Consider the following 144,179-nt stretch of genomic DNA (forward strand, 5'->3'; position numbering starts at 1 on the left):
CAGGACAGAAGTTCCAGTCTTATGTAAACTAATCATAGAATCGATAGCTCATCACATGAAGGGTCGCTTCAGGAGTCTGACCACCACAGGTGGTTATTACTGAACCTTCACTAAGTGAGTGAGGGGAGGAAGACTCCTCCGGCTGAGCAGTGTGACTGCTTATAGCACTTTTATTCCCCACTGGAGAAAGGAAAGCCTCTTGAATTAGATTATCCAGGGGAAAATTGAGACTCTTTCTCTGAAGAAATACGGAAAATTAAAAGAGCAATGGAAAAGGAAGCTTCTCAGCAAATACAGCAGGTCTCCACTGGAGAACTATTCGGAGCACAAGCACTGGCATCACCTTGCTCAGATTCGAAGCCCAATGCGTGTTTTTCCCAGCCGTGTACCTCGCTGCGCCTCCGTCTACTACGGGAGTGTTGTCAGGATTCAATGAATGAGTAAGGGAGGCAAACTGGGAACTGTGCCTCATAGAGAGTAAGCTCTCAAGAAGGGTTGACTCTTACTGTTATTACCACTCCTATACTGACTTCTGCGTTGGAAACAAGCTTTCGGCTTTCATTGCTGTTGCTGTGATTCTTCTAAGTTAATGATTGTACCTCTTGGGGTTCTCAGTTGCAGGCAACAAAAAGCAGCTCCAGCCAACAGGCAGCAAATGGAATGTATGTGAAAACATAGGTGCGGATCCCAGAACCCCTGGAAGAACTGGGCGATGGGCATGGGGCTGTGCCGCTGGTAACAATGGCCAAAATCGGAAGGCAGGACCTGTCTGGTGAGACACACCAGTCTCCTCTGTCCCCACTACTGCCATTGTCACCTTGGAACCTTTGATGTAATGGCTTGCACCACTGATACTCCCGGTCATACGGCCAACTGCTCTAAGCACCTCCATATTTCTTCAGCAGTTATCATCACGGAATTTGGGTGTCACAGCTGCCGCATCACTGATTCTGGGTTCTCAGCCAGCACCACCTGATGGATGAATGCTCAGGGTCAAAGAGATGCTGGGACAGCAAGGATTTGGCATTTTCTCCATCTGTGGTTGCCTCCGTCCAAGATTCATTAGAAAGGGAATTTCTGAAACATAAGATGAGCTTTCCAATGCTGGACAGCTGAAATAATTTTTAAGGGTGAAAGTCCATTAAAGTGGTCATTGGTGATTTCTCCAATGATAAGCATGATATTTTTAATCCACGTATTAAAAATTCAGTGTGTTCCAGTAGGGAAGTTCTCTCAAGGATTTATATCCCTCATCATGTGCCTTCCCAGGTTGAAGGGACTCCTGGAGCTAGACTGAAATATTGGTTAAATACTAGGTGTTTCACTGCTTTGTTTGCATTATTTTTTCACTGATGGACTTTCCTCCACCAGAAAATCATTACTCGCATATTACATTTCTTCACCAAGACTTGTATTCTTTCCGGCACAGAAGCTGTGGTATCACAGGTGTCTTGCCCTTTAAAAATGAACTTGTTGCTATTCAGGATCTTCTTGGAAGAAGTTCAAACTGTTCTTGCTTGTGGTATTTTTATTTCATTTCTCTAGGAAACGGTCATGAGAATTTCATGAGAAGCTCCACAAGGCAGCTCTGGGTTCTTGTGATTTGGTACCAGTGAGCTTAATATGACGTAGAAGCTCCTCTACGCACTAGAGAAGGAGCCCCTGACACCAAGGTCAAGGCCAAATGGTCTTCCAAAAGGACTGCACCATTTTGCCTGCCTGCATGTAACACAAAAGAAGACCTGGGAAATTTCTGCTTCGGGTAATATTCTATTGCCACTATCTCAAGAATCTGGAATTTTTCTCTAGTGTTTTTCATGAAACCATAATCTCCCCTTTTATTTTGCCCTGATCTCTACATCTCTAGAAGCTTGCTCGATAAGCATATATTTGGCAAGTTAGTCACATTGCTTTAAAAATACGACAGTGTGAGAAGAAACATGGGGAGATGCAATCCATATGCAGATTGGGAACTTGCATCATACAAGCTTGGTTACTTAATTCAGCTTCATTCTTTTAAAATAATGGTTCTCAACCAGTGGTGACATTGCCCCTTGGAGGACCCTTGGCAATGTCTGGAGTCATTTTGGTTGTCCCAGTTGGGATGGGGAGGGGCAATGCCACTGACATGCAGTGGGGAGAAGCCAGGAGTGTTGCTAAACACCCTGCACGGCACAAGACAGCTCCCCACAGCACAGAATTATCCCTTATCCCTCCCAAGATGTCAATAATGCTGAGGCTAAGAAACACAATGACTTTCATTGCATTTTCAGTTTTCCTCCCGTGTCTCTTTCCCTCCCTGGCCTAGAGACATCGCTTCCAGTTCTGGGTCTTTAAAGAAGCAAGATTCCTCTGGCTGGCATAGCTCAGTGGATTGAGCTCGGGCTGTGAACCAAAGCATCGCAGGTTCGATTCCCAGTCAGGGCACATGCCTGGGTTGCGGGCCAGGTCCCAGTGGGGCCCACATGAGAGGCAACCACACATTGATGTTTCTCTCTCTCTCTTTCTCCCTCCCTTACCATCTCTAAAATAAATAAATAAAATATAAAAAAAAAAAAAAAGAAGCAAGATTCGTCCAGAGTGGCCTCCCCAGATCCCATCCTCAGGCCTGACTGTGGAAGATGAAGCCACACCCTGACCTCCCCATTCTGAAAATTCTTTGAACAAATCTCCCTTGGTAAGTGCTCCTTGGTTTTGAGCCTTTTCCAAAATGCTTTCTCTCTGTTATGGGCATTTGAACCTGGGACTTTGAACAAACCCAGCTCGGGATCTCCCGCTCTGTGCATGCTGAGCCCGTTTCTCTGAACAGTGTGGACGGAAAGCCCCCATTGGCACTGAGTGTCTACACGTAGTCTGTGCGGCCTGAGAAAAATCGTAGAGCCTCTTCCTGTTTCATTTCCACATTCTGTAAAATAACGTAGTAAAACAAACTTCACACGGTAGTTTGAGCAGATGACATAAAGCAAACCCTTTTAATAATCTATGAAACAGTAGAATGCTGATTTTTACCATTATTATCCCTTTTCTCCCCAACTCCTTTCTATACCCTGCTCCCCTCATGTGTATAGGCCAGCCCCCCTGATAAGGATGTCACACGTCAAACCAGTGAAGCATTTGCTTTAAGCAAATCATCATCTCTCTAACATGCATTTCCATTACACTTGCTCCTACCCACACAGACAGTGAAGCTACGTAGTCACATGTTATGAAGAGTAGGGGAGGGAGTACACTGCAGTGGGACTCTTTCTAAAGTTAGCAGGAAAAAATTACAAATGGTTCAGGATTTTTACTTTATGGTGCCTGGGGATGGAAAATAAAATAAATATAAATGCATTGTGCATCTCGATCCATGCTATTTTTGTTAGTCTTTTTTAAAAATATATTTTATTGATTATGCTATTACAGTTACCCCATTTCCCCCTTTATTCCCCTCTGCCCTGCACACCCGCTCCCACCCGCACTCCCTCGCTTTAGTTCATGTCAGTGGGTCATACGTATAAGTTCTTTGGCTTCTACATTTCCTATACTGTTCTTAACCTCCCCCTGTCTATTTTCTACCTACAATTTATGCTACCTATTCTCTGTGCCTTTCCCCCCACCCCCTTCCTTTCACCACTGATAGCCCTCCATGTGATCTCCATTTCTGTGATTCTGTTCCTGTTGAGTTGTTTGCTTAGTTTGTTTTTGTTTTAGGTTCAGTTGTTAATAACTGGGAGTTTGTTGTCATTTTACTGTTCATATTTTTTATCTTCTTTTTCTTAGATAAGTCCCTTTAAAATTTCATATAATAATGGCTTGGTGATGATGAACTTCTTTAACTTGACCTTATCTGAGAAGCACTTTATCTGCCCTTCCATTCTAAAAGAAAGCTTTGCTGGATAGAGCAATCTTGGATATAGGTCCTTACCTTTCATGGCTTCGAATACTTCTTTCCAGCCCCTTCTTGCCTGTAAGATTTCTTTTGAGAAATCAGCTGACAGTCTCATAGGCACTCCTTTGTAGGTAACTGTCTCCTTTCGTCTTGCTACTTTTAAGATTCTCTCCTTATCTTTAATTTTGGATAATGTAATTCTGATGTGCCTTGGTGTGTTCCTCCTTGGGTCAACTTCTTTGGGACTCTCTGAGCTTCCTGGACTTTCTGGAAGTCTATTTCCTTTGCCAGATTCGGGAAGTTCTCCTTTATTATTTGTTCAAATAAGTTTTCAGTTTCTTGCTCTTCTTCTTCTCCTTCTGACACCCCTATGATTCAGATATTGGAACGTTTAAAGATGTCCTAGAGGTTCCTAAGCCTCTTCTCATTTTTCTGAGTTCTTGTTTCTTCATTCTGTTCTGGTTGAATGTTTTTTTCTTCCTTCTGGTCCACACCATCTATTCGAGTCCCAATTTCCTTCCTGTCACTATTTGTTTTCCCTTACATTTCCCTGTACATTTTCCCTTATTTCACTTAGCATAGCCTTCATTTTTTCATCTAATTTGTGACCAAATTCAACCAATTCTGTGAGCATCCTGATTACCAGTGTTTTGAACTGTGCATCTGATAGGTTGGCTATCTCTTCGTCACTTAGTTGTATTTTTTCTGGATCTTTGATCTGTTCTTTCATTTGGGCCATTTGTGTGTGTGTGTGTGTGTTGATGCAGCTGTTACGTAGTGAGGGGTGGAACCTTAGGTGTTCACCAGGGTGGGGCAACCCACATTGCTGGTTTGTGATGCTGTTTGTGGGGGGGGCGGTCTAAGAGGGAACAGTGCTGCTTGGTCAGCTCTCTGCCGGTTTTCAATCACTTCCCCCACTACCCACAATCAAATGGGGCCCTTCTGGTGCTGATTCCCAGCTTGTGTACATTCTAGGACCCTGTGAGTCTCTCTAATGAACTCTCCTGTGAGGCTGGGAGTTCCTTCCGCTGCCTCAACCCCCACAGGTGTTTACAATCAGAGGTTTGAGGCTTTATTTCCCTGAGCTGGGGCCCTGTGCTGCGCAGTCTATCTCGCTCCCCAGTTGTTCCTCCCGGCTTATCTGTACACGAATGTAGGACCACCTGGTCCACCAGCTGCCGCCTTGCCTACCCCAGTCCTCCAGCCGCCACCTCACCACAAGTCATCTTGCCCAGCTGCCTGTCTCTGCACCTCCTACCGGTCTGGATGAATATTTCTTCTTTAACTCCTTGGTTGTCGGACTTCCATACAGTTCAATTTTCTATCAGTTCTGGTTGTTTTTGTTTTTAAATTTGTTGTTGTCCTTCTTTTGGTTGTGAGAGGAGGCACAGTGTGTCTACCTATGCCTCCATCTTGGCCAGAAGTCACTATTTTCATTAGTCTTAACATGTATAAGGCTTTTTTATTGATGACTTGGATAGTTTACATTTATGAAAACACAGCTCATGGAAGTTTGAATTGTTATCCTCTTTTTCCCTTAGTAAATTTCTTTAAAGTTAGCAGAAACAATCAGTCTTTCCACCTACCTTGAAGGACCTGACAATGTTGAAACCATTATTCATAAAGTCACTGCAGAATCTAAGCATTTGAAGCTTTCCCAAAGAAAGGGAGTTCCCCATTGTCTCTCTCCTGCAGCATTGAATGGCAGAGCAAACCACACAAGGACAGCTGTAAAGAAATGAGTGGCATAGAAACAGTTACAGCTCTTGGGCTTTGCACATTGGAAGGTATTAATGAGTTAACTGTTGATGAAGTACAGAATTTTCTGAGGAACATGTCATTGGGATACTCTTGTCTCCTGTCCTCCCAGAGTCGACAGCATGAGATACTACTTCAGACACTGTGGAATGAGTGAGGTTATTCACAACAAAGTGAATTAGTAGGTGTTAATTATACAGTCACACACACACACACACACTACTATCTGTCTGTATTTTCTAGTAACCTACCTTTCAGTTTTATAAGCTATGGTTTCTTCACCCTATACATACATATATGAAGGAGGACATTTCAGAATTATTATAGTTGGGCATGTTATGAAGGCACACATTTAGAAGTGTGAATATCGAATCAAGAATCCATCCCCTCCAGCTAGAGGCATGCTTTTGGAAGTAATTCCTGATGCACTGATCAGATTTGATACTGTCTTCCTATTGCTACTGTCATCAGCACTGGCAATTTACTGGGGCCTGCTCTTAAAGGCAAGTGGTGGTTAATAGTCCAGTGAGATTTTGGCTCCTGGGTCTTTACTTGTTTAACAAACTCAGTGCAATGTGTCAGGCTTTGCAGGCTAACTCAGTCTCTTAACCCATCCAGTCTGGTATAGTTCCCTAAGGGGCCACTTCAGCAATTGCTGTCCCTTGTGACAGTGTGACATTTGCCTTTTCTATTACAGGTTCAGGATTGCAAAGTGAACACTTTAGAGACTATTCATTTCAAGCCAGGGATGTGACCTAAAACTCAGGTACTGCCAAAGGTGAGTGATGGGGCCCGGTTTGGAAATCCACAGAGGAATAAGTTAGTAAGAGGAAAAAACCAGCATGCTTTCAATTGACAGTATTTTTGTCTAAACAAGACATTCATCTCCATAATTAAGGCAATAATGATAAATCATCCCTAATCATTACATCTAAAAAGTGACATGTAATTCAGAACAAAGAAGAAATTCAAACTTTCCAGTAGAGTAAATTCCCACAAAAAAAAAGCATCTACAGTAAGTCAGGATCCCCCCCTTTGCACTGAAGTAAACTGTTTTGTTTGGTTAACTCACCATATTCCTAAAATAGCTCATCTCCTCTCATCAAAGCCAGCCAACCTCTGAGTCTGCTGCCACCATCATGACCCAGTCCTTGGGCAAAAGTTTCTGAAGGATCAGAGCTATCATTTCCTGCTCCTGACGTTCTTCACCTTCCACGGCTGAGGCTATTTCAGCTCAGCCCACTCCCATTCTAAAATGAACCTAGATCCTCTGAAACAGAGGTACCCAGGGAGCTCTGGCACCAGACTCCACCCAGTTGTGTCCCAGATTCATGGCCACCCTCTCCACATATCCATGCACACAACATGGCCTGTGGGCCTGCAGGCCGCCCCTCCGGCCCAGCTCTGGTCTTTGACTACTGCTCACTGACCCCTCAGTGCTGACGCCCTGCATTAATTTTAGAGGGTTTAATCAGAGCATGATGAAGAACAGGATTCCTTGAAACCTCATCCTGGAATTGTTCAGCTGGAAAGGTCTTAGCTGTTCATGACAGTGGATCTGCACAAGGCACATGCCCTAAAATGAGGACTTGAGAGATGCCAGAGAAATAGGCAATTGAATTTTATACTCGTGTCGACTTTCTGTGTGATATTAATGCCAGTTTAGCACTGCATTGTTCTGATGACATTTTAAAAATTTGCCAGTAATATTCTATAGGTCATACTTTCTTCTCCCCTAGGAAAATTCCCACGACACATTCAGCAAGTCCACATTATTGTCAGGACTTGCCCCGACATTGCTACTAGCGGGGCCCACCCAATTCCTGATTCTACCAAACCTATACCTGCCTTGGCCTTTGCAACTGCTGCTCCTGCTGCCTGGAGTAGTCTCCCTGCAAAAGGCTGAGTGACACCTCATTGAAGTCTCAACTCAAATATTCTGCTTTCGCAGAGGCTGCCTTTGACGACCCTGTCTCGCTAATGCTGATCCCCTCAACAACATTCACTAAATAACATCCTTCTGTAGTTTCTTCATAGCACAAAATACTACCAACATTATCTTTTTTTTTAATTTTAAAATATTTTATTTATTTATTTATTTTTAGAGAGGGAAGGGAGGGAGAAAGAGAGAAAGAAACATCAGTGTGCAGTTGCTGGGGCTCATGACCTGCAACCCAGGCAGGTACCCTGACTGGGAATCGAATCTGCGACACTTTCATTCACAGCCCGCACTCAATCCACTGAGCTACACCAGCCAGGGCCAAAATTATCTTATTAATTTACTTATTATCTCTCTCCCACTGGAATATTTGTCTCCATGAGAACAGAGATCTATCTTAGTTACCACTCTCTGCTTGATCCTCAGACAGTGTTGGGCCCTGAATTAGTATTTTTTAAATTAATTATTTGTTGTAAATTCATGTTATGTTTTAATATCTGGTAGAGCTATGTCCACTTGATTACTCTTTCTCGTCACCGCGTTTTTATAAGCTTGTTGCAATGACTGAAACTCCTTCTATTAAATTGGACAGAAGTTCTGCTCCACACAGATACATGACTTAAAATGATTTTATTATTCTAATTCTTAAATTAATACTTGTTAATAGAAAATTTAGAAAATAGAACATAGTATATGGGGAAGGAAACAAGAAATCAAACATACTGCCGCAACTCAGAGATGGCATGATTGATTAATGCGAGATTCCTTCTAGAAATTTTTCTAAATGTATGTATACATGTATACATATATACACACATATGTATACATATATATGCATACATACACAAACACCCAAAATTAAGGATTCCATATACCCAATTCTACAATATGTGCATTGCGGGGGAGGGGTTTCTCACACCAGGAAGCTGTACTGGAACACCAGCTAGGTGTCCTACCCTTCGACTCAATTCTGACATAAGAACATGGAGGACAATGAGAGAGAACTCCCTTGGAAGGTGGAAGGTGGAGCTAAGGAACACAGAATACAATTCAGTGAGGGACAGCCTACTGTGAGTCAGAATTGGGGCCTAACGGAGGAATATTTCTACCCTGGTACAGAGACTCTTGCAATGTCTGCCTGGTAGGATTCCGGAATTGCCACAGATGATTGCTCTCTGAATCCCATTCTGCTCCTTTCTGAATGAATGTTTATGGTGATCACCCTGTTCTTCCTCTGTCATTATATATTAGGTATGGAGAGGGTGGGGAAACACAGACATTTGTTTGTTTAGTTCATGGGTCTCCATGTCAAGAGAAGCTACATCCAGGCCCCACCACTGTGAGCTCATGAACTTTGAACCTGACAGTGGGATAGGATAGAACTTTTCTGGTTATTTCCCCAGAAAAGGGTTTGCATATATTTTGCATGGAGGAAGAAAGGTAAACCTAATAGCTAATGATCAGAAGGGCTGATGGTGGTAGTCACTAGTCTTATCTGGTCATGCTTCACCCTTTGGGGCACTTTCTGGACTCCTAGTGGGTGGTAGTCAGGGGGAGCATGGGACTACTTTTTAGAAAATGAGTTATGAACATAAGAGAATATTTATACATGTAGTTGTCATTGTGAATTCCTCCCACATACTTTTCTCCAGTAAATAGGGTGGCAACCCTCAGCCTGGGTTCCTAAGTAATGATGATTCCCCTGAAACCCATAATAGACAGGTAATACCAATAAGCAATAACCTTTTTGTTTTCAGCCACCATGATTTTGGGGGGGCATTGTATGTTATCGCAGAATATATTTTGTTCAGAGTAGCCTATCCTGAACAAAATACCTATTTATTATCTGCCTCTTACATCAAAAATTAGGCTTAGTGAGGACCAGAATCTTGCCTATCTTGCTGTAAATTATATGCCAGATATTTATCACCACACTGGCTCCCGGTAGGTGCTCAATAAATACTTCTCGAATCAGTGGAAGGGTGAATTCTCTTAGCATAATTAAGGTTTTTGCTCTAGTAATAGCTCACTCCTGACAAAAATTTCTGTTATCAGTCAAGGTTGGCTCAGCATTGCTGCAGTAATAAACACCAAAATCTCAGTGACTTGAAACTACAAAAGCTTAATTATTATTTCACCGCACATCTGCTATGGGACAGCAGGGGAGTTCTGCTTATTCTAGTCCCTCAGGACCCCAGACTGACACTCGCCACTGTCTGTAAAGTTTCGGGTTGCTGTAGCAGAGGGATTAAAGAGCCCTCTAGGGTCTTGCACTGACTCACAGCCTGCTCATAACTCATATGACTCATTCTACTTCTGCCCATAACTAACAGCCCCAAATTAGTTACATGACATTACTCAGCCACAAGGAACCAGGAAGAGCCGTTCTCTCTGGTGCCCAGGATTGCAGACAAAAGCAAAGAGCTCTGGAACACCACCAATACCTAATAAAATAGATTAAAAAATAATGAAAATATTTGTGATAAGTGAGGTGAAGGGAAAAATAAAACTGGGCTGTATGGTCGAAGTCACTGAGGGACCTACATAAAGTGGGTGGTAATATTTGCATTGAAACTTCAAAGGTAAGAAGGAGGGGGCAAGAATTGAAAGAATATTTTAGACAGGAAAATAATAAGCATAATGGCCCTAGGGTGGAATAAGCTCGGTTTTTCCTGACACTGGCGGAAGATGAGATCTCTGGCAACCAAAACAACAATGGAGGTGGGAGGGGCATGTCAGGACAGAAGAAAGATATCAAGGTCATGTCATAGAGAGCCTGGAGAGCCATAACAGATAACCAAGATTTTACCCTAAATGCAATAGGAAGCCATCAAAGGGTCTTGGATGGAAAAGCGTATGTTTGATTCATGTTTAAAAAAATTAATTTTGGCTATGTGGGGAATTACTGGAAAAGGGTAAGAGTGTAAATGGAAACACAGCTAGGAGACTATTTCAGCAGTACAGACAGATGCTACGACCAGGAAAGGATATGCGTGTGGCGGTGGGGGTAGTCAGTATGAAGATGGCAAGAAGCGAACGATGTATTTTGAAGACTTACTGGTGGATTGAATATGAGGGAATGGTAGGAGTTATTTATGACTCCCACTGTCAAAGATAAAGAAAGCCAGACACTAGTTTTTATCAGTGATAACTAACTACTCAGGTAGGGAAAAGAGTTCACTGTGAACTGAATTCAACCTTGCTTGTTGGTACAGAGGTGACTGGGTGTTTTAGAGGAAAAAATGAGGGAATAGGATGAGCAGGGTCTCAGCTGAGTCAGGGAAACGAAAATTTTTAAGTAGTTAGGCAGTGTAAATGCAATTTTACCCTCCTGCGGAGACTGGGAGACAGACGCCCTATCCTCAGGCGTTGGCGGAAACAAATGGTAAAAAAAAAAAAAAAAAAAGCAGCTTTGAGTTTTCTTAAGTAGGAAGGGCCATTTTAGGAATGTGGCCTTGAACTGTTACGAACTCTGTTAGTGTTTGTTCAAGCCTTTATAGACCAAGTTTGAGGCCTAGTTGAGAAGAGGGCCCACAGGAGGCTGGCTAGAGTTTGGTCAAGGAGAGAGAGAATCTTTGTCGCCGTGTTTTTGGTTTTAGTTTTAGTGAGAGGGTGCTTGGTGGTGTCATTCACAGAGACAGGGAAATCTAAGGGGCAACAAGGCTTAGAATCTAAAGGAGACTTAATCCTGTGTTGGATATGTTAAGTTTGAGACATTCAAATGGGTGGGAAGTTAAACATAAGAATAGATCACACAAGAGAAGTCTGGGCTGGAGCTATAAATCAAGAGCTGTCAGTGTGATGTAACTCAGAGATCACACAGGGAAGAGTGGGAGTTAGAGATGAGAGGGAGGCCCTGGGATTTGCCTAACAAATTCCTCCCTGAGATCTGTTTCCAGAAAAGTATCATTGTTAGGTATATGGTTGTATTTCTAATGGTCACACAGTAAAATGAACAGAATAACAGTGTTGCTGTTAAATGTTTGGAGGTTTTTCTTTTGATTTCAAATCTATTTCTATTTGCTATAGCCCCCCAAATTACATTTATCGAACACTATTGTTATCCCCATTTTATATGGAAAACTGAACATCCTTATGTGTCTTGTGAAGGAAGTCAGTGTGCCCAAGGTGACAGAAAATTAGTAAGGGTTGGGTCCTCTACTCAAAACTAAGCAATGTGGTTCCAAACTCTGTTTTCTGAACTGTCACTATATGGCACACAGTAACATAGCTTGGTGTATTTATTTAGTGGGTCATAAATAATAGACTTTACATATATAATAGTTCCAATAAGAGTTTTTATTGGATCTCTGTGCTCATGTGTGCCTGTCTGGATTACTAGGGTTGAAGCACTATTCATCTGGTAGATGTGCCTCAAGGTACTAGACAAATTCTAGGTAGAGTAAACTGGCTTCACTACACCAGTCCTGGAGCTTTAAACCCTTAAAATCAAATAAACACAATTTTTTAAAAAATGCAATTGCACAGGACACTTAGGTTTGCTGTGCCCTGTGGCATCAAACTGAAGTCCTAGTCCTGGACATGATCTACTGTCAGGGAAATGATAGTATTTTTCACTGTTACACACTAAAGCTTTTCCCTCCACAGAAATACGTACAGTGTTGACACTAAATTCACACTGTTGGCACAAATATTAAAGAGTTCCTTCAGCGCAGGAATTATTCTATTTCATCTTTATTTTTTAAACCATATACTAGCAATCTTGGAGCCCCAGGGACACTCGACTGCCCAGAAAAGAGGAGGGGTGATGATAAAAGGAGGAATTCACAGCAAACCGTTCTACTGGATACTTTTAGGTGAGCACGATGCCCTTCAAGGGCATCTCGGTTTTTTGCTTTTGTTTTTTAAGTTTTCCCCATTTATGGGGTGCAGAAACGGCCTGATCCCATCTTAAATACCGGTAACTTTCCTTTCCCTCGCTCTCCCCGTTTCCCGTCCTCTGACCCCCTTCCGTGGCCTCGGGCCCCGCCCACGCCTCCCACTCCAGCCTCAGGCCCCCAGCCTCGCGGGCCTAGGCACTGCGCCTGCGCACACAGGTAGCCCGGCCGATGGCCCTCGGGGCGGGGTCTCAAGCTGTCGGAGGAAGAGGAAGAGGAAGTTGGGGAGGGTCCTAGCGGGGAGTGAACCGGAAGTGTAAGCGCTCCAGCTTCTTCTCCGCTGGACTGAACCTGCTCGGTTGGGCCCGGTGGCTGCAAAAGAACTTTCTCCCGCCCCAACGGTCGCTGCGGCCAACTGCCTCGCCCGCCTGGCAGCCTCCCCCGCCTTCTCTTCTCCTCTCTGGCTCCGCGCGGGCCCGTCTCCCTCTCGCCCGGCAGTATCCGCTTGCTCCTGCCACCACCTCCTCGTCTTCTGCCCGGCTAACCGGCCCGCCCAGCTGCAGTGATGTGCGACAAGGAGTTCATGTGGGCCCTGAAAAACGGGGACTTGGATGAGGTGAAGGACTACGTGGCCAAGGTAAACGGCGGCGAGTGCAGTAGGCAAGCACGGAGGCGGGATGGAGAGGAGGCTGAGGAAGCTGATGGGAGCTGGGCTGGCGTGGGTGGGGGTGGGGGGCGACGGCCAACTGGATGGAGGTGGCTCGGAAGAGAGGGGAGTCAGGACGTCTAACCTGGAGGAAGGGCCCCGGTAACACGGTCCTGTGCCGGGTAACTGCTGTGTGGCTACAGCCAGGCCTTTCGTGTTCTCCTGACCCCTGGGGGAAGGGGAGGAGTGGTACCCTCACTTTTGAGTACTGATTATTTGAGTTCGGCCCTTTGCTAAGTCAGAGTTACTTAAATCTTCCTTTGGATGAAGTAATTCTCCATCTTGAACCTGCCTGTTACTGACTGAATGAAGTGGCCTAAGTGATTCGAATCAGAAGAACTTTTTGTTCATTTGTTTTAACTGTGGGCCCGTTAATGAATTCAACGTACTCATTGACCGTGAAAAAGAGTACCAAAATTAGCAGTGGTTAAAATTCTGAAACTTGGTATCACTTCACTGCCGAATCTTAACTTTGGGTGTGGCCTTTTCCTCTCCCCCTCGACCACAAATACTTATTTGCTTCAAGTAGGGAAGCTTATCAGTTAGCATATGAGTGTTTAAGGTACCTGAGTAGTTTACCAACTCGCATGTTAACTTTAGCTACTCCCATCTTTTTCCTTGATTCCATCTGAAATGCTTACACGTGTAACAGACAGTAACGCAAGTATAGCCACAGTGTATTTGAAGGTAAAACCATGATGAGGACGGCTCATCTCAACTAAACTCACAATATAAAACCGAATCCACATTGTGGTAGACTGGTAAAAATCCAAGCCGGCCTGCCTTTGGACCCTAAAATTGTGCCTTTTGTAGTTAGGAGAGAACTTACATGTGATTTTGATATGATGATAATCTAAAAAGAAATCAACAACAAAAGTACAATTTTATAACGTAATCATGAAGGTCATCTGGCTCACGAAAGAGAGGGAGAACCCAGTCTAGGTTGTAGTTCTTCAGAGGGTATGACCGCTACTGTGGCGTTGTTTTTGCTTCCGAGATCTGCGTTAGGAAGCAAGTAAGCAGAAGCAGAGTTTCTTAAAACCTGTAGGATTGTGCAAGGCAAAGTACTGGTAGTTTTTAGTCTCTTGAATACCATTGTAGTTTTGCCTTTTTGCATGCAACTTATCTCCTTAGTTGTTCATTTCAGTGGCTCCTTAGGACACTCTTCACTGCCTCCTCAGCTAGTGGAAGGAAGTCTGAAACCCAACTTACTGCGTATTTCAGTGTAAGATTATAGGGAAGAGCTTACTTGGGACACTTGAGTCTGGTTTACACTTTCCAGTGCGGGGGCACCGCAGTACCCTGAAAGTGAGTGGCTTTTGTTTTTCCTGTTATTGTGAAACCTTGAAATGCAAAAAGTTGGTAAGTAACTAAACTTACAGTTACGAAAAAATACAATTTATGTAGTATCTTCCTGGCACATTATTTTTTATTGCCCTTGGGAGCCTTGTGAAGTAAGTCCTTTCGTTAGTCCCATTTTACAGATAAGATTACTGAGATGCAGGGTACTTATGAAAAAAAAATCCAAAGTTACAGTGATTAAAAAGAAAAAGAAAAAAGGTGATGAAGCCAGAACTCAACTGCTGACTCCAGAACTTAGAGTCTTTAACCCCTCCATGTAGTTTCTCCCAGTCTGAAATGTGGTTGCAAAGCACATGACACCAAGATTTCTAGTAGGACATGCCCAAGATCCACATCCAGGCAGATAAACTGTCCATGAAAAGCTGCCAGTCACACAGAGACATTTATGAGAAAATAACGTGCCAAGAACGATGGATTGGTTTGTTTTCAGGTTTTTTAATTAGGTCATTCAGTTTGATTTTGCCTTTTTCCTGTTACCACCACACTGCCTACTCTCATCAACAACAGAGATGCGCACAAAGGGGAGGATAGACATGCAAAGAAAAGTAGAAGGAAGTAGCAAGAAATTTGGATCCAAGAAGGTTGGACTGTAATGTAATCCTGTGAACAGATCATTGAGCTTTTTCCTTTCTTAGTTTTGTTTTTGTTTGTTTTTTTGGCCTCAGTTGAGGACATTTTTCCCATTGCTTTCAGAGAGAGAGGGGAAAGGGGTGAGAGAGAGAGAGAGAGAAACACTGATGTGAAAGAAGAACATTGATGAGCTGCTCCTGCATGCTGCCTGACCAGGGGCCAAACCTGCAACCTGGACATGGACCCTGCAGGGGAATCCAACCCGCGACCTTCTGGTCCACGAGACAACATTCCAGCCCGCTGAGCCATACTGGCCAGGGCTTCTTGCTTGGTTTTGATTGCGTAACTTGAGTCTCTTAAAATATTTTTCGCCTTGTTATTGAAAAATAACAAAACAACCAACAACTAGCACTCCATTTTCAGTGGACTGAGCTCCCTCACTGTGCCCATTCCCTCTCCAGCCCAAATCACGCGGCTGCTTCGGATTGGTGGCCATCTTCCCAGCTCATTCCTCAACTCATCGCCTTCTTCATCCACCGATTTATGAGCACTCACCACCATTTTCTGAGTGTATGTAATGTGCATTTATCTGAGCGTGTGCAAAGAAAGTGTATTTTAAAAATTGGATTTGTCTAGTTTTCCTCCTAAGGGGTTAGAGTCTTTAAAATACTCTCCTCTGTTCTCCTGGGACGATCTCTCATTGTTAACATAAGTGAAGCATTTTAGTAGTCATCCTTTTTAAAATTAGTATTTTTTAAAAAACCAGTAATTGTACTTCTGTACCTGTTTCTGGCTTGTATACAGAAGTGTGAAGTATGGATAGGCAGAAGTTGTTGGTTTTGGGTGAATTTCTGAACTCTGAAGAAACCAGTTCAGAACTCCCACACCATTGAAAATTGTGTGGTTCTAAATGGGGGCGGGGGGACAGCATGTAAAGAAAACTTTAGGTTACTCCCCGTTAACTGTTAATCTGTAACATTAAAACAATATCTGAAGCATTTTGGCTTCTTGACTGACCTGAAGACCATATTTGGTTACTTTAGTGGGTCCCTCTGAGTCTCAGTCCCAGGCACTTCGCTAGGCCTGGCGTGATGGTGAAGGCGTTGGACAAAATGCTTGGGAAACTCGAGCATCTGTATTCAGCAGACGCATGTGAAAAAGCTTTCACACTTCAAAGTGGTATACAGATTCTAAGTAACATCTCCCACAAAGTTCAGTTTGTCCAGTTGGAAAAGAAATGGAAGCCAGAAAGAAAGATATTCATGGGCAGCGGTAGTGGACACTCACAGCCCCATTTTCGATCTGTATGGTTCTTCCAGGTGACAGTCTCTTTGCCTTCCTCTTCCATTTCTGCCTTTGTGTTAATTTCTCCCATTGGAATTCATTCAGCCGTCACTGGAGTTCCAGAATGGATAGCGCCGTTCAGATAAATCCCAAATTGAGCATCTGTTTTCTTTTCAAAAATTATTTGTGTTGTATCCATTTTGACTAATGGCATCATGACCCAACCATTTGCCCAGACTAGAAATTGGGGGGGTCATCCCAAATTTCTCAGTGTTATCAAGACTACCTTCTTTGTCTCATTTTCTCCTTACTCTCCATTCATTTGCTCCTACTGTAGATCAGTTGTTGCCTCTCTCCTGCTGAGACTGGATTTTCCTTGACTGTAGTTTTCCCCTCTCGCCTGGTCAGCTTGCACCAGGACCTCTCTGTAATGTGAATCTGAGCATGTTGTCCTTTTTAGCCAACCTCCTTCACTTTCTTAAAATATATTTGTGATTCCCCATTATTTTTAAATGGCCAGCTCTTCCTTGATTTGCATACGTGGCTGATCCCATCTGGCCTTGCCTGCCTTTCTGAACTTGCCTCTGTCCAAGCTGCGCTCTGCTCCGGACCCTGCCGTGCCCTGCGTCTTATGTGTCTGTCTTTACACTGTCATCCTCTTTGACCGAGTCTGCTTGCCTCAATCCCTACCTCCCAACCTGGTGAGCTCCTGTTCATCCTCTTCGCTTTACATGTCGCCTCTTCCAGAAGAACGTTTCCTCTTCATATGGTGTGCTGCTGCTTTTAGTGTTTCGCTTATCAAATTGCCGTGCCTTTGTTTACATGTCTGTTTTTAATTAGGCTCTGAGCCTCTGGAGGCTGCATGCTATATTCTTTTTCATCTTTGTATCTCCAGTGTAGTGCCAAGAAATTTCACACATTAAAAGCCTATGTTCTGAGTAAGAAATTCTTTTTACTCATAACTTAGCTACAGTGACAACATACTTCATTAATTATAGAATGATAATTACCATTGACAGGATGGCTTATGTGGCCAGGTGCTTTAAAGCACTCTGCAAGATTTTTGTATAAACTCTCATTTGCTTTTTACCACAGCATTTTAATATAGGTAATAGTATTCCCATTTTAAGGATAAGGAAATTGAATTTAGAGAAATTAAGTAACTTAACAAGGTCACAGAGTAAGTAGCACACTGGAATTTGAACCCAGAACTGCCTGAATTTACAGCCCATGTATTTTTCACTGTATCAGTCAGCCTTGAAATGGCTTTCTGGCTCCTTAGCTCACCATGGGTTAGCATCAGCACATGAGGAAAATGAGAAAGGGGCTTGCCGAAGACAGGCACAAATTGTCTCTGACGATGAATAAAAAGTAGAAAGATGGCTACCATTAAACATCTTTAATGTAACAAGTTGAAAATAGCACAGAGACAGCAACACATCAGCTCTGTAAACTTGAAATCTCATCACAGGCTGTCTTTACTCAAGAGACTGTTTGATAGCTTGTGGAGACTGTTTTGTATGTATAGTTACACATAGTTTTGTGTTATTTGGTTTGTAATTAGGATTACATACAGGACAAAAAAGTCAAATTGTGTCTGTTTGCCTTAGGAAGAAACTAAAGTATTACAATTACCTTCCAGACTTGTTTAAATTAAATAAACAGCACTTTTTTCAAAAGTATGTTTTTAAAATTGTCTGTATTTGAGTAGTGTATATTTGAGTACAAGTGTATCATTTACTTATCACATCGACCCATAAGCATAACCTCATTGTAGAGATTTTAGAGATGAACAGACTAAGATTAAATAATTTGCCTGAGGTCATGATCTCTTGAGTAGTGAGGCAGATTTTAACTCAGTCTCTCTGGCTTCAAAGCTTCAAACCACCAACCTTCCTTTCTCAATAAGCTAGTTAAATCAGCGGTACCATCTAATTGAGTATATGTGTTAAAAATGATCACATCGAAGGGGTAATTATCCATCGAGACTACTTAGAGGTGAGTTTTGTCGTAGATTTTGTGGATGCAGCTCTCTCAGAGGTGAATGCTTGTGGATAAGTAGTCCCATATTATTTCCAGTAGGTCTGATATATGTACTCTTTTGTTTACTATGTGCTTCTGTTTCACTTGCTGTGAAATATTATATACCAGGTCTCTAACTTCCCTTTCTCTGTGGTTTCCTTTCCCTCTCCAGCCCCCATTCTAATTACATCTGCCTTTGACATGCTGATAGGTTTGAAAAGCAACAATTGTGTGCCCTGTGAGAGGATAGGATCTCTTGAACTTGAGAAAAGTATCAGCTCTAATCTTTAGAAATTGCAAGACTTATTGGGATCACTTTTCACTTCCTAATAAAATGAGCATTTTAAAAGTGGTCCTGATTCAGTCTCTCTTGCAATTATTAGTTTTATGCAATTTCCTTTTTTTTTTTTTTCTTTTTGAAATTACCCGTTTCCATGTCATAAAAAGTTTGTACTTTCCACACCAGGGCTGGTGACCCAGTCAGAAAGAAGAGTACTTCACCTTGTATCAGAGGTAGGGGCCCTCAATAGACACGGAAAGGTTAATACAGATTCCTTTCTTTCTGTTACTCTGTCACCCTTTTTTTTCTTTTAATATAAAATAAAAGAATATGTTTTTTCTATTGGAAGGCAGATGTTCACTCAGATATCCATGGGGTATATATAGGGTTTTCCTTTGAGATTTTAAACATTATCCTTACACTAGTACAGATAGTTAAAATGTAATAAAGCTGATTTAAATTATAAAAATAATACATTCTTATTTAAAAGATAAAGTTGCACTGAATAGAAATGAAAATGAAACTAGTGTCCATTGCCCATTCCCCTTTCACAGGAGTATCTGTCCTTAACATATAAAATTAGTAGGTATTTTAAGACAAAAAAGTATAGAAAAAGATAAAAATTAGCCCATGATTCTACTCTCTAGGTAATTCCTAGTAACTTTGAAAGGTAAAATTAAATGAATGCAGGTACAGATTAGAAAAAGCAACAGCCATGACTCCCTTTCCCATCCCAGTGAACAAAGTGAGCCTTTCTTAACAGGTTCACATAATTAGTTTCAGGGAAACATTGGAAATTCACTGACTTAAAAGAAATTTCTCCCACAAAATATCTCTGCGGATCTTTGTTTAAGATGGTCTTTGGGGAGGGGGCGTTCTCCAGCATTTGAAGTTCCTTCGTTCCTTTCTCTCTTTGAGGAGTTCTCTGATCCACAGTATGAATCTCGGGAAAATGCAAGGCCTGTCTCCTACCAAACAAAAGCCAAAAAGGACAAATAAATCGTATTCTTCTGCCCGCACTTAGGAAATGGACTGGTAACCCAAACATTGCTAATTGGGATCTTTTATCTGGAGCTGATACAAAGACTCAAGTATAGTGAAGGACTTAGTGGCAGCAATAAAACATCATTTCCAAAAACAGAAGTAGTGGTGTGCCCATTGTGGCATCTGTGCCCAGGTGGTTCCTGTGACACGTTTTCATTTTATTTTACTTTTAAACCTCCTTGGTTCCTGCCCATTTACTGAGCCTGGTTCTTCAAGCTGCCCAGCAATTTTGAGAGGTACTTGTAACGACTGCTTAAGGCATTACACTTCTGCTCATCAGTACATGTTGGTCTCTGTTCTCACACTTAAAAGCTCCGAATAAAGTTTTACCCGCCTGTCTCCCCTGTTGTGCTGTGAGCTTTTTGAAGATAGAAATTATCTTTGTATTTCCAATATTTATCCCACTGTCTCTTATCTGCCATATAGTTTAGTTAAATTTGGGTTGAATCGGTAGTTCTCAGAATCTTCCCTTCTTTTGTTGTTTTCAAAGTTGTTTATACCATATGCCTATTTGTAACAGATGTTCTTAATGTAAATGATGTGTCATTTCTTTTGACAATAGCTCTTAAGTTTTCAAACTCTTTATTGTTTTAAACTCGGTGAACTTTAACTTTTCCACACTGCTACAAGAGTTGTGGAATATAGTTTTGACAAAAGTTGTGTAAATAATAACACCAGTTTCCACATGTAGTTTTTCATGGCCATGTTTTTAACAATTTCTTTTTTTCTTCCCTTTCTTTTGTGGGGGGGGCGGCGTTTTCAAATGATTAATTGAAATATTTTCCTTTGAGTTCTTAACTAGCCAGGCATTCCCCTGCATCACGGTTGATGGTGTCTGTGATGTTCTGAGGGTGGCGGCCATCAACACGGCAGCCCACAGACTGGGCCGTGTCCAGGATCTCTAATGGTTCCGGAGAGTTCTCTAGCTGAACATCGGTGCTGCATCTGTTGGGCAGTATTGACAGTCTCATCAAAAGTGGTATTTCCCCTGTGCTTAGTGCTTTTTCCCCTCTTTCTGTCTCGGGGCCGTTCCTTGAGGGCGTTGATGATCCAGGGAAGAGGCAGAAGGCACAGCCTCAGTCTCTGGGGCTGCCTCTGGGCAGGCTCTGCCTCTGGGGCACAGCCTCTGGGGCTGTGTGTTCTGGGCGGTCAGTTCGCTGTGATTCTCAGACCCTTCCAGTCACCAGTTGCTTTGGTGGTGTCATCACCAACCTTTTCTGGAGACAGACCCAGGGGGCTGATCTTGGGGGCCAGGACAGACGTGGCACCGACATTCTCACCGGTGCACCTCAGGTATACGGCTCAGATCTCCGTGGGGTTGAACTTTGGTGGCGGGGTGGAAGCAGCTGATGTCCCATGAACCTGGATTCGGGATGACCAGAAAGCGTTGTGCCTCAGCTGCGTCTGAGCCAAAAGGTGGAAAGCTTATTTTAGAATATCAATTCAGAATTTTTAAAACCATACAGTCTCAGTAAAAGAAAGATAGTTTTCATGCTGGTTTCCTTGTGAAGAATGTGAATCATCAGTGCTTTTTATTGTTATTAATGCATAAATACTAAAAACTATACTTAACACCACATTACTTATTACAGTATAAAAGCATGTGGACCATCAAGCCAATAAAATTAAAAGCTTTCTAGCTGCAAACTAAGTCCTTAGAAAACACCTTTTTTATGTGTTTTTTAAAGCCCTCTGTAGGAGAGTAATTACACTTTTACTTTAGATTCCAGTAGACTTGGGTTTGACTACCAACCCTACTACTTAATATGCTTGGCAGAGTTATTTAATTTCATCAGACCTCAGCTTTCTCATCTGCAAATGGGGACTATACTAGTACCCAATTCATATGTCTTATCTAATTTTTGAGAGAGTGGATGTAAAATTCACCAAGCAGTGCCTAACACATTCTAACTGTAAATATTTGCCATTTGTGGTGTTTTATGTAGATGGTTTCCTAAGAGATGGATATTGTGGCAGAGACTGTATGGCTTTGTGAGCTGTGTCTGCTGTTGTGCAAAAGCAGCATAGATGACATGTGAGCAAATGAGCGTGTCTGTGTTCCACTAACACTTTATTCACAGAAACAGGCAGCTGGCTGGATTTGGCCAGTGGGTTCTTGTTTACTCTTGCATGATATTGAAGTTGCAAAAACTGGGTTGTGTGATTTCTTTTCCCTCTAAGTTCTTAAAATCAAAAATAATTTAAATTGTGTGATCAAATATAAAACTTATTTTGGGGATCAGCATTTCCAAAAATACGATTCAGAAATCTTTCTGGTTAAAAGATACAGAACTGTAAGGAAAAGCAAGGCATAAAAAGCCATATGTGGATGGGGGAAGAGAAAGAGAGGTTAATGAATACCTCTAAAAGAAAAAGCCTAGAATCTCTACAGTAAAATTGAACCTTAGGCAAGAGACCTAGATTTTTTTTGAAAATTAGGAATTGTTCCTTGTAAATATACAACCAGGAACTAATTTAGATCCTTAAACTGAAAGGGACCTCTACAAAATCTTCTCAGCCATCAGAGGTCATCCTTCCCCACAAATGCTTCCTGGCCCCGATGTCAGTCCTGAAGGCTGGTCCGGTCAGCAGCCCCAGACGTGAAAGAGAAGGCAGTTAGCACAGTTTTCACTGGTTCATTCATAATTCACCCAGCAGATATCAATTGAGCACCTACAGTGCCTGACACTCTATTCAGTAGCCATGGAAATGCAATAATGAATAATTCTTCTGAGAAGAAGTTTTCTTTGGTAGGTTCAGTTAAAAGGATGTACAGAACAAACAACAAATAAGATAGTTGTATGGGTTCTCAATAAATCATTTCCTTATTTAATGGATGACATGAATAAAACTCAGAAACAACTGTACAGCTGTGTTAAGAAAACACAACTGTATAAAAAGAACAGACTATTTATAAGAGCCAAGAAAAAGTTATATGTGGTTGCAGTATAGAGAATCAACACCAAATCAAATTCAGATGTAAATTGTAATAGAATCAGCGCCAAATCAAACGGATTCAAAGTGGAAGATAATGGGAACTGAATGCTTTCTTTTTCAGTACTTTATGCCAGATACAGCCCTATGTAGTAAATTAATATGCATATAGATATGCATATAATTTAATCCTCACAACTACACAGGTCGGCTTTCTTTCTGTGTTATAGTTAGGGCAATGGAAATTCAGTGACTTGCCTGGGATCCTACAGCTAATAAGTGGAAGAACAGGATTTGATTTGGGTCATTCCAAAAAAGTGGCATTTTTGATCATTTGCATTGAAATGTTTCAGAACTATGAATGAAATACATAGATAAAATATTGAAAATTAAGTATTACAGTAGATAATGCATTGAGATCGAACTCGAACTTAGCAAAAGATAAGGAAGAGCATCCCAATTTTGAACTGATAACAGAAATAGAAGTTTTCTGAACTGAGAAGACCCAAGATTGGAAATAGAGGTATTATTCTTCTTCTAGTTAAAAATTAATAAACACAGATAAGCAAGACACATCCTAGCTAAAATGATAAACCACAAAGATTTTTTTTAATCTGTAAACTTTTGAATAAAATTTTGAGGAATAAAATTGACCTACCTTTAGACTATTTGCTATGATAGTACTGGAAAACACTGAAACAAGCAATTCTGCTAGGAATAAAAATGTGGAAAAATATGTTCAAGCTGCCATTCATGTAGGATGGCAACAAAAAAATCTTAAAACACAGGGTGGGACATAAGGAGGTCTACAGTTGTAAATACGTGAAACAGTTTGTCCTTATATTATGTACTAATTGTTGTATTATTTTCCATATGAACAAATGTAAACCTCCTTTTGCCCCACCCTCTATATATCCCCCTTCCCACTAAGTAGATTGCTGCAGAGATCACACCTGAAACTTGAGGGATTGAATTTTTCTTTCGAGATTTCCTCTTTTGCCACCCCCCACCCCCTGTCCCCATCCCCATTCCCCTCCTTTTCCCCTCGTCCATTCTCTCATGGGTTTATTTACAGTTACAGCCTTCAGGAATGTAAACCGCTGGATCGGGACATGAGATATTTCCCAGACTACATAAGACTTTAGGAATAAATTCCATCTGTGGAACCATGAATTAATTTCTGGCAAATGAAGCCACTTTTTGATCATATTGATCTTTTGCCCAAATTGAAATACTATTGCAATGTTTTGAATGGATTTTCTCAATTTTGGTAGTTTTTCTTTCTATAAATAAATACATTTCATTAAATTAAAATTTTAACTTTATGTCACCAGTAAAAATTTTTTATGCTTCACTATTTTCAATTACAAAATACCTGTAATTAATTGCTTTTAAACTTTCCAAAGAAGAAAAACAAAAGTGTGCATTTAATAAGTAAAACAATTACATAAAACTGATTTAAATCACTGAAGTAGTCATTTTGTGGGGGGAAAAGCTTGGGGGAAAAGTTCTATGCAGCTATATAGATGTGGAAATACAACATTTGGGGCCTACGAACTTCCATTTAAAAATGTTTCTTGTTACTAAGAAATGGAGTTGCTTAACACTTTTTTTATGTCTTAAAATTACTTGTAAGGAGTTATACATTACTTTTGCCTTTAACATTTTTGTAGTTCACATTTTATTCTTCGATTTCTATTCTGTGTGATAGTGGTAAATAAGTAAATGAAAATGAATCTTTAATTTGTATGTTTTTTAGAACCTTGAACGATCCTAGGTTAAGAATCCCAGAGGCAGAAATACATAGTTACTTATATAACTTGTTAAAAACAAAGGATTTTATTTTGCAGTTTTCATTCTTAATATAAGAATAAAATTTGCTCTTATTTTAAAACTTTAAAACCCTTTTTAAAATTTTTTGCTGGAGTCTCAGCCATCACTGCCTTTCAGGCGTATCTAGCAGTAAGTTCATCAGGGAAAAAGAACCCTCAGTTGGGAATATGTCTGACGTGACTGACTTGTTGGTTTCAGGTGATGACTTTGTTTAGGATCAGCCTAGTGCGGATTTTAACCTATAATAAACTTTTCTTCAGAACACATTTAAAGTGTTTTTTGAGCCTGCATTATCTTATATTTATTAAGTAGGTACTCATTAAAGAACTGTTATGGATACTATTATTATTCATTACTTGGAAATAAATCCATAATACTGAGAGTTTGATGCATTTGCTATGACTTTTCATGTTAACTTTGTAGAAAATATGTAGGGTAAGTTGAATTTATACTTCTCAGACCTTCTACCTTTCTGTTGTGCCATCCATTTGTTTTTCTCTGCATTGTAACATTCCAAATAGAATATTAAAGTGTTATCACCCTTACTGCTGGCTTTGCCCCTCAGTAGTAGTATCCCCGTTAGAATCCACCACTGTGTTGTAATTTAGGATCTGGTATGTTACCCATTCATGTCACCAGTGCGATGATAAATGATTCTTTTGGCAAAGTTACATCCCACGCTAAGGACTTGACCCTTGAGGGCCAAGCTACAGAGCAGGGCAGAGGGAGGATGGGACCGTGGCATTCACTTGATTATCAAAGATTTGTCATTTGAAAAATATTAAACATGACAGTCTTAAGGAATCCTGAGTTCTAAGTGGGGGAGGTCATACTTAGCTGTAACTGAATTATTGGGGACACGGAGTCAACTATGTAAAATTGGTTAAATTTAATAGTTTTGTTGCATTCTGCTATCAGTCAGTTGTCCAGTATTAATTTACTTGCTGTGCTCACACATATGCTAATTTAGTCTACTGTTTGTTGAGCAGCTTTTGAGGACACTGGTTTCTTACAACAGTACAGTATGGACTTATGCCTTAGAATTCGGTTGCAGTAACGTGCACATATCTTGGAGATCAAAGGAAGAGAATTGTTTCTTTTCTCCCGAAGAATGGCTTAAAAAAAAAACCAGTTCTCTGCGGGAATCAGATGACCATTTGATTTAGAAATGGTATAAAGAATGCTGTCCCACCTGAGTGTTTATTATTCAGAGGAGCCAGTACAGGGTAATAGAGTCCTGTGAGCAATACTGAATCTGGCAACATCCCCAGCAAACTGCACTTTGGAGATACATATAAAAGATTTTGTCATTATGGGCAGGATATCTGGAACTACTAAAAATATACCTCATTTGTAAATATGTGTTACTCCATATTAAAGCTATTTAGGAGAATAGTTTTAGAAAACACTGTTTGAAGATTGAAAATAGCTGGGGAAGATCTAGTAAAAGGAAGAGTAAGATACCTAGAAAAATAGAAACACCAAGGACACTAGACTCATCCTGACCTACTGTGTATTTGTATTGTCAGTGTTAGAGCTGCTAATGCTTCTTATCACAGGACACCTTGAAATGAGGTTTTTATCCTTCACCAGTGTTTACCTAACCGGTTGTCCCTTGTTTGCCTTAGACTTCTGGAAGCTGTATTGCAATGACAGTAACTAGCAGCCCACTAGAAAATTTAGTGTCTGGATCATATAAGTGATTAGCATAATAATGTCATTATAATACAGATAAGGCAAACCAAAGGCCTGCTACTTGCCCTATGTTATGAAATGAACATAACAGTAATAATGATATTCTGATGGCCACCACTAATGTTATTTGCTGAGTACTTTGACTATATTTTCTCACTTAATTTTCATAAAAATTTTGATTTAAAAAAAGACATGAAAGATTGTTTTTGGCGGTGATATGAATGAGATACAAAGAAATTCAAGAACTTGCCCAGGTTAATGGGCAGAGCCAGGATTTGTCTTCAGATCTGTTGGATCCCCAAAACCTTCTTACTCTACTACACGGACAGAGGGCTTTTTTAAAAACTAGTTTTTATGTACAGTTTATATTCAGTATTGTTTTGTTTTAGATTCAGGTGTACAGCATAGTGGTTAGATAATCATACACTTTACAGAGTGTTCTCCACCCTCCCCCATATTTCCAGCGCCCACCTGGCGCTATACAGAGTTATTACAGTACTATTGACTGTATTTCCTTTACTCTACTTAATCCCCTGTGACTATTTTGTAACTACCAGTTCATTCTTAATCCCTTCCCCCCTTTCACCCAGTCTCCCAACCCCACTCCCCCCATCAGCCATCAGTCTGTTCTCGGTGTGTCTGAGTCTGCTTCCATTTTCGTTTATTTTGTTCTTTAGATTTCACATAGGTGAAATCATATGGTATTTGTCTTTCTCCGACTGATTTATTGCACTTAGCATAATACCCCTTAGGGCCATCCATGCTGTTCCAAGTGGTAAGATTTCATAATTTTTTTTTGTGGCCAACTAATAATATTCCATTGTATGTATGTACCATAACCTTTTTATCCATGTGTCAGCATATGGGTTGCTTCCATATCTTGGCTACTGTAAATATCACTACAGTGAACATAGGGATACATCTATTCTTTCAAATTAGTGTTTTGTATTTCTTCAGGTACACCCAGAAGTGAAATGGCTGGATCATAGGGCAGTTCCATTTTTAATTTTTTGAGAACCTTCCGTACTGTTTGTCATAGTGGTGGCACCAATTTGCAGTCCTACCAATAACGTAAGAGGTATCCCTTTTCTCCACATCCTCACCGACACTTGTGTGTTGATTTATTGACCGTAGCCATTCTGATAGGTGGGACTATGATAGCTCATTGTGGTTTTAATTTGCATGTCTCTGAAGATTAATGATGTTGAGCATCTTTTCATATGTCTATTGGCCATCTGTATGTCCTCTTTGGGGAAGTGTCTATTCAGGTCCTCTGCCCATTTTTTAATTGGACTATTCTTTGGTGTTGAATTGTATGAGTTCTTTATAAATTTTGGATATTAACCCTTATCAGATGTATTATTGGCGAATATCTTCTCCCACTCAGTAAGTTGTTTTGTTGTTTTGTTGATGGTTCCCTTTGCTATGCAAACATTTTTTAGTTCGATGTAGTCCCATTCATTTTTTCTTTTGTTTTCATTGCCTGTGGATATAGATCAGAAAAAATACTGCTAAGAGAAATGTCCAGGATTTTACTACCTGTTTTCTTCTAGGAATTTTAAGTGTTACAGTTAAGACTTTAATTGATTTTGAGTTTATTCTTGTATGTGTAAGAAGACAGTCTAAGAAGGTAGTCTCCTTCCTTCCTTCCTTTTTTTTTTCTTTTTATTTTGCATGAAAATGAGTACTTTTTAAAAGATTGAGCAGGTAGAGAGCCCTGGCCAGATGACTCAGTTGGAGCGTTGTCCCATAACGACATCGCAGTTTGATTCCCTGTGAGGACACATACCTAGGTTGTGGGTTCCATCCGCAGCCAGGGCACTTAAGGGAGGCAATGGGTTAGTCCTTCTCCTCGCATCAATGCACTCTCTCTCCCTTCTTCTCTCTAAGCAATGAAAAAATGTCCTTGGGTGAGGATTAAAAAAAAAGATTAAGCAGGTGGAGGAGGAATGGAGTTTCAATTTCTGTTTGTATCACTTAGCACAAATCTATTGTCAAAAGAAAGTTTTGGAACCATACTGAGCATAGTTCAGCTCCTGCTGAGTGTGTTGCAGCTGTGACTTGACCTGATGAACTTTGTCCTTTTGTTCACTTCTGTGTTTCTACCGCTTAGAACAATGTCTAGCTCATAGTGGGGGCTCATAAATTGTTGCTGAGGGAATGACTGACCAAATAAGTGACTGGTTAGTGAAAAATTCTTAAGATCTAGAGCTGTGTATATGAGGATAAGAGGAATTTATATAGAAAGAGCCTGCAGTTATTCATTATAGCCAGAAGGCAAAAATCAAGATCAGATTAAGTAATATCAGGTCGAGGTGAAAGTCTTTGGCAAAACTTGGAGTCTAAATGGTAGGCAAAGAAGACTGTCCAAAGCCTGAGCAGGAAGAAAGGGGTGTTAGTAGAGATGGAGTCTAGGTGAACCAGGTCACCTTCATCCTGGCATTAGCAAACTGGCAGCAGAGGGGTCTGGATGGGGGAGGTGTAACGACGTCACCCAGTACTTGAGGGGTGTTTATGTTCTTAGGCACTACTAACTACTTGTGTGGTGTAAATGACAAGGAGATCAAATTTAAAAAGATGGCAGGCTTCTTTGAGTTAATCATGTAAAAACATGGTTCATCATTTTAAGCTTCATAATTTAACTTAAATCTTTAAAAGACTTCTTTACCCTTGACACAGAATGTTGTTATTTTTCTTCCTAATTTGTTATTCAAGGGGAAGCACTCAAATCATTACACAATACCACCAAAGCTGGATATTCGTTTGCCAGTTTTAAGATGAAAGATGAATTCAGCAACTAGTTTGGCTCTTAGACTTTGACTCAAAATACTAAGACTGGTTTTTAAAAGGAAGCTTGGAGATTTTCTGTAGTTAGTCCTGAAAGTACAGTGTGTTCTTTTTCTTTTGTTTTCACTCTTAATAAACATTTTTACAGGAATATATTTTGAACACTGTTTGGTTTGGGAGTAATTATTCTATTGGAAATAGTAATGGAGTAAATGTGTGTGTGGATACATATTTTATATTATGAATATTGGTTTTTTTCTTCAGGCATTGAAAACTGTTAAATGCACTGTTAATACTGATTTTTATAAAACTGCATAAAACTAGAAAAATAGTTCTTTGAATTTGAATTCAGATGTTCTGAGTTTAATTTTCTTTGGAAAGAAGGTAAAATAGATGATGTTTCTATGCAGAAATTTTCAGTGGATTTTTAAATTTGTAAAAATAGTCATGAAAAGTTATCAGAATTAGTATACTAAAAATTATTATTGTTGCAGAATGTAGTCAAAATTATAAATGTTTTCAAAGTCTAGGGTAGAGTAAAAGAACTATGACAGACATTAAAATAACTCTCAAAAGCCCACTTGGTTTTTTGTGTTGGCTCTCTCCATAAGTAATATTCTTACCTTTAAAATAATGTTTATCTTTATTTTCAAAATAGTGTATAATTCTAATATTGAGTTTCTCTTTACTCCATCAGTAATTTAGGACATTTAATATTGGTTTGGTTGTGCTTGTATATTATGTGTTTTTGTGTGGTTATTTTTTTTTTTTTATTCTTTGGGTTTTTGGTTCTGTGTTGTGCTCATGGTAAAGCTTTTGGTACTGATTTTCAGTGTTATTGCATTTGGTTTAGAGAATGGATTACATAAGGTTTTAAACTCTGGAATGTATTGAGGGTTTTTTTGGTCTCCTATAAAGTTTTGAGTGCAAGTAGGTGTACTTTCCGTCGAGTCCAAAGTTTGATATACATTAATTTGGTCTCATTAATCAAGCCTGCTATATCCTTACCTGCCAAAGATCGAGATAATTATGATGGTCCCTTACTACACTGCTTTGTCAGGTTTTTGTTTTATTTTTTGCTATTCTTCAGGTATAGATTCATGAGTAACTTACACATTTGTAAAATGTAAAATGAACATTTTTGTCCATTAACTTTTTTGCTTTGAATTCTACTTTGTCATATATTAATATTAGTTTTACTAGTTTTTTTTAGACATATGTCCCTTATATATTTGCCCATTCTTTTATCTTTTTCACATTTTCTTGTGTCATTTTGTTCTGGGTGTTTCAATAGCAGCTTCTGGTTGAATATTTGTTGTTTTTAGTTGTTAAAAAATCGAAGATTCTTTATCTTGAAACCTGAGAGTTCACATTATTGTCATAAATTGTGGGGGGCTCTGCCCGGAGGGGCCCCCCCCCTCCCGGCAGCCACACATGAGAATAAGTGTACCAAGACATGATCTGCTTGGGAGGGAAAGGTGGCCCATCTCTCACAGGAGAAGGGCCAGGAGCCTATTCCTCAGTAGGTTTTTATTGGGTTCATTTCCACAGGAATACAGATAAAGCTCATTAATCATTGCCAGGAAGTAAGGAACAAACAATAGATAACAAAGAACTCTGAGGGCCTATTCTGAGTCAGGGTCAGATAGCTAAAGAGCTGTAAAACTTTGAGGAACAAACTTCTTCCTTGGACCCTTATCATTTAATTGAGAGCATTCTAAACAAAGCAGGTTTCACAGGATTTTACATATTCTTTCTTAGGCCTGATCACCTGGGGAACCGCCCTTTCCAGCACAGGGCTGCACCACCTTCTGTCATTGTTTCAGGCTTAAGGCATTGTCTTAGGCTTAAGACAGGCAGGGGAAGTAAGGCAGCCAAGAGATTAGGAGACTTCTTGCAGACAGAATGAGGACTCAGGCTTTGTCAAAGCCAAGGGGCGAGGGTCCATCACCCCCTTTTGCCGTATCCCCCAAAGTCCTTCCTTGGAGGCCTCCTACGTGATCATGCCTGTCTTAGGTTGTTCCCCCCTTGGGGAATCTTACCCGTCATTGGCTAACCGACCAAAGATTGGGGGCCAGTTATGGATGAAGTAAAAGGAGCAGAAGCAGCACTCCTGCCAGGAAGATAAGCTTTTGTCTCCTTGGCAGCTTACTGTCCAAGGTCGCCCACCCGGCCTTAGCCTTGGAAGGGGTTACAGCTTCTGAAACCAGTCAGGGCGGTTCCCAACAATAAATGATCATTTTAAATCTTCTGCTTTTATACTTTCAACTTATTTTCTTTAAACTTTCATTTTGGCACACCCTTTCCCACCTTTTTAGTCTAGGAATTTATTTTCTTGGCCTTTTGCACCCCAGGACTTGGGATGTATTCATCTTTTTTAGGTCTACTGGCCTTTAAATTTCATCAGAAAAAAATGTTTGAGTTTAAATTTTGCTAAGTTAACAAATAAGCAATAGCTTTTGCTTTTAGTTTTTTAATACAAAAATATCTGGATTGCTTTAACTGATTATAAAGTAATGTATGTTCATTTTAAAAATACATGTTATTGAAATTCAGAAAGTGAGAATATCCTCATAATGCTGTTCTCTAAAAATGACTACTAACAAATTTGTTCTATATATCCTTTGAAATTTTATGATTTTATATACCAGCATATGCTGCTTCTAAGTTTTGAGGTTTTGGGCAGGTTACCTTCTCTGTACCTCAGTTTCCTTGTACAGTAGTAGTAGCACCAGTCTCCTGAAGCTTTTGTAATAATTAATGAATAATTCTGGAAAGTATTTGTAACAGTGCCTGGCACATGATAAGCTTTCAAGGAGTAAAAGCTATTTATATTTTAAATGATTCTACATAATATTTCACAGAGGATATGTCACCATCGTGTGAAAACCTTCAGCATACAGTATTTTGTGTAAATGGGTCACTTAATCAGACCCTGTGTCTGACAGAATCTACTATGGTTTTTATGTCCCCACCCACCCTTTAATTTTTATAAAAGTATTTGACCCAAGCTGACAGAAATATGCCGGGGAGCAAGATCTGAAATGCTCCCCACTGCTTTCTGTTGTATATAAATGGGTGATTGTATGTGCTTAGTAGGTTGTGTATCTCCGCTCTCAAAACTTATTTTTGACATCTACATTTTTAAACCATATTTGCTTAAGTAAAGGCTCGCTTTTCTCTTCGTCATTAATTCTTTTATGCCCAGACTCCCCATTCTGAGTCCTAATTTGACTTCATAGCTTTTGCTTCACTGGAGCAACAGGTCTCAAGGAGCTGTAGATCACCGGGGGCCCTGAGACCTTTTCAGGAGGTCAGTGAACTTCATACTCTGTTAAATTAAAATCCACCAGTCCAGAGAATGCCGTGAATGGATCTGTTATCCGTTCATGATGTCCAGACTAGTTCTGTAATATATTAAGACTATTTGTCCTTGTCACTGTGATGACACTTACTGATGGTACAAAAGCAAAAGTGAGTGGAACAGCTCTGTGAAACAGAGCAAGCCGTAGGACTGCTGGTCATCGTGAACGTAATCCCCCCAGTGAAAAATATGCCTGATTCACTTCAGAATGCCCTTGATGAAGCCACTAAAAATTCACTTGTATCACAGTAAGTCCTGCTTATGCAGTACATTCCTTTAATATTCTGTTTGAAGAAATGGAAATGTCCATAGAGCACATCTGCAGTTGTTGGAGTCACAACCTGGACTAGCCAGTTTTTTTTTTAATGGAACATTATTTTTGTTTGAAAAGAGAAACAACTGACAAGCTATAAATTTGGTTATTCAGACTTGAATATTGACTGACATTTTCTTAAAAATGAATTTAGTGGGACTGTTGGTTTATGGAAAACAACTGATACTTTTTATTTCCAGTGGTAAGGTTTGAGCTTTCAAGAGAAAATTCAAACATTTATATATATGCCATTTTGAGCCCACCAGCTTCCCAGTACTGCAGGCTTTTGTGATGGTGGTATTAGCAGTGACATCAGTGGAATGCGATTGTTTTGATACTGTATTAAAGAAATTTTCAACATCTGGAAGATTCATAACTCCTTAAACCAATATTTCTAAGTGACCAATGCATAACATTACAAAATCATGCATGGATAAAAGTCCATTCCAAGTGCAAGTAGACTGATAGGTTTTAATTAACAGTATAAAGTTCATTGCTAGTTCAGATTCTTCATTGCCAGTAACCTTTAGCAAACTGCCACCTACTGCTTTGTGGGGTAATGTCAAAGAAGAATATCCATAATTAACTGAAAAGATGACTAAAAATGATTTACTAGTTCAACTAAGTATCTGTGGGAGGCCAAATGTTCTTTCTACAATTCAGCCAAAACAATATATCAAAACAAATTGAATATGGAAGCAGATATGAGAATCCAGCTGTCTTCTATTAAAACAAAGATTAAAAAGATTTGCAAAAAGAAAAAAAGCAATACAGGACCATCCTTCTCGCCTTTTTGGAGGAAAATAGAGTTATTTCTTAGTTTTAAAAATCTCAATTATGTTAACATGTGCTTCTTCCTGTGTTATTTCTAAATGAATTGATACATATTTAAAAGGTTTTCTACTTTAATTCTTAATTTCATAAATACCCATAGCTATAACCCATATACGTAGGAAAACTGACATTCTGAAACTGAAAGGTGGGAGAATTGCTTCCCTACAAGTCGGGATGTGCTCCTTGTTGCTGCCTCCCACCTTCAAGGGAGTGCGGGTGGTGTCTTTTCTGGTTTGCTCATACCCAAGGCTACCTTTACACCCGAGGATTGATTTGCTTGTTATGGAATGCACAAATCCTGATTTATTCTTTCCAAATTATAGATCACAGATTCTCTACCTTCTGCCTACCTCCAACATATTTAAAAGACATTTCACACATTCTACTGTTAGTGTAAGCATCAGTAACTCTCCTTAGAGGATTATACCTGATCCCAAGCTCCAAACATCATCACTATAGTTTCTCTCTCTTGTCTTCTGGAATTCAGTGTTGCATGAGAGCAGGGTCATTTAATTTTCTGTAGTGGTAATATCTTTTATTGTTTTTCGTTTTTGCTTGCTTCATCCTTGTAAAACAAATTGCAAAGCTGTATTAGTAGGCGGGTGTCTACTGATTTCCATCTGGGATACAATGAGCATTTACAATATGTAGACTCAGGTCTTTGCTGAGCTCAAAGTTTTATAACTTTCTGTTTCATTGGTTCTGGTTCTGGCTCATGTCTAGGCATGTATATGGCTCATGTATGGCTCATGTATAACTTCACACCTGTTATAATAATCTTGTTTAAATCATTTTTATTTTTTTATCACCTCACTATTCTGTGAGAATTTAAATTTGTTCTCAGTTCTTAATTGAGTTTTCTAATTTGAGTATTGTTACCCACCTCTACTGACTTTGGTGCACATTTTATTTTTGCAATTGCAGTTTTCATTTCCTTGCTACATTTTATTTTCTCAGCCTGCTAACTCCCTTTTCAGATCAGCCTGCATTTCATTTTGTTCATTTGATATGTTTGCCTGTTCTCTTCTTAAGATATTTTTTTCATGGAAACCATTTCTTACAGATTCCATTTTCATTGTACTGTACTTTTTAAAATTAACTTTCTTGAGTTTTCAGTTTAATAGTTTTTATTTTGCCATATGATTGTGTGTGGGGGGGGGGGTGGGCTCTGCCCGCAGAGCTCCCCTGGGCCACCACAGATGAGAAAAAGTCTACTAAGACATGGTCTGCTTGGGGAGGAAAGGCTGACCAGTCTCTCAGAGGAGAAGGCCTTGAGCCTGTTCTTCAATGGGCTTTTATTGGGTTTAGTTTGCATAGGAATACAGGGTGTATATGTAAAGCTCATCAATCATTGTCAGGCAGTAATGATCAAGGAATAGATAATGTTCAAAGAACTATTAGGGCTTATTCTGAGTCAGGGTCAGATAGAGTGATGCCAAAGGGCCATAAAACTTTGGGAAACAAACTCATTTTATGCTTGGACCCTTATCATTTCAATTAGGGCAGTCCTTCTCTGACGGCCCCTTTGCAATGGTGCCTGTCTTAGGTTGTCCCTTCCTTGAGGAATCTTACCCGTCATTGACTATCCAGCCATGCCTCAGGGGCCAAGCAGGGTGAAGTAAAGGGGGGCAGAGGCTGCGCCCCTGCCGGGAGGATAACTTTTGTCTCCTTAGTGGCTTATGGTCACAAGGGTTTTTTTACTCAGCCTTAGCCATGGGGGGTTACAGCTTTTGAAACCAGACAGAGTGGCTCTCAACATATGACTAGTTTTTTTTTATGCACCGATATTGTTTTTCTTCAGCTTTTTTCTCTCTTTTTCTTGTTTTCCCAGCAGTTGGGACAAGCATATCAGGGAATGCTCCTCTGAGAATGTTACTTAAACAGGAGGTCAGTTTGCTTTCTTCAGTTTGTGGACACAGTTTAGATAAAGTCAGAACTTCCAAACATCCTGTATTAACACTAGGGTTTAATGTGTTTCTGTTGGTTTTAGTTTATTGCATAGTTAAAAAAATAAAGTATTCAATTTAATATTTAATTTCCAATCTAAAATTTATTGATGGCATACTCACCCAATTTTAAAGACAATAATCAGGTCTTACTTTCAGTGAATTTCACTATTCTGTGTTCTCTGAATGCAGCATGATCTAATTCTGTACTTCATACTTTAGCATCTCAACCCAGGCATATATTAATTTCAATAGTAAAGCCAGGTATAGAAATGACTGTTAGAATTTTTACAAAGGATATAATCAATCCGTAAGTACCCTTCCCACTCACCAGTGTTAAGGGTTTTTTTTTTCTTCTTGTTTTGTGTCTCAATTTCAGAGATGTTAAAATACAGGAAAATGTGTGCTTTAGAATCAATGAAATATGATACTATGTTCTATAAAATAAGAACTTTAATGTTACAGGGCATTTGGTGTTCATCTTTATGTCCAGAATTAGGAGTAAATTTAAATATACTTGATAAAATATTATTGCTTTTAAAAAATATTTCAAAAAATATTGCTTGATATATAACTTTCAAGATTGACAGCAAGATATCTCATACACTATTGTAAATACTAAATAGTGTAACTTTTTAAAGCAACTACTTTCATAGGAAAAAACAAGCACAGTAAGGTAATAATGGTGATATTTGGGGTGGTAGGACTCACTAGAAGAAACATGCAAAATTGATCAAATTTCCAAATTTGATCAAATGCACATGTTACTTTTTCTGTGTGTGTGGTAGTGGGATTGTTTGTAACACTTACAAGGGAGTGCTCAGAAATAAGTCCTGCTATACTAATTTTCTTTTTTGCAGTTCCTAGATTGTTAGATAAGAGAAATCTCAAATATTTCATTGGAATTTGGATGTTTTGATTTTATGCTCGGGGGAATGATGGGAAAAGATGACTGGATGAGAGTGTAATGGACTAGACTCAAGACTGTTCGGGTGGCAGCACCCAAACATACTGCCCCTTTATATAGTGAACTGAGAGGATTCTCCTGAACACTGGTGGGGCTCATCTTTCAGTCTTACCTGGTTATTTTTAGAAATACTTTAGGTGGCCATGATGAAGGTAGGTAAGGTACAGCTGGATAAGGACTAACAAATTTCTTTTAATAAGAATCTGGGAAGAATTTGCAGCCTGGAAAAATAAGGTGACCATTATAAGATGAAATTTAATACAGTTAATATGAAGGTCCTACATATATACACAGAAAATTGGTTACTGAAGTTCAGGATAACAGCAAGTCATACAGAAAAAAACATACATTTTAATTGCAATGTAATGTGGCTGCTAAACATAATTAATAATAATCTAATGTGAAAATAGGGACTACTTGTTTCATGTGTCCCCAAGGGACAGAACCAGAACCAGTAAACAGTGATTTTCCAGCATCTAAAGCAGGAATGGATTGCTCAGTTAGGTCTTGAGTTCCCTTTGTTTAGAGAAGTTCAGCTGTAGGTTGGGTATACACAAGCAGGGATTCAAACACAGAACGGGTGGTTGAATTAGATGGCACTTGGAGTCCTTTTCAACACTGAGATTCTGTGGCTTTTCAGAACACTCAGCAATGTTATTAAAATACCTCTTTGTGAAGTGGTAGTTGTCTTGATAAGCAACAAGTGACATAGTATGACAAAAATGGTATAAGTTAACTACACTAATTCATTAAGTTGGACGGTTATGCACAAGTCACCCATAGACATTGTGAGTGATGTGTATAAATAAGGCATTGTCCTTTCCTTAATGGAGTTTCCATTGCATTTCATAAATAACAAATACCTAATGGAATAAAGATGAATGTAGTAAGAGACATAGGAAGAACTATGAGAATTAAAAGGAGCAAATTCTTTATCAAGAGTATTAGGGAAAAGTTTTATGGAGAAAATAGATCTTGAAAAGTAGATTTGAGTAGATCAAGACATGGGTGGAAGTTGGGTATCGTGCCAGAGGAAGACAACAACGTGAGGTTTGCCAAAAGCGGGAAAGCACTGGTGCGTCGGGAGCAGTATATGAATGAAAATAAAAAGGTCAGAAACGGTATATTGCTGTTAATTCGGAGCTGATGTGTCACCATGAGGATTTTCTGTTCAACAAAAGGGAACAGCTGAAATTTTTTGCATGATCATTTACTCTTTAGTAACATTGATCTACTTGATTCATATTGTTAAAATGCTGAAGGTAGAAAAATTGGGTAGGAAGCTATTCAAGTGAGAACTAGTGAGGCCTCTGATAATAGTAATAGTAGTGGTTGACATTTATTGAGTGCTTTCTACACACCAGGTACATTATTTCAGTGAAGCCTCACAGCAAAACTGTGTACTAGACACTTTCCAAATTAGCACGTCCTGGATTTCCAGTTGCCTTATGGGAATTTCACACACCGTAACATACTGATTGATTTCTTCAGGCATATTGTCTCACGTTCGTGTGTGTGTACATTACACTCTCCAAATCAATAGACACCATGTTGAATACTGGCTTATTTCTTAATTTAACATTTTATGATATGCTATCAAAATTAGTTATCAATCAGAGAGTACCACATTTGGCATTGTGAAGTGTGATTTTATTTAGGAATATAAGATGTAGTCTCTGACCCCTAAGGACCATTAAAATTTAATACTACAAAATATAAATACATGAAAAGCTAAATTGCAATAAAAAATAAGTTATCAACAAAGTCATTGATCATTCCCCTCATTGAAGCTCCTTTATCTTCCCAAGTAGGCAGGCAGCAAACTCGTCAAGTCAGACCTTCCTATTTTATTCCAAACATGTAACACAGTGCCTGATTTATAGTAGGCTCAGTAAATGTTTGTTGAATTAAACCTAATTGTAAATAGTGTGTCTTTTTCTAATGCTGTGTTTCTTCATCTTTTTTAGGGATTTGATTTATTTTTAAAGAGCTGGGAAAGAGAGGGAGAGAAACATCAGTGTGTGGTTGCCTCTTGCATGCCTTCTACTGGGGGCCTGGCCCACAACCTAGGCATGTGCCCTGACTGGGAATCGAACTGACAACCCTTTGGTTTGCAGGCCCACGCTCAATCCACAGACCTACACCAGCCAGGGTTCTTCACCTTTTCATACCTACTTTTGTTAGTAAAACAACTCAGAATAATAATAGACTTTTAAAAATTTGCCTTTGAAAGATACATACATAATTTTTTACATTGCTCGTGCTATATTAATCTTCCTGCTCAATTCCACTTTGTGTGGAAAGTTGAGCATACTGTAGGGGCCATTTTCAGTATCAAAACTCCTGAGCTGTTTTGTTCTCATAGCCAGAAGTACAGAAAAGCCTTTTTTCTTGGTCTAGAGTGTAAGAGTGGGATGGGGGAACAATTGTAGACTGACACGATCACCAGACGTGTTTAACCCACAGAAGTAAAGGGCACAAAAACTAACTGTAAAAGACTTTCGAGGTTATCTCCTCCAGCCACTGATTTTCCAGTGAGGAAACAAGGTCCGCCAAGCTGGTGGGCAGTAGCAGAGTGCACTAGAGCCACGGGCTTCTGCCTGGTGTTCTTTCCACTCACTGTTTAATACCACTTCTCGTAAAAGTAGAACTTAGGTAGGCAGTGAAAGGTAGGTAAGACTTAGAGACCTAGGAAAATGCATTCTAATAGAGGACAGAGGGTTATTATGTTTCAGGGGTCATGGCCCCTTTTGAGGATCTGATGAAAAATGACATGGATTCTACCTAGAAAACTATATATACACATGCAAAAGAATTTGTAGATTGACAGTTGATTCGTATATTATCTAGTGGATCTCAAGAGGAAAGGTACAGAATCAGTAATCATCATACTGTATCTGGCACCAGAAATAGAGGAGACCACATTAGATTTTAGAGCACTGTGCTCTTTAATAGTCAGCTGTGTTTCTTCCAAGGAAGCACTCCTAAGCCATCGAGTAAACACGGGCCAAATGCCTGAAGAATCGATGGGTGATCAGGAGGGGAAAAATAACTATGGATTTTGGATCGTGGTTTTTATATGAAAACAAATGACACATATATGTGCATATTCATTTGTATATATTTGCATGAGTTTTTAAATGGCTATGAATATGTTAACTGGCTATTTCAGAGAAAGAATCTTTTCTACAGATTCAGGGAAGCATGTATTTTTTTCTCGTTATTTGGAGTACTTCAGTGAAGAAGTACTGGGTAGAATTAGTGGGGCAGGCTATTTTGTATTTTGTGAGGGGGTGAGATACATAGCAATTACTACTTATTTTGTCAAGCCAGCTTATCAGTGAAGAGTAAAGTTTTTGTGAGTAGAGACCCACAATCTTAAATTTTTTGTATCCTTAGCATACATAGCAAAAGGGTAGGAACCTGGTTTCTCGTTATACATTAGTTGCTTCATTGATACTAAAAATAGAACGAGACCATTACACCAGTAAGTTGCTTGTCAAATAGAATTTATTGCTATAGCTGAGGCTTTTGTCTATTTAGTACTTGGGAAATGAAACATGACTAGCTTTCTCAAATGCCAATAATGCCATTTAATTTTCCAAAAGTTGAAAAACTTGTCCAGTGTCCAGCCCTAAAGTGTCATACTTTGGCATTGGAATAAATCATAGCATAATTATTAAAATCTCCTCCCAACATAGAACTCGCCAACTTACTGATGTAAGCTGTTAGTCATGCGTTGTAACTCCTTTTCTTTTTTTTTTTTTTTTAATTCTAAGAATAATGCCTGTTAGGACTGGTGAAGGCTCAGAGGAGCTAATCTTGAGTTGTTAGAATGTAGAGCACTCCTCGGACTCTTCGTGGGTTCCTTTTGATTTTCAGTTTCACACAGACTTTCCCCTCCCCACCATAATCCAAGCCCCCTTCTTGTTGGTGAGGCACAGAGAGTGTGGTGACCATGGCAGTTCTGGGCAGGGTGTATTTCATTTAAACTCACCAGAAAACATGAAGTAATATTTCATACCTGCAGTATTACATGTGTATTACATATATGGAATAGACCATATTTAGAGAACATAAGAATAGCTCCAAAACAACTTACAAGAAAAATATGGTAAAATACACATTTAATATAATAAAAATTATGTTGTGTATTGAACAACCAGCAAGCCTGATGTTGCGGTGAAAGGAAGGAGAGTAAAGTGAAACTGGATAAATTATTCTTGCTAAAAGGGAAGGGTGAAGCTGGAATGGGCCTGGGATGTGGTGACAAGGTAGGTTTGTCCGCCTGCTTTTCCTCCACTGTGTGTGGCAAGTAGGAGCTGCGTGCGCTTATTTGTGGCCTGCCTGGTTATTCGCCCACATAGCAAGGTAAGAGTGGGATTGCGACCAGATTCTGTGGCAAATGTTACTGCATGATGTCTTTAAAAGCTATTATATAAACTTTATCCCTAAAGAAGTAATTCTTAAGAATTCTATAATCAAGGTATTTCTATGGAGATACTATTACAAGACTGGGTAAGGACAACCAAATTTATCAAATGTTTGAATTCTGTATGACAACTAAGATTCCAAAAATTTGTCATAAAGATCTCATAGAAGTAGGTGAGTCAGGAGAGGAAACAGTGAAGCCCCAGGCAGAGAGTAGGAGGAAAAGTACAAAAATGTGGCCTCGCTGAAGCCCGGGGAGTGTTTAAACAAGGAGGGAGGAGTTGAGGTGGTCATCAGTCCCAACCTGGAGGTCATTGACCTCAGCAGAAACGGTTGTGGTCTGGTGTTTAGGGTGGAAGTCAGATTAGAGTGGAAGGTGAGAAATTGGAAATAGCAATTACAGATGATGCCTTTTTGGAAACTGTAGGGCTGAAAGGAAAGGAAAGAGAATGGTAGCTAAAAGGTGGATGTCGGATCCAAGGACAGGTTCTTGTGCTGCTGTTTGCTTTTTTTAGTGGAAGAGTTGTGGATAGCATATGCTGGTGAGAAGGAATCAGTAGAGCAGGGAAGGTTCAAGACACAGGCAAGAAAAGGAATAAACAAAGGAGTAAGCTTTCTAAGAAAACAAAGGATAGGGTCCAAAACATAGAGGTGAGAGATTGGCTTTCAGTAGGAGGGGATTTGTCAGTGACAGGAAGGTGTGGTAGAGAGAAGTTCCTGATGGAGTTCCTGCCTGAAGAGTGTTCTGCAAAAGGATATGAGGTTATCTGCTGAGAAAGAAAGTGTAGGAAGAGTTAGAGACGTTGACGGTTTATAAATAGTGAAAGAGATTTAAATAGTCGCCATGGAAAGTGGAGAGCAAGATGAGCAGGAAAACCTGGTTAGATTGTCATATAATGCTAAGGGAGCTGTTGAAATTGTGCAGAAAATATCTCTTCCCTAGCCTGAGAATCTGGGATACAAAATTAGGATTAGATTTTTCTTTGCAATTGGTAATGTTTCATGAAGTCAGAACCAAGATTACAGGACAGGTATCTAACTTCCTCTCTGGTTATATCACTTTTAATGCCTAGAATATGGGTGGAGAGTGGGAAGAAAGGAACTAGATGGAGCATTGACTTTCCTATTTCACCACCACTACTGAAGTTACTATGTTATCCAGACTGCTGAAAACCCAGTGAAACTGTCATTCAAACTCCCTACATTGGTAAACATATCATTGCTCTCAGGTTACTGCTGCCCTTCCTAGATAACTGATGCCTTATCCGCGTTTGGTTGAAATGGAAGATGTCATGTATGACTTACTTCCAAGTCTGTTGTTAGAGCAACTTAACCATTTGCTCAAGCTTCTATTGTATAAATGTTTATTGTGCGTCAAACTATACAAAGCACCGGAGATGCAAAAGTAAAGAATGGAGACATAGAGGATACAGGTGCAGGCAGTTTGAGTGGAATACTGTGTGTGATGACACAGGACAGTACAAAGTACTTTGGGCACACCTGTGAGGGTCTTACCGCTCAAAGTTGACACAGTTAGAGGTTACTTTCCAGGGGAAGTTTTATTACTGCTTGATTTTGAAGGGTCAGCAGGAGTTAGCTTAAACAAAGGAAACAGGGGAGGCCTGCAGGGGGGATTAGAAGTTAGTTGGAAAGGACGTCATGGGCTTGGTCAGGCTAAATCACTCCAGATGTTCTAAGCTGTGTTTAAACTTCACCCTCCAGGAGCAGTGGATAGTCAGGGAAGTTCTTTCAGAAGGGGAGTGAGGCATCACATTTTGTGTTTGGGAATATCCCTCTGGCTGCAGAGTAAAGAGCGTAGTAGGCAAAATGGGGCTGGAAGTTGGGATACTAATTGAAAGGTTTTTTCCAGCAATTCATACACGTGTTTTGATCTTTGAAGCCCATTCAGCTAGTAGGGTTCACACTGATCCTCTCTCTTATCCCATTTTAAAGCTTGTTCCATGCAGTTGGTTGAGTTACAGTATATGTAAGTCAAGAGTTTTTCCTTCAACACTTTAACAGTGAGGGAACTTAATCTCAAATAGCTTTTTGCTTGTTAAGTTCTGTCATGAAGGTACTGTTGGTCACCCCAGGCTCCATCCTACCTCAAACACTGATTAGCATCTCATATAAGAACAGAGCCACGGAAATTGGATTTCAGAAAAATCTGTGTTATTGAGGTATAATTGAAATAGAACTGCAGATATTTAAAGTGCACAGTTTGGTAAGTTTTGACATGGACACACCTCTGAAACTACCACTATCAAGGTAACATACCCATTCCACTCAAGTGTCCCTCCGTAGCCCCGCCCTGCTATTGCTCTTCCCACTCCCCTCTTCCCAGGGTCTGCTTTCTGTCACTATAAATTTGAATAGTTTACAGCTTTATGACAGTGCCACACTTTGACTGCTGCAGTTTCTAGTAATTATTGAAATCAAGTTGTGTTGGCCCTTCAGCTTGTTCTTTTTCAAAGTTGTTTTGGCTATTCCAGATTGTTTTCATTTCCATATGAAATTTAGGGTCATTTTGTCAATGTCAAAAAAAAGTACCTGTTGGGGTTTTGACTGGTAGTACATTGAATCTGTGTCAGTTTGGGGAGAATTGACATCTTTTTAAGATTTTATTTATTTTTAGACATGGGAAGGGCAAAAGAAAGGTAGAAAACATCAGTGCATGGTTGCCTCTCACATGGCCCCTACTGGGGACCTGGCCTGCAATGTAGGCATGTTCCCTGAGTGGGAATTGAACTGGCGACCCTTTGGTTCCCAGGTTCAATCCACTGAGCCACACCAGCCAGGGCTAATGTCTTATATTTTTGAAGGTTATTATAAATACTATTTTTATCTTGATTTGCAATTATTCATTGCTAGTATAAAATGTAGATGATTTTGTATATTAATCTTTTGTTCTGCAACATTGCTGAAATTACTAGTTCTAGTAGCTTTAATAGATTCTTTTGGATTTTCTACATAGATAGTCATGTCATTTGCCAAGACAGTTTTACCTTCCTTTTCAAAATGGATGCTTTTATTTTTCTTGCCTTATTGTACTGGCTGGAATCTCCAGTACAACATTGACTAAAAGTGGTAAGAACAGATTGTCTCATCTTTTTCCTGATTTTTAGGGGGAAAGCATTCGATCTTTTCACCAGTTAACTATGATGTTAGTTGTAGTTTTTTATAGAAAGCTCTTACTAGGCCAAGGAAGTTTCCTTCTTTTTCTACTTTACTGAGTTTCTAGCAGGAATAGATGTTGAATTTTGTCAGATGCTGTGTCTACTCAGTTGATTTTTTGGGGAGAGGGGTATTAAAATAATGGATTATGTTGACTGACTTTTCATATATTTAACCAACCTGGTATTCCCAGGTAAATCTGACTTGGTGGTGGTATATTATCTTTTTTTATATACTCTCAGGTTCCGTTTACTAAAATTTTATTCATTTTGTGTTCATAATGTATATGAGCCTGTGGTATTCTTTTCTTGTAATATCTTTGTCCTGTTTTAGAATCAGCAGTGCTGACCTCGCTGAATGAGTTGGATGCTTCCTGTTTTCTGGAATAATATATAGAATTGCTGTTACTTTTCTTCATAAATGTTTGGTAAAATTTAGCAGCGTAGCCATCCGGGACTTGAGAGTTTCTTTGTGTCTTATCTATCTTTTAATGATAACTCTGGCTAGGAGTTTAGCTTTTGATTTCTGTTATTTTTCTGTTTTCCATTGCATTGATTCCTGCTCTGGTTTTTATTCTTTTCTCCTCCTTACTTTGGACTTAAATTGTTTTTAAATAGACTATTTTTAGAGCAGTTTTAGGTTCACAGCTGTATGGAGCAGAAGGTACAGAGACTTCCACATACCTTCCCCCCCTAGTTTCTTTCTGAAAGTGAAAGTAAAAATGTCATTTATTTGAGGCCTTTCTCCTTTTCCAATACAGGCATTTAGTACTATAGATTTTTACATGAGTACTGCTTTTGCTGAGGCCCTGCAGCAGAGGATCCTTTCTTTCCCGTCAGTGACACAGAACCTTTCCAGCCTTGTCACTTTCTGTCTGCTGAGATGGGATTATGAAGTCAGTGTCTGCCGGGAGAAAGGAAAGGGTTTCAACCTAACAGCTCCATTTCATGTGCATTTTGCCTGCTTGTACTAAGTAGGGAAGGAAGCTGTCAGATGTTTTGATTCAGGAAAATCTTTTTGACAAAGGTATCCTGTTGATTGCTCGCTGCAGGTGTTTGTTTGCTTTGTTTCACTAAAGAGACCTATCCAGTTAATGTTAATAATGGAAGGGAAGTCTTAATAATGAAAGTTAAACTGCTTTCGTCTGTGGATCATTTAAGCACTATCTTCACTTCAGAGCTTCATGTTTCTGCGGTTGTGAGTAAAGACTAAGGTGGTATACTGAGTTGCCCTCACTATTTAAGTTTGTTTCTAAGTATATTACATGAAATCCTATCTGTGTGTATTTTAGCTGTTATGCAGAATCCTGCCTTAACCCAAGTTTGAATAGTCTTTTAAAACTAGTATAAAAACATGAGGGGTCCACAGAAATCATAGTTAATCTTTTATGTTTTACCCTGTGTCAGGCCCTGGGTCGCATACTTTGCATGAATTATCTCCTTTAATGATATACTAACACCCTGTGAGATGTAAGTATTTTCATTCCCATTTTACAGATAAGGAAACTGAGGTTTAGAAAATACTCTAAGGCCTCACAACCAAGAGGTATGGTTAGTTACTAGGGGTGACCCAGTCTCCAGTGACTTACAGCCTAGAATACACCTTCCTTCTGTGTCCATGTAGAGTGTGGCTGAAAGAACGGCTCATGCGGCTCTAAAATGATAGAGCTCTGGACATCGCAGTTCAGGAAATGCCTTGATGAGTCAACCAAACAAAGCTAGCTGAATAATATAGTAGGTTAAGACAGTAAGTTCTTTCAGACGTTTTGCTACTCTGTAGAAGTCTGAAGTTTTTCCTTAAGATAAAAGGGGTGAAGACTGACTTGGAGGCAATGCGGTGGTAGTTTTTGGGTTTAGACCTCCACGGTCACTAACTGAGCCACTTTAAAAAGTTATTTAACCTCATTCAGCTTTAGACTTTTCATATGTGAAATGGACGTTTTCTACTTCTGGGATTAAAGGTTAGAGATAGCACAAGTAGCACAGTGCCAAACCTCTTGTAGCTTGTGCTTGTCAGCAGAGATGGTGATTCTATTTATTACTGTAAGAAGCTGTTAATCCTCAGTGAATGAAAACTAGTTTTTGAGGCCTTACGTTCATTTTTCCAATGCTACCCCTCCTCCCTGTCCATCCACCACCCAGGTTGTCATGTTCTTCCGAACAGTGCCTGTGTAGCGCTGAGTTCCTTTCCCTTGCCGCAGTTCTAGTGTGAAATACGTTTACCTGGGTGATTCCACTAGATGGAGAGCTCCGTGCAATCAGAAGCCAGGTCTGACTTCGCTCACCATTGTCCCCGGTGTACAGTGCCCGCCATACAATAGGCCTTCGGTGAATGTTGAATCGATGAATGAATGAATGAATGAAATGAATTCTTAATCGCTAATAATGATTACCTTGCAATAATGATGTCTGACTCCATTAGTGATGATTTCTTTGGAGAATTAAAACACATGCAATATGATCTGTGTCAAGGTGTCAGGATTTGAACTCATCGGTCTCATGTGGCCATCTCTTGACATTATGCTGATTAAACTTCTTAGAAATGGAGCACAGTAGTATATTTTATTACATGTAGCATTATTGCGTATTGTTTTCAGCTTGACAACTCATGGCTCGAATTACTGTCATACTGTGTGCTGCCTGCTGTATTGTGCAGAATTTCATTTCAGGTCTTCGGTCACTTACTCCACTTTGCAAGAAATTCAGTTATTTCATGGAAGTCTCAGAATTTTAAAGTGAAAATATCAAGTGCCTTTCCTCCTTCACTCCATATAAATATTGTTTTCATTTGGCTTCTTTTACAAGGGAGAAGATGTCAACCGGACACTAGAGGGTGGAAGGAAACCTCTTCATTATGCGGCAGATTGTGGGCAGCTTGAAATACTGGAATTCCTGCTGCTGAAAGGAGCAGACATTAACGTATGTAAAGAGCATTGTCATTCTAGGAAAAAAATACCCCCAGTGTATGCTTTGGGTAATTATCTTATATGGGTGTGTAAAATAGTTATTGTGAAAATCTCATTTTAAATAATACAGTCTGAGATTATACCAGAATTTCTGTAACTTAGAAATATGTTTGGGATTTTTAAGAATAAGCACAACAGACTGACTTGCAAGCTGAGGGTCAGGATGTTTCCCCCTTGGCTTGTGGCTTTTCAAGTTCGAATGCAACTTCAGTTAGCACTGTCTGTTGGTAGCAAATGGCACTCACCCAGTGGAGCGGAGGACTGTGCAGCCGTACGATAAATCTAAAATGCATTTTTGGACGGAGGTCAGCAGGCAGGTGGTCAGACGGGAGCAGTCATCTCCTGATTCTTGCATTTTGTGGATTCTGCATTTCAGAGTTTTAGGAAAATGTTTAAATAACCATGACAGCAAGTGAGATGAACTTTTCACATTTCGGGGAACACCGTGTCACCTGGCCCGGCTGCAGGAATCTTTCACCTTTTCATTGGCTGTGTTCTTCCCTTGCACGACCTCATTGGCATTTCTGTACTAGTGGGGAGTAGAGGCTCAGAGTCAGTAACTAGTCGCACAGTAAGTGGCAGAGCCCAGCTTTGAACCGCGATGAAGGCCCTGCTCCTACTTCACTCTGACTCCCAAGGAGAAGCCTTGCTAGTAGTCTTGGGCATCTAGAGGGCACCTCTCTAGAGGCTAGAAACGTGGAGCTGTGAAGTGATTTTGTGCAGAGAGGCAAATAGGTAAACATTGACTTTACAATAATCCCAAGTGGCCCTGACTGGTGTGGCTCAGTGGGTTGAGTGTTGTCCTGCAAACCAAAAGGTCCCCCCACTTGGGGTGTGCAAGAGGCACCCGCTGGATGTTTCTTTCACACGTTGATGTGTTTCTCTCCCCACTCCCTAAAGATAAATCAAATGTTTAAAATAGTCACAAGTGTTCCCTAATAATATCTAGAAAGAAGAAACGAAAAGTGGGTAAGGTGGTCTGTCTCTTATTATTTCACAGGCTCCAGATAAACATCATATCACCCCTCTTCTGTCTGCTGTCTACGAAGGTCACGTCTCCTGTGTGAAATTGCTTCTGTCGAAGGTGAGGCCAGCTAATCATTTTCACTGCTCTTTTCATTACTGTGTGACTGTTTCAGCTAAGCATTTGGTTAATTTAAGTTTTGTTTGGCCTCAGGGGCCTAAAACTAGTAGAATCCAAAATTGAGGTCTAGAACATTATAACCCAAAACAGCTGGTCCACAAACCACTCGTTACTAGTCCATGATGGGTAAGGAGCTTGGGCTAGAATGTAAAACAGCACAGTCTCCTTCATCGGGGATAGTGTGCTGCGCACGGCCTTGGCGCAGTGCTTCAGTTGATTCGAGTTTGCTCCGATAGGCCAAGGTTGCAGGTTTCATCCCCAGTCAGGACACATGCAAGCATCAACCAAGGGATGCATAAGTAAGTGGAACAACAGATTGATGTTTCTCTCTCCAAAATCAATCAATAAAAGTAATTAAAAAGGAACAGTTTGCTGGGAGGAAAAAAGGTAGCTGAAGTAAGCATTGTACTCAATGATACAGAAGATGTAAACTAGTAACACGTTCGTGGACCACTCTTGGAGTAACTCTGGTTTGGAATTGTAAACTTCTTTTTCTGTAGTACATGCTGAGTAAGATATTAGAGGCGGTTTGCTTTAAGTAAGGGCTCTCCAAGTCATCTGGTTTCTTGACTTGACTGTGAGATCGTGGTGAATCTGGAGTTTTCTAGTGTTTTGTCTTTGCTATTATAAGCTATTAGATGGAGGTCAGAATCCAGCCTCAGGAATTAACGCACCGTTTGCAACCATCTAGCTGTGCTAGACAGGACCTGCAAATGTTGAGAGACAAGAAATCATAGTAAAATAAGGCACTAGTATTAATCCCAAGCTTATAATTTTGTGACCATCCTCTGGAAAGTGTTATAACATTTCATTTGGTATTTTCAAATAAAGCCCCTCTAAAAGAAGAAATTAAATGAGTAAATGTATGTAAAGCATTTTGCCACGATGCCTTGTACATAAATGCTTAATAAATAGCTTTATTATAAGACTGAAGAGGATTTTATGCTTCATAGAGTCAGCTTCAGGAAAATTTAGAGAAAATTGGGAAAGAAGGTAGCATATGTCTTGAGAACTTTCTGAAAGCAGTTAGTTCAGGTCATCTAAAACTAGGTGTTAAACACAATTACTGGATGTCTTAAATGTGTAGATTTGTGAGTTTCACGGGGATTTTGTTATATATCAACAGTAATTCTTAGATACTACACACCATACTAAGTTCTCCAAAAGACAAAATAAATGGAGATAATATTTTTGCCCCTGTAGTGGATGCAGAATCTGGTCAAATGTGCTCACAAAGACTTCCAGTTCCTGTCTGTTCCTGCCCCACACTCATGAAGATATTAAAGAGTGCCTTCGCAAACTGCTGCCTAATTGCATCCCTAGGGGGTTAGTTTTGCTTACCATACTTGCTTATTGTACTAAAAACTGGCTGTCATGGGCTACAAATACTGATTTTCAGTTCATGAAAGACTTACATAATTCTCACGTTTTATTGGTTTGGACTCTTGATGTTGCAGATAACTAAACCCAGCCCAGATAAGCTGAGAGAGAGATCTTGTTGATGCACGTGACTCGACAGTTGAGGCACAGCCTGACCCTGGGCTTAAGCCATAGGACCAGGATCTGATTTCTTCTTGCCTGTCAGTTCTCTTCCTCAGCATGGACTCAATTCCTCTGGTGGCAGCCTGTCCACTAAGTGTATAGTCAAAGAAACGGTTAAGAATACTGTATTGCATGTTTGGAAGTTGCTTAGAGGGTAAATCTTAAAAGTTCCCATCTCACACAGAAGAAAATTGGTAAGGATGAGAAGTGACAGATGTTAACTTACTGTGGCAATCATTTCACAGCATGTGCGAATATCACATCATCGTGGTGTGCACCTGAAACTAATACACTGATACATGTCAGCTGTCTGCATTAAAAACAAATTCATAAGCCAGAATAAAAACAGAAAGAAATGATTCTTTCTTTCTCCCCTTTCCATGACCTTTTCTACCTGCCAAAAAGTGTTCCCTCTGAAAATAAAAACCTTCATAGGATCCTTTTTAGCGTAGGTCCTCAGGCTCTGGTCACTTACTAAACAAGATGCCCTAAGTGTGTTCTTTTTAGCCATATTGGAAACTCGGTATTTCTTCCTGATGTGCCTCTCTTCCCTGTGAGACCAACAAAATAAGACATAATTACTTTTATTCAAGGAAGGACCTGAACCATCATCCATTGTTCTCTGTCCCTTATTGCTAAAATGTGTTCCAGGTCCTTGAGAGGGTTCCACCATTTACGACTTTTCTGGCTTGATTTGCATATGCATTAGGCCCTAATCTGTTACCCTAGAAGGGTCTCCATAAATAATGTATTCTGTTGCTAAATTATTGGTTGTAAGTTGTCTGACTTTTAACTAGCTTATTTCTTTTACTTGTGCCTGTAGTACTATTTTTCACTGTGTTTGAGCCTCAAATTCTGTAGTTAGTGACATTCAGAGATGGCTCTATCAATGGCAGATCAATTGTAACCATGTAGAGCTGTTATTCTTTGTAGGTGAAAGATTTTTTTTAACCTTTATGAAAGCAGCCTAGTAAAATCTAGTTCTGCTTTTTCAAAATTAATTACTTTCATTTTATTATTGCATAAGCCTCTTTAATGGATACCCTATGGTTTTGCTGTCCAATTTTTTTTTTGTTTAGAAATTGATTGCGCTCTTTTAAAAATCCATAGTTGCTAAAATGAGGGTATTCCAGTGCATGCTTTTTTGCATTATAATCAATGCCTGTATTATGAAATCTTGTTTGTTCTGGTTTTTAGAAAAAGTAGAATCCTTATGGATTATTATGAATTCATTTTAAAAGTATTTCATTTAAGAAGTTTACCAGATTCATTGACATTCTTAGTATATTTTCCATCTGGTATGTTTTATTAACATAGGAAAAGAGCCAAAACAATAAACAGAAATTTAAGAACTCAGTATGATCACAGCTAATTTGGGGGTGGGGCGTCACAAAAACAAAAAGAGAAGATTGCTAGAATATTTGAAATTAAATTATGTAATACTTACTGGACAACTATTTTTTAAATTTAATGCAATTGAAGATGAAGTGTATGATGTAAGTAAGAATTTAAAACACATAAATCTTAACTATCCACATAGCAAAAGAAGAAACTAACATCTGTGGAAAATCTAAATGTATTCAGCACTTGGTATATATAATCTTTCATTTTCTGCCAACCTAAATACACAAGTATATTCATCTCCATTTTATGGATAAGGAAACCATTTTTCTAGAGAGGTTAGTAACTACCTGAAGTCAGTCAGACTTCAGAGCCAATATAATGGAATCAAGAGTATGACACAAAAGACAATGTTTTTCCTACTACTTAAGATCGCCTTTCAGAATTACTGTTAGGGACAGTCATGAGAAATGGAACATGTGTATTTATTTCTGTGTGTAAACGCTATTTGGGCTGATTTTTCATTGGTGAGCTGTGATGTAGAGAATGGCTCACGTGAGGCTTCTGCTTCAAGACTGAGGTCTGAGCGCAGACCAGTGTGTCCCCTCTGTCCCTCAGCAGAGACGATTGCTTTAAATGGATGAATCAGTATTTGGTTCGGACCATAAGAAGGGGTTCATTAGACAAGAAATTATAACGAGTCAGTCCTTGAGACCCAGAAAGCAGGCAGGATAGGGCTGAAGCGAGCCTTTCTAACGGGAGCAAACGAGCATTTGTTGCATGCGGCCAGAGCAGATAGATCCCCGGCTGCTGCAGGCGCAGTGCCCCGGGCAGCCTAGAGAGCAGCGGGGTGCGCCTCGGGGAGGGGCAGGCCCAGAGCGAAAGACCGAGGTGCTGGGAGGATTGTGCGCAAGAAATCAGTATGTCATGTATACTAACATTATTATATACAGTATTAACATACATAACATCTTTACGATACTTTACTAAGCTTCCTTATAAGTTATGTAAGGCCTTGTAATTTATAGAATTGATAATAAAGGATTTTAAGAAGTCAAGTACCTTCATTCCCTAATCCTAAGGAAAACCATTTCTAAATAATCCACTGTAGCATATTGTGGGGGAAAACGAAATATTTCAATGTTTAATTCTTTTAAAGATGGTAAGTTTGCTGTAATGTAGAATTTAGACAGATAAGCTATGTCAAGTGTTTGTGTTTTGTCCTTTATAAGGTATGTGCTGCTATTAAAAATGACCGCACAACTTTCTATAATAAGAGCAAGAATTCTTCTAAACAGAGTTGTACCCAGAATGAGAAAGTCAAAATCTCATGAATTGAAAATTTAAGTTTTAAAACATTATAATTTGTTTTAGATTCCAAAAAAAGGCAGCACATTTAAATTGTTATTATAAATTGTCATTTGTTATATCTAAGAGGAAAAGTCCAAAAGAAACTTTGCTTTTTTGTTTTCCAATCTTTCCCTGTTTCACACTGTCAAAGAATTTATCTCCTTAGGCAGTCTACTGTGACCTTCTGCAGGGTCCGGCACAGATAACACCTATTTTTTATTACAAGTCTTCTATTACAAAACCATAATCATGTAATTCTGTAACATCATATCTCTCTCAAGCATATGTGACATTTTAGGTGAAATGTTCAAATTAAAGCTATAGGAATTATTACACTCATATTATTACCCTGCCCGCCACATTCAAGCAGGTGTTACTTCTGCCGGGCCCTGTATAACCACTGACTGTTGAGCAACACTAATTTTATGGACTCATAGCTGTTTCAGACCACTCCGGTTTGGGGGTAAACGAGCAGGATACAGAACAAAGGTTTACTCATTGCATTCCATAAGAAGTGAGAATGTTTATTGTCTTATGTGCAATTGCTATAGAGTAAAAAATACTAAAAATTAGTCAAAGAAAATGTAGAAAACCACCTTCTCTGATAGCGTTCATGTTTTGTTAAATATTATCTGTGCTGTATTTTAAAAAGTCAAGCAACCATTTGATGCTAGAACGTGACTACCCCTCTCAAATACCAGCACTCTCAATTCCTCCAAGTGGCTGTGGTACCGATTCTGCTATTTGAATTGACACTCAGATGTGATACTGTTCCAGTCAAGATGGCAGAGTGAGTAAACACTGTGCTCACCTCCTCCCATGATCACATCAGAATTACAACTAAATCCTACAACCGCCATCACTGAGAACCACCTGGAGACCAGCTGCACGGAAGCCCTGTAACTACAGATATAAAGAAGCAGCCGTGTTGAGACTGATAGAAGGGCTGGAGACGGAATAGGCAGGTTCCCACACCCCTGGTGGGGAAAATAAGAATTGGGAGGGGTATCTGGGCTGAGGATATCCCTCTGAGGACCAGGGATCACAGCCCCACACCAGGCTTCCGAGCTTGGGGCTCCAGTGCCAGGAAGACAAGCCCCATGACATCTGGGTGTGAAAACGATCCCATACTGATAGGCAACCCAGGGAGATTGCATATCAGTATGAGACAGAGGTCTGCTGGAGTCCCGGGTGTTTATTCCCCTTCAGGGGCTCACACACAGACTTGGTGGCTTACAAACTTACCTTAAGCTTGCAGGGGTAGCAGTTCAAAAAGCACCAGAGGCATATGGGATAAACTGAACTGACTAGCTTAAGGGTTGGGGCTAGAAGGGCAGGGCATCTCTCTCCAGGGGTGGAATTGAGGGCAGGTGCCAAATCTGAGCTCTCCCTTACCCTGGCTAACACCATTCACTCTGCCCTGGTGATTCCCTGAGAACCTGCCCCCATGCCACTCCTGGTGGCTTTTGCACACAAGTGGCCTGCCTTGGTTCACACTGTGGACTTTCCTAAAATCTCTCCAAGGTCCACAAACCCCGAGCAAGCAGCAGCTGCCATTGGCATGTCCTGTACCTCTTGTTAAGCAGCTCCGAGTCTAGTACAAGCATCGACTGGTCTCAACTTGCACTGTAATTCTCATCAGGTGTCCCCAAGCTAGCACAAATGGTGGCTAGCCTCAGTTCACATCATGGCACCCACCAGAGGGACCCGAGCCTGGCACCAGAGGCAGCCAGCCTCAGTACGCTGCATAGTCTCTCCTAAGGACCTCCAAGCCCAGCACAAGCAGCAGCCAACTGCAGATTACGTCGTAGCTCCCACCAGATGGCCCTCAGCTGGTCATGAATAGCAGCTGATCTTGGCCTGCACCAGAGCTCTTCCTAAGAAGCTCCAGAAACAACACACCTATTGGCTGGCTTCATACCACACCACCAAACACCTCCACATCAACACACATGAAGGGTGGATTCAGCTGGCACAAGAGCCCCAGGAAAGAGACGGCCTCCAAATAGCAGCTTGTCTGCTGTAGTTACTGCCAGCTCTCACGGCCAGTCAGCCTGAGGGTCAGTCCCACCCACTGCTGTGGCAGCAGCAGTTAAGGCTCAAGTACAACAGGAGCACACACTCAGGTGAACAGGGAGATTGGTGGCTTGCTACATAAAGCCACTCTGCCAATACATAGGAACAAATGGCATCAGGCAAAATGAAGAGACAAAGGAACGTGTCCCAAAGTACAGAACAAAATAGAGACAATCTACCCGATACAGCGTTACAGATAGATTATAAAGATGCTCAATGAACTTAGGGGAAGAATATTGAGTTCAGTGGGAACTTCAACAAAGAAGTAAAAGTCAGTCGGAAATGGATATGATAACTGAAATGAAGAATACTTCAGTGGGAATCAGCAGTAGATTAGGTGAAGCAGAGGATTCAATCAGGGATCTGGAATACAAGGCAGCAGAAAGTACCCAGTCGGACCAGAGAGGGGGGAAAGGATTTTTTAAAGTAAGGGTAGCTTAAGAGACCTCTGGGACAACATTAAGCATTTCAACATTAGCATCATAGTGGTACCAAAAAGAAGAAAGAGAGCAAGAGATTGAAAACCTATTTAAAGAAGTAATGGCTGAAGAGTTCCCTAACCTGGGGAAGTAAATACACATACAAGTCCAGAAAGCACAGAGAATTCCAAACAAGACCAAAGAGGCCCACACCAATATACATTATAATTAAAATGCCAAAGATTAAAGACAGAGAATCTAAAAAATAGCAAAAGAAAAGCATTTAGTTATATACAAGGGAGCTCTCGTAAGACTGTTGGCTGATTTCTCAACAGACACTTTTTAGGTTAGAAGAGATTGGCATGAAATAGTCAAAGTAATGGAAAGCAAAGACCTATACCCAAGATTACCCAGCATGCTATCATTTTGAATCAGTAGAAAGTTAGGATTTCCCAGACAAGAAAAAGCTAAATAACTTAACCACCACTAAATTAGTATTACAAGAAATGCTAAAGGGACTTGTTTAAGTAGAAAAGATAAAAATACAAATAAAATATAGGAAAGAAAAAATTCTCACAAAGGCAAATTCTTAGTAAAAAGCAGCAAATCAAGCCACTATAAAGGTAGTACAGAGCTTAAAAGGCCAAAGTGGGTAAACTGTGTTATTACAACTAAATTAAAGGATACACACAACCACAAAAGGACTTTTTAAAAAATGACAAAAATACCCCATAAATTTGGAGAGGTTATGTATAAATGGTGGTGATTTTAGAATGTGTTTGGACTTAGGTGACCAGCAAGTTTAAAACAGAATTCTGTAAACATAGTTTGACAAACACGAAGCTGATGGTAACCACCAACCAAAAAGCCTGCAAGACTTGTTACAAGAAAGAGAAAGGAATCCAAACACAATACTAGGTCATCAACACAAAAGAAAATAAGGAACACAGAACTACAAAAACAATCAGAAAACAAGTGGGAATAAACTAGACAGCTATCAATAATTATTTTAATGGAAATAGACTAAATGTCCAATCAAAAGACATTAAGGGCCCCTGGCCAGTGTGGCTTAGTTGGTGGGAGCATCAAGTAAGGATTGAAAAAAGGGACACGGGGGCTGAGTGGGTTATAAAGAAAAATTTACCTGAGCTACCTGTTAAAGTCTCACTTTAAAATGAAAAAAATACAGACAAAGTAAAAGGATAGACAAGGATATTTCATGCAAATGGAAATGAAAAAATAGCAGGGGTAGTAATACATGTATCAGACAAAACAAGGGCTGTGATAAAAGACAAAGAAAAGCATTTCATAACGATAAAGGGATCAGTTGAATAAGAGGATCAACTCATGAACATCACACAAGAAACTAGAAATCAATTGCAAGAAAACTGAAAAACGCACAGTGATGTGAGGGCCAAATGATATGCTACTAAACAATGAATGGGTTATCAATGAGATCAAGAAAGAAGTCAGAGATACCTTGAAAACGATGAAAATGGAACAGTGACCCCAAGCCTGTGGGACACAGTGAAAGAAGTTCTACGAGGGAAATCAAAACTCTACTAGACCACTTAACCTTGTACCTGAGGGAACTAGAAAATAGAACAATAAAGCCCAAAGTGAGTAGAAGAAAGGAAATAGTAAAGATCAGAACAGAAATAAACAGCATAGAGGCTAAAAAATAGAAAAGATCAATGAAACTAAAAGCTGGTTCTTTGAAAATATAAACAAATTGATAAACTCTTTAGCCAAACTCATGAAGGAAAGAGAGGGCCCAAATAAGTAAAATCAGAAATGAAAGAGGAGAAGTGACAGTCAACACCATGATATAAAAAGGATTACAAGGAAACATTACAATTATATGCCTACAATTTAGACAACCTGAAAGAAACAAATTTCCAAGAACATACAGTCTCCAGGACCAAATCAGGAAGAAAGAGACTTTATGAACAGATCAATAACTGCTATTGAAATCAAGTAAGTTCTCAAAAAACTCCCACCAAACAAAAGCACTGGATCAGATGGCCCCACAGGTGAATTTTATCAAATATTCAAAGAAGAGTTTAATACCCATCCTCAAACTATTTCAAAAAAGTGAAGAGGGAAGACTCCCAAACTTATGTCACGAGGCAAGCCTTGTCCTCATACCAAAGGTCGGAGACACTCCGCCCAAAATTATATAGGCCAGTATCCCTGATGAACATCGATGCAGAAATCCTCAACAAAATATTAGCATACTGAATTCAGCAATACACCAACAAGATTTTACACCGCGATCAAGTGGGATTTAATCCAGACTTCAAGGATGGTTCAGTGACCACAAAACTATTACCATGATTTATCACATGAACAAAATGAAGGATGAAAAGCAAATGATCATAACAATAGATGCAAAAAAAAGCATTTGACAACATCCAGCATTTAGTTGTGGTTTTTAAAAATGTCAGCAGAATGGAAATAGAAGGAATATATCTCAACCTAACAAAGGCCATATGTGATATGCCCGACAGCTAACATTCTCATGGTAAAAAGCTGAAGTGTTTTCCTTAAGATCAGGAACAAGACAAGGAAGACAACACCACTTCCGTTTAACTTGGTATTGGAGGTTCTAGCCACAGTCATCAGATAAGAAAAGAAAGGGCATCCAGATTGGAAAGGAAAAAGTGACACTGTCACTGTTTGCTGCATACATGATACTTGTGTAGACGGAAACCTAAAGAAGCCACCAAAGAATTTTTTTTTAGAATAAATGAGTTCAGTAAAGTAGCAGAACATAAAATTAATATTCGGAAGTTGGTTGTGTTTCTACACACCAATAACAAACTATCAGAAAAAAAGACTAAGCCCTGACTGTTGTGGCTCATTTGGTCGGGTGTCATCCCACAAAGCAGAAAGTCACGGGTCTGGTTCCTGGGCAGGGCACATGCCAGAGTTGCAGGTTTGGTCCCTGATCAGCGCTCATATGAGAAGCAACTGATCAGTGCTTCTCTTGCATGTCGATGTTTCTCTTTTTCTCCAACTTAAAATTACATCAAAAAATAAAATACCGCCCTGGCTGGCGTAGCTCAGTGGATTGAGCGCGGGCTGGGAACCAAAGTGTCCCAGGTTCGATTCCCAGCCAGGGTACATTCCTGGGTTGCAGGCCATAACCCCCAGCAACCGCACATTGATGTTTCTCTCTCTCTCTCTCTCTGTCTCCCTCCCTTCCCTCTCTAAAATAAATAAATAAAATCTTAAAAAAAAAAAAAAAATATATATATATATATATATATATATATATATAAAATACCTAGGAATACATTTTGCCAAGGAGGTGAAAGACCTGTACTTGGAAAACTATAAGACATTTAGGAAAGAAATTAAAGGGGATACAAATAAACAGAAGCATGTACCATGTTCACATATAGGAATAATTAATATCATTAAAATGGCCATACTATCCAAAGCAATATACAGATTAGTGCAGTCCCCATAAAAATAACCGATGACATTTTTCAAATAATGAAAACAAAAAATTCTAAAATATACATGGAACCACAGAAGACCTCAAAGAGCCAAAGTAAACCTGAGACAGAACGAAGTTGGAGGTATCACACTACCTGACAGCAAGGCTATAGTAATTAAAACAACATGGTACTGGCATGAAAACAGAAATATAAATCAATGGAATAGAATAGAGGCCAGAAATAAACCCACACCTATATGGTCAATTGACCTATGACAATGGGATAAAGACAGTCTCTTCAATAAATGGTATTGGCAAAAATGGACAGATACATACAAAAATATGAAACTGGATTGGTTTTTACCGTATACAAGAAAACACTCAAAATGAATTACAAGACAGACTCAAAATCATAAAATGCTGGAAAACATAGGCAGTAAACTTGACATTGCTCTTAGTAATAATTTGTTGGATATGTCTCCTTTGGCAAGGGAAACAAAAAAGAAAAATAAACAAATGGGACTATATCAAACTGAAAAGTTTTTGCACAACTAGGAAATTATCAACCATCTAGTTCTATGAAAAATGAACAGACAACTTATTGAATGGGAGAAGACATTCACCAACGATACATCCAGTAAGGGGTTAATACCCAAAATATATATGAAATTCATACAACTTAACATTCAAAAGAAAAAGATAATTCAAAAAGGGGCAGAGGACCCGAATAGACATTTTCCCAGAGGAAGTACAGCAGATATATGAAAGGTACGCAACATCTCTAATCATCAGGGAAATGCAAGTTAAAAGCACAGTAAGGTATCACCTCACACCTGTCAGAATGGCTAACAACAAATCGTCAAACAACAAGTGTTGATGAGGATGTGGAAAAAAGGGAAGAACCCTCGTGCATTGTTGGTGGGAATGCAGATTGGTGCAGCCACTATGGAAAACAAACTGCCTTATGACCCAGCAATTCCAGTTCTGGGTATATATCTCAAGAAACCCAAAATGCTCATTTGAAAGTATATATGCATCGCTGTATTCACTGCAGTGTTGTGTACAATAGCCGAGGTATGGAAGCAACCCAAGGGCCTTCCAATAGATGCGTGGGTAAAAAAGTGGAGGTACAGATGTACAGTGGAATGTTACTTGGTCATCAGTGAAAGTTTACCTTTTGTGACAGCATGGATGGACCTGCAAGATAGTATGCTTAGTGAAATAAGTCAGATATAGAAAGACAAATACCATATGATTTCACTTCCACGTGGAATCATTCATTTACAAAATAAATGAACAAACCATTCAGAACTAGATAGAACAGATGGTTGCTAGAGGGGAGGAGCTAGAGGGCTGGGTGGAAAGGGTAGGGGGATTAAGAAGTACAAATTGGTCGTTACAGAGTAATAGGGATGTAAAGTACAGCATAGAGAATATAATCAATAGTATTGTAATAACTAAGCCTGATGCTGGGTGGGTACTTGAAATGTAGGGGATGGGAGGGTTGCTTTGTAAAATCTGTGATTATCCACCATGCTATATATACCCAAAAGTAATACAAAACAAATACTGCATGTAAACCATAATTGAAAAATAAAAAAATAATAATTTGAAAAGATACGCGCACTCCTATGTTCATTGCAGTGTTATTTACAATAGCCAAGATATGGAAGCAACTTTAGTGTTTGAGGCAAATGGACAAAGAAGTCTCCTTTCATTAATTTTTTTAAACATCTAAACATTCTGTTTTGCTAATTGCATTATTTGACCCTGTCAGTGTATTAAGATTCCATTCAAAAAAGCACAATGTATTTTAACCTGCTCATGACAATTTCAGACAAAATTTTCAAAAAAAAGTAGAAGTGCCCCGAACAGTAATAATCTCTGCTGTCTAAAAGGAACCAGCTACCAGTTCCAGTCCAGATGGAAGCGTAGGCAGACCTGCTTCTCCTTGTGCAGCCACAGAAAGAATTTACTTCTAAATAATTTATTCTTATTGATGCTGTTACAAGTGGAATTCTTTTAATTTTATTTTTGAAATTTGTAAAATCGTTGATCATTATGAAATGTTCCTCTTTGTCTGTAGTAATATTTCTTTGTCCTAAACAGGTTTTTTTTTTCTGTCTGATACATATTATCACTCTAGTTCTTTTATGGTTATTCATTTGTTTTTAAAATATATATAATACAATTTAGAACAAGAATAGAAACACTAAAGTATTAACAGTTGTACCTGACTTACCGAATTGTGAGTTTTGTTTTTCTGTGTATTGAGTTCTGTGATTTTGTATTATAATTAGAAAAGATGATTTGTGTACATTTTAAAAATATTTTCTAAGTTAGACTTGGGGGCTCCAGAAAGCAGAAACTGCCTCTAACAAGTAGAAAGAACTTGAAAGATACTGGGCCAGTCACAGAACCAACGGGAGAGGAGAGCTGGAGGTCGGACTCAGGAGAGGCCAGAGGTGCGGCCGCTGTGGGCCTGCGGGAGTGGGAGCTGCTCGCGCGCCTCCTCTGGGTGACGCCGCAGGAGTAAAGGAAGGAGCTCCAGCTGCTGCTGCTTCTCTCTGACCTCTCCAGTCAGTACTCAGAATCCAGAAGCCAGCGTCCTGCTCCAGGCGAATCAGTCACTCTTAACACTTGGCAGGGAAAGTACACACTGCACCTTGGGTTACAGCCGCAGGGCTCCGCACGACGGGCCAGATTGGTTGCCCACGGTGAAGTTAGGGTGCAGTTATCAAAAGAAGGGAAATGAACTCTGGGAGCTAGAAAGGCAGCAGATGTTCACTAAAATATTTGACTTTGTGTTAATGCAGAATTGTAGTTTACAATGCTAGTCATGAAAACTATCAAAATGAATCATTTGTTTTGACTGTAGGGATCCCAGTTACTGTCACGTAACCTATGTAGGAGGATTTACCACATTGGAGTTCTCCCAAATTTCTGCCCCACTTGACTCCGAGTTCCCTGTGTTCCATAAAGCAGTGAAATTAAATTAGAAAATGAGGAATTAGAGACTTACAGTCATACTGAAGAGGACTTGTGATAGTTTCACATTTCCTAGAATCCTTCATCTTCTCCTTCCTGGCTTACCTAATCATCTTGTACTTATTCATCAAGACAGCTCAGGCATTACCACATCCAGAAAGGCTTTCTTTCTTAACTTGTGTCATAGCCCATTCTACTGTTACTGTTCGTATTGGTGGATTTGTCTGTCTCCCACACTAGCCAGGCTGGCAGACTCTCCTTTGTCTTTGATTCTCCAGCCCCTTACTTAGTGTCTACACACCAAACACTCAGTGAGTACCTGTTGAATGAGTGAATGGATTTGCCATAGAAAAGAGGGAAGGCATTCCACGTGGGAGCCAGCATGTGCAAAGGCATGGCCTGTGGTACGCTTAGGAACGGCGAGGAGCTCCATAGGATTAGATCATAGAAAGATGAATGGGATAGTGGGTGAGTTTGACCGGAGTTGGTCTTTAAAGGACTACCCGTGCCAAGTTTAGACAGCTCTGTAGCCTTAGGAACAAATGAGATTTGGCAAGGGGAGGAGGCTGGCACACTAGAGACGGCGACCAAATCCTGGCTGGGCTGGAGCTAGCAAGGAGAACCCTCAGGTGGTGGAATACTGCTGGTCCTGGGAGTCACAGAGGTTCAGGAAGCACATTCACCTGCCACGCGCCAGCAGGCAGTTCTCTAGGTACTGGGGACATGGTGGTGAAAAACACGGACGGGGTTCCTACTCCCGTGGACCTTTTTCTTTTTTCTTTTCTTTTTTTTTAAGATTTTATTTATTTTTAGAGAGGAGAGGGAGAGTAATATTGATGTGTGGTTGCCTCTTGCACACCCCCAACTGGGGACCTGGCCCACAGCCCAGGCATGTGCCCTGACTGGGAATCAAACTGGTGACCCTTTCGTTTGCAGGCCTGCACTCAGTCCACTGAGCCTCGCCAGCTAGGGCTCTTGTGGACCTCTTATTCTACTAAAGGAAGACAGATGAAAACAATAGACGGACACATAGGTCTGTGTTCACAGTCTCAAACCTAAAACACCGTGTGGCAAGTAAAGTGCTGCAGGTGGAGCGTCGAGAGCAGGCTGCAGGGACGCCCTCAGAGCGTAGCTCGGAACCTCCTTTCCTCGCCCACATCCCAGCCATTCACTGCTAGGTTTTACAGGGATGATGAGTGGTGTTGTACGTGTTCTTTAGGGATATACCTAAAATCAAAGTTTTGTAAGCTTTGGATTTCAGAATATGAGTAGCACTTAGGTACTCTCCAAAAACTGTTGGAAAGAGAAAAATAATTATATCACCATAAACTTTCTTCTGCAAAAGTGATACCTTCTATTTTATACTACACCTAGGGAGATTCATTCTTAAAGCTCAGTTAATTGCGTATATACTAGGATAAGCAAAAACCAGTCATCACCGATGTTATTGTCAAGTTGTGTGTGTAGTTTACGATTTCTAGTGCCTAAAAAATAATCTGATGTTTTTCTAACTTCATCCATAATCTTGCCAACTGTTCAGGGACTTTTCCCTCAATAGAATGAACTCGGTTTAAGTAAAAGTTTTTAATTCTAGGAGTAAACACTAGCATGTGCTGAGAAATGTAGTCTTTTCATTCTCTTCCAGTTTGGGCTCATTTAATGATAAAGGCCTTTCCGCTCTTTTGCAGGGTGCTGATAAGACTGTGAAAGGTCCAGATGGACTAACTGCCTTTGAAGCCACTGACAACCAGGCAATCAAAGCTCTGCTCCAGTGACGGGCGGACGGCTGACAGCTCTGGAAGAACGCCTCTCCTGTGGCCTCACACTGCTGCCTGTCTGTCTGTCTCTATCTGCCGGCTTCTTCAGCTAAACACTTCAAGAGGGGTGAGGGGGGAGAGAGATTCATAACAAACCAGATTACCGGGGAAAACAATGTTTTGGAGGAGAGGAAAAAATCATGATCAGGCTTTTACTAGAATTCCTGATCAAGTCATCCTCTTTTCCATTTCAAAAAAAAAAAAAAAAATACACAGCTTATACCCAAGGGAGAGCAAAGACAAAACATACCATGACATTTGACCTTCTCAGCCCCTAGCTAAGGTATCAATCCGACTGTGTCGAGGGTCTGATGCTCAAAGGCCAACTACCCTATTTGGCGGCCCTCGCTGCGAGCAGCAGCGGCTGCTGCGATGTAAACCTAGGGTGCTGAGATAAGCAACTCGCTCTAGCCTTCTGCCTTAAGGTGCACTCTGCGGGACTCTCCCGGCGTAGTTCAGAGCGCTGCCTGTGGTTGGTGACCAAATCTCCCCTCGGGGACTCTCCTGGGCGTCACGCGAGAGCTCGCTTCGGGTCAGGAGGGGCGCACTCCTAAACTGCTAGGTGACTGAACTTTGGGTTTCCTCTCCCCTTTCAAACGGATCTCATGTATCTTTAGGTAAAACTGACTAGTTTTATTTATAAAATCTTAAATTTTGGAAGTCTATAGGAGAAACCATTCCAGTATGCCTGTTTTTCTTCTCCTCTAGATTCACCCATTTATATAACATTGAAACACTTTTAAACTCCTGCTGGTCGTAAAAGGGGATGTAAAGGTAGAATCATAGCCATACGCCTGTTCGTGTCCTGCAGAGAGAGCAGCTGTCTGAGGGCCTGTGGGTTGGTCTTCCCCGCTGGCCCTGGGAGCGGAGTGGCCTCGGTTCTGTGTGGGGCGCGGGGCCGCTGCCGCTGCCTCCCTGTGCCCAAGCTCCTGCTGGGGCGAGGCCGACTTAGGGAGCGCATTTCACCCCATCTCCTCTCAAACATGCTTGTGACCTGGTCTCCCCAAGTTGTCGATCAGCTTCTGCTGAACATACGCCGACCCACCCGCATAGTATATTTTTGTCTCTTTTCTAAATCATGCATTGTGGAAAGTGTGACACCTTGAAAATATATTCTGTGTCTTTAAATACCTGCTCTAAAAGGTTCTTACGACCTGCAGAAAATGTTTAGACACATTTTCATGTTTATTTCATGAACAGTATAACTAATTAAAACATACACCCTTAAATTTGGCTGTTTTGCATTTAAAATACCAAGATTCCTTTCCCACCCATATAAGCCACTAAAAATATTAGGATTTTTCCTTAGCCACATCATGCAATAATTGAATGTACCTCAAATTTTTAAAAAGGGAGGGTGGGTTAGGGATGTGTATCAGATTGTGGATAATAAAGAATTATGGATTTTTTTTCAGGCAGTGTAGCATTCAGCGGCAGTTAAACTATCAAGAACAGGCAGCCTGGCTATTAACAAATCTTACCGATCAGTTGCTGATTGGTTGGTTGGGAGGGGGTGTATGTATTTTTCCCTGTGAACCCTTTTTTTAATCCTGAGGCTTTTTTCACTTACAACTAGCCTAACCCTGTAATTTTTCTGCATCCAAAAAACAATCACAAAATGGTGGCTTAAATACTTTGATACGTTTGGCTAATTCTGCTGCCTTATTGCGGCCTATTAGAGTCAGGGTCAAAGTCAGTAGTCAGTCCTTCATTGCATCACTGAACTGAAACCTGGAGCTATCCTCACTGAAGACGGGGGGCACTCTCTCAGTCTTTACTTGTCACGTCGTGACAGGGTGTTTTGATATCTCTGTTTTCACCTCTTGGCACATTGTGATCTAAAAGGCTTGCTTGGATTTCATCCTCCACACGGTGTTGACCTTCACACCCTAAGCGTTACGCTGCAGTTGGCCATTGCAGAGAGTGCTCTGTCCCGCCGTTCCTAACCCTGGTCTGCTTTCCACAGTCAGCGGCGCAGAGGCCGCGTGACGGTTTGTGCAGCTCACCCCGTGTTCCTCGTGATGCGGTAGAGGCTGCTTCGCCGCCCTCTCTCAGCCGTTTTGTAAACCCCTAACTATGAAGAGGTTGCTTGAGAAAATAACATACAAACATAGAATAGACTGACCAAGATGGTTTACAATTTTTTTTAAGCTAGGTTATTTATAATGTTATTTCAGAACCACTTGGCAGAAAAATTCACAACACTTAATGTTCATATTTTGAGTACAGGAAGTTAAAACCATGTCTGCTTTTTGGTACTACATGCATTAGTGAAAGGTTAAGTAAGGTTTTTTTTTTTTTTTCTCCACTGAAGTAATATTTAACATCTCAGCAAAAACCTTGCATGTTATGTAGTTTTGTATCAAGTCAGTCATTTCGTATGCACTATAGCAATTAAAAACAGGTGTATGAGGCACCTGAGTGTTTACTATACTATTAGTATACTAACAGGTTCCCCCTTGCAGCTTCACACTGGTATCTACAGACGTGGGGTTCAGACCCAGCACCGGAGTGCGCCCGAGTAGCCCTCCTACACGCGGCTCACCTTCCACACCCAGCGGGGCGTGAAGCAGAGGGAGGTGGGTCCGTGTGTGGAAGCTGCAAGCAAGTGGCCCCTTATTCCATTGGTTTCTTTCTCCCCAGTCACGGAGTTCAAATCTGTATGTACCTCTTTGGTTTTCTTCCTTCAGCCTTCAACTGAGCTGCTGTTCTCTTCCATGCAACATTGTATACTCGACTGTGTATAGAAGCTGGTGAGAGTGCCCTCCTACATAAGCAATTGCAGTGTTTTGCATGCAAAATTTTAAAAATTTAAATGGTCCTGATTCTATTTTGTAAATGGAGAAACAATCATATCTTTCTAAGCAGTAACGGAGGAAGACTAGTGCTTTGTGCATTTTGATATATTTGAGTTCATTTTTTCCACAACGTAATACTTTTGACACCATTGGGTTTCTCATATTACTCTAGTTCATGTACATCAGAATGCTAAGTAATACTGTGTTTAAGTTTTGTGTTGCAAGAACAAATGGAATAAACTTGAATTGTGCTACAGGTCACGTGCCAGCGGCGTCTTTCCCCCGAGGCTCTGTTCCAGCGCCTCACAGCTGGACCGGTACTTGGACCGACTCGCACTTCTGATCTAAATTTTCTCCGAGTCCCACCGCCGGGGGAAGTGAATAGAAAAACAAGACACAGGAACGATTAAATTGGAATAAACTATTCCAATTAAATTGTGTGTCAGTCTCCTGATACAAAATGTTTCGTGATAAGTGGTCGGTCCCAGTACACGGCACGAGGCAGCCAGCACGTCTTGGGGCGTGAGGGTCTAAGTCAGCGTCAGCGTCGGTCCTTCCACGAGTGCATTCACGTTGCCGCCCATCCCGGGGGGCACGGCTGCAGGTGTTTCCCCAACTCCCCTGACGGTGAGCACTCGTGCCGGGTGTGCTGTTCAGCGTGAATGTTCTGATTTAACATTAAATGACTTTGAACCTTAAAACTGAACAAGATTCTATGTAAAATTTTGTGATTCTTCTGGAATCTTGTCAGTACGCCAAGACTACTGTGTAGTTTACTTTGAAATGGTCCACTAATAATGGGGAAAAATGTGCAGATGCTAAAATAAGAGTGAAAGCTGTCTCAGAACTTTGGGGTAGTGTGGCTGTAGGTGGGTGTGTCCATGGAAAAGTTTATAAAAGCATTCAAGTGCTTGTTTCAGGAACTAGAGTCTATACAAGTAAGCCTGGCTACCATGTTTTAAAGGAGACAAGAGCCCTCCTGTCTAATAATGAGGAGCAGGCCAGTGTCCGACAACAGAAGGCACACTTCTGTAGGAAAGCGAGCGAGCTTGGGGTCAGTTCCTGTGGGATTCTTTTGTGATGAGAGAGCCGTATCCTGAGAACTTGATAGACACGCCCAGCCTGGGCCTACTTAATCCAACTCGGGCTGGGCCCAGCAATTCCGGTGCAGCGAGGTGGTTCTGATGTGTGCCCGAGTTTGGGGACCAGTGCACAGACCATAAAGGGACAGAGAAATACTGGCCCAAGAGCCTGTAAATAGGATGTCACCAAGGCTGGATTCCTAGAGAGAGAGTAAGGGGAAGGTTTAACACAGGAGACATACCAAAACTCTGGACACGTCCTGAAGCTCTGGACACGCCCAAAAACACCTCAAGAAGTTATGTTCAGGGCAAAAGAAGTTGGGGTAACAGGGAACAGTGGCTCCAAAGAGGGAAACATTAGGGAATTTGGGGGAAAGCATCCTGAGCCTCCTCACTGCGTGCTCGCCACATTGCAGGTCGGCTGTGGGATTGCTGCAGCCACCTAGCAGTGCCCCTGCTGGCCTCTGCCTCCCATCCTGCAGCCACAGGGAGCCCCCTCCTGCGAGGCGGCCAACGGCTTCGTTCTCAACCCCGCTGCCCCGTGCTGGCATCGGTGCCGTGACCAGGGACTCTCCGCTGCCGTGAGGACCTGCGCCAGCTAGCTGTATTCTGTTTCAGGTCAACTGTCCCAGATGCCAGCCAGATCACCCCACATCAGCATTAGGGTATTTTTTTCCAGGCTTTTTTACTTCACTGAAATATAATTACTGATGGAAAAAAAAATTATCAGCAGCTTTAATAGCACCTGACACTCGGTAAGACATTCACTGTATTTGTTCTGAACCACTGATGTCAAACCGTTAGACGGTCAAATGTGAGATAAGCTTCGTTTCCCTGAGCCCTCGCCAAAGGATGGCTGGCCGTTAGAAGCATGGGGCCCAAGTGTCATCGTACCCAAATATTGGCCGCGTGGCCTTAAAGGTACTACTGATGTTGCAAGCCAAAATCAGTGAAGTATAAGACAAAGAGCGCAGAGTCGCAGCAATTCATAGAGAAAATGCTGACGGTGGGGTCAGGTGGAGGTGGCTGAGCCATTGTAGCCTATCCTGAATGAAGCACAGCTGTAAACAGAGCAGTGAAACAGGGCCGTCCGGCGGCCCAGCAGCTTCTGGGCCTTCTGCAGCAGCAGCAGAAGGGAGAGTCTCATTCACGGGGTCCGGACAGAAGGATGGCACATGGGTTTGGCAACACCCGCAGCCACAGCACTGAGTCCCACAGAGGAAAAGGACGCACAGACAATTCTGGGCCTCAGGATGCCGGGGTGGAGGATCCTACCCGGTAGCTGAAATCATGTGTTAGAACCATCTTTTTCTAAGGGCTAATGAGTCTGAACGTGTTATATATCTGTATTTCCCTTCCTGACGTCCAATAACGTTCCATATGCCTCTCTACGTCCCCTGTGAGAGCCTGCCGAGCCCGGTTACGTTGCCACTGCTTGTGATTTGCTAGGCAGATCTCCGTAGGCTGGAAAGCACTCTGATCTAAGCTATGCCATTTTACATTCAAGTTTCCAGATTAACATTTATTGTCCTGAGAACTCATATTACCTTATTCAGTTGTCACAGTAAAGAGATGTTAGAGAAGGCAAATCACTTGTTCGCAGCCGGTAAATGGCACATGAACGGTGGAGTGGATCCTGTCCCGTTTTACAGCCCCTGGTCCCACAAAGTCAGTGACAGTGAGAGCCGTTCTCACCCGGAGGGGCAGAACCCGTGCTCAGACCCGCTCCCCTGCTGGACGCTGCTTCAGTCTATGGGATGCCTCTGTGGCACAGTGCTGTGTTTTTTTTGTTTTTTTTTTCTTGAACATTTGATCTCCAGAACTTACTTATTAAATCTTTGTACACGTTAACCAACAACCTCGCCACTTCCCCAGCCCCCGTCCACCGCCACTCTCCTCCCTGCCGCTGTGAGTTGGGCTCCAGCAGTGCGCACAGTATCCGCGGTGGGTGGACAGGTTCCAAGCCGGTGGGCGGATGCCTGAAACCCTTGGTAATACCCAACCCCGGATGCTCTGCTTCTTTCCTGTACACACCCACCTCTGACAAAGTTTACTTTGTCAATTACAGCAACTGGTAATAAACAACAGTTATAACAATATGCTGTAATAAAAGGACAGTTATAACAATATGCTGTAATAAAAGTTACGTGAATGACTTTGGGGCTCCTTAGTAAAACGAGGGGACCTGCACACCGACACTGTGACACTGTGACAGCCGATTTGATAACCGGGATCACTACTGAGTGGCTGACAGACGGGGGCGGGGGGGGGGGGCATGGAAGGCGGGGGATCTCATGCTACTCAGAACAGCCCGCGATATAAAACTTGTTTACCATTTCTGGAATTTTTCATTGACTATTTTCGGACCACCGTTGACGGCAGGTAACTGAAACCTCAAAGGAAAACCGCGGATAAGTGGGGGGGTAGTGTAATTTCAGTGTCACACACAGTGAGATCATGCATTACTTGTAGTGTGTCTGACTCATGTCCCAGAGCAGAACGCCCTCAAGGGCCGTCTCTGGCGTCCTAAATAGCAGCCTGTCCTTTCTAAGGCTGGGTAATGTTACATTGTATGTATGCAGGGTAGAGCAAAAGGAGGTCTACGGGTCTGTGAGAGATAAAATTATTAATAAAGGATAAACTCCATTTTGCATACCCACGACTGTGAACCTACTTTTGCCCCACCCTATAAACCACATTTTCTTTATCTGTACACTGATAAACATTTAGGTGGTTTCTGTGTCTTGGCTATTGTGAATAATGCTACAATAAACAAGGGAAGGTAGATCAGACCTCCTCGAGACTTAGAATTCAATTACTTTAGATATAAACACAGATGAAATTATGGGAATGCTATATAGAGAAAACCCTAAAGAATTCACAAAAATATAATAATAATAAACAGACTATGAGAACTACTACATGAATCCAGTAAAGTAACAGGACACAAAATTAATTCACAAATTGTTTGCACTTGTATAGACCAAAAAACTATCAAAAAGAAATTAAGAAGATAACCCCATTTGCAGTTGCGTCAAAAAAATAAAAAAAAATATTTAGGAATAAATTTAACAAAGGAGGTAAAAGACCTGTACTCAGAAAACTATAAAACACTGGAAAAAAAGAAATGGAAGAAGATAAAAATAAATGGAAGCATATACTGTAACTCATGGATAGAAAGAACATTGTTAAAATGTCCATATTACCAATGGTATTTTTCACAGAACTAGAACAAATAATCCTGAAACTTACATGAAACAACAAAAGACCCCAAATACCAAGAGTAATCTTGAAAAAGAAGAATAAGGTTGAAGGCTTCACGCCACCTGATATCAAAGCATGATACGAGGCTAGAGTAATCAAAACAGTATGGCACTGGCATAAAAATGGACACGTAGATCTAGGGAACAGAACAGAGGACGCAGGAAAAACCCACACCTGTGTGGTCAGTCTCTGACAAAGGAAACAAGAACAGGCAACGGAGTGAAGACCGTCTCTGTTCCATAAACAGTGCTGAGCAAACAACAAGACACATGCAGAAGGAGGAAACTGGGTCATTTTCTCACACTGGGTACAAGAATAAACTCAGATTAAAACTTAAATGTAAGACCCAAAACCATGAAACTTCTACAAGAAAACATAGGCAGTAAAGTCTTTGACACCTTTTAGTAGTATTTTTGGGGGTATGTCTCCTTGGGCAATGGAAACGAAAGAAGAAACAAACAAATGGGACTACATCAAACTAAAACATTTTGCACAGCAAAGGAAACCATAAAAAAAAAAAACCTACTGCATGGGAGAAATTCACTAATGTTACATCTGATGAGGAGTTACTATACAGAATATGTAAGAAATTCATACTACTTAACACCAAAACAAACAAACAATTCAATTTAAAAAGTGGGCAGAGGGCCTGAATAGACATTTCTCAAAAGAGGATACACAGATGACCAGCAGAAATATGAAAAGATCAACATCACTAATCGTTAAGAAAATGCAAATTAAAACCACAATGAGATACCGCCTCACACCTGTCAGAATGGCCATCATCAGTGAGTCGGCAGACAGCGAGGGTTAGAGAGGGTGTGGAGAAAAGGGAGCCCCCGTGCACTGTCGGTGGGAATTCAAACTGTATTCTGATGCGGCCACTGTGGAAAGCAGTGTGGAGGTGCCTCAAAGGGTTAAAAGTAGAACTACCATATGACTCAGCAATTCCACTTCTGGGTATTTATCCAAAAGACATATGTACTCCTATGTTCACTGCAGCATTTATTCACAATAGCCAAGATACGGAAGCAACTTAAGTGTCCATCCACAGACAAATGGATACAGAAGGTGTGGCACATACGTGGGTGTGTATACACATATATATTATAATGGAATATTACTCAGCCATAAAAAAAAACGGAGTCTTACCATTTGCAGCAACATGGATGGACCTAGTGAAATAAGTGAGAGAAAGACAAATACCACATGACCTCACTTACGTGTGGAATATAAAACTAACCAAACAGAAACAAACTCAGAGGACAAATCAATGGTTGCCAGATGGGTGGGGGAGTTGGAGGTGTTGGGTGAAAAAAGAGAAGGAATTAAGAAGCACAAATCACCAGTTACAAAAACAGCTGTGGGGAAGTCAAGTACAGCATACAGAATACAGTCAACGTTATAATAACTATGTATGGTGTCCGTGGGTACTAGACTTAATGGGGTGATCACTTGGTAAGTTATAGAAATGTCTAATCACTATGTTGTGCACCTGAAACTACTACAATATTCTATTTCCACTATAGTTGAAAAATAAAATTAAACAGAAATAGGATTGCTAGATCAAGTGTTACCTCTCTTTTAAATATCTGGAGGAATCTCTATACCGGGTGGGGCAAAAGGAGGTTTACAGTTGTGAGTACCTGAAACAGTTTATTCTTGCATTGTTATTAGTTACTGTATTCCTTTCCCTACCAACAACTGTAAGCCTACTTTTGCCCCACCCAGTACTGTTTCCCACAGTGGCTGCACCCATTTGCCTTCCCACCAACAGAACATGAGGGCACCCTTTTGCCCCCACACCCCTGCCAACACTGGTCCTTGGGGGTTTTTTTGCTGAGAGCCAACTTAACAGGTGTGAGATATTTCACTAAGGGTTTAATTTTCAGGTCCCTGATGGTTACTGACATTAAGTACGTTTTCATACATCTGGTGGACATATGTATGTCTTCTTTTTTTGGGAAAAAAATGTCTTTTTTGGTCCTTTGCCCATTCTTCAATTAAGTTATTGGTTTTTGGTTTTGCTTTGCTATTGAATTATAGGAGTTCTTTATATATTTTAGACATTACCCGCTTATCAGATATATGGTCTGCAAATATCTTCTTCAGTTTCACACATTGCATTTTTATTTTGTTGGTGCTTTCTTTTGCAGTGCAGAAGCTTTTTAGTGTGCTCTGGTCCCACATGTCTCTTTCTGTGTTTGTGGCCTGTGTGATTGGTGTCATATCAGAGCAATCATTGTCCAAGTCCGATGTCAGTAGCTTTTTCCCTATGTTTCCCTCTAAGAGTTTTATTTTTTCAGGGCTTAAATTTAACTCATTTTGAGTTGATTTTTGTGTATGCCGTGACATAAAAGTCCAATTTTATTCTTTTGCATGGGGAGATCTAATTTTCCCAACACCATTAATCAAAGAGACTGTCTTTTCCCCATTGAGTATTCTTGGCTCCATTGTCAAATATGAGTTGACCGTATATGGGAGGCTTATTTCTGGCTCTCTAGTCTGTTACATTGGTCTATATGTCTGTTTTTATGATGGCACCAATCTGTTTTGATTACTGTAACTTTGTAATATATTTTTAATCAAGAAGTATGATGTCTCCAGCTTTATTCTTCTGGCTCAAAATGGCTTTGGCTAGCTGGAGTCTTTTGTGGTTCCAAATTAATTTTAGGATGGTTTTTCTATGTCTGTAAACATGTTATTGGGGTTTTGTTAGGAATTGCAATGAATCCATAGATCACTTTGGGAAACATGGACATTTTAACAATATTCTTCCAATTCATGCACATGAGTTGCCCTTCCATTTATTTGTGTCTTTTTTATTTCTTTTGTTAATGTTTTGTAGTCCTTACCATACAAGTATGTCATCTCCTTGGTTAAAAGCTTATTTCTAAGTATTTTATTCCAAATGATGTTACTGAAAGTGGAATTGTTTTCTTAATTTTCCTTTTTGGATAGTTGTTAGTGTATGGAAACGCAATGGATTTTTGTATCCTGAGTTTACTAAATTTATTTATTCTAACAGTTTAAAGTTAAAATTAGAAGGTCTTCAAACTATGCCACAACACTGCAAACCTAAAAACTATGCCCCTGCTTATCAAAAATTACCATTTAAGGGAATTAGAGTTTTATGACATTTTGGTATTTGTTTCACTACTTTAACTGAGCATTTACTATGCTCCAGGCATCATTCTAAGTTGGGTTTTCTTAATGTGAACTACCTTAGTTTTATGTGAATGAATTGAATTTGTATAATAACTCTGAGGTAGCACTACTGTAATCCCTACTATCAGGTGAGAAAACTAAAGTTCAGAGAAGTTAAGTTGCCTGATGCCACACAGCCAGTTAGTGGTAGAGCCAGGGTTTGAACTCAGGCAGCCTGACTCTGAAGTCTCTGCTCTCCACACCGTATTGTGTTGCTCCTCCCACTTTCACTGAACCAACTCACGGCATTTTAGTTTTTGAACACAGCTTTTACCAAGTTATTAAAAAGATCCTTGGAAAAAAAATCTATGGATTTACTTATAATTTTAAACAATTAGGTGAAAAAATTATGTAACATGCATCTAGCTATCACTTCTTGATGACATCAAATTCTGTAAAGATGACATGTAATTTTCCAGTTTGACAAGTAGCAATTCTTGAGTGTAATGTACATGCTGTTGGCAGTCTGAAATATTATGGGGTAGGTCAAGTTTCATTGGAATACGGCATGCCCCATTCACGTACACACTGTCCGTGGCTGTGCCCATAACTCAACGGACGCAAGTGGTTGCAACAATGATACGGTCACAAAGCCTAGAGCACAGGTGGCGGACACAAGGCCCGCAGGCCAAATCCGGCCCTCCACCTTGTTTCATCCGCCTGGCACCTTGTTTCTACTAAGCAGCAGCACCCAGCTCTCGCTTAACTGTTAAGGAGTAGTCACATTCATACGAGCCTAAAATTACATTCGTCCCTTTGAAGGCAACTGCGAGGCTGATGTGGCCCCCGGTGAAAATGAGTTTGACACCGCTGGCCTGAAATGTTTATTCTGACACTTCACAGAAAAAGGCCCTGGTGGGCGCTGGGAGAAAATGAGCAAACCGAGCTAGGACCCACATGAGCGGGTGGCGGAGAGGATCTCCCTGCTCGTGGAGGGCAGCACCCATTATCGGGTCTTATTTGGGTGGGTGCCTCTCTCGTCACGTTGGCGCATCTGCATGAAATGGTATGCAGAGCTCCACGCAGCTAGACGTTTTCCACTTTGCAGTGTGTGGCGTTGTGTAACCCTGATGCAGGCTAAGACTCGGGAGGGAGCATGGAGACCAGCGTAGAGGCTGAGCAGGCCCCCTGAGGGTTCGATCACCTGGCACCCTGCTAATGACCCTGTGCCCGAGGGCCTTCTCTCTGCACTGTGTCCACTCCCTAATCAAGGATCAGCCGCAGGCCCCACCCTGATGCGTTCTGCTCCTGAGCTCTCTAACCCTGTTTGCCCTAATGAGGAGCCCAGCCTTCTCTGTCGGGAGCTTCCAAGACCAGGTAGAGGCCGGCCAGCGTTCCACTTGCAGCACAAAGCAGGCACGTGCTCGCCAGGCTTGATCTCCCCAAGGAGGCTGTGCTTCCCCGTATCTACTCGTTGCCCTACGCACAGAAGCGCTGTTTCTCACTCCTGCTTTTGAATGTACTGTTACAGAAACCCTACAGTCATCTCATGGCACTAACTGTGGGTTTAAATCTCATGGCATGTCATTATCGGCAATTCCCTTCATAATGATAATAATCAATAAAAACCCCAGTTAAAACCTGGACGCCTGCCACCCTGTTGCCACAGCAACTGAACCGCTGGCCCAGGAGGTGTTGCTGTGGTCCGCTGGCGGGAAGAGCAGGAAATCTTCCCTGAGGAATAGCGAACCACGTGCACAGGTTTCGATTGAGTGACACATGCTGGTTACCTTTTAAAAGTCGAAATGCCCTGATTTCAGAAGATTAACAGGACATGACTTTAAAAGGAGTCATACTGATTAAATATTAGAGAGTTTAAAAAAATAAACCTGGTACCTTTGACCCAGAACGTTTTCATTTGATTAAATTTTATTTTTTATGAAATATTCACTATTTTATTATGAGTCAACTACATGACTTAACATGCCTGCTAAGTTCCAGCGTGCTAAACATAGGGAAAATCTATTATTTTTCTCTTGCCACAGTCATTTATTTGGGTTAAGAAATGCCTTGTGCTTCCTGACATATTTTAGAAAAGAATTATGTCTAGAGTTTTGCGTGTCAACTTGATCATCTTTTTTGTCCAAACTCCTATCATTTTGAACTTGTACCCTAGATGAGCATTCCAGGTTTCTCGTGCCCTGGGGTAGGCTGAAATGTGTCTGCCAGGAACCAGACATGATTCTGCCACCCATGACCCCGGTCCTTGTATCCATAAGTAAATCCGGCCAACAAAAACTGAAGGTCTTCATCGCTCAGTCCTGCTTTCTCCCCTGCTGATGGGCCCAAAGATGTTCAGTTATGACCACCCAGGCCACCACAGACAAGCATGAACAGCCGACGGCCAGCACAGGTGAGCCAGACGTGAGTGAGGCTGACTAATGGAGTCGGAAACACTCGTGGCTAATCAAGTGAGCAGCCAGCGCTGAGGGCCCGCATCTGGGACCCACCTGCAGCACAGAATGGTTACAAAATGATTCAAATGTTTAAAGACAGACACTGTTTTCAGAAAGCAATTATGCCAGGATTTAGGAAGTCTGAAAACATCCCATTTCTAATCCCAACCGCTGAGGGTACCCCGGAAACAAGAATACCCCGGAGACAGGAAGGGGAGGCTGATGGACGTGGTGGTCCTCCTGCCTCCTAACTCCTACAGCACCTCCACCTCATCCTCAAGCACCCAGTCCCCCGATAAGCCTGCAAGGCCACCAGCACAGTGCACCTAGTGTTCCTGTTACACAGGGGTTCTGACCCCACTGGAGAGAGGAGAAGTGCACAACTGGAAGATGCTTAATATCAAAAGGAGAAAAAATCAATCCAAAAGCCTGGTCCAGGACCCAGGGACCCAGGCAGTAACTCAAGAGCTCCAGGACACGCACCACCCTCCCCCGCCCCCCCCCACCCCCAGCGCCAGGAATGACTCCCAAATCTACATCTTCCTTGAAGTCTCACCCAAACTCTGGGCCCTGCCCTCCTACTACCTGCCACACCCAAAACCAAACTCACCATCTTCACTGCGCACCCATCCACGCAGAGAAAATATTTCTTTCCTTCCAAATAGAACGCTTATCAGAATCAATTTCTCGACCATTTGTCACAATACCATTCTTTTAGTCACATCGATTTTCAAACCTAACCAAGCCTGCGAGGTGGCGCGCTTAGTTTCATCTCCCGCGATCATGCCTTCCAGGGCCGAGCCGAACCCGCCACACTGCTGCCCCCTGCAGTCTGGAGGCTGTCACAACCGCCTGCCAAATGCCCCCCACGCTCCAACCCGTCACCACCCTCCACTCAGCCCGACCTTATTGAGGTCCCATTTCCACCAACTCGCCCGTGTTAGGGGTTGAATTGCCTCTTCCCCCAAGACATGTTGAAGTCCTAGCCCCCACATCTCAGAATGTGACTTCCTTTGGAAATAGGGTCGCTGATGTAATTCGTTAAGAGGCGGTCATGCTGGAGTAGGATGGGCCCTTACTTCAAAGCCTGCAGTGTCCCTAAGAAGGTAACGTGAAAATAGGAGGCGGGAATACGGTGGGAAGAGCGAGGGGAAGACGGGAGTGACGTTACTGTGAGCAAAGGAATGCCGGGATGGGTGGCCGCCACCTGAGGCTGGGAAGAGGCAAGGAAGGATTCCACCCCGAGTCTCAGAGAGCACGTGGTCCGGCTCACACCTGGATCGCTGACTTCCCGCCTCCAGAACCAAGTGAGCCGAGGTGGGTTTCGTCAGGGCAGCCCTAGGAAACAAATACCACCCGCTTCATTTCTAAGGGCTTCAGTGGCTTCCTATTCCCTCATCATGTCAAGTTCAATGTTTGTTTGGCCTGGATCCTCAGCCCTGCACTTTGCCATCTCGTCTCCCTTTGGACATGAATCTCCCACTCCCCGTGTTTCCACTAAAATATCCTTTTACTATGCCGACTATGTTTATTTCTGCCTTCTCTACCAGTCCCAGGCCCCCTGAGAAACAAACTATGGTCCCCCCCCCCGCCCCCAGCACACAAACCCTGCACGAGTACTTACAGATTAATTGACTTGCAACCTTCCGCTGTTGCCCTGGCCCCGGAATACCCAGGCAGGCTGCGAGCTACAAGTCGGAGACCATTGTTTTAATTTTTGTGATCCCAGTGCCTAGACCAGCATCTGGCATTTCATAGATTGTCAATAAATCTTAATGTGCTTTAAAAATCCAGACTCCAGGTACATCTGCTCTGCACCCATCCAGGTAAAGCTGTACCTGCCTTCTTATCAAGAACTTGCTAACGGAACACCTTTAAGTTCTTGAGACATAGGTGACTGGAGAGCAGGTAGAAATCCATTCTCTTTCTCAGCAGCCTCACTGAGAAGCCATTCAAGGGCCCAGCCTGGGGCCCAGGGAGCCTGTGGGTCCTGTGTGACCCGTCCCCTCCCTGTCATCAGGTTTTCTGTTTATTAGTGCATGTTAGTGCTGCTTCTTCCATCCCATTGTTACCCGTGTGGCCCGAGACCTTTGAAACTGTAAGTAGATTAGAACCGGCAGGGCTCCTCTCCCTGGGATTTTGTCAGCGCTGAGAACCCCGACCGCTTCCCCACACATGATTTGGCTGCAAATGCCAAGCAGGGAGCCCCTGCCCTCCTCTGTGCACAGAGGCACTGGATGACTCAAAGCGTCCACTCCTCCCGACAAAGGCAGGCAGACTCTGGTGCTGTCACAGGTCCCCAGGTGGTAGAGCCGGGCAGGACTTTCCAAAGAGCCTGAAGCTTCTTCCCAGGGTGGAAGGCCTTTGCTCAGAGGGCCAGTCATTGGGATCTTCCAGATGCCAGACCCAAGAGCCTGCCGGGCCACCTGCGACTGGGGGGCTGGGCCTGGGAAGGAGCCAGAGGAGGGCGCTGGTCCCCACTCTGCCTGCCATCACCCCTGCCCCCACCTCACCTCTTCTACCCATCACTCTCTCTGAGAAACAGATATTACGTTGGCCTTGATCTTGACCCTCCAAATACAAACCCACTGGATGTTTACAGGGGTAGGATGGGGCAGGAGAGGTACCGAGCAGGTGGCCGGGGTCGGGGAGGAGTCCAAACTTGGAAGGCACTTAGAAACCAAAAAAGCTAGGCCTCCAGTTCCCAGTTCCACACGTAAGGTGCTTAGGCTCCGTCCTATCCTAACGAGTAAAAGCTGAACAGACGGAAAAATCAACCCCTCTGCCTGGATGCGAAAGGGAGGGGAGGACACATGGCAAACTGCTGGCCGCAAGACCAGAGAGACAAATAGAGGCGAATAGCGGGAGTCAGGACTTACAGGAGGGAGACCAGGGAGCAGAGACGTGGGCAGGAACCGCGCTGGGCTGGAAAAGCCGAACTCAGCCTGGACGCCGTGCTGTTGGCCCAAAGCTCCAGGAGGTCCCGATTACAGGCGCACTCCCGCGAGGCAGGCGCACGTCACAGATGTTGTGGGTTTTGCAAACTGGAGGCAAGGCCTTCCACCAGCAAAAAGATGGCAACCCTCATTACTGCTACACTCCCTTTATTGCGGTGGTCTGGAACCGAATCTGCAGTATCTCTGAGGTGTGCCTGGGCCGTGAAATTTCCCTCCTGGAGCTCCACCCAATTCCTACAGCAAAGAGCTGAGGAAAGTTCCCCTGACCTTCCAGGTCAGGAGAAGGGAGAGCCATTTTGAAACACTCCAGAGCAGGAGAGCCTGCCCTCAGGTGAGGTGTAGGTAATCAGGGGCTGACCCGCTGATTTATGTAATCAGAGTCCAGTTCACCTGGGGGGAGGGAAACCTCTGACTCCAGCTGACTCTGGGCAGCCCGCCCCACAAATGGGGAACATCTGTGACGCTCACAGTCCGGAGGCGTAGGTTCACTAAAATTCCGAGACCTGATCACACGACTATAGGATGCTTCCCCTCCCCCACACCTCACCACCGCATCACCGGAGGCCTATTTACAGCTGTTCCTGTCCCCTGGTGCACCAGGGCACGCTATCAGGAAAAAATTATCAGGCGTGCCGAAAGGCCAAAATCTCAAATTGAATAGACAGAGCAAACGTCAGAGACAGACATGGCAGAGATGTTAGAGTTATTGGACTGGGAATTTAAAACAACTGTGATTACTTAGCATGCTAAGGACCCCAATAAATAAAGAAGGCCATGTACAAGAGCAGGTGGGCAATGTAAGCAGAGAGCTGGAAAGCCAAAGAAACAACCAAAAAAAAAAAAAACCATGCTAGAGATCACCACCACTGTAACAGAAATGAAGAATGTCTTTCATGGCTAAGGGAATAGTCTGAGCGGGAGGGTGTATCAGTAGAATCCTCAGAGACCAAAACACAGAGAACGAGGACTGGAAAAAAACACAATAGAATATCCAAGAACCATGAAGCAGCTACAGAAGGTGTAATATATGCATAATGGGAATATTGGAAAGAGAAATAGAAACATTTGCAACAATGACTGGAAATTTCCCCAAATTAGTATCAGACACCAAGCTTTTTGGATATGTGGGTATCCAGAAAGACTGGGAATATCAAGTAGGATAAATGTCCCCCGCCGCCTGCAAAAGTGTGTGTCTAGGCATATCATTTTCGAATTACAGAAAATCAAAACTAAGGAGAAATTCCGAAAGAAGCCAGAGTGGGGAGATGAACTTTACCTATAGAGGAACAAAGATAAGAATGACATCGAACTTCTCAGAAACCAGACAAGCTTGAAGAGAGTAAAGTGAAATATTTAAGGTGTTGCTAGAAAACAATCACCAACCTAGAATTCTGTACTCTGAAAAAATTAACTTTCAAAAGGGAAGGAGAAATAAAAACTTCCTCAGACAAACACAAACTAAGGAAATGTGTTGCCAGCACAGCTGTCTTGCAGGAAATGTTAAAAGAAGTACTTTAGAGAGAAGGAAGATAATATAGGTCAGAAACTCTGATCTACATAAAGAAAGAACGAGCATTGAAGAAGGAATATGTGAAGGTAAAATACCTACTTTCATTTTTTTATTCTTAATTGATCCAACACATAACAGCGCATTAAAAAATAATAGCAACAATGTATTCAATTATGTATACTTATATATATGATCTATGTATATCCGTATAGGCTTATGCATGCTTATATATAAGTTAAACACATAACAGCAGTAATACAAGGGACAGGAAAAAATTAGGGCTATTATGTGGCACTTGCACAACCAGTGAAGTGGTATAGTGTAATATGAAAGTGGAGTTGGATTCACTACAAATGTATATTGTGAACTCTCTAGGACAACCCCTAAAGAGAAAAAAAGCATAACTGATATGCTAAAAAAGGAGAAAAAAATATAAAATGCTCAGTTAAAACCACAAAAGGCAATGTTGTTCACCTGAAATGAATATAATATTACATGTCAAGGATAATTTTAAAATGTTTTAAATTTTAAAATAAATAAATAAAACTAAAACCAGACAAGAGTGGAAGACAAATAGTACAAAGAATGAAGGCAACAAATGGAAAACTGTAATGCATATGGTAGGTATTAATTCATCTATATTAATAACCACTTTGAACATTAATGGTCTAAATGCATTAAGTAAAAGGCAGAGATTGTCAGAATGGATCAAAAAGTATGACCCAACTATAGTTGTCTTGTACACAACTATTGTCTACAAGAAACTCACTTCAACTGTGAATCCACATGTAGTAAAAGTAAACGAATGGAGAAAAATATACCATGCAAACATTAAGAAGAAAGAAAGTGTGGGACAACTGTAACTGAATAACAATAAAAAGTATTTTTTTAAAAGAAAGGAAGCCTAGGTTATCAGAAGAGTTTACAGTTGAGCATATGCATGTGAGAGAGAAGGAAGGAGCTGAGGTCAATTGAAGGACCAGAATTATATGAACAGGGCAAAGAAGGGACAGAATTTTGCAAAGGAACACATTTTATTTTATTATTTTTAAAATCTCCACCCAAGGATGTGTTTCCATTGATTTTCTAGAGAGAGAGGGAGAGAGAGGAACCTCAATGTGAGAAACATTGACTAGTTGCTTCCTGCACATGCCCAGACCAGGGATCGAACCTGCAACCTAGATATATGCCCTGACAGGGAATCAAACCCACAACCACTTTGGTGTACAAGGAGATGTTCCAACCAACTGAGCCACCTGGCCAGAGCAGGAACACATTTTAGAAAGTGGATATCTAGGCCTATAGATATCCAAAGGATGCTAGGAGACAGGTCTAACTCAGTGCAACTTGGGGGCTGGGACTGAACCCTATAACAGAGAAAGGACGTTAATGGTGAAATGGGTGAAATCTGAATAAAGTCCATAGTCAGTTATTGGTATGGCGATCAACGTCATTTTCTTGCTCTTGATTCTCTTACTACGTTTTATATGTGTTAACCTGAGGGCTTTGGGGTGAAGGGTATCCTGAACCGCTCTCGGCTGTTTTTGCAGCTTTCCTCTACATCTAAAATTATTTCAGAATAAAAAGATTGTTCAAAAAATGCCCCTGCATATCACATTCCTTTCAATCGTGGTGGCATAAAGAAACATATCGTCGACCACATTTTCCTTGGGGGTTGCGGGGAGGGTGCAGAAGGAAGTGACTGCACACTTTCTCCACCGACAGGAAGAAAGAGGCGGCCGGGGGTTGGCATGTTTCAGAGCGAAAGGCACGTCTTGAAGGCTGGTTTCACGGAGACCGGTGTGGGACACAGTGACCTGCAATCAGGGAGATGGGGGTGGCCTGTGTCCACGTGTCCAGTCAAAAGCAAGTCAGGTTGCTTTTCTTTTAAGACTGTCAGCTGCCTGTGTCCACAAAAGAGAATGAGAGGACTCCACTCCCACCTGAACAGCCCAGGGAACACCCTCCCTGCCAGGTGATTCCGAGGCTCTGAGAGCTTCGAGGCTGACTGTTGTAGGGATTCGCACCTGACAGCCTGGGCAGCCCAGAGACTCTCCTGTTCTGATAGTCTACCTTAACGTGGTGATCAACTCCCACCCCCCCGGCCATCTTTCAGTCTTGTGGTGCTAAGCATTTTTATTGCTGTGCATTTTGTAAAAGTTTTTTTTTCCATGTTTACTTTGTTTAAGGCATCAGTGAGCTACAGGAAATAGAAAATAGCTCTTGAGTAGGAATGGAGCACTGCTACACAGTAGATGTTCACAAAAGAGCTTGCTGATTTGCCCTGGCCCAGTGGCTCGGTTGCTTGGAGAATCGTCCCATGCACTAAAAAGTTGTGGGTTTTCCATTCCCTGTCGGGGCACATGCCTAGGTTGTGGGTTCAATCCCTGGTCAGGGTGCATGCTGGAGGCAACCGACCGGTGTTCCTCTCTCACATTGATGTTTCTTCCCCCCTCTCTCTACCCCTTCATCTCTCCCTAAAATCAATACATGCAGCCTCACGTGAAAATGTAAAGAAAAAAAAGGATCTTGCTGAATTGACTTGAGTGCCTCCTGTGGATTACACCCAGAAAGCTTCTCTACACTTAGACTCTGGTGTTTCTGATTATCCCTGATTTCTCTCCTGCACAGCAGCCAGAACATAATACGAGTTGCTGGACTGAGAAGTAGCTGCAAACATTTCTGGAGATACCCTCTTTCATGGAATGAGTACTCGATGCACAATGTACCACGAACCTTGGGTTAAAAGTAAAAATAGAAATAACAGTAGTAGCCAGCTTTCACTGGGTGTTTTGCTTAGTATGCACTGTATTTGTAAACCTCCCGACAGTCCCGTGAAGCAGGAACTGTTAGAGCACCCAGTGGGCTGATGGCTGGTCAACAGCCGAGCTGAAATGCAGCCCAGGTGCCCGGACAGGAGTCCCCGCCCTTAACCAGCGTGCTCTCGTCCTCTCACACCCCTCTGCTCTGGTCCCGCCTCACGGTGGGTCTTCGAGCAGGTCTTTAAAGTGCTCTGGGCTCCCCACGACCTGCCTGTAATATGGGGGTAACAATCCCAGTTTCCTACTTGGAAGGATCCGTTACACAAGAGAACATCTACGAACATTGAACATTGGGCAGACTACAAGAGAAAAAGTTCCCTAACATTTCATGGACTCTATAGAGACCACAACTTTGGCCACAACGCAGTTAAATCAGAAATCAATTTAAAAAAAAAAAGATAGTTGAAACTTGTTTCAAACAAACACATTCATCAATAAGTATGGGTTACAGAAAGTAAGTCTCATTAAAACAGCAAACTGATCTTTTTTAAAAAAAGATATACATCCACAAAATTAAATTCCTAAGCTGCAGTGGGGAAGCCTGAGAAGCAGCCTACCTTCTTACTTCAGGACTCGCAAAGGATCTGAATGTTATAGAAACCAGGAGGCTCTGCAAGCGAGGGTGGAGCGAGGTCTGAACACAGGACAGCTGACTGCAAACGGGTCCTGGAGGCACTCAGACCCCAGGGCACCTTCCCCTCTGCACAGGCAGGCACCCACCCCTCCCTCGCCTCCCCTCCGGGCAGCCTGGATGGGCATTGTCAGGAGACAGTAAGCCGGGCGTCCAGGGAACGCCAAACTTGGCTGAGAGCGGTGAGCGTACCGACGGCAGCCGACTCCGTGGAGGCTCATGCTGACTCTTGACACGCTCCCATCCCAGACTCCTTCCCTCACTCTCAGAACTGGCCGTCCTGACGGCGTCTGCTTCAGACCAGACCTTGAAAGAGGCTCCACTGGGGAACCTCGGCCTAAAGATTCTGAAATCCAGGCTCCCCCGGAACTCCTTACAGGGACCCTCACTGTTAGTACACCCTACCAGTGGGCTCAGGGTTTCCAATCGCCTCCCCCATTCTCCCCTCTTGTGGTAAAATATACACACAGAAAATATGCCATTTTAGCCATTTTTAAGTTTATAGGTCAGTGGCCTGAAGTACATGCACAAGGTTGTACCATCACCACCACTAGTTCTCCTTTTCTTCACCCTGTTGGGAACCACCCTGCCTGGCATCAGAAGCTGTAACCCCTGCCTAGGCTAAGGCTAAGGGAATGCCCTTGGAACCGTAAGCCAGCAAGGAGACAAAAGCTTATCTCCCTGGCAGAAGCGCTGCTTCTGCTGCTTCATTCATAACTGAACCCCAAAGCTTGGTCGGTTAGCCAATGATGGGTAAGATTCCCCAAGGGGGGATCGACCTAAGACAGGCACGATCATGTGGGAGGCCCCCAAGAAAGGACTTTGGGGGCTACAGCAAAAGGGGGTGATGGACCCTGGCTCCTTGGCTGTGATATAGCCTGAGTCCTCATCGTCTGGGAGAAAATCTCCTTATCTCTTGGTTGCCTTAGTTCCCTTGCTCCACCTAAGCCTGAAACAATGACAGGGTGGTGCAGCTCTGTGCTGAAAAAGGCGGGTTCCCCGGGGTGATCAGGCCTAAGAAAGAATATGTAAAATCCTGTGAAACCTGCTTTGTTTAGAATGCTCTCAGTTGAATGATAAGGGTCCAAGGAAGAAGTAATTTTGTTCCTTGAAGTTTTACAGCTCTTTGATCCTGACTCAAAATAGGCCCTCAGACTTCCTTGTTATCTATTATTTGATCCTTACTTCCTACCAATGAGTAATGAGCTTTTACCTGAATTCTTATGCAAACAAAACCAATAAAAAGCCTCTCCGGAGGGGGAACAGTGAGCTCTCTCGCCACCAGGGAGGGTGGCCAAGGCGCTCCCCACATGAGGAGTGGCCCTCCTGTTCCTATTCCCCCACAGGACCTGGTTGTCTCTGTGTATGTTTTTCTCGAGTTTCGACGAGCCATCTGCAGCATTCCATGATCACTGCTGGCCGGTGACTCACGCATCATCACCCCAAAGTGAAACTTGGTCTGATGAAGCAATAACTCGAGCCCCTCCCTCACCGCCACCGCCTCCGCCCCCAGTTCCTGGTAACCTCCAGTCTCCTTTCTGTCTCTGTGAACTGGCCTCTTCTAAATGTTTCACAGAAGTAGCATCATACCATGTTTGTCCTTTGGGGTCTGGCTTATTTCACTTAGCATAATTTCAAGAATTTCCAAGGTGCATCTAAGTCGTGGTATGTATCAAAGTTTGATTTCTTTAATGACTCAATAATATGTCATTGCCTTCAAATACCACATTTTGTTTATCCGTTCATGTGTTGACAGACTCTTGGGTGGTTTCCATCTGTTGGCTATTGCGAGTAATGCCGCGGTGACCATTGTCACACCAGTATCTGGGTCCCTCTTTCACTGTGGGGTATTCCGATCGCGTTATTGTTTCTCATAATCAAGGATCACCAGACCTTTGTAATGAAAGACAGAACACAACAGAAAGAAAATCAACGCGGAGGAAACAAAGACTGTTCAGAGAGAAGGAAAGAAATGATAGTGGACATCCTAAGAAAGATAAAAAGATGTTGCATCTGTAAAATAAGAAAAGTATGCTCTAAAAGTGAAACTTGCAAAGAACAAAAAAGTAGTTCTTCGAAAATAAATGTATGAGAGCAGAAATAAAAAGCCCAATAAGTAAACATGCTGAAGGGTAAGGAAATCAACCCATAACTTAGGAAGACAGATGAAAAACAGGAGGGAACACAGAAGAAAAATAGAAAACCTGAAGAGGCTTAGCATCTGAACAAATGTAAGCTCAATAGTAAAGAGAGAAAACAGAAAATAATAAAATAACAGAAATAATAAAATAAATAAATAACATAATAGAAAATAAATTACTATTATTATATTCAAAAAAAGGTCCCCGACCCTTGCACACTACTGATGAGATCATACACTGGCCCAGCCACCATGGAGAACAGTATGGAGGTTCCTCAGAAGAATTTTAGAAAGATCTACCGCACAACCCAGCAGTTCCACTTCCAGGCCTACGTCCAAAGGAAATGAGAACAGTTACCAAAGAGACGTACCTATGCTCCGGCGTTTATTGCGGCGTTATTCACAATAGCCAAGATATGGAAACAACCTGAACGTCCATCAACAGAAAATGGATAAAGAAGATGTAAATATCACATCTTATATATATATATATATATATATATATATAGATAGATAGATAGATAGATAGATAGATAGATATATGTATAGATATATATATATATATGAAATGGAATATTATTCAGCCATGAGAAAAAGGAAATGTTGCCATTTGCAACAGCATGGGTGAGCCTTGTGCTGAGTGACATAGAAAGACAGATACAAATACGGGATGATATCTCCTACACATGGGAAATTTTAAAAATACTGAAACTGTAAAAGCAGAGTAAAATGGTGGTTTCCAGGGTCTGAGGGAAGAATAGGAGAGGTGATGTTTCAGGGTAGCTATTTTCAACTAGTAGCTATTATAAGTAAGTCCTGGAGACCTAAGTCCACAGTACAGCGATGACAGACAACAACACTGCGTTATAGTCACTAAACTTGCCAAGGGACCAGATCTGAACTGTTCTCCACACTAGAAGGAGCGATAAGTATGCAACACTACACAGGCGTTAGCTGACATTACAATGGCAATCACATGGCAATATAAGTGCGTCAAATCAATACATTGCACACCTGAAACTTACACAATGCTGAATGCCAAATAGATCTCAATTTTTTACAAAAGAAAAAAGTGAAGACAATTTCCTGGAGCTGACGCAGGTGAGCAAGGGCCACCACATGCTCAGCATGAAGGCTGGAGCCTGGCCAGTCGCCGGCACAGCGGCGTGGAACTGCGGAAGACGGAGGACGAACAGAGGGTCCTGCAAGCTCCCAGAGAGAAGGAAACACGATCTTCTAAAAGGGTCTGGAGTCAGGGTGAATTTTTTTTCCCTTTAATCCTCACCTAAGGATGTGTTTATAGATTTTAAAGGGAGAGAAAGGGAGAGAGACCAACACTGACATGAGAGAGAAACACTGATCGGTTGCCTCCAGCCTGTGCCCAGACTGGGGATCAAACCCACCATCTAGGTTTGCGCCCTGACCAGGAATCGAACCTGCAGCTTTTTTTGGTGTATAGGGCAATGCTCCCACCAACTGAGCTACGCGGCCAGGGACATCAGGGTGACTTCTAACTTCTCCTCAGCAACTCTGGAAAGTAAATATAATACCTTCAGAATTCTTGGGAACAATGACTTCTAACCTAGGCCTCCGGTTATTAAAGGCACTTGCACTCCACGCCCCCAGATGTGAGATTGCACCGCGGCAGCATTTCTGCCCAAATCCAGTCATTCACACCCAGCTGTCATGACATTTTTCCCATAACCACAAACGGCTTGTGCTATTTTTGTATTAATGTGTTTCTTAAATTGAGTCACTTTGCAAACTTAAATTATTTAGGGAATTCACTTGTGATGAATAAAAAGCAAACGTGAAAATAAAATAAATGTAACAAAAGTGATGACTTCAAGTTCGGACTGGCTCCCGCTGGTTTCCCGAGACCTGAGCCCAGAGTTGCTCTCTGCGTGAGAAACCATGAGAGAGGCGGCAAAGGCCAGCACCCCGGTGTGTGTTTTGAGGCAATCAAGGAGATTGAAGGAGATTTGAAAGAACTAATTATCTCTGTGACTCAACATCACACAACGTGGCCTCAGTGCACCAACTACCCCCCATGCCGCTGACCGTCCCACCGGCTCCTCTTGGAAACTCTGCACAGAAAGAACACGGAGGCCACCTCCCGCTCACAAACGCGTCTTTGGAATGACTGCCCTGACCAGCGTGGCTCAGTGGCTCAGTAGATTGGGCGTCATCTTGCAAACTGAAAGGTCACTGGTTCAATTCCTGGTCAGGGCACATGCCTGGGTTGTGGGCCAGGTCCCAGGTTGGGGCTGCTAGAAAGGCAGCTGATTGATGTTTCTCTCCCTCTCTTTCTCCCTCCCTTCGCCTCTCTCTAAAGATAAATAAATGAAATCTTTTTTTAAAAGTCTTGGGAGTGACAAGGTGGCCTGTTCCCACGCACAGAAAAGCACTAAGTACTTTTAGGCACCACTAGACTCAACAGATAAAATCAGACAAGAATGCTAAACCTTGGTTTGATTTTTAAAAACCTGTCTATTCTTCAAAGCCCTGAAACCAAAGGCCCTTCCTGCCCAAAGGCAGGTTTCCTCTTGTGGGCCAGCACCGGGGCTTGCTTCTACCAACCGCCTTCCTGCATCTCCAAGTCCATCTAAATCATGTCAACGTGCCACTTCACAGTGGCTTCTGCAGGCTCTCTCCCTGCTGGGCGGGGCTCACCCTCTCCGGGCCTCTAGCAACGCTTGTGGCTTTCCTCTGTGTTACACAACCACTGAGGTTGGTCCCCAGAGACACGAAGACTGGCTCGTTCCCAGCTGAGACGGGCAGCTTCACCCGTACATGTGCTCGGGGTGCTCAGCGCACTCTCTGGCTAAGTGAGCCAGGTCTCAGGCTCCGAGACTGTGTGAACGACACTTTCTGCCTTCCACAACCACGTCTGGTAGCCAAGAGACCAAGGACAGGTTCTGGAAGCTGCAGTTCCACTAAGCCAACCAGAAACCAAAGAAATTCCCCCCAGTCTGGCTAGGAACAATGACCGCCTCAGCTAAGGCTGTCACCTGGAGGCCCCAGAGGAGCGTGACTCCTAGAACCCTCCTTCCTCTGGCTTGTTGTCTATGCATGTTGGGGAACCCTGGACTTGGCCCTTGGATAATCTCTCCTCTTGCATTTACCCCCCTCCCTTGTCACATCGTCCATTCTCGTGGTTCAAATAAAACGTGCGTGCTGGTGGCCCCCAGACTTCTGTCTCCATCCCAGGACCTCTCACCGAACAGCCAGGCTTGCACACCACGTCTTCGCTCCGTATCTCCACTCGGAACGTTATAGGCATCTCGACCCTCGCACAGCCCAAAGTGGGCTCCTCATTTCCCCCCAAAGAACTCCCCTCCAGGCTTCCCATCTCAATAGACGACCAGTCCCACTTGCTCAGGCCCCAAACCTTGCAGTTAGCTTTGACTTTTTCTCTCACGCTCCCTCCCCGACCTGACCCAGCAGCAAATCTTGTCAGTTCCTCCTCCAAAACCCATCCAGAGGCTGAGCACGTCTGACCACCGCCCACTTCTGGTTACCGCAGCGGCCTCTGCTTCTGCCCCGACCCCGCTCCATCCCTGTCAGTGCAGCAGAGAGGTGCCATCAGACCATGCGGCTCCTCTGCCTCCCTTCTCCCTCAGAGAAGACAAACGCCTCCCAAGGGCCTTCAAGCCCCCCACGGTCTGCCTTGATTCCTCTGACCTGATTTCCTACCCCTGTTGTCCTCTGAACTTGGCTCCAGCCCCACTGGCCCCCTTACTGTGCATAAAATAAGCCAAGCATGTTCTTGCCTCAGGGCCTTTGCACCTGCTGTTCCCTCTACCTAGAACCCTTCTCCCAGACAGTCACATACTGGTTTCCTCACCTCCTTCAAGCCTTTATTCAAACGTGACGTGTCCATACGACTTTACCTTGCCACGTGTTATGGGCTGAATTGTGTCCCCTCTCGAAATTCCTATGTTGAAGCACTAGCCCCTAGTAGCTCAGAGTGTGACTGTATTTGGAAACAGGGTCATTAAAGAGCTAATAAGGTTAAATGAGGTCATTCGTGTAGGCCCAAACCCCACAGGACTAGTGTCCTTATAAGAGAGGAGATTAGGACACAGACACCACAGAGGAAAGACCACGGGAAGACACAGGGAGAAGGTAGGCATCTCTGAGCAAGGACAGAGGCCTCAGGAGAAACCATCCTGCCAACCCGATCGCAGCCTTGCAGCCTCCAGATCAGTGAGAAGACAAGTGTCTGCTGTGTAGGCCCCTGTCTGTGGTGCTTTGTCAGCGCAACCTTTCAACCTCATACGTCCCCCCGCCCACAACGTCAAATGTCCCCCGGGGCACTTCATGTTCCCCTCCCCTGCCTTACGTATTCGCCCTTTGTCACTGTTAAATGTACTCTAGATTTTTCTTACTTCATTTGTTGACTATCTCTTTTCACATGAGAATGTGGGCATTCCAGGAAGAAAGCGATTTGTGTCTGTTCTCCTCACCAATGTGTCCCTAGAACTAGAACAGAGCCTGGGATGCGGTAGGCACTCTGTCTCTCTTCATTGAATGAATGAATTTTCACTGCTGCCTGCACCCCATGAGTGAGCTCGTGTTCTCCACGCAGACAGATGTACGTCCATGGACGGCTGGGCCAGCCGGCAGGTGGAGAGGACGACACTGACTGTGCATTTTACAGGGTTTGCTGAGCACCCCCTTTTTGGAAGATGGGCACTTTAAATTGAAGGAGCAGGTGGCCACTATTTGGTGAGAAGAATGAATCGGTATATGGAGCAAACAAGTATTGACATAGAAACAAAGAGCTTGGTCTCTGCTTCTGATGGGAACAGATGACCTTGACTGAGAACTTGCTACAGTGCTCTGTACGCTGGGCTGCATGCTTGGATATTATGTCACTTTCCTCCCTCATTCACTTACTGAAGTTGTTGATTTTCATTATTATAATTGCCTTTTACACAGAAGGAGCCAGGTTGAGAGAGGGAGGTATTAAGTAGCTCGCCCAAGGTATCTAGGAAGTGACCAGGTCAAGTACTAAATTGGACTCCATTTGGTGTTAAAGCCTGTGCTCTTGACCACTGCCCCAGAAAGATGTAACTGCCTGTGTGGGGTCTTACATCAATCTGGGACAGTCAATCCATCGGGTTGCCCTTGGGTATTCTGTTCTAATGGACTCTTTCTTCCTCCCCGACCCAGTAAGAAGATCCCACTGAGCTTTGGCTCCAGGAACAGCCTCCCACTCCCTCCTGCTCGCCAGCCTCCTCACTCTGGGCCCCGGGGCTGGGCTAAGCAGCATCACTGCCTCACCCATCAGGCAGCAAGGGCGGTGAGCTCCGGCCCTGACTGACGTCTGCAACGGCCATCGTGCCCCAAGGCTGTGCCAAGCACTCAGAGCCAACACCGAGCCCTGGCGGAGACCAGGGGCCAGAAACAGAGGCATTCATGGGATTTCACGAGGGCTCTGGGGGAGGAGGCCCCCACGGTTATTTTGAAATAATCTTTGCTAAACCCATGTGGCTAAACCCATGTGACTAAACCCATGTGTCATGGCAAGAGGTGCCAGTCACCAAAAGAAGTGTGACTTTCAGAGCCAGCGAGGGCTGTTGACACCTTCTGTGTGTCGGTCAAGAGTGAGAATGAGTCACGCCTGGTACAGGAAACAGTGCAGGGCCATAGAACGTGTATTTTATCTTTGTTGACTCTTAACATTTTGTTTTTTAAATTAATTTATTTTTAATAATATATATATTTTTAAATCAGCAGAGAAGGGAAGGGAGGGAGAAAGAGAGAAAGAGAAACACCAGTGTGTGGCTTCCTCTTATGCACTCCCTGCCAGAGACCCAGCCCACAACCCAGGCACACGCCCTGGACTGGGAATTGAACCGGCCGCCCTTCAGTTCACAGGCCGACACTCAATCCACCAAGCCACACCAGCCAGAGAGACTCTTAACAGTTTAAAGGGAACTAATGTTTCATGAGGGCCTGTCATATGCCAGGTACTTTGTTGGGATACTTTATTTCCATAACCTCGTGAAGTGAGAGCCTCACTTTGCAAATGAGAAAAAGGAGAGCTTGCAACTGAGGCCCAGGTTCAAACAGAGCCTGTCTGCATTCTAAGCTCAGTAGGAACTCTCCATCCTGCGAATGTGCCTCAGGGAAAAAGAAGAGCCCTTTAACGCTAGGAGAACGTTCTATCTCAGGAAAGGAACTTTGTTCTAACCAGATATGACCACAGTACTATTCACGTTATCAAAATAACTTTTTTATCTGTAAAAACAAACAAACAAATAAATAAAAACAGTATACACTGGAGAACATTGAACTTGGAGCAGAATGGCCTGGGTGGGGTGTAAAGAAATGGTCCCCCCCATAGTGGCAAGAAAACTCTATCCACCCTGATCAGGTGGCTCAGTTGGTTGCAGCATCATCCTGTAGACCAAAAGGTTGTGGGTTTGATTCCCAGTCAGGGAACCTACCCAGATTTTGGGTTCAGTCTCCAGTGGGGGCACATACTAGAAGGAGGCCAATAGGTGTTTCTCTGTCTCTCCTTCTTTCTCTCCCTCTCTCTCCCTTCTTCTCTCTTTAAAAGTAATTTAAAAAAATGTCCTCGGGTGAGGAGGAAGGAAGGAAGTTGGAAGGAAGAAAGGAAGTTGGAAGGAAGGAAGGAAGGAAGGAAGGAAGGAAGGTCTTTTCCAATCTAGAAAGCTGCTTCACATGTCTTTCTCTGCACTCAGGAGGTGTTCCTTTGGGTTATTTAAGATGTTTGTGACTGCAAGAGTCTCTGCAAAGTTCTCATGGCCAGCTAACCCTGGGGCAGGACAGATCAATCTGGTTTCTAACCACTGCCGCTGCGGGTAAGGCCTAGAGCAGTTCCAGGATGGGGGACACGCACCTTGACATCTGAAGTAGTCCTCACAGTTGGTCTTTCCATACTTTATAAACTTGCTGTTCACAGCTCTTCCATCAAGTCACCAAGTCACATTTGCATCTCAGTTAATGCTGTGTATCAGAACCACTGCCTCCAGATGGGAGAATTCACCAGCAGCCATCTGGTTTACCCACCCCACCCCCGCCCCCAGAGGTCAACGCTCTCCACGTAGTGAAGGGGGTATCCCATTCGTCAAGGTGGTTTCTCAGCTCTGCTATAAGCACTTCCCAGGATCCAGTTATCCCACAGGGACATTCTCCCTTAGATCTGATTTCAGTTTCTCCAGGGAAACTCCAGCTCATTTTGTTCCCTGTGAAGATTGAAAATGCTTTCCATAAAAGTTTTAAATATATTCCAACAACATTAATAAATCAGGAAAGTTTGTAAAATGTTTGCTCATAATCCTACCAGCCTACTTTAGATTTCATTTTTCTCTACTTCCAAATTTTATCCATTGGTATCAATATTTGCAATGACCATAATCCTAGCTTAGGCACCATTTTGTAGACTCCCCTTCTTGTGAAAGCACATCTTCACACACTAGCTAATTTTCATCTCTATCTTTCAGGCAAATCCTCCCTGCACAGATTATTCCTGGAGTCCTCATCCATACTCCAAAAAAGGTGGAATGGTTGCTTTTATTTGAGGAGTATGTGTGTCTGTCCATTTGTGTCTGTCCATTTGTGTCTGTCCATTAAGAAGATGGGGCTCATTGAGGGGCTCGTCTAGTCTTGCCAGATTCCCCATGAGCCCAAGAACATTCACAAAGAAGATGGATGGTTGAGGTTATGTCAAGGATTACTTACCTTTGGATAAGTGTTCTTGTCCCTTGCCTCCCAGTCAACCTACATACAGACCCATAATTCACCTGCATAGTTTCCAGGTGACAAACTTTAGTAGCTGCTCCATGCTGTCCTGGGAAGGGGACAAAGAACTGCAGGGCTCTGCATTAGACCAGACTTCCTGCCCAGGCTTCAGCGCTTGGCATCTGCTGATTGAACTCTGTCTGATATTGCAGGTCTGCTAAACCCTGGGTCTATTGATATTTCAACTTCACTGAGGAATGGGCCCTAGCTGACTCTGGTGTCCCCCTTATGAGACAGAATGTACAGAGAACACCATTTTTACTTCAGATTCTTGCAGTTAGCACACAGCCCACAGCCAGGGGATAAGACTGTTCCCATTATAACTCACTGGCTGCTGCAGAATTGGACCTATGACCTCCCATAATGCTTTCAATTAAAGAAGACTGAAACACGAGTCCCTCTCTGAGCATATCCTGGGAATTAAATTTTTTAACAGAGGCAAAGAAAATCAGAGGACTAGCTCCCAAAAACTGCAACAAGAGATAAAGCCATACCTGTAGGACAGACGTGCCAGCCCAGAATAGAAAGTTGACTTTAATTAACGAGCATTAAACTAAATAAGAGAGACTCTCCTGAACATAATCTTGAACCCCACCCCACTTGCAAACTGTCTTCCATCTGGCACACGGGAAAAGACTCTCTCTCTACTTGGAGCACTTCTTATTGGCAATCTAATTTCTGAATGTCATTGTGTGCCCTTCTACAAGCATACAGGAATGACGCCTTTCTGGCAGAAGGCCCGGAGAGAGTTATCAGACATCCTGACAAATAGGAATCATCCCTAGTCTCAGTGTTTGACCGCACATTTCAATGCCAATCTTCTATAATTTTCTGATGTCCACACTGACCTTTCCTAATAGCTAGGCACAGAGCCAAGACGATGAGCGAGTGTCTCTGCCCCTCACCGTGTGAGCCCTGCTTCTCTCAGGATGGACAAGGAGGCTTATTCCCAATGGTGTGCTGAAGCTGTAGCAGCTCATGAGAGCTGCTGGTTAAATGCCAATCTTGATAGCTGGAAATCAGCAATGGTGAGATTATTTACAACGCAGGAATCAACAAATACTACAAACCAGTAAGCCACTGCTCGTTATTAAATCCCTGGGATTTCGTAGACATTCAGAAAGCGTCAGAGCTTAAGCATTTTGGTTTTTAATTATCCCTAGAAAAGACCAGGAAAGATAGAAACAGAAAGTCCTAAAATGTTGGGATGGGAAGGGGTGCTCGAGGACATCTAGTAGAAATACTATGGCCAAGGGAGGTGACAAGAATGTCACGTTGCCAGTTACAGACAAGGAGGACAAGACCCAGATCTCTCCTCTCCGGGTCCAATGCCCTTTGCCATGTCCCCACAGACTCTACAAAAACTGTAACAGCCAAGGACAGTCGGGTCACTCTAACAAAGCATCAAGGGTGAGGTGGCGTATAAACAACAGACATTTATTTCCTGCAGTTCTGGAGGGTGGAAATTCATGATCAAGGTGCCAGCATGATCGGGTTCCGGTGAGGACCTCCTCCTGGGTTGTAGACGACTGACTTCCCAAGTGTCCTCACATTGTAGAAAGGGAACAAGAGAGCTCTCTGGGGTCACTTTATAAGGGCACTAATCACATTCATGAGGGTTCCACACTCATGACCTACTCACCTCCCAAAGGTTCCACCTCCTAGTACAATCACATTGGGGGTTATGGTTTCGACGTATGAATTTTGGAGGACACACACATTCACTGCACTGTGGGGCTAGTTAAGGTTGCTGGAGTCGTAAGAGTTAATATCAAAGAGACACCTCTGAGTTCAAGCAACCCTGAATTCCCTCAGGGGGTAAGATCCTGCCCCTTCTTCTACTCCAAGGTGGCATGGCAGTTGTCCTTAGTGGTCTGGTGTTGACTACTGGTGCTTGCAGAACCCCGAGTGACCGAGGGTGGACCTGGGAAGCACACCAGAATTCCCACTGGTGAGAGCCCTAAATCTTCATCCCCCAAGGGCCCAGGGAGCTGGGTGGGGAATGACTGTTGGTCCCATTTTGTGATTTGTGACAGAGAAGGTACAGCAACTTATCCAAGTTTATAAGAATGATGAGGCAAAACTAGGAACTTTGGACCTTATGGATGTACTTAGGCTGAGAAATCACTGAGAGCATTTCAAAGAATAACAGTGAAGTGTTAATGAGCTAATTAGCACTTGTGCATTGCTTACTAATAGTTCAAATATGAACAGAGTACCTGCCTCTGGTACTTAGAAACTTGTTCTCAACACTTAATTAGAGTACTGACTATTCAAAGGAAAAAGTTGGGTGTTAGGGCATAGAGTGACTTTGCAAAATGTTACAGAGTATTCTGTAAGAAAAGTACATTTGAGTCAATCCCATCTGAAATGAGTGATACTCTAGTTTTTGTGTTTGAAGTAAATGTAGCCACTGCTCCTATGTTACGTTAATGTCACCAGCCACGTGGTGACAGATACTTTCAAAGCATCCACAGCATCTAATAGGGTTTAGCTCACCTCAGAGAAGCTAATTTCATGACGTGGGTCTATTTCAGCAAAAGGAAATTGGTATTGTGCTCTGAAGGAGTCTAGACTGGATTGTTGGTTCTGTTCAGCTCAACATTCAGTGAGTGCCTACTGCACCCAGAAAGTGAGCCAGCTTCTCACACCATCAGGTGGGTCCCCTGGAGATCTCACTGCTAAAAACCAGGTTCAGACGAGCTCCCAGGTGATACCTATGCTGCTGGTCCGAGGACCACACTTCAAGTAGCAAGGAGCTGGACCATGGAAATAAAATGATCAAGAAGACAAAGTCTTCGTCCCTTAGGAGCTTATGGACACAAACACACAGAGAACTTCAACACAATGTTGGTACTATGGCAGAGACACCAAATGTCCAGAGAAGGGACAAGGAACGGCTAGGGAGGGAAGGGTGCCGAGGAAGTCTTCTGGGGAGAAAAGCAGGAACACACCAGGGGTGGCCTTGTACGTCTGGCTACAATGTTTAGAACTTATTTGGCAAGCAGTGAGGAACCTCCAGGGGTTACCGGTGAATCATGGGAGAAATATGGCTGGAGTTGTGTTTAGAAAATCACTCTGGAGCCAGTGATGGAGGCTAGAGGAGACATCCTTGATTCTTTCCTTTCAAGTCCTATTGATTGTGCATCAAATCATGTCACAATTCCATCCACTTTCCATCTTCTCTGCCACCCACTTAGGCCAGCCGTCATCATTCCTTACCTGGAACCATTCATGCACCTCCTAAGCACCTCCAGCTGCACTCCACAACCTGTTTTTCACGCAGCAGCTAGAGTCATCTGCTCGGAAGGTAAATCAAACCATGTCCCTCTCCTGGAGAAAGTCCCCCAAGGCTCCTTGTTTCAAATTCCCAGCCCCATTCCACGGCCTATGAGGCCCAACACAATCCGGCCCCATCCAGACTATTAATCTTCCCTTCATCTGACATGCTCCATGCAGCCACGCCACACATGGACCTGCTCAGAGCCCTTCCACTTGCTGTTCGCCTGCCCAGAGCGTTCTTCCTGCAGATCTGCCAGCGGCGGGCTCTTTTGCATCATCAGGTCCCGGCTCAGGGGGCACCTGCTCAGGCAGGCCTGCTCTGAGTATCCAAATTTAATCCACCTCCTCGGTCAGCTTCTGTCCTAGTATCTTGTCTTCGGAGCACTTATCTTATTTAATTTTTTTTCAGATTTTATTTTTAGAGAGAAGGGAGGGAGGGAGAAAAAGAGGGAAAGAAACATCAGTGTATGAGAGACACATCAACTGGTTGCCTTTGGCATGTCCCTATCTGGGGACCTGGCCTGCAGCCCAGGCATGTGCCCTGACAGGGAATCGAACCAGTGACCTTTTGGCTTACAGACTGATGTTCAATCCACTGAGCCACACCAGCCAGGATGGAATTATCTATTTAATGTAGGTCTAATTACTTAGTCACTTACACATCTCACACATTACACACACTCTCACACATTACTGTAGAGGAAGCTCAGTGACAGCAGAAGCCGCGTCTCTTCTGTTCACCACTGTATCCCCAACCCCTAGAATGGTGTTCCGTAAGTGTCTGTCCAGTGAATGGATTTGTTGGAGGTAAGATGGGTGCCCAGGAGACCTATTAGAAAACTTATGAAGTTGTCCAGGCAAGAACAGAGAAAGCCTAAATGAGGTATTGGTAATAGGGGAGGAGAGATAATAGGTTGAGGAATATTTAGGAGTAGAATCGATAGGAGTTGGTGATCGAAGAGAGATGGAACATGTGAAGGAAGGAAACAACATGAGAAAGGCTTGGTGGCTTCTATGCTGTGCACCCAGTGAGTGGCAGGGCCCCTGAATGAGACGGCAATCCCAGAAGCAGGAAAACGATGATTCCAGTTACGAACACGACGACTCTGAGGTTCTCCTGGAACATCCAGATGGAGATGAATATGCGGGTCTGGGGCTTCGGAGAGATGTCCGAGCTGAAGACATAAATTGGGGAATTATCAGAATCCAGATAGTGGTCAGAGTGCTCAGAGGTCTGGACTGAAGTATCCAGCCCTGTACTATGAAAAAGAGAGACACTTACTGAAGAAGATACAAGATACAAAAAAAACACACACAACAACAAACCCACTGTACACAGGACCATGACACCTTAGTACCCTTCAAAGCAGGCACCTTGGAACCTCACACAGTTCTCCCAGAGTCTCTTCCACTGTTCAAAACACTGTAAAATCCTTTGTTGGAATTGCCATCAGCTGCCCCATTGTATTTTCTTTAATCTCATCAATGGTCTGAAATCTCCTCCCTCTTAAAGGTGATTTTAGTTTTAGGAAAAGCCAGAAGTCCCAGGGTGCCAAATCTGGGGCCTGCAGCGGGGCTGAGTCACCTTGGCCACCGATCTTGGCTGATTGCAGCCCGTACGTGTTCAACATTCTTAGGTGTTCTGCTTGTTGCAGGCCTTCCAGAACGTGGATCACTTTCAGTAGATTTTTGACCATCTTTGAAGTGGGTCCACAATTTTATTTGTGCTGCACTCATTGCATCATCCCCAAAAGCCTTCTGAATCATCCAAATAGTTTCCACGGAGGAATGTTCAAGCTTAACACAAAATGTGATGCAGACTCTTAGCTCTTCTTGCTCAGTCATTTTGATTGTGACAGCCACACGGCACACATGCTCACTCAAAGGTGTCTACCACCCCCACTGACTAGTACAGTGAAGTCGTCATTGTTCACACATGCGCATTCCAGTCCACTTTCATTGGCTGCTAGGTTACATGGATGTTGGGTAAACTGTTCTTGTTCTATTAACAATGGCTGGACTTTTTCCAGACAGAACTCATACATATAACAAGATGAATTCACAACAGACAAAATCTTGGGGTACACCAACCACTAGATGGTGGGTGAAGAAAGTGGACCCCCAGTGAACCAGCCAGATAGAGATGATGAGAACCGTGACATTCTCCTATGTGTCTGGGAAGCCAAGGGATATAAAGCTTCCAGGAAGCAGGAGTGATCGATGGTATTAGATTCAGCAGAGAGGTCAAAGAAGATAATGAAGAGAAAGTGCCTATTGGGTCTGGCAATTAGGTGCTTGTGGACTCCTCACATTCAACAGAACTCTGGAGATGGAAGTCAAATTGCACTGTAATGAAGATTGAATTGTAGGTGAGGAGATTATTAAAAAATGGGTCTTTCAAGAGTTTGAATGAGAATGGAAGGAGAAAGAATAGCAGCTAAAGAGGGCCCAGGAAAAGTTGGCTTGGGTATTTTTTAATGATGGGAAAGAGTTAAATACAATATGTTTATGTGCTCAGGTTTAAAAGCCAGTAAAGAGGAGGAAGTTGAATACTGGAGATGAGAGGCCAGTGAGGGAGCACGATCCTAGAGATGGGAGAGGAGGGCCAGAGGAAAGGGTCAAGCACACGGGTGGTGGCATTGACCTTGAGCAGAAAGAGGGATCCTTTATTCTCTGAGTCAAGAGAGAAGGAGGAAAAAGTGGATCAATATAAGTACACAAATTTAAGTAAGTATAATAAATAACCTTGACTTTCTCAATAAAACAAGCAGTAGACAGGCAGTTTAGATTTTTTTCACACAAGCAGCAACAACAGAAAAATGGGAAAAATGCTGAGAAAGCATGTGCAAATGTGCTGTGGCGAGTGGGCTGCAGGCCCAGAGACCTGGGGGTTGTTTCAAACCAGCAGGAACTGCAGTAAATAAGAACCAAGAAGCCTGGCATTTTGGTACATGCTAGGCAGCAGGTGTCTTCATGACCAGCCCTCAGGAGCAGCCTGGGGCACTGAGTCTGTAGTGGAGTTCCCTAGGCAGAAATGTCTCACGCGTGCCGCTGCATCTCCCAGATGGGAGAAGAGTGAGCATTTTGTGACCCTTCGTGGGAGGGAGAGAGCATGAGGAAGCTTGCATATGGACCTCTCCAGACTCTGCTTATGTCTTTTCCCCTTCTGATTCCATGTGTATACCTTTATTACATTACTTTAATAAATCTTAGCAATAAGAGCAATTATATGCTGAGTCCCACGAGTGCTTCTAACATATCTCTAAACACGGGGGCCTTGGAGACTGCTGAGACATGGTCTATACCTGCCTCCCACTTGGGTGTCACCTCCCATTTGTTCTGCCACCCAATGCAATCCAGCTGCACCCACAGCACTCCACTGAAACAGGACTTACCCTGCTCACACCTGTCAAACACGAGCCGTGAGAGCTGTGAGAGCTGTGAGAGCTGGCACCATAGATATTCTGAGTGTCAGTGTGGCTGGCCCCAGCATGGCTTTCCACCCTCTGGGTCACATACTTTTGGGTATGATTTCACACAAGTCTCAAGAAGTTTCTTCAGAAACCAGATGGCCTTCGTTGATCAGTCCCATTACTTAAGGGTTAAAGTATAGTTTCCATACCTTCAATGAACCCTGGCCAATGGATTCCAACTCCAGAGCAGAACTCAGCAAGCTGTGGCTTGCAGGCCAAATGCAACCCAATGCTTGTTCTTACAAATAAAATTTTATCGGATCACAGCCACACTCAGTGGCTAGCCCCACAGCTAGTATCAGTGGCTGCTTCAGCACAACAGCAGAGTGGAGTAGTTTCAAAAGAGAGCCAATTTTCCAGAAAGCCTAAAATATTTACTATGTGGATCTTTACAAAACAAAACAACTTGCTGATTCTTACCTTATTGCCTTAAACAAATAAATTAAAGTTCTGCAGAATAGGACTGCGTAAAGGAGGATGGAAGTGAGAGACAAATTCTTCCCATTTACATGTTTGCCTCAGCCTGGATTTTCAGCCTTATTTCCAATTTTTCTGCGTTACTTGACTCATAGGAGAGGAAGTCACAAGAGGTTGATCTTGCCCAAACAGTATGGACTGCCACATGTTAGATTTATTCATTCAGTGAATGTCTACAGGGCAGCAAGTCTGTGTGAGGCACCGTCCCAGGCTCTGTCCAGGCACAGAGACCAACCAGACACAGTCCTGCCTTCCAGGGACTCCCTGCCCCGATGTAAACTCTGTAAGCCAAGGCCTAGTCACCTCTGGATCCCCAGTGCCTAGTCCTCAGTGCACCCGGGGTAAGTAAACACACAGCAATGGGTAGACAGAGTAGTACCTCCCACGGGCTGGCCTTGACCTAGGCCCAAGGAGTTATTCACATTCCATCTCTGCACCAAACAATATCTTTAGATGGAATAAGATGTCTTATACATAGTCTTTTAAAGTTTTGTTTAATTGATTTTAAGTACTAAGGATACATTAAATTAAAAGCACTACTGAATGTAAGTGCTATAAACTGGATGTTTGTGTCCCCCCAAAGTCTGTATGTTGGAGTCCTAATCCCCAAAGTGATGGTATTTAAAGATGGGGCCTTTGGGAGGTGATTAGGTTTACATGAGGTTATCAGGGTGGGGCCCTGGTCTGATGGGTTAGTGCCCTATGAGAAGAGACCGTAGAGCACTCTCTAGCTCTAGCTTGCTCGCTCTCTCTCTCCCCCCACCCTCTGCATGCACAAAGAAGAAGTCATGTGACAAATAGTGAGAAGGCAGCCATCTAGTAGCCATAAAAAAGGAGTTCTCACCAAAAGCCAACTATGCCAACTCCGTGACCTCAGAATAAAAGTGGTGAGAGCAGACATCCTTGTCTGGTTCCCTGTCTTCAGGAGAAAGCCTTCTGTCTTCCGCCATTAAGTACGATGTCATCTCTAAGTTTTTGGTAGATGCATAGGTTTATCTTAAGTTGGAGAAGTTCTTTACTCTTCCTGCATTGCTCAGAATTTTTATTACAATGAATAGGAGTTTCATGCATCTGTTGTTTTATTTATTTCTATCACTATTTGTTAAGTTCTCAATTTCTGTCAGTAAATCACTATAAAAAAGTTTCACTGGGAAAGATTTTTTTGTTAGTCATAAAAGATACTTCATTTTCAGCATTGCCAATACAGTTTCCAGGACCCAGGGACAGCAGAAGTGTCAAGTGGGAATTTTAAATTGTGATTTAACATCCAGACATTTGATTATATGTGAGTGACTATGGTATTGCTTGGTCTATTTGAGTTGTAAGCACTTCAGAAAGCTCTGTGTAGCATTCTTGGAAAATAATGGTTTATTAAATGCCAATGTAGGTCCTTCAAAGAAGGAATTCTGTTAAGAGAAATAGGAAAAGAACACAATTGGATATTAAGAGCTTTTGAGATGTTGTCCATAAAACAGCACCAGTCCTTCAGTTTCTGGACTGGAAAAGCCTCCTGCGAGCGTATCAAGTACTGCTTTCTCTGCCTCCTTGCTAGCTCGTAGAAGATTTAATTCTCAAACTCTGCCACACCAAAACGTGAGTCAGGCTTGCATAGGATCCAAAGAACCTTGAGTACCTCATGCAAATCTTTCAGATTAGTTTTCTTTGGGAGAGAGGGGTTGTCTGGGGTCGAAGTAAATATAATTTGATTCTCAAAGAACATAAATTTATTCCATCACCTAAATGGCATATCTAGATCTGGCACGTTGCCTCCTTGTTGTGCTGGGGCCTCGGTCCGCAGAGATTAAATAAAAAATGATTCATACTCATCAGTATTCCGGAGCCCGCAGAAAGTGTCCACCACAGGAATCTGATGAACTGTCCGTTCCCACGGCAGGGTGGTGATGAGGGCTGAGGGCCTGGTGCCCACCAGCCCCTTCTTCCTCTCGTCTAGGGCACACAGCAGCCCCGTCCAGGGCTCAGCCCGCACTGGCCCGGGGGCTCTGACAGAAAGCACTGGGAGGGAAACTTCCTCCACACCCAATGATTGCTCCATGCACAGGCTGATCTGCGGGCATCACTCATGGACGCTTTGATGACTTGGGCTGGAGGAGGCAGGAAGGGGAGTGGGTCGGGCCAGCCCCCTGGACTGGGAGTCCCCTGGGGCAGGGCTGACAGCTGCCCTTCTGACCGCCCTTCGTTTCTCTGGGCAGTTCTGATTCAAAGAACAGCCATCTTCACACGGGGCAAAAATAAAACCATCTCCCGGTCCATGTCACCCAGGGACGTGCACTTCTCGGCAACATGATGCTACCAAACAGGTCTGCCTACCGCTTTCCTTAAAGGCGTTGTCCTGAGAATGCCGGGCAGTTTCTTCAGGCCTGCGGAATCTGCTCTTAACCCCTCACTGATCCACATGGATGCCGCTAGCTCTGGGTGTCTCTTAAAGCAAGGAGTCCAAGACTGCACGCAGAAACTCCCAGGGCAGGGTGGCGCCTGTGCAGGCGGGCTGGAACGGGTACCTCTTCCACACTCCGCATGTGGACTGTGGTCACATGAATGCAGCTCCTTAAGGCCATCACTTCATCCCATCGACTCCTTTTACAATTAGTGGACAACAGCCCAATTCAATATATCATTTCACTAAGAAGCAATTCTTGCCCTGGCCAGATGGCTCAGTTGGTGGGAGTGTCATCCTGGACAACAAAAGGTCACGGGTTCTATTCCCAGTCAGGGTGCATACCTCGTGTGCAGGTTCAGTCCCCAGTTGGGGTGTGTATAAGAGGCAACCGATAGATGTTTCCCTCTCCCATCAATCTTTCTCTCAAATCAATAAACATATCCTTGGTGGAGGATTCTTTTTAAAAAGAAGAAGCAATTCTTCTGAAATGCAAATGCCTTTGGAGGAATTTGCAAATGTCCGCTATAAAGAGAAATTTGTTCCGAGCTGAGCTCTCAGGTCTCGCTCATCGCGGGAAGCCTGACAATCGGGTGCCCCCGGAGGACTCGTCTGGGGGGAAGAAGTGGTCAAGTTTGTGAGAACTGAGGGAGTCGGGCCCACTGGGGTACCCCAGAGAAGGGAATGGAGGGGAGGGTGACGGGGCACAAAGAGAGGGGGTGGCTTTGTGTCAAGGACAGAGTCCAACCTCTCTACCGATTTTCCAGGGTTTAGAAGAGCCCAAAACAGTGCACCTACACTTTCCCCCTTTCCTTCCGGTGAACAGTCTGAGAACAGAAATTCAGTCACTCCGCCGGCCTCCTCACACAGAGAAGGGACGGTCCCCATGGCTATATGTTCAGCGATTTCGAGTTTTACACCCTTTTCTGGTGTGTTCTAGTCCCCATTTTCCCTTTAAGCCTTTTCTTTCCCCTAGTCTGTAACCCGCTACAGAGCCTGCAGCCTGCAGGCAGAGGCCAGACCACGGTGCAAGGCCACCGTGAGCTCTGGCATGGGGCTCTCTGAGAGAGCCAGGGGGATGGGCGGGCCCGCCATCCCTTTAAACCTTTTTAAAAAATGCTTTCCACGTTTTTCCCAACTAGTATAGTCATAAACAACCGTCTGGCCCCTTAGCCAAGGAATGAATCGTGGCGGAGGGGGGGGGGAGGCACAAGCCAGACGAACCGTCTAAGAAGCCACACTAGCAGCTGCCACACCAGGCCACAGCATCAAACCGCTGGATGGTCGCCTAGAAGCCTAGAAGCCGGGTGCAGTGGGCTGGCAGGCCTGTGCGGGTCTGGCAGCCTGCTCTCGAAGGATCAGGGGAGGAAGGGAGGGAAACTATTATATTTTGAGCTCTTCCAGGCACAGGGCAGGGGCTTCCCATTTACTTCACACTCACACTGACCTTGGGAGTCTGCATTATGGACGCACTTTACAGGCGAACTCACGGACATTAAGCTCACAGTCCTTAACGGAGGCCATGTGGTAATGGCTGGGTGGATGAGATCTGAGCGATGCAAAAGTCCTCCCTGTTTCCACCTTCCTGGGCCTGCAGAGAACTGCATCTGAAGGCTTTCGTTCCATGTGAGCCTCAGGTGTCAAATGTTAAGGCTACGTGCTGGAAACCACAGATATAACTGTATGGTCCCATCATGCTGAGAGACAAAGAGGTTAATGCTGAGAAAGGCTGCAGTTCTGCCTTAGGTCTCTGAGGCAGAGTCACAAACGTCTACAGAGCCTGTAAGTTCCAGGTGCATCTGCAAGCTAAGAAGCCAACAATGGCAGGGAGGGGACAGAGGGAGGGAGTGACAGGTACACATCGTGTCCTGGTGTGTCTCCCTGATGTGGGCGGAATTACTGACTTCAGCTCACACTTCAAAAGCAGTGATGTTAAGTAAACACGCACATAGAGACACATTCCCAAACAAGACATCACTGTAGCTTAGTTTCCCAGGGGGACACCAAGGGCATCTCACTTAGGGACATAAAAGGACGCACCTTTGCCATCTGTGCGTGGGAGACTGAAGCGCAGGGTTGGTGGCAATGCAAGGAGGGAACCATGGACAGCTGGGGTTGGAGAGACGCCATGACCGTGGACAGGGCGGTGGACAAAGGGAAGGGAAGGGTGCCTGCTCTCCCCCAGGACGATCTGGAAAACACCGGTTCATAGCACACCTCAGCGTAATTAGTAACTACGGACAGTAACCAGTTGATTCCAAATGCTGTGCCCACAAGGGAAAAAGGGGGCAAAATTAAATGACACATCTGTCTCTTCGTGACTCTTTCTTACTCGAACTTTGATGTACTCATTAGGTCACCTCACAGTAGATAAAATATGTAAAAAACAAACAAACAAACACTGAAACTCATAGCTGAACATAAAGCTAAGATAAATATCTCTGTGCAGCAACTGCAAAGCCAAGGGTGCAGGACTGAAGATGGGGGACACAGACCATGGAGCCCCGAGACCACGGAGCCCTGAGACCACAGAGCCCCGAAGCAGGCAGGGCCCGAGAACACCTCTCACTCTGAAGGGAGGCGTGTTAGTCTGCTCGGGCTGCCGAGGTGTTTCGGGTGAGGGCTCGCTTCCTAACTTGTCGACAGCCACCTTCTCGCCATGCCCTGCATGGCCTTTCCTGTATGCACACAGACAGACACACAGACAGAGAGAGAGAGATGAGAGAGAGATCTGGTGTCTCTTCCTACAGGGGCCCCACTCTTATAACCTCATTTAACCAACTTCCCCAGAGGCCCCATGTCCCCATACAGCCACGCTGGGGGCTGTGCTCCAACATACGACTTTGGAGGGGGACACAAACTTTCTGGGGTCTTTGAATTTCTCTGCTACTGATTCTCAGAAGATGGTGGCTATTTCCTCTCTCTTTCTGTCTTTATACATGCCTGTTGCCAGAGAAAATAAATGCAGATATTCCTGTAGCATCTCCCCATGCTCTCTGCTCTGCCCGTTCTGGGCATTTTTTGCACATCCCATGAATGACAATTCACTTGACAAGCACCGACCAACATCTCCAAAGCTCAGGCTTTGGCATCAGAGTGCCCTGGGCTTTCCTTTTACTACTTGTGTGTCTGAAGGAAACCCAGTGACTGTTCTGAGCCTTGTTTCCAAATCCATAAGGGGGTCATCATGCGAGGAGGAGCTCAGGGGGCAGGTGGGTGTGACGGCTTGTAACTCATATACATATAAATCGAGTTACCATGTCTCGCTTCCTCTAGATTATGAGCAAATTAAGGGAAGGGAATGTAACTTCTTCATCTTGTATCTCCAAGGCCTGGCACAGTGCAAGGTGCTGACAAAGAGGGGAGGAAAGGGGAGAAGGAGAGGGAGGGACGGGGAGGAAGAGGAAGAGGAAGATAGAAATGGGGATTGCCCTCTGCCTTATCACTAGGCACTGTACTAAACATATAGTCTCATCAGAGCATTTACTTGTCTGTCCCCAACAGCACCCTAACCACGTTTTAGCAACCCTGTACCATTTGTGCCTAGAATGGTGTCAGATATGCAGTGGGGCTCCATAATTATCCGTAGAAATAATGCATGCAGCCAGCCCTGCCCCACACTTATATTCAGTCAACATCTGCTCTTCTCAGATCAAAGGAACTTTTCCCAGCAGACAAAGGGTGATGAGAAGTCAGATGTTACTGTTGAGCCACTGGAGGAACTGAGGTCCAGAGTTATGAATGGCTCGTCCACCACTCTCAGGTCAATGGTAAAATGCCACCCTCTGCTCCCAGATCGAGTCCCCAGCCAGTTTCTGACCCAGTGAGCAAACAAAAAGCCCCTGGGTGGGAGATGAGGGGAGAACAGACCACTCTCATGTCCTGGGATGAGTGTACGAGCAAAGGCCGCCATTCGCCAGCCTTCGGGGGGCCCCGAGCTCCTGCATGAAGATGACAAGACCTTCCAAATCAGGGATGGAAATGACAACCCAGGAATCCCATATATTTGACCTCAAAAGCCAAGGAGTGAATCGCCCTTTGGGGGAGTGGTCCCAAGACCTGCGTGGTCAGCACCTGTCTGGGGGTCTCCCATGCGGGTCATTCTTCAAAGGCCTCTCCGCTGCCAGGAGGAGCTCGGTGACCACTGCAGGCGCGAGTGAGAACTTCCACGTCCGCTCAAGAACAGCGAATGGAGAAGAACTGCTGTGATTCTCAGAGGCGCCTGTTCCTGTAGCTCCAGACTGCGCCCGGGTGGTCCAAGGGCGTTGTCTGTGTCAGAACGAAGGTCATGTTTTACCCCAGGGCTGGGGGCTGCTCTTCTTTTCGCCAATAATAAAAACAAAGCACAACTAAAATAAATACATAATCAGTGGACAAAGTGCTCAGAATCTTGTTGGTTTCATGGAAGAGAATCTCACTTGAAAACATAAGAAAACCCTGTAGAGTTAAGGGCGGCGAAAGAAATGTAGGATCGAGAGTACCAGCAGGTGAGATTCCTGCTCAGAACCATTGGCATCGCATCCGTCAGAACAGCATCTCTTTGTCCCGGACCACGCCCTACCCCTGGCGGCTCCACCACAGATCTGTGCCAGTGTCACAAGGCAGCAGGGTGCTGTTACTTGGCCTCACCACTAGAAAAACAACCCAAAGCATCGTATTCCCAAATAAGGACAAAGCACTAAACAACAGGCCAGCCCAGGGGTCCTTTCATGACTCAGCAGAGGGCCACGGAGGAACCACTGGGCTTGGTGGACTGTGTTCCACCTGGGCGGAAGCAAATCCTGAAACTGTCAGTCATCAAGATAAGTAATATTCTAATGCAATATTGTAAAAATCAGAATTAATGCCAAAACCAGTACCTCAAAAAATTCAACATACAATCCAGCAATTGCACTTCTGGGTACACCCCAAACAAATTTCAGCAGGCTAGAGCAATTATCGGTGCCCCCATATTCATCACAGCACAATTCACCATAGCCAAGAGGCAGAAACACCACGTATGCCTATAGATGAATGAAGGATAAATGAAATGTGGTGTGTATGGAAATGGACTATTATTCAGCCTTAAAAAAGGAAAGAAATTCTGACACAGGCTACAACAGGGGTAAACCTTGAGGACATTGCGTTAAGTGGGATAAGCTGTCACAAAAGACAAATACTGTGTGATCTACTGATAGGAGGTACCTAAGTTGTCAGAAGACGGAAAGCAGAGTGCTGGTTGCCAGAGGCTGCGGGGAGGGGAGATGGGAGTTAGCGTTTAACGGATACAGAGTTTTAGCTTGGGAACATGAAAAGGATTCTGGAGGTGGATGGCAACGGTGGCTCTATAGAACAGTGTGAATGTTCTTCGTGCCACGGAACAATGCACTTGAAAACGTGGTTAAAATGCTAACTTTTGCGTTATATAGGCTTTGCCACAAAAAACGTTTTTGAAAAAACATGCAAAAAAAAATCATGCTGAGCAAAATGCCAACATTTAAATAAAGACAGCATCGTTATCGCTGACTTTTCCCTTTGCCTGAGGCTCCAACACGGCTCCTGATGGCACAGCCACTGGTGCCGTCTTCCTTTACCGTGTCATCGTGTTCATCACAGATCATTTGTGCGTGAACTTTAGCCTTTGGAGATATTGCCTGGAAATGTCCTTTATCTTGGTTTCTCAGATACAGGGCTCCCCGAGACATTTCGTGACCAAGAAAATGCCTCCCTGTCCTGACCAGCCTTCCCCTGTTCTCTCTTTCTGTCTTTCCCCTGATGGTCCTATCTCCTCCACGTTTCTGTTCGGACTCTCGTCCCTCCTTCGCTGTGTCTACACAGAAAGAAGGGACCAGGAGCTGGGGTGTCTGGATCCAGTCATGCTTCCGTTTGCAAACCTTCCTGATGTTCCCTGGGCTCGTCACTTACTGTATTTTGGGCCTGTGGCCCACGCCGGGTGCTCTCACCCTAATCCCGCTGTCACCTGGCACCTTTCTGCCCGTGACCCCACGATACCTTGAGCGGGAGGCTCTGCACAGCTCTGGTGCCAGCTGTTTTTTTCCTCTTCTGGAGGAACTGATTCCTCGTGATCTTCTGAGCTGTAATCTCATCAGCCTGGAATAACTTGACACTCCCATTTGTCTGCAACAGAAGTCATTTGTCTTCCAAACCGCAGGGTTGGGCTGTTTGCGGACGCCTCCCATTGGCCTCCCTGTAGGGGACTGTGACCACTTCACCAGCTGTGTTGGCCTTGCCCCCGAGACGTTCCGTGACTGGCAGGGAAGGAGAGGGAGTGGGAGCCACAGGCCCACAGCGGGTCTGGAAATAAATCCACGGCTCTGGGCTTGCTGAGAACTTCTCGCCACCCTCAGGGGACCCTGGCTCCCAGGGTCTGGCCCCACAGTCAGGACAGAGGGCAGGCAGGGGGCTGCAAACGCCACAGGAGATGCAGCCGTCCAGCGAGGGGCTGGCTCTTGGGTGACTGACTTCTTCATAGCTGCACGTGTCATCGTCACGAGGGGCCTGACAGCATGGACACAGTTCATGGAGCGCCGAGGCAGGTGTGCAGAAAACAGGGGCCGAGTCCAGCCTTCATGGCGGCGCGGCCTTGGGCCCCTCGGGCCTCAGTGTCTTGACTCCATGATGCAGTCGTGACGGCTACTTCAGAGGGTGACTAACACAGTGAGATTTGTTCCTTGTTAGGGAAATGTTTGGAAACTCTACAGCACCAAACAAACGTGGCGTGTTATTTTGATACTTACCCACCCAAAAGTAAGGACTGGGCGTGTTTCAAAACGAAACCCCAAGTCAAGGGAAGGCCCCGCTGTGACACACAAGACAGCGTGGGCCGTAGTTCAGAGAGGACTCGGGCTGCGTGCGGCACGGAGACCCCTGGTGTGAGCACCCAGCCCCCGGTTTCCTGCACCGCTCTGCTTCCTGGGGCGGCACTCGCACTCTGCGCTGAGCGGGGGAGGTCCGAGTGATGGGGCAGGAGAAGCATTGTGACCTGGACCCCCCGGAGGAGCGTGGGTGCCGGCCCAAGGATAGGGAGGGAAGATGGCGACAGGAACGAGACCCACCCAGCGTCTCTCCCAGACTCACCCCTGAGCCTGCGGAGGGGGAGAAGGGGGTCTGAGGGTCCTGCTTAGGGAAGAGAAGGCACAGTGAGTGGTGGTCCCAGGGGACCAGAACGTTCTCATGTACCTGGATGTGTCCCAGCTGATGCAGGAGATCACACTAACTTGCAGAGCACGTGGTTGAGCGTCATGAGCACTAGATTTTTATTTGGGGGGCCCCCAGCCCTGACTCCCCTTCCTCTGTGTGCGGCACCACCCCTCTGGACTTTTCTGTGGGAGGCAGAACCTTCTTCCCGGCAGAGATCTTGGAAAAGGCCAGGCAGTCTCCTCTCCTCTCATGACTCCCTCACAGCTCAGCAAACGCTAGAGGCCTTGGGCTCCGACGTGCCGAACTTTGAGTCCCATCTCAGCACAACACACACAAGAAAGAGGCAGAGGTGCGCAGAGCTCAGTGAGGGCAAGGCAGTGGCAGGGGCCTCGGGACCTTACTGGGCTGCGGTCCTAGCGGATGCCCAGCCTCTTTCCAAACCTGGCTCCTTCCTAAGGGTGCCTTGACCTGCCTCACCTCATCAATATCCCTTCGTCATTTACGTAAGCAGAGGTTGGATCTCTTGTTTGCTTTGATGAATTCTGGATGGCGCACCACGTGAAGGACCTATCGCTCCCCCCAACCCGTGATACACACTCAGGAGCACGCCAGCGCCAGCCCACTGCCCCGGCCCTCGGGACGCCACCGTGGTGGCCCGGAGGCCCTGCGGCACTGACTCGGGGCACTGACGCAAGACACGTGGCCTGGTGCTCGAGTCACAAACGGTAAGACGACCATCCCCCACAGATGAGGGACAAAAACAACAAATAACTCAGTTCGTGTCGAAGGTGAAAGAAATTGCATATTTTTGGTTTTATGTGTCAGTGTCTTTGTCTTAATAAAAGGACTCTTCTACACAGCGACTTCGGCCAGAGCCTGGATCAACAGAGAGAACTTTTAAAAGTTAGAATGTATTCCTGGCACCTGCTACCTTAGCGCGAATAAATGAGGACTTGGCTTGCTAATTCGGAAGGGTTGCCAACCCCTGCGTTAGGAGAACGCCCAACGCTTCTGGCCTTTGACCAGAAAAAAGCTTTAGCAGAAAGTGCCTGGGTCCAAAAGGCCAGCTCCTCCGCGCTGGCCCTGCTCCCTGTCTCAGTCATTGGTGACCCGCTGTGGCTGCGGCAGACACACTGCCCGCACCCGGCTCTACTCCTTGAGCGAGGAGGCCGACAGTGTCTTCGGCATCTCTTCTCCCCACTGCGCGGGGGACGCACTAATGAAAGTGCCATCATTTCTTCTGCTGTAACAGCACCAGAGCGATGTACACAGTCACAGAATTTGGGAGCTGGAGATAGGGGTGCGTAGGTCAGCACTGACCCAGCTCTCAAAAAAAGTGAATAAATGCATGTACATACCTAAGGCTATTGTAAGTTTTACAGACATAAAGAATATATCTTTGTAGTATGTAGCTTATAGATCGTAACAAAATACAGCCTGTACTGCAGATCCCATATCATTGTTTTTTATCCCAGGAAGGCTTTGTTGATTTTTTTTGGGGGGGGCACTTTTTTCCCATTACAGTTTATATGTAATATTTCGCATTAGTTCCAGGTATACATGATAGTGGTCAAACAATCTTCTGCTTTACAAAGTGTCCCCCCCTGCACTATTTTAAGTACCCACCTGGCCCCCTACCTAGTTATTACAATATTACTGACTGTATTCCCTGTGCTGTACTTTACATCCCTATGACTGTTCTGTAATTCCCAATTTGTACTGCTTAACCCCTTAATCTTCTTCACCCGGCACCCCCAACACCCCGCCCCTCTGTCAGCCATCAGTCTGTTCTCTGTGTCTGTGAGTCTGTTTCTGTTTTGTTAGTTTGTTTATTTTGTTCTTTAAATTCCACATATAAGTGAGATCACATGGCATTTGTCTCTCTGTCTGACTTACTTCACTCAGCATAGTACCCTCCAGGTCCATCCCTGCTGTTGCAAAAGTTAAGATTTCATTCTTTTCTATGGCCGAGTAGTATTCCATTACCGTGTAAATGCACTCCAGCTTCTTGAACCCACTCATCTGCTGATGGGCACTCGGGCTGCTTCCAGATCCTGGCTCGTGCAAGTGATGCCGCGGTGAACGTGGGGTTGCATATATTCTTTCAAATCAGCATTCTGGGTTTCTTCGGATGTATTCCCAGATGTGGAATTGCTGGGTCATGAGGCAGTTTCATTTTTAATTTATAAACCCTGGTCTCTGTAGTCAAACGATGATTGTGATGCAACCGTGATTTGACATACGGATTTGCATCTCTCTCTGCTAACTCCTTTCCCAATACATGTATTGTCATAAAACATGATGAGATCGACTGGTAGACCCACTCTTTGTGTGAATTCATTGAACTAAGTCCTCTCCCGCCATCTGCTCCAGTCATGACAGACGTTTAAGTTGGATCTGCGTCAATATTTTTGCCTTTACTTTCTGAACTCCAGACAACCAAACAATAAATCAAGCACAGATTTATAGCTTTTGCCAGGTTCCTTGGTGTAAATACTCCCATCGTGGCCAAGTTTAAGCTACCACAGAGGGAGCACCGACCACTGAGGTAAGGACAGACGCACGATAGCCCACCATTATGTACGTTTCCCCCATGTAGATGCGACCGATGCAAAAAGGCCAAAAGCATAAATAAAATGTGTAATTGGGCAGGAATGTGTTCTGAGCATTTATAACCTTTGTTTTTAATAAATACACTTCTTTGTCAATTTATATATGATTTTTAATAATGGCTATATTTAACAATGGGTTCCCAAAATTCCTGGAAGCTGAACAGTCAGCTCTCAAATGATATAAGCCAACCAACTCCAGCACACGACTGGCTGGGGGAAACCCGCGGGGGGTCGCGTCTGCTGCTCCGCACGCACAGAACTCTCGGAGCTGTGAGGTGGCGGTGGTGGGAATCTGGGTCGGGACACTGCACTACCCACACAGATGTGCGTCCCCATGGATTTCTGGATTTGAGACGGGGGGAAGCCTGGACTCTGGTCTGGCCGCCCTGGTTAGGAGCTCTCCAGCTCCTCACTGACTTTATGGATTTGACCTATTTTCACACCAAAAAAAAAAAGTTTTTAAAAAGCTGATTAATTCTCCAGTTGCCAACTTTGGCTACTTTTTGCACAGACTTCTCTCTACCCCTCCAGACACACCCTTGGCTTTGACAGCATTTCCCATAACTCTGCGGGGCCAGAAAGAATGACACAGCTGGGGATTGCTTTGAAGACAATTAAAGCTAATGAGCTGACTCAGCAAAAAAAAAGTAGCTAAAAAGGCAGGAAATGGCTCTGGCTAGAGAATAGTTTCGCCTCTGCAACTGGGGAGAGACCAGTTAGGAAATAAAGTTGGGAGAGGATCTGATTTACTAGCAAAAAATGAGGACCTGCTCCACCAGCCCTTGACCGGAGCTGAACTGGAGGGTCCTCCCAGCAGGGCGCAGGGAACCAGGCCCTGGTCTGCACTGTGGGTGGGAGCGCACACTGGCCCGCCTCTACAAAGCCAACTTGACATTGACTTTCACCGTTTTAAACAGACATCCTCTTTGACCTAAATGCTCAAGGATTTTCATTGCAGCATTGTGTGCATGAACAACGGCACCCAATTATAAGGCCAAACCCTATTAATAGGGGGCTAGCTGAATTTATAAATGACAATACATCGAGACAAAGGACTACCATACAGCCTACACTATACTATACTACAGCATGTTATACTGTACTATACAACCTTACAACCTACACGATACTATACAACTGAAAAGAACAGAGCAGCTCTTTATTACTTGTTGTTGGTCTCAAAGGTGCACCACTAAGTAAAAGCAGGGTGAAAAACGCAGTGCCCAGCACGTTGCCAGTTGGATATCTTAAGTAATACATTGTACACCTCAGTGTGCATCAGACACCCTCGGAAGAACACACACAGAAGCTGGTCAGAGAACTGCCTTCGAAGAAAACATCTGGGAGAGGCCAAGAGTGGAGACTGACTTAGCAACGTGCCCCTCTCAGAGGTTTTCATTTTGTATCCTGTAGTGTCTCTTTTTAACCTAAATTAAATGACCGAGCGAGTGAGTGGCTGTGTTTAAAGGGCAACAGCAACTCCACTTCTGTGACTTACCAACCAGGGTCCTGAGCCTCTCGCATTTTCCTGTAGTTGAGTTTTAAAGGAGCCCCTCCACTTCAGTTTGCCTGGAACTGTCTGGGGTTTAGCCCTGAAAGTCCCGTGTCCCGGGGAATGCCTTCATTCCCGGCAAACCGGGCTGGTTGGTCTCGTTATTCGACTCTCCGAACCAATACGGCGCCCCCAGCGAGCCCACCATGGTCCAGCCCGATGGGCTCTGCCTCCCTTTCTCCAGCTGGCGCCCCCTGCTGGCCAAGCCCCCGGAGAAGCCAGAGAGCAGGATAGTGGCTGCAGCCCACGCAGGCCAGCCCCTGGGCATGAGCAGAGGGAAAGACAGGGAGGGGTCCTGGAGAGAACTGGCCCCCTAAAGAGCCCTCCCTTCGGTGACAGGGGCAGAAGAGTCATGAGTAGCAATTACAAAACCTGGTTCTAGCCTCAGCTTGGTAATAACATGACCTTCAATTCATCCTTTCACCTCTGTGGGCCTCGATTTTTTTCATTTGTAAAATGAATGGAGCAACATGGGCACCCGTCACGGTCTTGGGGGTGCATGCCACTCCACCCCCAGATGTGAGAGCTCACGGGCATGCTCAGTGCTCTCCCAAGGACTGGCCCAAACCTCTGATTCAGGGTTCACACGGGTTTCGCAGATATGAACCACAGGTGTCAACCCAGAGAGGTACCCATTCCACTGCAGGATCCACGTGGAAGCAGCTTTCCCTTGAAGTAGCATTTTGCAGCTCTCTGGGAATTAGTTCCAGAGGTCGCCGCACGAGCCCCACAGCCGGAGATGCAAACTCCGTAGGTCCAGGGTAGGAATTCAACGCAGGTGTCCCTTGTAGCACATTGTGAAGCCCCCAGTCTTAAAGAACAATGCTGCGTTACAGACAGTGTCAGAATTCTCCAGTTCATTTTCTCTCTAATGAAAACAAGCTATTATTCTATCATTTTTTTAAACAACAAGAGTTTTGAGGCAGCCCATCCACTTAATACATTGCAGCCTGGAACAGCACGCTAAACAGTAAAATTGCATTTCAAAACACCGGCAAACATCAGCCTAATCAGCCAGGTGTTAGACTCTCAATCACGGGCCTCCGAACACATAATCAAGTATCAGTAAGCAGGTGTTTCAAGTGCAGATTGAGATAAACAGTTGCCTTTGTGGTTACTTAGGAGGTTTTGCAACATTAAAACGGACTGTCTCTCACTCAAGCCAGCCAACTTCAGAAGCTTCCCGGCTGAACAAACCCAGGCAATAATTAGCACTGGAGACTTTCACTGGATTGCAATCAAAAAGCTTTGAGGCTAATTGAGGAAATCTGCGTCTTTTCCTTTATTTTTTTTCCGCTCCCTGTAAGGTGTTGCCCTGTGGGTGGTAACACTTTCAAAAACCACTAGAACACAATTCACTTTGTTCAGACTAAAGATTATTATCCCTTTCGGGAAAACCACGTGCAGATCACACACAAACCTTGAGCATCACAATTCGGGGGAGCCGCCACCCCCACTGACCACCCCGCCCCTCCAACACAAGTCAAGGACTGCGAATTCTGAGGAAAAAGCAAAGTTCCACTTTAGAAATTAGTTTTCACTCAAATGGCCTCTCAGTGGCCCAATAACTTGTCTCACGTGGCCCCATAAAATTCACTGAGGACGTGGGAACTACGTCAAGTGCCCATTCTCAGCGCCCTTTTTAAGAGTTCATGAGTCTAGCCTGTCACTTGTGCTTGGTAGGGTTTGCCCGTGTGACTTATTTTAGCCAATGCTGAGAAGGGGTCCCTGCTTAAAACTGTAGCTCGTTCATTTCCACTAAATCCCCCGCTGGCTGTGAGTAGCCATTTAGTTGGGAGGTCATTTCTAATGCTTCACTTTCTATTTCTCTTCCCTCTTCCCCTGGCTTTGGGTGGGTCACCACCAAAATATTAGTTCCAGTTCCTTTAAGTCGATCGCCTACCATTAAAGGAGCTGTTCCGGTGCTTGGTTATCCGTGATACCGACGTGACAACCAAGTCCCAATCACCCTTCCTGGTCTATAGAGAGGGCGGTGTTTGCGGCGTCGGAAGTGTCCTTGGCGAACGTGGCTACCTTCGGGTCTCTCTGAAACAGCCTTGAGAGTGTTGGACAAGGTCAGGACGAATCACATCTTCTGAGACTGTGGGTTCTGAGGCTGACTAAGCTCAGAGGACTCCAGCCTTCCCTCCCACCCATCCCGGGACCTGTTAGTAATTTGGGGCCATTGGGACGTGTCTTTCGTATCATCTTCCTCTTCTGAGCTGTGGGATTCCTCGGGGTGCTGGGTAAGCCTGCAGTAGGGGCTTTTGCAACTCAGGGACCTTCAAACCTGAACTCCGAGTCTGTTAGCAAAGATAAAATGTTTCCTCTCCAAACCAGGGAGTCTGGCTCCCTTTGGGTTTCCCTGGTCCTCCTTTGCCATGTGACACCTTCTTCGTGTGGTGCACCCAGTCTTCCGCCTTCCCTCTCGGACAGTGACCGACAGCGGGGACGTGGTGACCTCGAGTTCTCCCTTCGCAGGAGGAGCCCGGCGGCCCTCTCAGCAGCCTGCGCCACTGGAGTGGGTCTGACAACCGTAAGCTGGACTGGAAATTCCTCCGAATTCCATCACACAAGTGAGTCAGGCTGATCAGTCAAGACTTTTCCTCTCATCCCGACGGGTGTGGGTCAGTGACTTGGGCGTCACCCTGCAAAGCAAAGGTCTCTAGTTCCATTGTCAGCGGGGGCACATGCCTGGGTGGAGGGCTGGTTCCCCAGGAGGGGTGCGGAGGAGAGGCAACCAATCGATACTTCTCTCTCGTGTCAATGGTGCTCTCCCTCTCTTTCTCCCTCCTTTCCCCTCTCTCTGTATATAAAAAAAAAGACTTCCTCCTTCGCTGCACTCCAGCACACCTCTGACCTCCTATTTCACGAAGGTCATAGAGAGCACAGGAAGGGAGGGAGCTCCGTCAACTCCTCCGGCACCTCCTCTCGCCTCCCCTAGGTCCTACCACAGGGAAGAGAGGCCCCTCCTTCGCCCTGACCAATTCCCCACCGAGTTTGGACCCCGGCGCCATCGGCCTCTGCCCCCGACCTTCGGCCCCTCCGCCTGTGTTACCCTGGCTCGTTACCACGCGCCTGGAACAAAATGTGAAACCAGAGCGGGGGCTGAAGCACCAAGATATAATGAAGACGGCATTCCAAAGGGCGTGCCAGAGCGCTCGTGAAACCTCACAGCAGAGCAACCGAGAACCATCCTGATGACTTTGAAATTCCCTCACGCACATGGAGGATAAAAGGGGTCGAAGGAGTGAGGAGGGTAAGGGTTTTGGGGGAGAACCGTTGGAATGCTGCGGGTCCTCCCGCCTCCCCCAAGGAGGAAGGATGAGGGAGGTCTGCCTCCTCCTCAGGCCGGGTGCGGAAACCGGAACGGGCTGCTGCTGCAGAGATGGCTGTGTTTCCCTGCAGCTGGAGGTTGGAGGGACTGGGAGCTACCTCGAGTCTGGGAACGAGCAGCCAGCCTATGGCAGCCAATGGCAGCCCGGGGATGGGGGACCCCGGGGCAGGGCTGGGCCAGGGAGGTAACTTCACTGCTGGGGACCGAATGTAAGACGTGGGTGCGTCTGGGGGCAGAACTGAGGGTGGATCAAGGCGACCAGGCCAGCTAGAGGTGTACAATTCAAGGACCCACCAGGTGACCCTTCAAGGACATGGAAATGCCCAGAGAGGGCAACGCCATCTCTGCACGGAGCCCGCCTCACCTCTCACCCCTGCCCTGGCTCTGACCCTGGAGGGGACAGCACAGTCACAAGCAGGGGGCAAGGAGAAAGGTTCCTGGAGGGGGCGCAGGGAGAGGGGAGGACCGCGCCAGCCCCCAGCATCACAGCAAGGGGCCAGCTGGGAGCGGGGAGAAGACTGGACAGCAAACCCGGTCTGAGCCCAGGCCACCCTCTTGTAACACACAGTTTAGATCAACCGAGAACGCGACTGTGACCTAGCGTGGTCCAGAACTCTCTCTTCCGTAAGAGGAGCCGGAGAAGTGGCCCGTTCCTGCAGCAGATGTAAAGGCACAGTGGGAGCGGAAAGGAAGGCTGCTTTTCGGGAAACTCGGCCCGAGTGCGCGGGTTTCTCAGACGGATCGGGGCACTGCTCGGAGGGAGGGAGCGTCAAGGTCCCCTTGACTCCACAGCAGCTTCAGTTTTCACCTTGTCCGTTCCTCGCCCTCACCTGAGATCACCCAGTGAAGTTCCCCCTCCCTGCCGCTGCTGCGTCGTTTCCCACCGCCATCCATCCATCCATCCATCCATCCATCCATCCATCCATCCAGCGTCTACCCCTGTCATTACTGCCTGGAAACATCCCTGGTCAAGGTCACCACCAACGTCTTTTGATTTTGTTCCTTCGGTTTCTCCTCAACGCAAATTTTTCCCATTATAAAAGCAAATAGGCCCACTACAGAAAGACCAGACAACTGAAATGGACGTTGAAAAATAAAATCCAGAAACCCATTCACCCAAGTCAGCCGCGGCTTGTGGGCTGCCGGAGATCCTGCATTATCTTCGGGGAATATATTCATGTGTAGATATACAGCTACATGCCCAGAGAATACACGCACAAAAAACACTTGAGTTATTGCAAGTTTTTATTATTATGATGCTGATTTGAATATATTTAAATTCATGTGTAAACATATATATACCATTTAACATACACATATGTATATGTACAAATTACATATGTATTTGTGTAAGTCCTTAGCAGGTTTAAATAGATGTCTCACCAACAAAACCTCACAAACAAAAACAGGATTACGGGAGGTGCGAATAGCTTATTTATACAGAATATGTTCCGTACCCAGAACTGTCTTTTTTTGCATAGTGAGCTTGTAAAATATTAGAGTTCACAGCTGCTTCCTTTTCTGCACTCGGTTTTTGCTGTTTTATCTTTGCATATTTTACATAAATCCAAACCGCTTTGTGTTCTGCTCCTTCCGTGTTTTCCACAGATTTCTGAGTGCACTGGCTTCTGTTATTAATGGAGGGGCGCCGTGACAAGCTGGTGCACCCGTTTACAGGTCGGAAAACAGTGGGAGCTAAAGGGTGCAATGTTCACTTAACACTTTATCAAGTCATGAGACGGTATTTCATTTATTTTCCAGTTATAGATATTGTGATATCAAGATACGAAGAGACAATGGTGGAAATTCTAGCAGACGATTTCGACACAGCAACCATACTTCACACTCATAATTACGTTAAGTCTGCCTTTACCACTACGCCAATATATTATTATACTACACCAAGCACATTGAGACGCATGCCACTATTAAGTAAATAAGAAACAAAAAATCCCAGTCCCTGTAAAAGACAACACTGAATAGTTTTATATAAGCCTTTCAGACCTTTCTCTAGACATATATAGCCCTCTCTACCAACACATACTTTTATTTCGTCATTTTTACAAAATGTGATCATATAATACAAACCGTTCTACAGCTGCTTGTTCTGTTTAACAATGTCCAGAATAATGTTGAGATCAGGACCTACAGATGGTATGTCCTTTTAATGGTTTATATCCTTGTCTTGCACCTGGCCTGTGGCTTGTTTAGGCAGGTCCCTGCTGAGAGACATTTATTTCAAAGTTTCTACTATCACCAGCGATGCAGCTTTTGCATCCTGTCCTCATGTCTTCGTCCAGCTGTTCATGCAGGCTCCGTAGTCAAAAGTAGACTTCTTGGTCACACAGGGATCACATTATACCTTTAAAAAATGTTGCCAGTTTACTCTCCCTCACCCTCTCCAAGAATGGGCATTATAAATCTTTTAATTTTTGTCAGTTTAAAAGGTATAACATACACTCGCTGTTTCAATCAGCATTTTTTTCATAAACAGAAAGACTGAACTTCTGCCCTGGCTGGCGTAGCTCAGTGGATTGAGTGTGGGCTGCGAACCAAAGCATCACAGGTTCGATTCCCAGTCAGGGCACATGCCTGGGTTGCAGGCCATGGCCCGCAGCAACCGCACATTGATGTTTCTCTCTCTCTCTCTTTCTCCCTCCCTTCCCTCTCTAAAAATAAATAAATAAAATCTTTAAAAAAAAAGAAAGACTGAACTTCTTATATACTGGTTGTCCGTTTTATTTCATCTCAGACCTGCTGAGTCCTGGCTTCATCCATTTTTCTGCTGGGCTATTTGCTTTTCTCTATCCATTTATAAAATCTCTTCAGTTAATAGAAGTATTAACTCTGCTATGCTGATTGTAAGTAATTTTCCCCACTTTCTTTCCTTTATCTATGGGTTTACCCCCATAAGAGTTTTAACTTTACATACAGACAAACATATTCATCTTTTATTTATTGTTTCTGGTTTTTCTGTCAAGCCACACAAGGCTTCACCACCCTATGGTTATAAAAATATTTAATGGTATTTTCTTCTGGTATTTTTATACTTTTACTTCTAAACTTAACTGGTGAAAAAGCAATTTGTGATAAATAAAGGGTGACTCCGTAAGTCCCACGTCAAAGCAAGCACACGAAAGGAACAGCGAGGTGCCACCTGCTCCAGAGGTGTCACTAGCGTGCAGTCTCTGTGACCCGCCTCCAGCCTGGCCATCACCGTACTGTCGGTTCCCAGGCGCCAGCTTGACATCCAACGTGAACGCACCCTCAGCTGAACCCACGCGGAGAGGGACCCCTCTCAATGCACACAGACCCCCGGCTGTCAGTCCACCCAGCTCCCCAGTCAGGCCGGCCCCAAAGGCACTTGCAAATGGCGCACCCCTCAAAGGACCCTATTCTCCTTGCCTTTCCCTAAATGTCGCCAGCGGGGTGGACAGAGTGGCCCAGGGAACCAATGAGCGCGGTACGATCTTGCCTATGGTACGTGCTGGTTTCCCCAACTGAAGAGATGGAGGCAAAGCACGGCAGCAAGTGGCAACTGTGCAGCAAGCCCAGACGGTGTCCTAGCTGGTCCATCTCAGGCTCAAAGGGAGTGAGCAGGGAATTTGTCCCGCAGATAATGGCCAGCTGGTGATCACAGGGAGCACGTGGCGGGGGAGCTCGGACCCCCCCCACACAACAGGGAGCTAGCTTCAGGGGCCTGCATAATGTGACTCTGAGTTGCAGTTTTGAGAACACAGAGCGGAGTATCGCAATAGCATGTCATTCTTCTGGCCTTGGTGACGTGAGACACTATCAGTGCTAGGAGCCTCTTGCAGCCTATTTCTCAAGGTTGTGCCAGAGGGAGGCCTTGAGAGGCCTATCCAAGTCTGGTAATGACTGTGGAAGCTGCAGAGAAACCTCCCGCAGCTTTACAAGGAGCCTCATAACAACTATTAATGACAAAGAGTATTTACGTTGCAATGTATTAAAATAAGCAAACTGGCCCTAGTACTTGGCCCTACTGCTTGGCCCTAGGGAAAGTCCCTGCCCAGGAGGCTGCAGTGACCTAGTTAAGAAAGAAAGACCTTTGCATATAAAGTTACTCCCTGCGGTGGTGTTCCTGGCCCTCCTGCGCTCCCAGCCACGCTCAGCCACTGGGAGGGTCGCCACAAGCAGGGCAGACCGTCTGGTGGCCACACTGGGCATAGTGCTTAGGGCCTGAGCTAGGTCAGAGGCCCCTGGAAACATTTCCACTGCTTTTCAGATCAGGAGAATAAAGTGAATGTAATCTAACCTAGATTACGTTCCTCTTTATGCCAATGCAATCATAAAATATACATTTTAACATTTTTTAATGCAAGGGGAAACCCATGAAAGGCAAAAGTTGCAGAGGCTCCACAGAGTGATGACGCAGCCACGAGCCAAAATGAAACCGAAGGAAGGAGCACGAGATGCCCAATCCCAGTCCCGTCCCTGCACACGTGGCTACCAGCTGGGCGAGAAACCTGCAGGGTCCCTCGTCTGCTGTCCCCAGAGCCCCAGACCCAGCCCTGAGTAGCCATGCAGCTCCCTGGCAGCTGGGCCTGCCCTGGGCCAGGGAATGAAACAGTGGGAGGAGCAACTTCGCCAATCACGGCTGTAACCGCTTAATGAGAACATCCCGTGTGCGTCAGATTGAGTGCTAAAGGTTTGCGTGCTTGATCTCATTTAATCCCCTCCACGGCCCCAGAAGATAGACATTTCTACGTACATGTTATGGATAAAGAAACCACAGCTCAAAGAATTGAAGTAATAAGCCCTACCACGTATTTGGTATGGACAACTCCAGGGGGCGCTACATCCATGTTATGTTCAATGCTGCCCACAGAATCATGTGATGTGACTGCCCTGGCAGACTCACCCCGTCCTTTGGAGAGGAGGTTACGCACTCTCTCTCTCTCCCCCTCGGGGCCAATGGTATGTGTTTGAGGAGCAGCTAGCCAAGGTTCAGGGTACAGTCTGTGACCATGGAATGGAACTGTCTACCCCACTGTTTGTTGAGGATCAAGTTCAGTATCTGTTGGCCTCTTTGGCCTTCATCTCGAACCAAATGAATCAAGTGGCTTTGACTTTTAAATTCTTCCAGCATCTAAATTAATGAAGTAATAAGACATTTACCCAAGGACTCAGACAAGGAAGGAATTATCTGATTTTTGTGGGTAGCCGTTTAAACCCTAAAGTATTTCTGACCCCAAATCACAACCTCAGGATACCTGTGCCAGAGAAATATTCTCACATGCGTGCACGGAAACACCGTCATGGCCAGATCGACTGTGGAAGCCAAAGCTGGGAGCATCTGAGGGGTCGTCCAAAGGGGAATCACATAGGGAACACGCTATGCAGGGATTTCAAAGAACGGGCCCACGTGGGAAACCTCCAGGGTATATTAGAGCAAAAGAGGGGCGTGCGAGACAGTCCGTGCTACGTTACCTGGCTCGTGCTTCCTGAAACCCACCAGATCTGTGCCCGCATGCACAGCAGGCGGTCCTGGCTGGTGCAGCCTGAACTCTCCAGAGCAGCTCCTTCTGAGGAGGGGAGGGCAAAGGGGAGAAAGGTTATCCTAGTTTTCCAGACAAGCAAGATTCTGCCTCCGGCTCCTGCTGTGGTGGGGAGTGCTAGGCTCGGCCGAGTCCACAGCAGCTCTGGGGTCCCAGCAGCTACCCGAGGGACTGGGTAACACAACCAGGGTACAGACTTTGACCAGTGAGAGAGAGGAGGTGGCAGGGGACTCCCTTGGATGTAAATAGCTCCTTGGCCATGTCCCAAATGACCAAAACCATCTGAGTTTTCTTTCTTTTCCTTCCTTCCTTCCTTCCTTCCTTCCATCCCCTCTCTCTCTCTCTCCCTCTCTCTCCCTTCCTTCCTTCCTTTTTTCTTTTCTTTTCTTCTTTCTTTCTTTCTTTCTTTCTTTCTTTCTTTCATTAACCTGTGGACTACTTGGTAAGTCCTGCCTTATAGCCACCTTTCTCCTTCCTGGCTTCATGTCCCTGTATCTCTCCATCCCACTTCCCTGGCATTCCCCACCCCCAGCCCCAGCACTAGCTCCAGAAGCTTTGCCTCCAGCTCATTTTTTTTACAGAGTCTCAACTCAAGCAATATATGACTATGCTCCCTGAACTTTGTACGATGATAATGGGGTCGGTTTATACTTGTGTGAGGATAAACTAAGATTACGAGGGCAAAGGTGTTTGGTTTACTGTAAAGAGCAATCCGGTTGTCCTGATAATTCAAGGTGTTTTGCTGGAAGGATGACTAGGTAGGGAAATGGCTCGCTGCATCAGTTTCCAGGGGTCCCACGGGAACCTGTTTGACACTACAATGTTTCCATGGCCTTTCATGGAGTCCCATCATTGTCCCTCCCAGGCCCACCAGTCAGACTCTCCAAGGACTGCCAGCTTCTCCAAAACCTCAGAACCAGCTCCCCTTACCTCCTCTTCCTCCTTCCCCGCTTGTGAAAATGGCGTGTGCGTCCGACTGAACTGGGGCTCAAAGAAATAGTCCCAGGGAGCACTACCCACCAGCACCTGTCTCCTCTTGGCATTCCAGAGCAACCTGAGCTCTTCTGCGATGAGCCCGAGGACGGGAGAGGAGGCGGCGGCGGAAAGTTTGACCTGAAGTTTAACCGGCCTAATGCTCTCCTCCGCCTCCTCCATCAAATGCCCCAGAAGCAGAAAGATCTCCAGGTTTTAAAAGAGTATGGGTCAGGAGGAGTTGATGATTCAAAAAATCAGTAAACGAGCGAGTGTATATAGGCTTAGCTGGCAAGAGAAATGGTGTTTTGCAGAGTCAGACCCGAAGGGCAGACAGGAGCTGTGACGTGTTCCCCGCTGTGGAGGACAATGGCACTGTGCTGACTCAGAGAGCCGGCCCTGTGGCCTCGAGGTCTCGGGGCGAGGTGTGCAGGATACGGTTAAAGAAGTTTCACCTTCAGGGCAGCGGGCGGATGCTCGGTAAATGCAGCAAGAGAATGGAGTCTTTCTCAGGCACTGTTTATTTCCTCCCGGAACATTGCCCTTTATTCTTTGTTTGAGGAATTGTTTGAGGAGGCAGAACAAACCGGAGGCTGTGGGTAACAGGGTCCTGGCTCTTAGGTGAGGGAGAGTTTGGTCTCTCTTATACAAGAATCCTGAGAGTCAGATACCCTGCAGCTAGACAGGCTTTGCCGTAGGAATTTCACTGGGGAATTAGTCAAAAGGGAAAGCTTAACCAAAAGAAGTTTAAATGAGAAAAAGCCTTGTGCAGGGTGTGGGGTGGCGGGGTCAGTTTTGATGTAAAGAACGACAGAGGTTCAGGTGGGCTGCTCTGACACTGAGCATCTTTTCTCAAAGCCAGGCTCGACTGCGGGTTAAGAACGCGGCAGAGGGCTGAGCGGTGCCTTGGCCAGGAACAGAAACAGAAGTCCCCGGGCCCTCCCTCCCTCCGGCAGGACTCCGTTCCTGTCGACAGCGCCAGCAAAGTCAAGGTTTTCCTGGGAATCCGTGGGCCTGCTCAGGAAGTCTGCGCTTCATGCATGTCAGCCTTTCCCCACCCCCGAGCAAGCCCAGGAACCATGTTATGTCTGTAACAATAGCCTTGTCACAATATTTGAGACTTCCTGCTTTTTCCGTGGGTTCATTCGGGAACATAAAAAGGGCTTGTCCCTAAAATACCTAGGCTTCACCTTTCAAGGTCGCCCTCGGTGGGCAAACGTCTGGCTGCCCAGCCCCCTCCGGCTCAGTCCTACCTGCGCGTGCCCCTCCCCTCAGGCTCAGCCTCGCCCAGGCCTGGAGCCAGTCCTGACCAGGGCAAGTGAGCGGTGCAGGGCCTCTGGCTCTCAAAAGACGGGACCTGCACCCTGGAGCTGCCCCTGCGAGGCCTGAGTCTCCTCGGGCCCACCAGGTCATGACCCTCTGCCAAACTCTGCCCACAGCTGGGTTTCCCTGGTGCACGGAGGCCTGGCTACCTGGTCTGCTCTCACCCATTTCTGACCTCTGGGGGCATGGAGCAGCCCCTGTATCCCTGGCCAGGGTTCGGGGGCCTGCTCTTTAATTGCACAAATCCCCAGGAGTCTAAAACTCCCACCCACTGCCAGGTCGGAGGCTGCCCGTCCGCCCCGGGACCCACGGGCAGCCACCTCTGCCACACCACGCCCGAGTGCCCGACGGCTCAGAGGTTCTCCAGCTTCGGTGCGCACCGGAATACGTGGGAGTGTATTAAAATGAGAAGTTCTACGCCCACCACTAGAGCTTCCAGTCTAGGTGCCTGGTCCACACACTCATCCCCAGTCCTGGGTGATTCCACTGGAAGAGCTCTGGGAACCCCCTCTTATAAACCCTGCTGTGGGTGGACTACCCCCTGACACCAAGGCCTGCCCGCTCTGGATGTCGTCCCCTGTACCCCCACACTGACCCACCCCGTCATAGCCCAGCCTGCTTTGCAGTCCTGTGCACCAAGCCGTGACATCATCTGCAGCATTTCAACATTTGTTACATTGCATTTAAAGCATCCTGTGTTTTATCTCCTCCCACCACAACCACGAATTGCACCCTGACTTCCCAGCCCTGGCTCCTGTGTACACTGTGCATTCAATAAAGTCTATATCTATGACGAAGTGCTAATTTAAGGGGTATACATTATTAAAGAGAAATTTATGCTGATATTTTCAAGCAGAATAAATTGTTAATGGACTGTACTCCTGGCAGAGATGGACAAACAGATGCACCAAAGAAAGTTAAATAAAATAAAATCATTTTATGTTTGATCCCTTCAGTCTAGCTCCATCCTTCTCAGGCTGCATGTTGATCTGACACCAGAAGGAACTCTTCACGTGGCTTCACAGCAGACGGCCGCCTGCAGAACCGGCGCCCCATCTTGTGGGCAGAGAGGTATTTGCACAGCCTCCCTCCTTACCCTGTAACCGGGCTGACAGCACCGTGGAGGAGTCAGCCAGCCCTGTGACTGTCCAACCCCCCTCACTTTCCTCCGTGGGAGGGGGTGCAGGCCTCGGGTTCGCCCACCCCCTTCCTTCCATCATCCCCTGCCGTGCTCCCTGTCCTGGTCTGTCCTCTGGAGTCACAGGACACAGCATCCGAGCCATCGAGAGTGACAGCAAGAAGTACAGCATGTGGGGAAAGCCTTCCGCTTCCTCCTTTCTCTGCAATCATCACTCCGCCGCTTCAGTAAACAACAAAATTGTCCCCCACACACGCCATTACCATTGACAAGATTGGAACAGCCTGGAGGTCGGCAACGCGAGCACAGGTTGGTCTGAGCTTTTGAAATGAATGGCTTTCCCTGGCTAAGCCTCCCCTCGCCCCTTCTTCCCGAGGAAACACTGGGGACCAGAGGCCTGACAGCAGTGAAGGGAGCGGCTCCCTCCTCACACAGGAGAACCCCAGCCAGGGCGTCCAACCCGCGGCCCACAGGCCGCACGTGGCCCAGGATAGCTATGAACGCCACCCAGCACAAAGTCATAAATTTCCTTAAAACCTTCTCTTTGCACACCAATTTTCATTAGTGTTTGTGTATTTAATGGGCGGCCCAAGACAACTCTTCTCCCTCCACTGTGGCCCAGACACGCCAAAAGGTTGGACACCCCGGGAGACAAAGTGAGAAAAAGACACCACCTCCGCGTGGGGGAGGCAGGCAGCGGCTCCGGGGCTCCGGCTGCAGGTCTCCAGGCCCCGAGAACACCTTTCTGGGCCTCCGCCCCTTTGGTTCATCCTCCTCGGGTCTGAGACTCCTGAATCCTGGGGCCCACACCCAAGTCCAAAATAAAGAGCCCCAGGTGAGCAGCTTCATGTTCATCTCTTCAGAGCCTGGCCTTGACATTGGCTGCCCAGGCCACCAAGCGAGCAGAAGCCTTTGACATAATAACCAGGGCAGAGGAACCACAACCCTGCCCAGCAGGCTAGAGCGGAAAGCGTCCTTCAAGACCGCCAGGGCCACCCGCCCGGCCCGCAGCCTCCATGCACACTGCACCCCGGTGGGGGCTGGGTTGCACCACGGAAGCCTTGCAAGGTCTCTCGATTCCTGATAAGGGGCAGCTCCTCCAGGTGAAGAGATATTTGCCGCGATCCTAAACTGTGTCCTGAAAGGGTTCATGAGGATATAAACACAGTAAGCGGAGCAGATGTTCCCATACCTGGCATAAAGTTACAGGACTTCGTGAAGTCAGAGGATTTAGGAACAGGAAGGAGGCAGCTCCCTGGTGCATGCATTTTGAGGTTCACTTAGAGAACCTGCTAAAAAACAGCTGGGAAACAGGAAGACTACAGTGAAGGAAGGATCTCCTTCAGCACGGAGGATCTCCTTTGATTAATAACTGCTGCCATTGTACCCTTTGCGACAGCAGGGATGGACCTGGAGGACATTATGCTGAGTGAGATAAGCCCGTCAGAGAAAGACAAATACCATATGATCTCACTCGTGTGGAGTCCGATGAACAAACTGAACGAACAAGCAAAAGAGAGAGGGACCTGTAGGTAGAGATCAGGATGACAGCTAAGGAGGCAGGGAGGGGAGGGGAGGGGAGGGGAGGGGAGGGGAGTAGGGATTGAGCAGAAAGGAAAAAGAACTCACGGGCACGGACAACAGTGTGGTGACTGCAGGCTGGGGAGGGGGTGGTGGGCATGGATGGAGGTGGAAAATGGTATAGGGGGAGATAAATGGTGATGGAGAAAATACAATAAAAATGAACTATTAAAAAAATAATAACTGAGAGAAAGGTTGCCTCGGGCCCAGAAATAAAGCCAGATTAGATTAAAAATAATAATAGCTGATGCCATGAGCTTCTCATGCCACATCTCAGCTGCCCTGGCTCCCAGGACCCCTGGCTGTGCATTGTTGGGGTACCCCCTGGTACCCACCAGCTCACCGGCGCTCTGGCCCACCAGATACACGGCCATCCCACCAGGCTCCTGCACTTCGGCCCCATCCCCACAGAACCCCTGGCCAAGCAGGCCCAGACTCTGCAGGGACTCAGTGCCACTGGTGTCCGACTGCCTGCACTCCCCAAGGGCGCCCTGCCATGGCCACCCATGGAACTGCAGCCTCCTCAGTAAAATTAAGTTCAGACTGAGTGAACTACCCCAGAAATGCCTACCGTCCACTTGGGCAGGAAAAGCCCAGAAATCTATGCATGGAGGGCAAGGGGAAGAAAGGCTGAGATGATCGCCACTGAGACAAGAAATGAAATGCCTGCAGACTGATGAAGTTTATGTATACATCCAGAGCATTATCTGTTCTTCCTTCCTCTGGTGGCTATCAAATGCAGAGCCAGATAGAGTCCCGGGAGGTTACCCACACATCTGCTGGATTCTCAGAGCTGAGCACAGGATGGGAGCTGCATAAACACATCCATACCAGCTGGTGAACACCTGGGCTTCACGGAGATAAACGACTGGATCAAAGAGGGGACCCAGGAGGGAATTCCAGTCTTCCCATAAGGTGAGATGCACACAGGGACAGGCCAGGTAGCCTGCTCTTCGCAGGTTAAAGCAGGCCTGAGAAACCTCATGTCCAGGGAGCCAAAGGAGCCCTCTGCCTTCCGTCACTGGGGCTGTGCCCAGAGCCTCCCTCTCCACAGCATAACTAAAAAACAAAACAAAACACAAACACAAACCCACACCTGAAACTAATATAAAGTAATATTGAATGTAAAGTATAATTGAAAAAAAAATAATAAAAATTTCTAAAATCAACAAGTTTCTTTAAAGAGGCTGGCTTTGCTGTCTTAGGCGGTCTTGTTCCCTTCAAGCAACATGTAGCAGGAGTGAAGCCAGATTAATATTGCCTGAAAGCAGGGTATATGCATGTCAGTTCCAAAAATATATCTAGCTTCCAACACGGTGCCTGGCACATAGCAGGGGTTCAAAGTTTTCTCCAAGGGTGCACAGCTGGAGAGCTGTGTCGTGGCTCACTGCATGTGAGTGCATCAGTTTCCAGGGCGTGGTGGCTGAGAAGTCCCATAATCCCCCATCAGCAGGCTGGAGACCCCGGAAAGCTGGTAGTATCAGTCAGTCTGAGCCTGAAGGCCTGAGAATGGGGGAGTTGATAGTGTAAATCCTAGTCCAGGGTGGAACTCAAGCTGTGAGGCTTTGGTTCTGTTCATGCCGACCACGAGGTGGGTGATGGCCGCCACACCGGGAAGGCAGTCAGTCCACTTCAACAACGAGTCCCTGGATTCCAACGCTAATCTCATCTGCTAACATCCTCACAGACGCAGCCAGAAAAAAATGCTTAATCAGGGCACCCCAAAGCTAGTCAAGTTGACATAAAATTAACCACTGCACCCTGGCTGGTGTAGCTCAGTGGTTGAGTGCCAGCCTACGAACCAAAGGGTCGCTGGTTCAATTCCCAGTCAGGGCACATGTCTGGGTTGTGGACCAGGTCCGCAGTAGGGGGAGCGTGAGAGGCAACCACACACTGATGCTTGTCTCCTTGTCTTTCTCCCTCCCCTCCCCTCTCTAAAAATATAAATAAATAAGATCTTTAAAAAAAAACAATAAAGAGAGATGAATTCATTTCATTAGCACTTGAAAGAACTCTCTTTGATGACATGGTAACACGAAACTCACTCATCAGATCCGCTAGGGTAAGTGAGACTTCTTCACTTCACTGACAAAGTTCCACCATCCGTAAGAGGAAACATGTCTGCCCTAGGTTTCGGTCAGTTTGAAACCAGTGATTTTTCTGCCTCTTTTGTTCCTTTGTTTTGCTTTTCGGATTCCATATATAAGTGAAACCATATGGTATTGTCTTTCTCTGTCTGAATTTCTCTGTCCGACTTTCTCTGTCCAAGAGTGGGAAGACCTGTTCCCAGCTCTCAGGTGGCGCACGGTCAAGCCTGGTTAGGGCTGTGAACCCAGAGCAGAGCGGCCCCTAGTTACAGAGTGTCAGCTACGTGCCAGGCCTGGGGCTAACCATTCAAGGGGTCCCCTCCCTTCGAATCGGAGACTCATCATGCCCTGTATATAAATGGAGGCTTAGAAAGGCTGAGCCTATGCCCTTGGCAATGACCTTCATCCCCCTGTCCAGTAGGGTCAATTTACAAAACTGGGACTTAGAAATAAGTTTGTTTCTAAAGAAGAGAGCTTCCTCCCAAATAGGACGATAGAAGACCGCCCAGCCCACCGTGCGACCTCCCGTGACATCCCTTCTCCAGCTATCTGTTAAATAAACACTGGCCAAGAGCCTCCTTGGGCCTGGTGCTGACCTTCGTTGGCGTCCCTTCTGCTGCCGAAACAAAACACTTGGCATCAGGACAGCAGTGGTCAGGGGGCCCAGCGCGCTGTTTGTCCACCAGCTCCCCCGCCAGGCCCATAAGAAACGCCCCCTTTATAGGCAGCTAAGACCAACCCCCACCCCCACAACAAAGCAAATCTATAAAAGCATCCATCTCCGAGAACACCAGAATCCTCCTTTTTCTTTTAATAAGAGAGAAATTAAAGGGCTTTGCACACTTGTGAGAGGACGGATTTATAAAACATCAGAAGGAGATTATCTGCGCTTGTCCCGACACCTGGCAGCTTCTTTAGTGAGGAAGGACAGTGGAAGGAGAGAGGGGCCTGAAGGACTCCACCGTCCGGCTCTGACAAGGAGCACCCGCTCCCCAGAAAAACCTGCCCCTCGGCAAGAACTGATCTGCAGCTCCTTCTCTGGGGGCTCAGAGGGCGGTCCCTGGACCAGCAGCGGCATCACCTGGGGTCTCATTAGTAATGCACATGTTCAGCCCCACCCCCGCGCCTACTGCGTGAGAACCCTGGGGTGGTGGGACCTGCGGTCTGTGGGTGTGATGCCGGCTGGCTTGACACCCTCTGCTCTGGAGCAAGAGAAACCCCAGTGTCTTCACTGTCCCTGGAGCTGCAACCCAGCAGCCAAGTCCCCGACCGCAAGCTGGGCAGAGCCGGTGCCGCTGGCGTGAGTGGAGATCGAGTTGGCACGGGAACTCTGACTTCCTGCATCATCTCGGAGGCGAAGATGTTGTTTCCCCAACCACAGATGCTCCCAATATCTTAAAACCCAATTTCTCGGCCAGACTCTGCCTCCTGCTCCCATGCCGGCAGATGGAGGCAGGGCTCCCAAAAGGGCCAGGGACGACCACAGACTAAGCAAAGCCAGTCTTCGTAAAGTGCCTAAAACGATGTCTGGCCCTTCCCAGGAGCTCAGAAACATTGGCTCTTGTTCCTACTTCTTGCTTCTCCCCAGAACACAGCACACCCCGATGGAGTCTTCTGGTACAAACGGGAATCACAGACCCTCCGAATGTACCTAATCCGGCCCTGCAGGGACACAACCTCCCTCCGTGAGAAAACATCCCAGACCATCATTCTGTCTAATCACCCATCCTCTCCGATGGCTCAGGAACCTCATCAGCGCCTCGTTACAAAAACGCACAGTCTGATACTGCTTTAGCACGAAGACCAAGTCACACTGTAAAAGCACTGATTTGGTGATTCACTTGTCAGCCCAGGCACTGAAGTTTCCAGAAGTCACAGCAATGCAGGAGGAGAGCCACACTCAATGGGTAGGTTGCCTGCTTTTTTTTTAAGGGATAAGAGGGAAGTTTTGGCTTAAGGACCCCGAAGGTAAACTTATTGCACCATTAGATTAGCCTTCAGCAACCACTTCAGACAGCATGAGATAACACCCTTTGGCACAACTTACGTAGAAATGGTGACCTTGTGACGCTAGACAGCCACCAAGGTAGAGAGAGCCCTTCCAGGGCCACGGGAAAGCGAGGTGCCCACGGCAGGGCCTGCGAGCAGCTGCCACTAACCGAGTTCTACTTGAGGATGGGATTCAAGGAGGTCAGTGACCTCGGTTCTGTCCCTCTCTGGTGGAGGAGGGTTTGATTGGAGGGTTTGACTGGAAGTTAACTGGGTGTGACCTTGGCTGGCCTCACTCCCTCTGCAACTCAGATCCACTGGTTTTCCTCTGCGAAGAACAGAGCAGGTGGGCGCTGGGTGGGTAGCTCATTTGGTTAGATCATTGTCCCAAGACACCAAGGTTGGGGGTTCAATCCCCAGTCAGGGCACATACAAGAATCAACCAATGAATGCATCAATAAATGGAACAACAAATGGATGCCTCTCTCTCTCTCCCCCCTCTCCCCCCCCCCGCCTCTCTCACACTCACACACACACACACACACACACACTTTCCCCCTGATCCAAGAAAGGAAGGAAGGAAGACCAAGCAGGTTGCTTACTGATTAACTTGGAGTCCTCTGAATTCTCCAGACATCACTCCATCTGCCACACCTCTCCCTGGCAGGGGACAGCCACAGGGCCTGGAAGCAAATTACCTTTAATGAGCCAGGAAGCAGCCCACCCGGGACCAGCCTGCTCTCCCCTGCCGAACCCCGCCACAGAGAGTTCCCCCCTTCTCTGTCCCCAGACAAGCTCCTGTTGTGCCTCATGTAAAGGGCCGAAAGGTTCCAGACTCTTCCACCTCAGACTCTAATAAGCTCATTAACAGAAACCAAGTGAGACTGAAAAAATATTACCAGATACAATACATACTTCCAAAAGCTAAAATAGGGAGTCTTTTCCTCTTCTGCTTGCTTTAATATTCACTCATATATGGGCACAAGCATTTATTTAGCAAGCTGTGCTAGCCTCCCTCTGAAAAGACGGCAGAACCTCATTGGAAAGAACATCTCTTTATTCAATAAATGCAGTTACCCCTGAACAACTCAGGGGTTAGGGGCGCCAACCTCCTGCACAGTCAAAAAGCATGTATAACTGTTGACTCCCCCAAAACTTTACAACTAGCCTACTGTTGACTGGGAGACTTACTGGTAACATAAACAGTCCTTTAACATACACTTTGCATGTTATAAGTACTATCTACTGTGTTCGTATAGTAAAGTAAGCTCGAGTAAAGGAAATATTAAGAAAATCCTAAGGAAAGTAAACAAAAAAGGGACTTCATGAAACTAAAAAGCTTCAGCACAGAGAAGGAACCATCAACAAAAGAACCTCCTGAACAGGAAAATACATTTGAATATGATATCTCCAATAAGGGGTCAACATCCAAAACATAAGAAATTCATACAACTCAATTACAAAAAATATAAATAATCTGATCAAAAAATGGGCAGAGGACATAAACAGACATTTCTCCGAAGAAGACATACAAATGGCCAACAGGTACGTGGAAAGATTCTCAACATCACTAATCATCAGGGAAGCGCAAATCAAAAGCCCACACCAGTCAGAACGGCTATTACCAAAAAGTCAACCAATGACATGATGGTGAGGCTGTGGGAAAAGGCGAACTCTTGTGCGCTGCGGATGGGACTGCGAATTGGCACAGCCGCTATGGAGGCTCCTCAAAAAACTAAAAATAGATTTACCTTCCAGCCCAGACAAAAACACTGATTCAAAAATATACAGGTACCTCATGTTCGCTGTAATATTATTTATAATACCCAAGATATGGAAGCATCCTAAGTATGCATCGATAGAGTGAATGGATTAAGAAGATGTGGCATATATATATACACACAATGGAATACTACTCAGCCATGAAAAAGAACGACCTCTTACCTTTTGCAAAAGCATGGATAGGCCTAGAGGGTATTATGCTAAGCGAAAAAAGTCAGACAGAGAAGGACAAATACCATATGGTTTCACTTTCATGTGGAATCTGAAGCGAATCAAAAACAGACTCATAGAAACAGAGACCAAGGAGCTGGTTACCAGCGGGGAGGGCGTGGGGGGACGATGGGTGGAAAGGGGAAGGGGCGTATAGCTGACACTGTTGTGATAAGTCTGCGTGGTGACAGAGGACTGCTAGAATGAGTGGGGTGGTCACATCGTAAGGTATAAAACTGTCAAATCACTGTACTGCATGCCTGCATTGTTGCAATCTTACAACCATTGCAAGATTGTATATCAACCATATTTAAATAAAAATGTCATAAGAAAGAGAAAATACATGTACAGGATTTATTGAAAAATATCCACAAGTGGACCCACACGGCCCGACCCCATGTTTTTCAGGGGTCCGTGGCATTGACAACACGCCTACTTGAAGCCAGGCATCATGCCGGCTCCCGGGGGATGCAGGGCCGAGCAAAACTGCCGCGGTCCTCTCACGGGACTGCAGAGGAAGAGAGCAGACGAGCGTTCGACAAGCAAGTCAACAAGTGTAAGTGCAGTTGAAACGCATGTGAAGTGGCAAGATGAGACTTTCCCAGGGACTCGCGCCCCATGGAGTGCCGTGGGCGGGTTTCGGATGAGGGGCGGACAACATGCAGTGACACGTGGCGACGTGGGAATTCACGAGCTGTGCTTTGCAGAAGCCCTCCCACCGCAGCTGTGATTGGAATGGGCACGAAAGGTATCACGGAGCGCGGAACTCCAGCAATTCCAGCTATTTCCTTCTTCTCCAGATGCAGAAACACATGTGGACGTGAGGCGCCCCCCCGCCCCCCGGCTCCACCCCGCCACTGCAGCCCGCTGCCCGCCGTCCCTCCCGGGCCAATGCCCCCTCCGCCCTTTGTCTCTTGGCCTCCTGCGGGTCCCTTTACAGCAGAAGGCTCTTAGGTGTTACTCCAACATCCCTCGAGACCATGAGAAAATACTTAATGACATACAAACCAGCCCCCCAAACCACTGATCAGATTGCCAGGCCGTCAACAATGCCTGTGTGCGGATGCAGACCAGGGGGGCTGTCCCCAAGCCCATTTCTCAGAAAAAGAGGTGGGAAGGGCTGGAGCGCCCACTCCGCCCACACAGAACCCCGCCGGCGTGCCCTCATAGTCTCTTCCAGTGGACACGCCGGCTGGCTGTGCGGGGGGCACTCCCAGGGCTGCTCGCCTGGCTCGTCCTTGTCTCTGGCCAGCCCCGCTCACCCCCTTCTAGACTCCTGGGGAGACTCCAGTTCCTCGCTTTACTTAATCTCCCCTCGCCAGCCTTTGGGATATCAGAGCAGGCACAGCGCATAAATCCGTTCGCTGCAATCCCCTCTGCAGACTTGGCAGTCATTCTGCCGACACCACAAAAGCTCTTTGTCAGAACCAGACAGGCCTCTCCTGTCAAACCCCTCCTGTCATCAGACAGGCGATGAGGGGGCAAAAACCCTTCCAAGTGGCCTTCGGTCCAGAGACCGCCGACACAAAGCAAAAAGTACGAGTGTGACGAGAGATCGCTGACATCCAAGCCAAGTCCAGATCGGAAAGGCCAGCCCAATGCTGGGAGCAGCTGCCAGTCAGCTGTCCCCTGTCCCATCCAAGATCTGACAGGGAGATGTGCCCCCTGGCACTGACGGAAGGATGCTGGAAGGTGGCCCAACTCAAGGAGCAGCACCAGCCAGGGAAAGTGTCAGCTCCGCTTGGCAGCAATTGGTAACTCGAACCTCACAAGCGAGGGAATGCCTGAGACCTGCCACAAACCGCTTCTCGCCCACACACACACACACACATTCCAAACCCAGACACACACCCTGACTTTCCGCTTCGCCAGTGACGTCAAGACTCACCATTAGAAAAACCAGTGTTTTTACATTTGTTTAACTGCTTTTCCAGGAGAATCAAGAGGCAGTACTGTGAGGATATTTTATACGACAAATGCGAACTCCATCACGTGCACTGGGGGTAGCAGGATGGAGAGGGGGAGGAAGGGGTGCATGCAGGCTGCCTTGCTCCCCGGCCCTCCCGGGAAACACGGAGCCCTCTGCCGGCCTCGGTGCCCCCAGGCTGCTGACGATGTCAGAGGGTCTCCGTGGTCCCGCAGGGCAGCCCCCTGACCCCGTGGGCCAAAAACTTCAGGGTTTCCTGAGAGGCAGAACTTACAGCACTAAGCGAGGACAGTCCGAGGCAACCAGGACAGCTGGTCGCCCTGAGAGTCCTGTGCTTAGAGACCCTTCTCTTTGGGGGAGGCTACTTTCAAGATACTGTGAGATCCTATTTGCATGTGCACTCATTCCTGTGTACTATATACACTGAACATGGCGCTCTGCATTAACATCCACACTGCATCCTCTGGCCCAGGATGTGGCACACGGAAGAGTTTTATGGTAACACCAGAGACGCTGCGAAGACAGTTTCGACTGTGTAAGACTTTTAATTTGCATCTCTCTGATGATAAGTGACGCTAAGCCCCTTTTCATATGTCTATTAGCCATCTGTATGTCCTCTTTGGAGAAGCGCCTGTTCAGGTCCTGTGCCCATCTTTTAATTGGATTTGGGGGGGGGGGTCTTTTGGTGTTGAGTTTTGTAAATTTGGAATATTAACCCCTTATCAGATGTATTGGTGAGTATGTTCTCCCATTCTGTAGGCTGTCTTTTTATTTCGTTGATGATTTCCTTTGCTGTGCAAAAGCTTTTTGTGTTTTTTTTAAAGATTTTATGTATTTATTTTCAGAGAGGAAGGGAGGGAGAGGAAGCGAGGGAGAGAAACATCAATGTGTGGTTGCCTCTGGTGCGCCACCCCCCGCCCCCTCCAGCCACAGGGACCTGGTCCACCACCCAGGCATGTGCCCTGACTGGGAATCGAACCAGTGACCCGTTGCTTCGTAGACTGGCACTCAATCCACTGAGCCATGCCAGCCAGGGCCAAAAACTTTTGAGTTTGATGTAGTCCCATTTGTTAATTTTTCCTTTTGTTTCTTACCTGGGAAAATAAATCTGATAAAATATTGCTATGAGATCTTGCTTCCTATGTTTTCTTCTATGATTTTTATGGTTTGGGGTCTAACATTGAAGTCTTTGATCCATTTTGAACTTATTTTTGTGAGTAGTGTAAGAGCAAAGAGGAAAAAGGACTCACGGGCATGGATAACAGTGTGGGGGTTGCTGCGGGGAGGGGCTTCAGGGGACTAAATGGTAATGGAAACAATACAGTAAAGATTACATTTAAAAATTGTAAAAAGAAGACTTCTACATTATCTGCTGACATGGATGCCCATAAGATGCAAGCCCCCAGGAGAGGGTCTGGGCCACCCGCGGCCCAGGGCTCAGAGTGAGAAATCCAGGCACAGAAGAATAACACTTGGTGGGAAGCCACCTGGGCTATGCAGTTGGGGACATAGAGGTCCAGGCCCACGTCGGGCAGGGCCCTTCCCAGCCAAGCCCCGCTGCCCACCCCGAGGGCCAGCCCTCTGTGAGGCTGTGGGTATGTTACTGACGTTCTCTGTGTGCTCGGCTCCTGGGTTTTAAAACGGCAGGGAGCGCCTGGCTTCACAGCCCATACATCCGACCTTCAAAGCCTTTTTACAATGTTAGTATGACGTCATTTCGAAGCAGCAAAGCCTCATTTCTCTGCACCCCCCTGCCAGCACCCCACACAACAGCGCTCACCATTATGAAGTTCAACAACGAAGGAAGGACAGGGAAGGATCAGTCTGAAAGGCAGAGATAAGACCCAGGTTGGGCCTGCTCAAGACTCAGAGCTCCTGCATGTGTCTTGGGAGAGGGGGAATCGGTTGGCTGGCCCCGAGCAAGTCCAAGGTGAAGTGCGGTGTGGCTGTGAGAGATGCCACGCTGAGGCTTGTGTGGGGACCCGGGGTATCCGCGCTTCGTTTTGAAGACCAGGTGGGCTTAGCACATGGGACCGGAGCGGGGAAGCATATCGGAGACAGAGCAGTGGAGTGACTAAAGCCGGGAGCAGCACACATGTGTGGGGTGCCACTCTGCTATGCAAGGTGGCAGTGCCGGACTCTGGGGTGAAGGAAGGGCACAGTGCGGGGCCGGACCTAACTGCCCTGGCCTGCAGAGTCCCGGCCTCCCGTCTGCCCCGCTCGGTTCCACCCCGACCTCCAGCAGTGCCTTCTGGACCCGCAGGCTTCACCCCGTCACAACCACCTGGAGACCCTCCAGTGCCCACCCCTGGCTTCTATGGCCCAAATGTGACCCCAGCCCAGCACAGTCCGCCCCCCGCCCCCCGTCAGCTGGCTGTTCTCTCCGCACCCCTGCACGGCTCGCACAGAAAGAGATTCAAGAGAAATCCCGTCTCTCAGCGCCCTCTCCCCTGTCACCCACGACAGAGGGGGGATGATTGGCAAGGCTTCCGAAAGCAATGTCGCTTCTTCCTTTGCTCGAGCTGCTCACCCACTGCCTTCCGCCTCCCCACGCGTGCCTTCCCACATGGCTTTTGTCTCCTCCCCCCGCAGCTGTCCTGACGGCTGGTCCGAATGTTGACTCTCCGTCTCAGTGATGCTGTGGGTGTTTATCCTAAATGGATGTTCCCAGAGCAGCAGTATTTCAGGTCAGAGGGGGCTCTCCTTACAGTGTGGTTGGCCCCGGACCCCAACACCCTGCAGTGGCTCTGGAACCCCAGTGTGAGTCGCACTTGGCAATGGTTTCAGGTGGCAAATCTGGCCCGCGTGCGGCCACTGCTCCTGTGGATTTTCTCAGCTCCACGGCTACGAGAGGTGGGGGCGGCGGGGGCATAAAATGAAGGCCCGGGGCACCAGAGTCCTGTGGAGCCCGCTGAGCAGGGCGGGCGAGGTTTCTGGAAAGGGGTTCTGTGAAAAAGCCCTCCAACCTGCTCCCTTCCAGGGACGGAGCTGTCTGTGGTGTGCAGAGCTTGGCTCTTGCCGGACGGATGCCAGGCGCCGCTGACTCCGAGCCCGAGATCCTCGCCCGGCTCTGCCAGGAGCTTGCGGTGCGGCCTCTGGCAGGCACGGACTCTCTCTGGGATTCAGTGTCTTCACCTCCAGCAGGAGGCGTTCGGCTTGGAGAAGGCTCCTTGCAGCGCAGTGCGCCTCTGAGCCCAGCAGGTGACTCACGCCCTCTGATCCTTGGCAAAACAACGGGCCTACTAAGGCTCTGAGAAATAAGTGGATTTCACATCTAACCCTACAACACACCTGTGGGAGGACCCGCCTCTCTCCTCCTGCACCCCTATTTTTTCCCACGCAGGCTCTATACTATTCTTACTGTTTTAGTAGAACACAACGCCACCAAGCATGAGACAGCGTCCGCTGTGACAGTGCCCACCTAGACTCTGAGCTCCTGGCAGGCAACAGTGGTGTCACATTACTTCTGTACCCCCACAGCACTTACCAGGGTGTAGGACTGAGGTTCCCAAACGCACTGCAGTGGAAAATGCAGATGCCCAGGCCTTGCCCCAGGCTGACGAGGTCGGAGTCTCTGGAGGGGGAGGGGGGACTACCTTTCAAACGCTCCGTGGGTGACTCTAACGAGCAGCCAGCTGTAGAGGCCACAGGGAGAGGAGAGCACGTAGCAGGTGCTCACTGTGTTGAGGGCACATTGAAATCCAGCCCCCTGGGTGATCCGATCAGAAAAGAGACAAATGCAAACTCCTCGGGTCTAAAAGTGGAAACTTGCTGGCTGTCCCGGCCCCCAGGAGGACAGTCACCTGGCAGTCTCCTGACCCCTCCGTCAGCAGGCTAGGTTTTTCTGGAGTGGCTCTGTTTGCCCTTCCGCATGGCAATCATTACCTGTGGGGGCGCGAGCACACTGCGTGTGTAGCATGACCATGTGTTTTCCCCACCAGTTTGAAGGTCCAGGGAGGGGGACTCGGCTGGTAGGTCAGACCAGGCTGAGGTGGGAAGACACAGCCCTCTGTGCCCCCTCTGAGCCAACTCCCATTGTGCGGCCACTTTCTGGGTTCACGTCAGGTCCCAGGTGCTGCGGTGTGACTGGGATGCAAGGACTTAGAGGGAGGCGGCGGCGGGAAGAAGAGAGGACCCAGAGAATTCTCAGGTACCTCTTCCTGATCTCCCTCCCTGCCCGAGTCAATGCCGGAGAAGGGGATCATGCCTGGCCCTTTGCCCTTGACCTGCTCATGTCGATAATAGTTCCCTTGACCTAGATAGACCGGCCTCACGGCTCATGACACAGGCAAGAGATAGGACAGCGCGGCAGCTACGTTAGCACTCTTCTCTCTGCACCTCGGACTCGCCTGCGATTGGCCCGAAAGGAAAGAGAAGCGCAGCCACCAGCTGCGGCGGCAGGAGGATGCCGGGGAAAGGGGAAGGCCTTGGCGGTGGTGAAGACAGTTTAAATCGGGAAAGTGAGATTGAACATCAGAGCAGCTGGAATCTTGATGGCCTGAGAGACTGCGGGAGCCAGGGGGAGGACTGGCTGGTGGGGAGGGAGGTCAGTGGGCCACAACCTGGTTCCCAGGCCACTTGCACCCCTGGATGGCAGTTCCCCGGGGAAGCGGAGGACTCGGAGCTGGAGCCACGCAGGAAGGGCCGACTGCATGGACAGCCTCGATAAACTCAGTAGCATCTGGTTGAACATTCAGATTCCTGGGCTGCGCCCTCCAACATGTTCGGCCTGCCGCCAGCCTGGACTCACGACCCTGGATTTCCAGGCAGTGGGGAGAAGCCAGATGCTCCCACCAGGCACGCCAGCCAGGGCTTGCTTGGCCCTGAACTCGCAGTGGGGACCCCGGACACCCAGCAGGCAGAGCGGCCCAGCTGCCCACCACGGGGGTTGTGGTTAAGCCCCTGCCAGCAGGAGCTGTGTCCTTGTTCTGAAATGCTCCGCTGGCCGGGGCCAGCCTGGGGGAAATTCAGCCCCCAGGGGGTGTATTGGGAAGGCTGCAGACACTTGAGAACTCACAGAAAATGTGACCAGGGTTGCATTTCCCTCTGAGCAGGCCAGGTCAGATTTCCAGATGCAGGAAAGGCCTTCTGGGGACACGGCTTCCCATGGCCAGAGACACCGCAGTGTTCCACTTAGGACCCTCATGGCTCTGCCAAGAAAGACAGTTGTGTGTGTGTGTGTTTGTGTGTGTGCGTGCGTGTGCGAGGGCATACATGTAGTTGTGTGTGCGCAGCAGCAATGGATTTCCTGGGTGCACCTGTACAGAACTCTGAAGAGATTATTCCCTATTTTTCTTCCGTTTACTGAGAATAAAACCTTTTTACTTGATAAGTGCCGGCCGGATGCCTCCTCTGTGTTAGCGCCATGGGCGAGGCGAAGGCCCTTCCACTGTCCGAGCTGCAGCCCGGCCGCGGAGCTTGGCGGGATGAGAACGCGTCTCGCTCCGTTTCTGTCTAACCCATGTCCAGTCCATTGCGTTCCGCTCAGAGAGCCGGGACCACTCCCATCCAGCCGGCATTTACTGAGCAGCTGCTGCGTGCCCAGTCCTGGGCCGGGTGCCCTGGAGCGCACCAGAGAAGCATAATGAACGACCGGGGAGCCGAGTGCATCGTGCATGAAGCTAATTGGAGAAGGTTAGGGGACGAATTGATGATGCCAACACTATGCACATAACCCAAGGATCTGTGCCCCAAATCACAGTTTTCCTCAAACAAAAGTAATGAACATCCCCTCAAAGGAAAAAAAAATTTTCAGGGACCTTCCCTCTTGACCTAAAATTTTCATGACCTTACTTGCCTATGGATAAACACGAACCTTGGCATAAATTTTTAAACTTTATGAATAAATACCAAAGCACATTTACAAATTAGATAGCAAGAAAAATCCCTGCAAAACTAATAACATTTGCACGAACGCCACCAGTTTCACGATGCTGTCTTGCTGAAACCAAGTGAACGGTGTTGAGTTTAATAATGGAAAGTGATAGCCTGAGGACCAGTTGTGTAGTTGGCTTAGCCTCGCCGCCTGACCCCTGTGACGCCAACTCGGAGAGGGCCTCCGTGCCGTGCCGAGGGGCGCTGTGCAAAACCGTGTCCTCAGTGTCAAGGCTTGGTCTGCTGGTTCAGAATAATCAGCCCTCACGCTTAACCCAAACCTGCCAAACGCTGCTCTCAAGTGTCTGTTTGAATATGTGCATCATCTGATAACACTGTAACACTGTCCAACCCCAGTGACGTGAGGTGAGCGGCGGGACACAGACTCTGCATTCAATTTAACCCCATTGCTGCCTGGCTGAGGGTTGGAAAACTCTTTCTTTTGGCCTGTCTTGGGGTGCCTTTTAAAAAATGTCTATGAGAGTTTATTTGAGCCACACCGACAGCATATGCCAGGAAGCGAGATCTCAAACGTTCCCGAGAATCAGAAGAATTCTTCATTGTAAATTTGCTACTAGACTTACTTTTAGTGAACCGAGAGTCACAAAGCACTGGGCTCATCTGAGCCGCACAGTGTATCTGCTTACATCTTGTGATGGCTCGTTTTCTGGGCGGACCTGGCTGGGCTGAGGGACGGATGCTGAGGCAGCTGGTGGAACAGTATTTCTGGGTGTGTCTACGAGGATGTTTCCAGAAGAGATTAGCATTGGCTAATCAGTGGATTGTGTTTAAAAAAATCACCCTCACCAAGGCAGGCAGGTATTGTCCCATCCATTCAGGGCCTGAAGGGAAAAGGTAAGGGACTAGAGCTGGGACATCCGTCCTCTCCTGCCATTGGACCCTGATGCTCCTGGTTGTCAGGCCTTTGGGTTTGGACAGGAGTGACCCCCCTCCCCCTCCCTCACAGTATCCCTGAGCCTCCAGCTTGCGGAGTGCGGATTATGGGACCTCTCAGACCTCCGTGATCGTGTGAGCGCATCCCTCATGGTAAATCTCTTTCTGCACACCTCCGTGTCTCCACTGGCTCTGCTTCCCTCCAGAGCCCTGGCTGACGCTCAGGTGAAAGAGGGATGATGCACGTCTGCACCCCTGTGAGCCGGGAGGTGCCCCCGCTCCCCCCTCACTTCCTGGTCTGAAGCCACGGGCCTCCGTTCCCCCAGCCACGGTGACTTCATGTGGCTCTCCCTCAGTGCAAAGTGGACCGGGCACAAAGGGCCAAAGCAGGCACGAAAATGTCCTGACAGTTTTGGTTACAGGGTAGTCATTCCAGAGATCTGCAATCAACATTTTTGGATGTTCACTAAATGAAAATCATTCCGTTAAAAAATTATTGTGACGCAGGCATAACACCCTGACAATGCTGAGCTACACTCACAACCCTCCATTCCGACCTTCACCTCCCGTGTCTCCGGGCCGGGGTGCACAAGGGCACGACTCACAAGAATGAGGTCAAGGAAACAGTTGAACTCCCTGTTGGAGGAGAAGGGTAAAGCCAAGCACTAAATACATAGACTTTCCCCAGGCCCCAGAGGGAAAGCATCTGTGGTGACACCTCCACACAGGTGCCCCTCCTGGGTGCACCCTCAGCTCCTAGTCTGGCCCCCAGACCTGGAACGCCCACATCTCTCCTCAAAGCACCCCCATTCATCAAACCTCCCAGGTTAGGGTCTCCGATTACCTTTGGGGAAAACCGAACCCCTGTGCCCTGAAAGCGGCCACCACGCCAACCACTGTTTCCTCCCCCTCCGTACATTTCCTGAGTCTAAATCACTTGGTCTGGAGGCGGGTCCTGAGACTTCTTCCAGACTGCCACTGACAGCCAACAAA

The 144,179-nt window shown here is 45.0% G+C and overlaps 1 protein-coding gene across 1 annotated transcript; it reads left to right on the forward strand.

The window, feature by feature from the left end:
• The first annotated feature begins 12,671 nt into the window (after positions 1-12,671).
• Positions 12,672-66,093, forward strand: MTPN (myotrophin). The gene is made up of 4 exons (XM_045855683.1): positions 12,672-13,043; positions 46,757-46,870; positions 47,918-48,001; positions 62,911-66,093. The coding sequence occupies exons 1-4, from the start codon at positions 12,972-12,974 to the stop codon at positions 62,995-62,997; spliced, it is 357 nt and encodes a 118-aa protein (XP_045711639.1). The 5' UTR covers positions 12,672-12,971; the 3' UTR covers positions 62,998-66,093.
• The last annotated feature ends 78,086 nt before the right edge of the window (positions 66,094-144,179 follow it).

Source organism: Phyllostomus hastatus, unplaced genomic scaffold (assembly GCF_019186645.2).
Source record: "Phyllostomus hastatus isolate PE091 unplaced genomic scaffold, TTU_PhHast_1.1 phas_scaffold_114, whole genome shotgun sequence".
NCBI classification, from domain to species: Eukaryota; Metazoa; Chordata; class Mammalia; order Chiroptera; family Phyllostomidae; genus Phyllostomus; species Phyllostomus hastatus.

Excerpts from the sequence above, each read along its gene's own strand:
- MTPN (XM_045855683.1), top strand. The coding sequence starts at position 12,972 with ATGTGCGACAAGGAGTTCATGTGGGCCCTGAAAAACGGGGACTTGGAT. Across the intron at positions 46,871-47,917 it reads TGAAAGGAGCAGACATTAAC|GCTCCAGATAAACATCATAT; the intron begins GTATGTAAAGAG and ends ATTATTTCACAG. Across the intron at positions 48,002-62,910 it reads TGAAATTGCTTCTGTCGAAG|GGTGCTGATAAGACTGTGAA; the intron begins GTGAGGCCAGCT and ends GCTCTTTTGCAG.